Here is a 144179-nt window from a genome sequence, read left to right on the forward strand (position 1 = left end):
TATAATCAGCCAGGAGGTTAAAGTGATTTTAAAATGGACATGGCTGATCAAATACACAAATATAGGTTCATGTTACCTAACTATTCTATAGATTACTACAAATTACACAACCAAACTGCTGACCAAGTTCAATATATTGTACTGATTTAATAATGGAATAAAAAACACACACACTTCTGGTATGCAGAATATTTGTTTTTATGAAATGGAGGCAATTAATGAGTATTTGAGTTATTTAGAGTAATTACACACATGCAGAAAGGACACATGCAACCCTTCTGACCTGGCTTTCTGACGTGTAAAAACTTTTAAAAGCTTCACAAACACATTTGTTCGATTTGGGTATTGTGTTATATCTCTAGTCTCATGGCATTGTGTGCATTCTCAGGCTGTGTCGGTGGACACCATACTACTAAGTCTGTTAGAGAGAGAGATGTTCCATGTGACGTGAAGCGCTCAGGAAGCACCAACCACACAGAGTAGATCTTGACTCTATGTAGATTTTTGAGCACATATTTGTCATAGGGTATAATGTACTGTTGTAATGACAATGATAACACCACATAAAGTGTCGGAATTGCCAAAAAAAGCAATAAGTATGTATTTGTTTACTGGTGAACTGGAGGAGGAGTTAAGAGTTGACAACGTAGATGAGTTCAGTAAATTTCAATGTAAAGAGAAAACAAGGAGAGGACATTCTTTACTCATCCTTCCTTCCTCTTCTCTGTGTTGTTACTTTAATATTGTAGAAAGTCAAACTATTCAAAACTCAGTCTTCAGAAAGCAAGTCTGATTATTGCTCTGATTGATTAACTAAAATAATACTGACCTAATTGTCATTGTAATTTCTCATTCAAATTCTAAACTAAAACGAAGATGAGACATTTATTACACTTTGAAATGTAAATATTAAAATACCACAATAATATCAGTCTGTATCAATAGTTTAGTTAAGATGATTTACAGAGAAAGCTTACCTGACAGAGGAACAAAAACTAGAAAAGCTTTCAGCAAAGTGCTGCACCTCTCCATCTTCAAAAACATAATAATTAAAAATGAAAGCCTGTCTAAGGAGCAAGCTCTGGGTTCAAAAGTGTAAACCCTTACCCCCTTGATGTCTGGTAGTACCTAGAGAGGTGTGCTAATCCCGATCTCCCTGTCTCTCTCTCGCTCGCTCGCCCGCTCGCTCGCTGTCTGTGTGGTGAGTGTGGCGGAGCATGGATTAAACTTTATTCTAAAAGGCTATTTAGTTGTAAATATCACTGGTGGTTAATCTTGCTTAATCTTAATCACTGGTTGTTTTAGCCAAAAATATGAGCACTGCATTTAAAAATCTCTCCCACCGGCATAGAGTTAAAATCGTCATGGTCATTAAAAGGTTTCAGTAGAGGAGTGTAGTTTTGCTGTTGGTGAAGGGGTTAGCTATGAATGTATAAAAGCGGAATCAAGAATGAATAATGCAGTTGTGATGATCTTGGATTCCATTGATAAAGTTAATCTTGTTGCTTGTGTAGTTTGTAAGACATTACTATTTTGCAGTAGCTCCTCAGAATTGTGACTTTTTAAATTATTTGTCATATCTTCTTAGTACTGACTTTTAATGTTGCAGCTTTTCACAGTTTTTAACTTGTTTCACTTGAGGGTAATAAATGATGACCGGTCGAGGGAAATCTGATGTCTTAAAGCAGGCCGCAGTAAGCCTCGGCTATCTCCTGGGCCTGAATCCCCACAACAGCTAACACTAGATGCTAATGAGAGCTTGTTGTCGAGTATGAAGCAGATGATGGATGACTTGAGCGTGGACATTTTTAGTAAATCTGGCTCCATCATCTGGGAAGTTGTTAAAAGAGAGATAGAACAGCACCATTTGAGCAAACTAGTTACACATGTGGCAGCACAGTGGCTTAGTGGTTAGCTCTGTTGCTATTATTTGTTATTGCAATTAAACCCCTTTTGATAGCTCTTTGATCTAACCCTCAAATTACTGGTATTCTTAGAATGTCATAGAGGTGAAGGTCTCCCTGTTTGCTGCTGATCTTTTGTTGTATGTTTCTAACCTGCCTGTTCCCACTGCCCGCACTACTCTTCTAACATTTGGTCAGATATCTGAATATAAACTACATTTAAACAAAAGTGAATTATTTCCCATTAATGCCACTGCTAAGAACTATCCTCTACATAACCTACCATTTAATATTCCCACCATAGCTTTATATATCTTGGTGTTCATGTTGTGTATAGATTTGAGGATCTTTCTAAGGCTAATTTTTCTCCCTTACTGTCACAAATTTGAGATTGTGAATGCTGGTCTTTGCTTAATCTATCTCTGGGAGCACGTGTCAATTTAGTTAGAATAAATATTCTTCCATGTTTCTCCTACCTGTTTCTCCTACCTGTTTCAATGTGCACCAACTTTTCTTCCTCAGATCATCTTTCGTAAAGTCAATTCCCTGGTCTCTGAATTTGTCTGGAGCAAGAAGGTTCCTGGGTTGTGTAGACAATATTTACAGAGGCCAAGGAAACCTGGAGGATTGGCTTTACCAAATTTTAGGTTTTATTATTGAGCTTCCAATATTAGGATTCTCAAATACTGGCTTCAATATGAGGCCTCACACTCCCACCTGACCTGGCTTGCCATGAAGCCCTTGTTCACTCTCTTATTCAGTCCTCTGTTTCATCCTATACCAAGAATGTGCTTTTCAAGACCTCTCTCAGAATTTGGGCTCATTTTAATGCTACTTTGTCTTTCAGACTCCCTCTGCCTATGCCCTACTGGCTGCTAATCATGCATTTCCACCCTCTTTGGTAGACTCTGTCTTCTCTATGTGGTTGATTGTGATATTATTATTTTTTTAAAGACCTATATATAGATAAGTTTTGCATCTTTTCAGCAATTATTGGAAAAATATCCCCTTCATAGGGAATGTTGGAGGGGGATCTGGGTCAGGAAATACTGGAAGAGGTTTAGTCAGAGGTTTTGGAGCACATGCGTAACTCCTGTTTGTGCAAGACATGGCCTTATCCAATTTAAAATAGTACATTGTATGTACTAAACTAAAACTATAAACTAAAGCATGACTAAGATGTATAGCGATGTATCACAGTGTGATGGGTGTCAGCAGTCTCCTGCAGATCTCTTACACATGTTTTTGCTTTGTCCATCATTATAAAATTTTGGATGGGAGTCTTTGACCTTAATCAGAACTGATTATGATTATTATATGATAGATTTTCCACTCTCCTTGGACTAACATGACTCTCTCAGATTGGCTGAGTGCTAATATCTTGTTTGGTGTAGTGGGGGTGATGAAATAACGTCTGGTCATTTATTTGTCTATTACAGATACACTCGAAGGTGAGCTGTTTTTTGCCCCTTATCTTATACAAAATGTATTTCAAACCTTTCTTTTTTTTTACTAATGTGTTGCCAACTGTTTGATTCCAATACTGTAATCAGTGCACTTCCTTGAAGTTATGTAAATAAAATTCTTTCATAAAATCAAAACTCACACAAAAAGGTTAATATTTTTATCTGCTCTAATCTTTCTGGTTGTTTGCCACCATTGTACAGAGCGAATGTGGCCCAGAGGCGCCCCCTGCAGGCTGAATGGAAATATAACACATTTGCGAGATGCTAAACTGTAGGTGTTTATTACAGCTCTATGGATTTCACTATTCATAGGAAAAGATTTTAAAACTTGGACTCTTGAATGACTGAAGCTACCATTTGCTAGCTAGCTGCCATTATCCATCATTTTAATCAAACTAATGTAAGTCTAATTAGCTAGTAAAGTACCCTCTGAACATTTACTGGTAAAAAGCAGTATATTCAATATGAACTACTTTAAAGAGGAAGAATTAACTTCTTTCCATGATGTTCATCTTGCTGTAACATTGTCAGTAAAACACACATCAGAATGGAGAAGTGCTCTTTTATTTTCCACTTGAGAACCTAGAATTTTCCAATATAACTTAGATATGTCAAGTGTTTGCTAAGGTCACACAGTCGATATTACTTTGTTGAATTGCTGTGAGATTGAGTGTTAACTGACTCACATTGCTTTTTATGTCCGTAATTTATTTAATAAATAAAGCTTAATATTTATATAGAATTTGTTTCATGATTTCAGAGAGATATTCTACATGGGGATTAAAGCAGGATTGTGTAGATAACTACAAATTACACGACCAAACTGCTGACCAAGTTCAATATATTGTACTGATTTAACTAAATGTTTACAATGATCTGTCCACCACACACACACTGAGACTCCAGGTGAGCTGTTACATGAAGCCGGTTAAAACCGGCACTGAACTTTTTTTCTGGAAAGTTCGTTCTGCAGGTAGGCCTAATAGGGTTGCCTGATTGGTTACAAAATCAATCAAAACAAACCAACTGTTACTGTGACAGTTAAACTATCCCAAAATCTCAAACTTTGCCACTCTCATATTTACATATTTTACAGTAACTGTTATGCATTACACACAATTTCAAGATTAAGATTGAGAGATGGTCCATATCCTTCCCTGGAGGAGATAATCCTTTATTTTTGGTTAATTTGAAAATGAATTATTTCCGGTTTAAGATCTTGCTCTGATGCTATTCTCTGTCTCATCATCTAGCACAGTTTTGCATTTAGTGGAATATAAATTGGACAGAGTAAAATAAATCAATAAAAGCATTTCATTCAAATATAATTTAGGCAGTGTGTCAAAACTTTTTTTCTGCAGGTGGAAAAAAAACTCATCCCACAACAACATTTTTACAGACGCTCATATTCCGATGGACAAAAACAAGACTTGGCAACCCTACAGCTACTTTGAAGCTGTTTTGTGGTTGTAAAGGTAATGAGAGTATTTCTGTATGTGGATAAAGGCCATAAGAAAATAATCCTCTTTGTCAGTTTCTTTTAAATAAATCTACATTTAATGTTGATACAATCCTCTCTGGAAGTATTAGAACAGCGAAGCCAATGCTTTTCTTTTTGCTTTACACTGAAAGTGTTTGGATTTGAGCTCAAAAGATGCATATAAGACTTTAGATTTCTAACTTTAACCTAGAACATAGCACTAAAAATGTGTGGGTTCAAGGGTGCCATGTTTTAATTTATTTAACACATCTAGATGTAAATATATGGGAATGAGAGCTGAAAATCTGACCAACATCTCATTCATCTTCTATCTCAAACTCAAATGTTTTTAGTGCGTGGCAAAAACAATAGTATGGGCCTTGCTGACATGGGACTATGTGGTTAAACTAAATCTAAAAATCCAGACTGTGCTTTATAATGAGGAGAGAAACAATTAGCAACCAAGAAAATTTGTGTCTTCCTGATTGCACTAGAACATTCAAAGCTTTTAACAGAATGTAGTATAATATCAAGCTTCCTGCAGTTTTAGTTGTTGTGGTTTTTCACATTTATGCTTCAGTCACACTGAAAAATAAATTAGAATCAAAATACATGAGAGAGTGGATTAGGACACTGGGATGATTTATTTTTTTTTGGTACAATATCATCGTTACTGATTGGGATAAATAGAACAAATCTATGACAGTATTCATCATATCAAAATTGTGAATGTTTTATTAAATTGCATAAGCAACTGAACCATTGTGACTAGAGGATCATAGGGGAAATTTGTATTAATAAATAATTAAAAAATGAATGTGACACTTTTACTATGATCTAAAACTAAACACATTCACTCAAAGCTATAGGGATGATGTTCCTGTTAACTGTATTCTATATATTACATAATGAAGTGTATGAATAAAGAAAAGATGAAACACCCAGCCTATCTAGGGTTATCCTGTTAAAGCTAATGCTAAGCTAAATTCTGGTAAACGACGCACGTATATACACCATGTGGATCAGCTGCTTCCTCATGTCTGCTTGTCTGCGTGTCTTTCTTGTTAGAAAGCTGCTCCTGCTGTGTCAGAGGATACACAGACAAGTCAGTGTTTTACATTTAAAATGAACATGCGTCTCCTCGTAGTTCAGTTTGAAGGATAAGATGAACGAGCAATCATCTACCCACCTACCTAGAGATATTCCAGTGTTTTTGCAGCCAAAATATACAGTACATTTCAGCCAGACACATTATGGTAGAGGCCACAATATCATTTAATTTGCATTTTATATTTAAAGTCACAGATTTACCTCTTCCTCTTGTGCTTCAGGGCCTTAAATAAAACAACAGAGAAAGTGTGAAAGGTCATGTGGAGTCTTTCTCAAGTCAAGTCAAGAAGCTTTTATTGTCATTTCAACAACATATAGCTGATGCAGTACATGAAACAACGGTTCTCCAGGACCCTGGTACTACATAGAACAACATAACAACATGTAGCTACCAAAACAACAACACAGAGCTAAAGAGAGAAAGTAGTTGTCCTAGCTACATAAAGTGCAACATGTGTAACCTGGTGCAGCAGAGCAAGACAGAAAATACAAAAAACAACACAAGACAGTACCGGTTATATAGCTCTGAAAAAATGCGCAACAAAGACCTGGCTCACAAAGCAGAGGGAAAACCAACCACAGGGTATAATCACACACCGGACGATTTAGACATAGCAATCAGCTTACAACACTAGTTTTTAGATTGGGGAAAGCTGAGTACCTACAGTAACCACCCAAAAAGACTGGGAAAACATGCAAACTACACACACAGACAGACAGCAGAGGCAGGAATTAAACCCCCAACCCTGTCAAAATCTTTAGCAAGTTTTCAGCTTTTGAATAATTATTAATAATATTATTAATCTGTATCTATGTATTCTATTATATAATATGAATTCAGTACCTCTGTGTATTCTCGGTTTGTGAATAATGATCAGGACACAGAGAGGAATCACAATCACATTCGTCACCCCAGAGATCACACTCAGCATCAGAAACACACTAGACAAAACAGCATCTTGAAAAAGACGTTAAAGCACACATCTTAAAACTGTACAAAACGTTTCTTTGTGTAAATGGATCTACAGCCATGAGAAGAGAAGCTTCACAAACCTTTTAAAGAACAGAGAGCTGGAAAATCTTCTGGTCTGACTGAAGTTGTGGTCATTGTTTTGTTTTCCTCTGAAACAGTGTCTACTTTCACGTGTAAGTAGCTGGAGTTACTGAATATTATTTTGTCCAGCTCAGTGAAGCTGCAGTAATACAGTCCTGTATCAGTGACATTAACTGCAGAGATTGTGAGAGACGTGTTCTTTCTGTGCACAGACATCACCATGCCCTCAGGTTCAGGGGAGAAGTAGCACTTTTGCGTTTGGCCAGATAACGTAAACTGTTTGCACCCAACGAGAAGTGGCACTGAGGTACTTGTGTGCTTAAACCAGAAGATGTAACTGGCACGATACAGTTCATGGTGACACCAAAGAGTGACTCTATCTCCAGGTTTTGCCTCCAACGGTGAAGAACTGAGAGTCTCTGAGATTAAAGCTGCAAGCCATGAAACAATGACCTCATTTAAGTACCACTTCAGTTTCTAAATATAACCTATAATATAACCTTATGAAACTCGAATCGCTGAACCAAACCAAATAGTAGAATACATATTTATTTACTGTCATAAATTTATCTTAAACTAAAACTTTATACCAAAAGCATTAATGTGGTCCATTTCCAGACAAAGCACAGCATTTTCTGCAATCATTCATGAATTAAATTAGTAAATAAGATTCTTAATACTTACCTATGGTACAGAGAAGTAAAAGCATAATCACAAACTGAAGCGTTGCTGCACTGTCAGGTGAAAGATGAAGAGGAAACGTCTATCTGGTGAACAGTGACCTGGGTGAAGGAGGTGTAGTTTCAGTCAACAGCTGTGATGTGATCATTCAGTCACAAACAAAAGGACAAAGTGAAGGGTGGAAATGGCGTTTGTGTGGGTTTAGTGCAGCAAAGGTGTGAAATAAAGCACTGGTGGTCAGAGGATAGCTGAACATAGTTACATGTGGTTTTCTCTGGTAGCAACAGCACAGAAACTCTAACTCTACAGCTTCCTCTGAAATGGACATACTGCATCATGCAGACAGTGTGGCTTGTGGTGAAGTCTGGTGTGTATCTACCTGAGAAAAGAGACAATCAAAAACAAATGATAAAACCTGATTTAAAAAAATAATATTTAATATTAATGATAAGGACTCAAGTTCTGTAATGAAAAACTCTTAAAAAAACACAAAAGACTAGGAATTACAACATCATCTTATTTTCCTTGACTACTTCACTGTTTTTTTTTTCTTCTTCATTCACACTTCAGCTATAAAAAGGTTATATGCAGATGAGGGGCGGGATAAATGTTCCCATTGGTCCACTGCTTCTCAACCGACAGCCTTCTCTAGCCAGTCAGTAAGGTGAGAGTAGATGTTTGTGACGTTTAGTGTTTGAACCTTTTCTGAGAAATTCAGAAGATGAACTTTTACGTGCAGCTACATGTTAATTAATATAAACGTATACCTTACAGTTAGCTGCATTGGTTGTCAGGTTCTTTTCTTTTCTTTTCTATTCAATTATATGATTTGTGCGTATTATTTTTTACGAACACGATACTTATTAAATGCTCCTACTGTAATGAAAAGTATTTTCAGGCAGTTCCTCAAATGGGAATCCAAAAATGAGAGGTCATGTTGCAGCGTTATCAAAACTATATTGTGTACAAGCCTGGGAGATCCAATGAAATGAGTCGAAGTCCCAACAGTGGAGACGTAAGGCCCAGGGATGATTGAGTACTGATGATGGAGCTAATTGATGAATCACCTGTCAGTACTGCACAATATTGGAAAAGGACAAAGATGTTACACTCTCCCAAGTTCACCAGTACATATTAAAGGGTTGGACTGATAAAGCAGAACCACAGCTCTTACCCTACTACCTTAGGAGCACTTTGGTGAGGGTTAAGGATGGATATGTTTTATGTGGAGCAGGAGTAATCATACCTCCACAGAGCACCTTGTTGAGACAGTTACATCAGTCCCATTCTGGTATGGAGATGCAACAACTAACAGCCTGGTGTAGAGCCAACAACCTCTCTCTGAACGTCCACAAGACTAAAGAGATGGTTGTTGACTTCAGGAGAGCACAGAGCGACCGTTCTCCGCTGTTCCTCAACGGATCCTCTGTGGAGATCGTCAAGAGCACCAAATTCCTTGGTGTTCATCTGGCAGAGAACTTCACCTGGTCACTCAACACCAGCTCCATCACCAAGAAAGCCCAGCAGTGCCTCTACTTCCTGAGGAGGCTGAGGAAAGCCCATCTCCCTCCCCCATCCTGACTGTGTTCTACAGAGGGACCATGGAGAGCGTCCTGAGCAGCTGCATCACTGCCTGGTTTGGGAACTGGACCGTCTCAGATCACAAGACCCTTCAGGGGACAGTGAGGACAGCTGAGAAGATCTATCTCTCTATCACAGACATTTACACCGCACGCTGCATCTGCAAAGCTGACAGCATTGTGGATGATCCCACACACCCCTCACACGCACTCTTACACACCACACACACCCCTCACACGCACTCTTACACACCCCACACACCCCTCACACGCACTCTTACACACCACACACACCCCTCACACACACTCTTACACACCACACACACCCCTCACACACACTCTAACACACCCCACACACCCCTCACACGCACTCTTACACACCCCACACACCCCTCACACACACTCTTACACACCCCTCACACACACTCTAACACACCCCACACACCCCTCACACACACTCTAACACACCCCACACACCCCTCACACACACTCTTACACACCCCACACACCCCTCACACGCACTCTTACACACCCCACACACCCCTCACACACACTCTTACACACCCCACACACCCCTCACACACACTCTAACACACCCCACACACCCCTCACACACACTCTTACACACCCCACACACCCCTCACACACACTCTTACACACCCCTCACACACACTCTAACACACCCCACACACCCCTCACACACACTCTAACACACCCCACACACCCCTCACACACACTCTTACACACCCCACACACCCCTCACTCGCACTCTTACACACCCCACACACCCCTCACACACACTCTTACACACCCCACACACCCCTCACACACACTCTAACACACCCCACACACCCCTCACACACACTCTTACACACCCCTCACACACACTCTTACACACCCCACACACCTCTCACACACACTCTTACACACCCCACACACCCCTCACACACACTCTTACACACCCCACACACCCCTCACACACACTCTTACACACCCCACACACCCCTCACACACACTCTAACACACCACACACACCCCTCACACCCCTCACACACACCACACACCCCTCACACACACTCTTACACACCCCTCACACACACTCTAACACACCACACACACCCCCCACACCCCTCACACACACCACACACGCCTCACACACACTCTCACACTCCCCACACACCCCTAACACACACTCTTACACACCCCACACACCCCTCACACACACTCTTACACACCCCACACACCCCTCACACACACTCTTACACACCCCACACACCCCTCACACACACTCTTACACACCCCACACACCCCTCACACACACTCTTACACACCCCACACACCTCTCACACACACTCTAACACACCACACACACCCCTCACACACACTCTTACACACCCCACACACCCCTCACACACACTCTTACACACCCCACACACCCCTCACACACACTCTTACACACCCCACACACCCCTCACACACACTCTAACACACCACACACACCCCTCACACACACTCTTACACACCCCACACACCCCTCACACACACTCTTACACACCCCTCACACGCACTCTTAAACACCCCACACACCCCTCACACACACTCTTACACACCCCTCACACACACTCTTACACACCCCTCACACACACTCTTACACACCCCACACAACCCTCACACACACTCTTACACACCTCACACACACTCTTACACACCCCACACACCCCTCACACACACTCTTACACACCCCACACACCCCTCACACACACTCTTACACACCCCACACACCCCTCACACACACTCTTACACACCCCACACACCCCTCACACACACTCTTACACACCCCTCACACACAATCTTACACACCCCTCACACACACTCTTACACACCACACACAACCCTCACACACACTCTTACACACCCCTCACACACACTCTTACACACCCCTCACACACACTCTTACACACCACACACACCCCTCACACACACTCTTACACACCCCACACAACCCTCACACACACTCTTACACACCCCACACAACCCTCACACACACTCTTACACAACCCTCACACACACTCTTACACACCCCAGACACCCCTCACACACACTCTTCACCCACCTGCCATCTGGAAAGAGGTACTGGAGCATTCCGGCCCTCACAACCAGACTGTGTAACAGTTCCTCAAGGCTTCTCAACACTCAGGACTGAACTGTACAAAACTCTCTCTCTCTCTTACACACACACACACACACACACTCAGGACTGAACTGTACAAAACTCTCTCTCTCTCTTACACACACACACACACACACACACTCAGGACTGAACTGTACAAAACTCTCTCTCTCTCTTACACACACACACACACACTCAGGACTGAACTGTACAAAACTCTCTCTCTCTCTTACACACACACACACACACACACTCAGGACTGAACTGTACAAAACTCTCTCTCTCTCACACACACACACACACACACACTCCTTTCTCACCTGTGTGGACACACACACACATATAATTTATATTGTTCATTACTTATTGCACTACCTCAACCCTTGAGTTTATTTCATCTCTTGCTATATTTATATTTATGTTTATTTCTATTTGCACCTCAACCGCTACTGTATTTTTGCACAATGTTTGTCAGGCCGCTATATATATATATATATATAATGTTACAATCATATATGTTATTAGTTGGATGTTTTTTTCCTACAGTTTCTCAAAGTTGTACATCATTTCATTTTATTTCATTTCATTTACATTTCACTGCACGTGTTCTTTTTCTTTTTTTGGCGCTAAGTGTCCTGTTTTTGTGTTGTCTTTTTGTACTTATTGTTTTTGCACTGTGTTGTCGTTGCTTTGTTTGCACCTAGCTGCACACTTTACACTTTATGTGGCTTGGACAATCTTCTGCCCTATCTCTGTGTTGTTTTTGTGTTTAAACTATATGTTGTATGTTTCTGTAGCACCAGGTCCTGGAGAAACGTTGTTTCATTTTACTATGTACTGCATCAGCTATATGTGGTCGAAATGACAATAAAGCTTCTTGAATCTTGAATCATGCATGAAAGGCCTAGCAAGGGCCTACATGTGGTGGTCAGGTAGACTAGGAGAGATTTTACAAAGATATTTTAAAGAAAAATGGCATTAAACATGTCAGCACCTTACCATCCTTCCACAAATGGGCTAGCAGAACGTGCTGCTTAGGCCTACAAGGAGAGAATAAAAAAGATGACACTACTGAGACCAGAGTAGCAAGAATCCTGTTTAACTACAGAATAACCCTTCATGCCACAGTGTGTCACCTGCTTAAATCTTAACGTCAAGGATGTTGAGATCCACTTTGGACTTGCTCCTTCCAGACAGCAAGACAACAGTTCAGCAATAGAAAATGAATCAAACAGTAAGATATCTCAATCTTCTACCCGGGGAGAAACTGTGCTATGGATCCCTGACATAGTCGAAACTTTCACAGGACCACTTTCATACACAACTGCTGGACAGATTGTAAAAAACATGTGGATCAAATGTGACTTTGAGCTGCAGAAGAGGTAACAGGTGCAGTGCTAACCTGATATGATGTCCCAGATCAGTGTAAATGCTGAATAATACCTTCACTCATCCCAAATCCCAAAGCAGTTGCAGATAAGGAAATATCTGTACCTGTTGAAGTTTGGGAACCAGGGCTGACAGTTGTTAAGCAAGAGATCAGCCAGACCAATGAACTGAGACATTCAGGAAGAAATAGGCATTCTCCTGCTTACTTAAAAAATCATGTCAATGCTATGTTAAACCAGATAGTTTGTATTACTGTATAAAGTACTTCCTGGAATGACCACTAGGTGTCACTGTGTGATTACAGTTTTTAAAGTAATAGAAGTATGCTCTATGAGGCATGTTTTGTGTTCGGCCTGTAATGAGCTGTACACGTTTTCAACACAAAATTATATCCAATAACTGCTATTCAGTGCACACTCTGCCCTATATTGCTCATGATAAGTAAAGTTATCAAAACTTATATCCAATAACTGCTATTCAGTGCACACTCTGCCCTATATTGCTCATGAGCTCGAATGAAATAAGTAAAGTTTAAAATAAGTTAAAAAAAAAAAGTTTGTGCATTAAGCCACTAGCTTTGTTAAGTGATTTAATGTCTTCAACTATCTGAGTATCAAACTTTTACTCAGCAGGTTTGTGCTTTCTTTACAGTGTTAGGGCAAGATCTTTAAATAAATCAGCTTGATTCTCTACTGTTTTATATTGAAATTACACATTAAATAGACCTATGTCCCGACACAGTCCCATTCTGGTATATCATGTATGAAAGGCCTAGGAAAGGCCTACATGTGGTGGTCAGATAGACTAGAATTCATTTCCCAGTCCAACACCTGCCAGTTGTACAGTCAGTAAAAAACAGATGTCATTACTGATGTTTCTTATTCTGAATCACCATTTTGTATATAAACTGTGCTAGATAAGTGTGTTACTCTACTCTAAGTGTGTTAGCTGTTAGAACTCAAGCTATAACTTCATCACAAATAATGGGAGTCTACCAGATACAGGCTACCAGTTTGTTGTGTGTATCATTGTGTAGTAACATGATTTACTTGCCTGGATCAGTCACACAGCAGCTTCTAACACCTTTCAGTCTGTCTCTCCATCTCAAACCTGTCTGAAGCTGTGTGTTTAGTGCTGGTGTTTATGAAAATGTAAAAAATGTATTAATTTATTTGAAAAGTAAAATTCAGATAAAAAACTGAGGTACATATGCAATGTTTTTTAGAATATTTAATGAACGAATATGGTACAAATACAACAAAAAGGGGGAAAAAACAGAAAAGAACAGTTGGATGTGGTTCGTCTTGGTTGTCTGTCTTAGTCACAGATAGAAGATTGAACTCATATTCACCATAGTTTTTCTTTTTCCAGACCATAATGCCAGCAACAACGACAACGAGAGCCACAAGAGCCACGAGAACCACGAGAACACCAACGATGATAGCCATCAGTCCTCCACCTGATCCTCCATCTGATCCTCCACCTGTTAAATCAGAACAGAGTCTTTATTATCTGCTGCATCAGGAAATCAGATTTATTGTTTATACTGTATGTGGAGTTGATCAGGACCTTTTGGTACTTCTAGCACTAACTCCTCCTTCAAGCTGCTGTGCTGAATCACGCAGGTGTAGGTGTGTTTCTGCAGATCCTCAGCTGGGACTTTCAGAATGCTTCTCTTCTGGAAGCTTCCATCCTGGTTGGGTAACGTCTCTCTGAGCTCCACGTCCTCGTTCACGTCCTCTCCATCCTTCCTCCAGGAGATCATCACCTCCTTGGGGAAGAAACCTGTAGCGTGACACACCACCTCTGGAGAAGGCGAGTGTTTCTGGAACACTGATGCTGTAGGAGGAACTGCAGAGACACACAGAATTAAATAGATAAATATCAGATAAACAGATAAATATCAGATCACTCTGTAAAATTTAGTCATTTAAAAATGACACTAGAATAGGTGCTCTTGCATGCAGCTAAATTTTGTTGTGAGATTTTAAAACAGTGGGATTTTGTCATGTGATCAGCTGATAATGATATTCTGGTTGTTATGGAAGCTTGTATTTTATGATTACTGTTAATGTGACATTTTTGCCAAATGTATGCATGACCTTTCAGCTTCAGAGGTTTTAGTGTGAATGTCTTTAACTGGCCAATGCTACAGGTTCTTCTGTTCACCTGTCTTTACTCTTCAAATACTTAATCAATAAATAAATGAAAATGTATATTTGACACAACCTAGGACAATTTACGCAATTTCATCCCTCTTGTCTGTTCATATATAAAGATAGCCTGCTGCTTTGTCTAAAATGTGTCCAGATCGATAGGATGACCACAGTTCAATTGATCCATGCCTCCAAGTGAATGTACTTGCCATTGACACATAGGTTAATCTGAATAAACATGTATCATCTGTAATGAGGGCTGAATACAGTTACTTTATTTTTGGATTTTTAATCTATAACAAAATTATTTATTTTTCCTTAACACACAAGCTTCGTTACAGAAACAAATCAGATCATACACTTTACCTTTCTTCTGTGACGTGTTCAGGTGATAATCTATGAATACACTTTGTCTTCAGGTAGCGGTTCATGAACTGAGCCTCACGCCCTTCAGTGTCCCACTCATTTCTGAAGATCTCAGCTTCGTTGTTAGCTGCAGTCCAGGTGAGAGTGTTCATATTGAGATAGAGGAAATCTGCTCCATCAACACTGTAATAGTTGTAGTTTCTGATGGTGCCGTCATCAGCAGTCTCACAGCCATAAAGCCACTGCATTGTATGATCTCCTGCACACACACACACACACACACAGATGAAACTTCTTGCTGTTATTACTGATAAGAGTTCATTTGCCAAATGGTAGCAGGGGGTTAGTAGTAACTCTGGATGGCCTTTCAGTTATGTGACAGTAGCAGTGACAGTCCATGATGTGATTATTGTCTCCTGTCTCTCATATTGTATCATGGGGAAAGGAAAGTACATCTTTCTTTCAATTCTATGTTTTTACTTATCAGAGCTTAAATTTCTATAAACGAACAAAAGCATTTCCAACACAGTGACGTTTTTTTTTCTTCTTGAGTCATTCAGATGAGTGTGGTATCATGAATATAAACATTTATCGCCAGAGATTTTAACCATGCAAATCTCCATTCGAATTCCATCAGCATGTGGACTTTGCGACGAGAGAGGCAAACACACTGGATCTTGTTTACACAAACATTCCCGGCGTGTATTGTGCGGAGCCAAATTCAAATTTTTATTTGTCACATACGAAATCCTACACAGTACGACATGTAGTTAAATGCTTTTACGACTGTCCTACATTTGAAAAAGAATATAAAGTAAAGTGTGTGGACAAGAAAAGTATAGGGATATAGGTAATAAAAATATATATGGAAAAATAGGAAGAATAAAAACTCATATCTCAAATCATAGTAGAAATTAAAGACATGATCAATTATGAAAAACACCAATAGTTATATGTGTATATAAAATATACATTTTATATATATATATATATATATATATAAAAGTGTGTATATAGTATAAACATAAATAATAATATAATATAATATCTATAATATAATAATATATATATAGTATATATATATATATATATATATATAATATATATATATAGTATATACATATATATAATATATAGTATATACATGTATGTGGATAAATGTAATAACAATAAATAACATGGTATGTAAAGTGTCAGTGCAGTATGCACACAAAGATGTCCAGTGAGTGTGGTTATTGTGTGTGCAGAGTAGTGCAGAGTATATAAGTAGTGCAATTTGTGTGTGCAACAATCAGCTGAGGTAGAGTGTAGTGTTCATGTGTGGGGTAAGTCCAGAAATTCCAGGTTCTACGTGTTCCGGTTGAGGGCCTGAATGGCATGCAGAGAGAACCTGCGCCTCATTCGCTCTGTGTTTGCCTTCAAGGAAGCATACAGAGCACTCGTCAGACGCTCTAAACCGGTTCTGAAACAGGTTAAAACCTGCCCAGCAGAAGCCATCTCTGCTCTTCAGGACTGTTTCGAGTGCACTGGCTGGGACATGTTTAGGGAGGCTGCAACCAATGATGACACTACAGACTTGGAGGAGTACACGGCATCAGTGACCGGCTACATCGGGAAGTGCATCGATGACGTGACCATCTCCAAGTCCATCACCACATGATCAAATCAGAAGCCGTGGATGACTGCAAAGGTGCGTGTGCTGCTAAAATCCAGAAACTCTGCCTTCAGAGCTGGAGACAAGGACGCCATAAGAACAGCACAGGCCAAACTGTCTCGAGCCATTAGAGAGGCGAAGCGTGCACACTCCACGGCCACGTCCTGAGTAGCGGCGACACTCGGTGCATGTGGCAAGGCATCCAGTCCATCACCAAATACAGACCAGCTCCACCTGCCTGTGACAGTGATGCCTCCCTTCCAGGTGAGCTGAACAGCTTCTAAGCTCGGTTCGAGGCACGAAATGACGTGACAGTGAGGAAGACCATCCCTCGTCTAGAGGACCAGGTGCTCTGTCTCACCATGGCCAACGTGAAGAAAACTCTACGCAGAGTTAACCCACGGAAAGCTGCTGGACCAGACAACATTCCTGGCAGAATGCTCAGAGAATGTACAGAACAGCTAGTGGATATCTTCACTAACATCTTAAACATCTCCCTGAGCAATGCAATCATCCCAACGTGCCTAAAGTCCACCACCATCATCCCTGTGCCAAAGAAGTCTCCAGTGTCCTGTCTTAATGACTACCGTCCCGTTGCACTCACCGTTGTTCACCAGAAATGCGCTGGGTCTCTCTTTTCCAGGAATCTGCTCTAGGAAACATCTTCATCCATTCAGCCACGATCATGCTGTTGTTACTGGAGCTATAATACATCTGCTGTCCATCCACCAGCGCAAAGGACATATTTACACGTCCTGTTTACTGCCCTGAAGTACTGCAGTGAATGGATGGCTTTAAAAATGCAAATACAATAATTTGGTTAGTAATAACATATATAAAGACTATTTATCGGGGCCTAAATAGCAATTGTTCAGTTCTTACCAACTTCTGCAAACAAATGTGTTTATTTGCTGCAGAAATAAACACTACAGATTTCAATATGTCACTCATTAAGAGAGTAACACAAGATTAAGAGATGCACAAGATTAGTCCAGTCATCAAGAAGTCTGCCTGAACCTATAAAATGAAAAGTTTGATGTTTTGGAGCACTCAGATCTCCTGATTTTGCCTGGAGCAAAAAGTTCACAGCATATTTAACATTGTGGCAAGAAGCCACCCAGCGGGCACACTGATATCAATTTGATGTCAAATATTAGTCAAGACTTGATCGAGATGCTGTATAACATTATTTTAAATTAAGTTTGGAAGGCAGTGGTAATTGGTTTAAAATAGGAAGTTAATCCTACACTGAACTTATTACATATGTAGGCCAAAATGTTTGATGTTCAATTGACATCAAATCAATGTCATGTTTTAGTACTTTAAAAAAAACAAAAAAACAATAAAAATATTTCGGACTGGTTATTATTTTTTTTATTTTTACTGATACCATAATTCTGTGTAATTACAATACTGAAATTACTATATTTTTTTGTAATAATGTATTTTAATTTATATTTACAATAGGCCTAATTTTTCACAGTGAAAAAAACTTGACATTTCTTGTCTGAATAACAATAACAGGCAGCCCTACAAATTTGAAATTAATCTTATATTTACTTTATATTATATTTATAATATATATATATTAATATATATTATTAATATTAATATATTATATATATATAATATATATATTATATTTATTTCCTGAAATTACTCCTTGTCGCACTGAGAAATGCTTTCTCTGCTGTTCACCGCCACACCTGTAGATGGCGCTTTGCAATGGGGGAGGGGTGACGAGATCCAATTGAAGACTCCAGCATCAATCCTAATGAACCCTTCCCTTTCACATTAACGTGAACTTGTATCAGGCTCACTGACTCGCGCTGTGTCTTTTTATCATGTAGGTAAATGTGTTGACAGCTCATAAAAATGTAGAATATAAGTTATTTTGGGCAACTTTTAAACGTTTTAATGAAATATGACGTTTGGTACTTTTTGTCTATATTCTATTTTCCCCACGTTTTTATATCCTGTATTAATTTAGCTTTCTGTGGCTTATGTGAACAGAGGAGAGAAGAAGAGAAAACAAGGAGAGGACATTCTTTATTCATCCTTCCTGCCTCTTCTCGGTGTTGTTACTTTAATATTGTAGAAAGTCAAACTATTCAAAACTCAGTCTTCAGAAACTCAATGATTATTGCCCTTAACTAAAAGAATACTGACATAAAAATTTGTCATTGTAATTTTTCATTCAAATTCTAATCTAAAACGAGGATGAGACATTTATTACACTTTGAACTGTAAATATTAAAATTCTAAAATATATAGTAAATCAATAAAGTTTAGTTAAGATGATTTACAGAGAAAGCCTACCTGTCGATGACAGAGGAGCAAAAAAATAGGATTAGAAATAATAGTATTAAAGCGCTGCACCGCTCCATTTTTATTATCTATAAAACAATGTCCGTCGTCTTTGAGTGTCTGCCAGTCTAAAGGAGCGCGCAGTTTTATCCTGTGTGTCAGTAGCAAGTGATGTCTGAGTAATTTCTCGTTCTTGTGTGGTTAAACCAGCAGCTCTTCTGGAAACCACAGTTATATAGACTTTTAACGCGTATGTGTCATAGGATATAATGTACTGGTGCTGTGACAACGTTGAGATAACACCACATAAAGTGTGTCATTGTAATTTCTAATTCAAATTCTAAACTAAAACGAGGATAAGACATTTATTATGCTTTGACTTGTAAATATTAAAATGCTTTGATAATATATAGCAGTCTGATAAAGCTCAGGATAAAAATGAATTCATTTTACTGTTCAGGTGTGAAGAACTTTCTCTGCACAGACTCTATCAATATAATCGACCGGGAGGCTAAATTGATTCATTCTAAAATGGACATTAAACGCTCAAATATACTACCAATGAAATTACACAACCAAACCGCTGCCCAAGTTCAATAGATTGTACTAATTTAATAAAAGATTAAAAAACACACACTTCACTGGTATGCAGAATATTTGTTTTTATGAAATGGAGGCAATTAATGAGCATTTATGAGTTATTCAGTGAAATTACACACATGGAGACACATGAAAACCTTCTCTGACTTTCTGACATGCAAAAACTTTTAAAAGCTCATTTGTTCACTTTTGCTATCGTGTTATATCTCATGGAATTGTGTAATAGCAACATATACAGGCAGTGTCGCTGGACACCATCCTCCCCATCTCCCCCTCTCTCTTTACCCCCTGTCTCTCTCACACACACACAGGAAATAGTGAGAAACTGTGGTGGTCTGAGTGAGCCTCTAGAGGGAGTTCTTATATGTGAGTGAATGAAGACGTGAACAGGATGATGGAAAAAGAATAAAAGGTTACACTGAGTTCGAGACACCGTGTGTTTGTTCTGTTATTTGAGGCACTCAGCAGAAACTCACCCAGTGACTGAGTTGTACAACCCCATGTCTGTCTATCTGGGCGTGGCTTTAACGCAAACTATGTACTGGTGTTGTGAGAGTGTTGAGAGAACACCACAAAGTGTCGGAATTGCCAAAAAAGCAATAAGTATGTATTTGTTTACCGGTGAACTGAAGAAGGAGTTAAAAGAATTGACAACGGAGATGAGTTCAGTAAATTTCAATGTAAAGAGAAAACAAGGACGTTCTTTATTCATAACCTTCTTCCTCTTCTCGGTGTTGTTACTTTAATATTGTAGAAAGTCAAACTATTCAAAACTCAGCCTTCAGAAACTCAATGATTATTGCTCTGATTGATTAACTAAAATAATACTGACCTTTTTAAAAGTGCTTCTCATTCAAATTCTAATCTGAAATGAAGATGAGATATTTATTACGCTTAATTTGAACTGTAAATATTAAAATACTAAAATAATATTTATCAGTCTGAATCTGAATTCCTACCTGTTGATGACAGAGGAGCATTAAAGAGGACTCGAAATGCTTTCAGTAAAGTGCTGCATCTCTCCATCTTTATTCTTTACTACAAATGTCTGGCGTCTTTGAGTACAGCTGTCTGCACGTGTTGTGACGTGGTGGGCGTGAATCTGTGACTCCGCCTATAAAATGTCCCCAACAGTCAAACGATGGCAGCTGGAATGCGACTGGAGCACGGATGGTAGGAAGCGGCGTAGATTCCGGAAGTGCTCCTGAAATAGATACTAGGGATGGGTGATAACACAACTTTTAACACGATATGATAACGATACTTTTTGTTACAATTTTAACGATAACGACACTGAAACCACGTATTATTTTAAATGTGAATGTGATTTTTCAATATAATGTTAATTTTTAGAATAAAGTTCATTACATGTAAAGGCAAATTACAAACACACACTGGCCATTAATAACCAATTACACAAAATACACACACACACACACCCACCCAGTAGATACACATATACACACATACTGGTATTCCTAACATTAAGGGGACATTTGAAACACATAATTATATTTATACTGTACAAACTGTTTATTCTATCCCCAGAAGTTCAGAATTTATTGGTATTATTTTACTTGTGTCTCTATAACGTAAGGATTACTAGTACATACCCCATACACACAGAAGTGCAAGCACACGCAAACTTACGCACACACACACACACACACACACACACTTTTATATTTATTCTTATTCACTTAATGGTAACAAGAGAGAGAGAAAGAGAGAGAGAGAGAGAGAGAGTTAATAAATTAATTAATTACTCTGCTCTGTGTACCTGGATAGGGTTCGCCTCCCTTAAAACTGTCCTGTAATTCCTTTTGTCGGACAGAGGAAGACTGGGCAGAGGAAGACTGGACAGAGGAAGACTGGGCAGAGGAAGACTGGACAGAGGAAGACTGGGCAGAGGAAGACTGGACAGAGGAAGACTGGACAGAGGAAGACTGGACAGAGGAAGACTGGGCAGAGGAAGACTGGGCAGAGGAAGACTGGACAGTTTGTTTTGTCTGTAAGTGTGGTCTGTAAGTGTTTAAAAAGTTCCTTGTATTGTTGCTGTGTGTGTGTGAGAGAGAGAGAGAGAGAGAGAGAGAGAGAGTGTGTGTGTTGAGTACGTAGCTGAATGGCACATGATTACTCACGTTCCGCCGCAGACCGAGCGCTGTGTAACGTCATATATACAAACCATCACATTAACATCAAATCTGTGCAAGCTGATGGAATGTATGGTAATGAACAGACTGGTACTGTACATGATATTGAGAAAAGAAAACCTTTTTTCTGCATGTCAAAGTGGTTTCCGGAAAGGGCGGAACACTATGGATTCCGTGCTCTGTCTGGAGAATGATATAAGTAAGGCTCAGGTAAACAGGGAAGTACTAGTTGGAGTATTATTTGACATTGAAAAGGCCTATGACATGATGTGGAGGGAAGGATAAAATAAAATTGGACAGAATGGGAATAAAAGGTACGATGTACAACTGGATCAAGAAAGGATCAAGAATCATGTTGTTTAAAAGAACTATACAAGTAACAGTAGGATCTGCATTCTCTCGGACTTATATAGTAGATAATGGAACGCCCCAGAGAAGTGTCAGCAGTCCTGTCTTGTTCAGTTTAAAGATTAATGACATTTTCTCTCAGATAGGCATAGAAATAGGAAGCTCGCTATATGGAGGTGATGGAGCGCTGTGGAAAAGGGGGTGGAATGTAGGACATATGGAGAAATGTTTGCAGACTGCTGTCAGCAAAGTAGGAAACTGGGCTCATGAATGGGGTTTCCGCTTTTCAGTGGCAAAAACCCAGGTGATCTGCTTCACAAAAAGCAAAACAAATCCACCAGTGAATATTAAAATGTATGGAGAAAAGTTGGAACGAGTGCCAGTAGTCAAATTCCTGGGAATGTGGATGGACTCAAAACTGAATTTCAGAGTGCATATTCAGAAACTAGTAGACAAATGTAAGAAAGCAATAAATGTGCTGAGATGTTTGGCAGGAGAGGAATGGGGGGCATGCCGGGTGTCACTCAAAAGAATTTACTGTGCACTGATAAGAGCAGCCATAGACTATGGGAGCATGGAGTAAAGATCAGCAGCCAAAACACATCTTGCAGAGGTGGAGGCACTACAGTCACAAGCACTCAGAATATGTTGTGGAGCAATAAGATTGTCTCCTATAAATGCGATACAGGTCAAAATGGGGGAAATGCCATTAGAAATTAGAAGGTTAAAGCTAAAATTGAGCTACTAGACGAACCTAAAAAGGTACATGGACAACCATCCAGTTAACAAAGTGATGAAAGACTGCTGGGAGTATGAGTATAAAAGACTAATAAGCTTATAATAAGGTAGTATAGATATTGCCCCTTCAGTGACTTTTTCAGCAGTACCTTCCTGGCTCTTTCCCATGCCTTTAGTAGACACTCAGCTACAGGATGACAAACAGAACAAGAAACAGAACACAATAAACAGTTTAGCAGAACAACGGTATATAGACCATACATATTACAGAGCTGTGCAAGTATATACAGACGTCTCTTCATGGTCGAATTTTGAAAGACCTATATATATATATATATATATACATATATATAGATCACAGTTTTGTATCATTTCAGCAATTATTGGATAAATATTCACTTCCTAGGCAACATTATTTTTAGATACTTGCAGGTTTGTAGTTCTATATGATTTACTTTCCCCCACGTTCCCTCAGTTACCAAAAGACACTCTGCAAGATGGCTTTTTGACACTGATTCCAACTCTGAAAGGATCAATCTCATACATTTATAATCAGCTCAGTCTAATACGTAATGATTCCCTAAATCCCATGAAGGCCCTATGGGAGGGGGGTCTTGAGCAGGAAAAAATGGAAGAGGTTTGGCCAGAGGTTTTGGAGCACATACGTAACTCCTCTGTTTGTGCAAGACACGGCCTTATCCAATTTAATATTTGTACATCATATGTATTACACAAAATCATGGCTATCTATGTATAGCGATGTTACCCCAGAGTGTGATAGGTGTCAACAGTCTCCTGCAGATCTCTCTCTATATATGTATTATTGTCGAATTGGAAAAGATTAGACTCTCATTAAGGGGTTTGTCTGATACATTTGGGGAAAATATGGAGGACTTTCTCATATTGGATGAGTGCTAATATCGTGTTTGGTGTAGTGGGGGTGATGGTCTGTTGATTTGTCATTTTGTCATTACAGATATACTCGAAGGTGAGCTTCTATTCTATTCTTTTCCCCCCTTATCTTATCTAGAACTCTTTTTTTTTTTACTAATGTTCTGTTTTATTTTGTAAAACCAAATAAAAAAAAGAGAGATTCCAATACTGTTATCTCTCTCTATCTCTCACACACACACACACACACACACATAGAGAGAGTTTAATATTTTTTATCTGCTCTAATCGTTTTCCATCTTTATACAGAGCAAATGTGGCCCAGAAGCGCCCCCTGCTGGCTGAATGGAAATATTGCATTATCCATCATTTTAATCAAACTAATGTACGTCTAATTAGCTAGTAAAGTACCATCTGAAAATGTACTGGTAAAAAGCAGTATATTCAATATGAACTACTTTAAAGGGGAAAAATTAACTTCTTTCCACGATGTTCATCTTGCTGTAACATTGTCAGTAAAACACACATCAGAATGGAGAAGTGCTCTTTTATTTTCCACTTGAGAACCCAGATATTTCCAGTATAACCAAGATATGTCAAGTGTTTGCTAAGGTCACACAGTCGATATTACTTTGTTGAATTGCTGTGAGATTGAGTGTTAACTGACTCACATTGCTTTTTATGTCCCTAATTTATTTAATATATAAAGCTTAATATTTATACAGAATTTGTTTCATGATTTCAGAGAGATATTCTACATGGGGTTTAAGCACCATTGTGTAGATAACTACAAATTACACGACCAAACTGCTGACCAAGTTCAATATATTCTAATAATTTAATAAAAGAGTAAAAAACACACTAAACTGGTATGAAGAATATTTTTTTTTAAATAAAATGGAGGTAAACAAATGTGTCTGTAGTGCAATACCCTAAAAAAATACTCTAAAACCTAGTAACAAAGTGCATTTTGTAAACAGTAGGTATTTTCTGATATTTATCATTCATATCAAACATTTTCTTCCAGATGAAATATTTAGATGGATTCCTGACACCTTTCTCCACCCATTCCAACCTGCCTGCACTTGCTTCTTTACCTCTTTTCCACAATCTCCATTACTCTGGACTGTTGACCCCAAGTACTTAAACCCCTGTACCTTCTTCACCTCTTCACCCTGTAATCTTAAAATGTAGATTGTTAATAACATATAACGGTGTCCTGTACGGTAGCTGCTAAGTGTAACGGACTGATTGTACACCAGTCAGCCATAACATTATCTGGCACCAAGTCCTGTAAGTTGTGAGGTGGGGCCTCAATGGATCAGACTTGTTTGTCCAGCACATCCCACAGATGCTCGATTGAACCCATGAGGTACAGGTTGTGTGTCCTGTCCTGTGTTTTGTGTTTACTTCTTCAGGTTGGTCCATTCTGTACTCCAACCCAGGCTTTCCTGATGATCCAGCCACCCTATAAAGCTGGGACAGAAGCCAGTACCAAGATTCAAGAAGCTTTTATTGTCATTTCAACCACATATATCTGACGCAGTACATAGTGAAGTGAAACAACGTTCCTCCTAGACCAGAGGTGCTACACATAACACAGATAAAGTACAGTGACACAGACAAACAGAGCTAAACATAGAGATAAAAACTAAACTATACTTAAGGTGCAATAAAAACTAGACATACAACAGAAGTGCACAGGATGACAAGACAAGACAAGTCATCCTGTCAAGTGAGTGCAAGTATTAAAGTTAACATGTAGACAGTGTAGACAGTGAGTGGAAATATTAAAGTGACACATGTAAACAAGATCAATATAAAATGTAAAGTGAAATGTAAACAAGATCAATATAAAATGTAAAGTGACACATGTAAACAAGATCAATATAAAATGTAAAGTGAATGTAAACATGTATGTGTGTGTGTGTGTGTGTGTCCTTGTCCAGCACAGTTCATCTTCTGTTGAGGTCAGATCTTGGTTGTATGGTGGGTGTGTGTGCGTGTTTGTGTGTCCAGCTCAGCTCAGTTCTCTGTTGAGATACCTGATTGTCTGAGGGAAGAAGCTGTTTAACAGTCTGGTTGTACGGGTCCGAATGCTTTGGTACCTCTTTCCAGATTTCCAGAACTTGTTCCTAGTTAGTGTTTCTGTTTGTCATTTTGGCCTTGGTCCAAACTGAAGTCTTCCCTGGTTCACTGTGCTGTATGTAAGATTTAACACATTTAAGGGCTGTAACTGAGCTCCAGTATGAACTTGGGGACTTTGCTCACCAGACCCCTTTTTCTTCTTCCAGAAGACTACTCCAGGAACAAGAACAGCAACTATGACTACAGCAACAATGACACCAGTCTTCCATCCATCTGATCCTTCACCTGATAAATAATCACAGAGCTGAGTTACTGATGCAGCAGATAATAAACAATTTCACTGTAAATCTGTAGTTTTATAGGAAAGTGTTTCTGACCTTTTGTGATTTGCTGCTCGTTCACATTCAGCACTAACTCCTCCTTCAAGCTGCTGTGCTGAATCACGCAGGTGTAGGTGTGTTTCTGCAGATCCTCAGCTGGGACTTTCAGAATGCTTCTCTTCTGGAAGCTTCCATCCTGGTTGGGTAACGTCTCTCTGAGCTCCACGTCCTCGTTCACGTCCTCTCCGTCCTTCCTCCAGGTGATATTCACTGCTTTGGGGAAGAAACCTGTAGCGTGACACACCACCTCTGGAGAAGGCGAGTGTTTCTGGAACACTGATGCTGTAGGAGGAACTGCAGAGACACACAGAGCCAGAAATATTAAAACTCCTGTTCAGATTCCTTTACTGATTGTGTAAATGACACTAGTGTGTGTACATGTGTGTAGAAAGATGTCTATAAAAACTAAGTGTAACCAATGACGAGGCTCTTCCTCTTTGTGATTTCTCTGAGAGCATTCATACACTATCACAGTGTGTGTGTTGTAGTGGAAAAGTGTTATTTGTCTGTATTTTATCAAAGGGACTGGGCAATAATGAAGGAGTTATTAGTGTGTGTGTGTGTTGTAAAGGATGAAGGAGTGTGTATACTATCTGTGTGTGTGTATATAACAGCTGTATTTTCAGTAACAAAACAGATCACACACTTTACCTTTCTTCTTTAGAGTCTCTCTGCCATAAGACACAAACTTCTTTAACTGATCAATACAGCTGTTCTTCAAATAGTCCTTCCAGTATTGAGCTTCATCTCCTGTAGGATCCCACTGCTTTATAAAGATCACAGCTTTATCATTATCTGCAGTCCAGGTTCCAGTGTTCAGATCCAGACTGATGAAATCTTCTCCATCATAAGCGTACTGATCATATCCTCTAGTAGTGCTGTCATCATGGAGCTCACAGCTGTACATCCTCTGGAGTGTGTGGACTCCTACACACACACACACACACACACACACACAGAGAGAGAGAAAGAAAGAGAGTTAGGCTTTTACTTTGAGTACATTGTGAAGATATTCAGAAATGTTCTGACAGTAAGAGTACTGTTGGATTACAAATTTATAAAATGTTAAATCTAGGTTCCAACGTAATAATATATAAACTGAACAGTTATGTATATTGGGTTTTACATTTTGAGGTAAAGATGATGACATTCTAAGAAGATCAAGTCTGTCAGCCCAGGTGTCTAAGACCTTTTGTCTTCATGTACTTCCTGACCACGTCTCCTGGTCTCTGCTTCGACAAGGAAAAAGTTTCCAACAGTATAATATCAGTAAAGTGTCAGGAGGAGCAGCTCTACTGCAGAGTAGAAAGTCTTCAAACATCTTCATCTTATATTTCATATACTCAGTGGTGTAATGCAGGGTATATGCAGGTATACAGCGTATATCCACTTCTTTATCAGTCGGCTTTGTGTATACCCATTTCTAAATCCCCTCTCATGCGCATCATTCAGTTGTGTCCTGCATTAGCAAAAATCATGAAAGATCATCACATTTTAGCAATGTTCAACGCTATGAAATTAATAAGAAAGATGAAGCGAACTACTCAAACAAAAATTTGTTTTCAGAATTACAAACGACCTCGCAGTGCTACATCAGTGCCATTAGCCAGCCAGACAGCAGCACAGCTAACGTTAGCCAAGCGCCTGCACCCAGTTCCTCCCCCACCCTGAGAGAGGGTGCCGACAGTGCAGGTATACGCAGGTATACGGTGTATATCCACTTCTCCAGGGACCACTACACCACTGCATATACTGAACTCTACAAGTCTCAGACACATGCAAAGAAACACTCTAAAGCACAGAAACCTTCAGAAATAATGAAATCAAACACAAAGTTCAATAAACGAAAATAAGCCCCACCTGCTTGAGGAAGGCAGAACTGCAGTGGGGGTTCTGGGTTTGACTTTTTATATCCTGTTTCATTACTTAAGCATTCATTAACTTCTACAAATATTCAAATAACACAGTTATTCAGAAAACACATCCCTAGTGTGTGAGTACAGTCAGTGTGTGTATTAGTGATTACAGCTCTGACTTTCACCTTCATTTTGATTTAAGTTCCTCATTACTGTATCCACAATGTTGTGGAGGTGCTCCTGATGATTCTTCACAAGCAGTGTCTGTATGTTCCAGTAATGTGGTTCATCCACACTGATCTTCTGTATCCACTGTATCTTTGGGATCATCTCTTTGGTCTTACAGTCATAAGACACACACTGCTCTCCATCCAGCAGACCAACAGCAGTAAAATTTATTCCTGGTGTGATGAGTGTGTGGAGGTACTGCAGAGAGTGTGTGTCTGTAAGAAGAGTAAAATAGTTTTAGTAACTCAGCACATATAAAAGAAAACTATAAAGTTTGGCAAAATTCAGGATGATGATACTAACACCTACTGAATTAATAAGGCCACCCTTCTTACCAACACACTGAACAATTAAACCGAATACATTTGCAAAAGTTTAAAACCTTTTGTGTTAGTCATTCTGGATTTCTGGGTATGAATTAATGATAAATTAATGATCGATTTAATCCACTTTAATTCAAATCTAGGGCTAACACAACAAATCGATCAAATCGAAAATAATTGATAATGAAAATTTGCAGATGTGTTTAATGTCTTGGTCTTTCACACAGAACGTGTATTATTCCTAATTCCTTTTCTATTATTTATTCTGTGCGAGTGCTTTATTCTGTGCGAGTGCTTTATTCTGTGCGAGTGATTTATTCTGTGCGAGTGATTTATTCTGTATGAATGCTTTATTCTGTGCGAGTGCTTTATTCTGTGCGAGTGCTTTACTCTGTGCGAGTGCTTTACTCTGTGCGAGTGCTTTATTCTGTGCGAGTGCTTTATTCTGTGCGAGTGCTTTATTCTGTGCGAGTGCTTTATCCGCAGGTTTACAGTGTCCGGTGTTTATTGTGTAAAGAGCACTGCGTTACTCCTCATTCACAATGTAGATGATAAACAGCATTAATAGATGTAGTGCAAGACCGTTAAGTACTGTCCAATTAAAACAGTTTTACTGTTACAATATTTGTTTTTAATCAGTATTTGTTACCAATTAAAAATAATACAATACAATATTTCTGGAAGACTGAATGGATCATAACTTGGTAGTCTAGTAGTTCTGCCTCTTTAAGAAACACAAACAGTTTGTGGTTTAAGTTTTAAAAGGTCAAAAGTTTTCTGACGAAAGCTGGAAGAAACATTGTGGTAGTGTAAAGATTTAGTTTTACGTTCATATTTGTAACACCCATTGTGTAAATTTTATATAACTGAAAATAAAAAGGTATTTAAAAATGTGGTGTTTTTATCCGATTCATCGATACAATAATTGCCTGATTATTCCATTATAAAAATAATCATTAGTTACAGCCCTATTCAAATCTATAACACAGTGAAATGTGTAAAACCTGAAAGGGTCTGGATCTGTTCAGAAACCATTGTAGCATTTGCCAGGTTTTGTTCATCATGGAGAGTAAAGTTTGATTTATACACTTCATATCCAGTAGGTGGCACTATGACAATGAATTAAAATTAATTTAGATTTAGATTAATGTGATTAAACCTCATCATCTTTACACTTAGCACATCACATGTACACAGTTGATCACATTGACATAGCAAGACTGCTTAACCTATCAAAAATATGCTTGATCTTGATCATTATGGTGAACAAATTTGTTCTGAATCTGATGAAGCGTGTTTGAGGAGGATCTAAAAGATGCTTTAATTCCCAGGTCCAGTGGGTGGAGCTAATAAATCACATGTTGACATCTTCATGTGTTGATGCCTTACTGGTGAATAAACATGTAGAATTTGTGAAATGTTAATTTAAACACCATAGTAACCCAGTTTGAGACATTACAAATACTTTCATAATTTAATATTATGGATATATTGAGATCACACTGCTGCTTTTATTAAGCTGGTGAAAGACATCTTACTGCTTCATCACAGTTAAACTATTATGAAGGTAAGAAAATGTCTATTAATAAAAACAAACACTGAAGCTAACATGAACCCAGCATTGTGAATTTACTGTAAGACTGAAAAACACAAACGTTAGGTGTTTCTGTCTCACTGCAGAATGTGAACAGAGCTACAGGAGATGTGAGATTTGTTCTGTTTTAACATGGAAATATGTCGCAGCCCTCAGTGCAAGTAACCCACTGACCAGTACTTTTTATTCTGCTTCATTTAAGTACATGGACATTTTGTGCCACATCAGACAATGAACATCGGAATTTATTTACATAACCTGTCATATTGATTACCTGAAGCTCCATGACAACACTGTTTGAGAGATTAAAAATTTCTAAATCAAGGATTTACTGAAATCATCAGGAAAACATTGTCTATAAATTTGAGAAACTCTTTTAGGAGAAGTAACATCACTATACTCTACAGGGGGCATCAGAGAGCAGTTTAATTTCATGGTAAATTCCTTAGACTCCAAAACTAAATATTAAATAAAGAATGAAGCAACGTTGGATTATTTCTTTACTTACTTAGTGACTTACCCACTGCTTAGTTATCTGTCTATGAACGCTATCTATGTATTGTTTAGTTATACATGATCCTTTCACTGTTTTATCCTCCACCTTTGCACACAAGCCACAGTACATGGCAGATGCTGTAAAGTCTATAAAGTCTAAGCATAAGTATCTCCTGATCTTCTCTGAAAACTTGCTGATAGGAGTAACCTACAGAAGCCTTATCCATCACTCCTGCCTCCTCATTTGTTCCTTCAGTGTGATTAAACTATGGAGAGACACACAACAGCTATAGATATCTCCTAGCTACACCTGTGATTGACTTGTCTCTCATTATTCTGTATCCTGTCATTGACAAAACAGCAGCAGGTTATACTCCTGTCTATTTATTATGCTGCAGTAAATAAAATCATAATTGGGAACTGTGTGAATTTACATAACTGCAAATAATAACAGTTTATTTTAATAGTGGTGTAAGATCTAACAGAGAGTTACAACATGACCCCTGTGAACAACTGAGATTCAGACATGACTTCTCAACTCTGCAGGCTATATAAACATTTAGAGACTTTGTATTTATTTTTTATATTATATATACAGTTGAGATCAAAAGTATTCATACTCCTTGGACAAATCAATATATATATATATATTTTTTCAATTATAAAATCTTCCATTGTATTCAATACATATTAGTTGCTATGCACAACCCCACGTGTGTTAGCAAAACTTCATTTGTATACCAATAGATATGGCCGGAGATTCTCTTTTGAGCCTGTTCAAAATTAATCTCAGAAAAAATTCCTTCTCTTGTGAAAGTGCACGTGGTTTCACACTCCAGTGACTATGATCAATTTAGGTGTAATCAATTAAGGCCTAATAATGTGAAATGGTAACACCTGCTCTGTATATTTATAATATTTATATTTATAGTATAATTAAGGGGGCAAAGCTTTCATTATTCTCAGTCACTGTCACCATGGCCAAGAAGAAAGAACTCAGCCATGATCTTCGTACACGTGTTGTCAATGCCCATAGTGGAGGCAAAGGCTACAAGGCAATTTCGAAAGAACTGGATGTCCCTGTATCAACCGTACAGAGTATCATCAAGAAGTTCAAGATCAAAAACCTGGATGGGTGTGGCAGGAAGTGCAAAGTATCGTCTAATGTCACTTGAAAAATCTGCTGTGATGCAAACAACAACAATCGCCAGATCACCACCAAAGCTCTAACAGACACCCTCAACCAAGCAGAGGAGATGGTATCAAGATCCACCGTACAGCGAATTCTGCATCGAGGTGGTCTCTATGGACATCGCCCCAGAAAGGCACCACTCCTTACACAGAGACACCAAGCGTGCGCGTCTGGCCTTTTACGAGGAGTGACCTAGATAGAGATCTGAACTTCTGGTCATCCATCCTCTGGTCAGATGAGATATATACGCCTTCGTCAGTCTGAGGTTACTAAGAGTAATGTTGTAGAGGTGTGTAAATAAAGGCGATGTCCGATGCTGTAGTATGCTCTGGTCCCATCCCAATGCGGTGTGGCGATGTAGCTTACAGCAGGTTATGGTCGCTGAACTGCTGGATGTCCAGGTGGTGCTCCGAAAACAATGTGAGCTTCATAGACAATTGGAGCTCTTTTGAGGGCAACGCTGGCCTGTTAGGACGCAACAATGCGGATTGCTGCATGGCTGCAATGAGTCGTCACTCAGGGTTCATAACATTGAGACTGTGTCTATTCCCCGAACCAAACGAAAATGTTTTAACAATCAGAAAATTTGTTTTAGTAACCTGTTAATCAGATGATAGTGAATGCACAGCCTGCACCTTTGATCTGAAGCTAGGACTGTTAAATATAAGATCTCTGTCAACTAGAACACTTATAATTAATGAACTGATTACTGATCAGGAGTTCACTGTTCTTTGTTTAACAGAAACATGGATTAAACAAAACGAGTACGTAGCATTAAATGAAGCTCGTCCGCCTGGCTATAGCTATATACATCAACCACGTCTAACAGGCAGGGGAGGAGGTGTCGCAGTTATTCATGATAATAAGCTAAGCGCCACACAAAAACCCAGACATCAGTTCAACACATTCGAAGTTCTTTATACTAACCTAACGTATGCAAGTACTAATAATAAGTTCACAGAGTCAATTCCACTAATTGTTATTTACAGAGCCCCAGGGCCATACTCTGAATTCCTCAGTGAATTTGGAGATTTTACTTCAAACCTTTTTGTTTCTTTAGATAAAGCATTAATAGTAGGATTAATAGTAGTATTTTGATAAGCCAGAAGACCCTCTGAGAACAGCAGTTATATCCATAGTTTCATTAAGTGTTAATCAAAATGTAATCGGACCCACTCATAATGGAGGTCACACTCTGGATCTCATTTTTACATTTGGATTAAATATAGAAAACACAGTCACTCTTCCACAGTCGGAAGGTAACACAGATCATTATCTGGTTTCATTTAGAATGCGTCTTAGTCACGAGATGCGCAGCTTGCCACGTTACCGTATGAAGCGTACATTTACGTCTGCTACTGCAGAGAGATTTACCGAAAGTCTCCCAGAATTATCACACATGATTGGTTCACCGTCTGACCCCACAGAACTTGACCAGGCGACTGATTACTTAGACTCATTATTTCGGAACACCCTAGAAACTGTAGCTCCACTTAAAAGGAAAAAAAATTAAAGAGAAGAAACTAGCACCCTGGTACAACGACCACACACGAGCTTTAAAACAATCAGCTAGGAAACTAGAGCGTAAATGGCGTCAAACTAAATTAGCAGTATTCCAGATTGCTTGGAAGGAAAGCCTTATGAGATACAAAAATTCTCTTAGTGCTGCTAGATCAGCGTATCTCTCTGCCCTAATCGAAAATAACAAAAACAATCCAAAATTTTTATTTAGTACTGTAGTGAAACTAACTAGGAGTAAAACCACTGTAGAAAAGTGCACACCATCTACATTTAGCAGCAATGACTTCATGAATTTTTTCAATGAAAAAATTGACAATATCAGGCAAAAAATTCAGACTATTAATTTAAAACCATATTATTTGATAGATAATCCTTTAGATAATATAGCTATTTCTGATCAGAGCTTAGAATGCTTCACTCCACTTCAAGAGCCTGATCTAATTTCACTAATTTCTTCTTCAAAATCTTCTACCTGCATCCTAGATCCTGTACCTACGTCTTTCCTTAAACAGATATTACCAGTAGCTACTGAACCCCTTCTAAAAATAATCAATTCTTCTCTAAGCACTGGCTATGTGCCTAAATCTTTTAAGCTAGCAGTTATCAAACCCTTGATTAAAAAACCGGACCTCGACCCCGTCAGCTGTCTAACTATAGACCGATATCAAACCTGCCCTTTATCTCCAAGATCCTAGAAAAGGCTGTAGCACAGCAGTTATGTTCAGACCTGCATAGAAATAACATTTATGAAATGTATCAGTCAGGATTTAGACCTCATCATAGCACAGAGACAGCACTGGTTAAAGTGGTAAATGACCTGTTACTGGCTTCTGATCAGGGTTGTGTCTCCTTACTGGTGCTACTGGATCTTAGTGCAGCTTTTGACACCATTGACCACACTATTCTACTTGATAGACTAGCACATGTTGTTGGCGTTAAAGGAACAGCCCTCTCCTGGCTCAGGTCTTATTTGACTGACCGTTATCAGTTTGTAGATCTAGATGGTGACTTCTCTATGCATACTAAGGTTATGTTCGGTGTTCCACAAGGTTCTGTCTTAGGCCCACTGCTTTTCTCCCTATATATGTTACCCCTTGGTGCAATTATTTGTAAACATGGTATTAGCTTCCACTGTTATGCCGATGACACACAGCTATATGTTTCAGCTAAGTCAGATGAGAGACACCAGCTTATTAAGATAGAAGAATGTGTAAAGGACATTAGACACTGGATGGCCACTAACTTCCTCCTGCTTAATTCGGACAAGACAGAGGTGCTTGTACTAAGACCACAGGCAGTTAGAAGTGAGCTTTCTGATTACAGAGTAATGGTGGATGGTCTTTTGGTTTCATCTTGTCCAGCAGTAAAAGATCTTGGTGTGATTATTGATTCTGGTCTTTCATTTGAAGCTCATGTAGATAATATCACTCGGGTAGCCTTCTTCCATCTTAGGAATATTGCTAAGATAAGAAATATGTTGTCGCTTCATGATGCAGAAAAACTAGTTCATGCTTTTGTTACCTCTAGGTGGGATTATTGTAATGTCTTACTGTCTGGATGTTCCAGTAGGAGCAGAAACAAGCTCCAGTTACTCCAGAACACAGCAGCTAGAGTCCTAACTAGAACCAGAAGATATGAACACATCACTCCTATTTTAGCCACACTACATTGGCTCCCAGTCAAATTTTGCATTGATTATAAAATACTGTTACTACCCTATAAAGCACTAAATGGTCTCACGCCGCAGTATTTGAGCGATCTTTTAGTGTTTTATGATCCGCCACGCCTACTCCGATCAAAGGGTGCTGGTTACTTGGTAGTCCCTCAAGTAGCAAAGGCTACAGCAGGGGGCAGAGCTTTTTCTTTCAAAGCCCCACAGTTATGGAACAGCCTTCCAATTAGTGTTCGGGATTCAGACACAGTCTCAATGTTTAAGTCTAGGCTGCTGTGGATGGATCTGTGTGGACCAGGAGACAGCCATGGACAGAGCCACTTGGGGACTTTCACACCATCACAGATATGCCATTTCATCTGTCAGCCCGTGACAGCAAAGAACTAGTGTCTATAATGACCTTAGAAACTACAATGACCTAATAGTTCCTCATGGGTCATTGATTTCTGTTGTAGAAAGGACATTAATCAGCTACAGTTACATTATTTACTGTTTAGTGTCACCCAAATGAGGATGGGTTCCCTTCTGAGCCTGGTTCCTCTCAAGGTTTCTTCCTTTCCATCCCAGGCAGTTTTTCCTTGCCACCATCGCCACAGGCTTGCTCATTAGGGATAAAATAGTCTAATTATAGAATTTAATAATTTATTCTTATTTCTAGTTAATTAGTTATTTTTATTTTTTCATTTTTCCCCTCCCCTTTCTCTGCTTTCTTCTTTTGTAAAGCTGCTTTGAGACAATGTTCATTGTAAAAGGCGCTATACAAAATAAATTGAATTGAATTGAATAGAGATAAAACTGGAGCTGTTCGGACATATGGACGTTGCATATGTTTGGCGTAAGAAAGGAGAAGCCTTTAATCCTAAGAATACCATCCCAACGGTCAAGTGGTCACATCATGCTATGGGGATACTTCTCTGCCAGTGGTCCAGGTAACCTTGTTAAGATAGATGGTATCATGAAAAAGGAGGACTATGTCAAGAGTGTTGATGAAAACCCGGTGGCGTCAGCACACAAGCTCAACCTGCCAGGGAATCAGAACTACCAGCAGAATAATGACCTGAAGCATATAGTGCAAGTGGTCAAGCAATGGCTCAGGGACAACAACATAAATGTTCTGGAGTGGCCAAGTCAGAGCCCTGACCTGAACCCATGTGAGAATTTGAAGATCCGGGTCAGGGCTAGGAAGCCTTCCAATCTCCAACAACTGGAGGCTTTTAAGAAGTAAGAAAGGGGAAACGTTCCACAGCAGACCTGTAGAAATCTCGCGCGTCAGAGACGGCACTTTACTGATTGGCTAGAGAAGGGCAGTAGGGTGAGAATGGACCAATGGAGACTTTTATCCCGCCCCCTAATCCCTGATTTTTGGAATAACTAGCAACCTGGAAAGAAGAACACAGAAAACAGAAACATCCGAATAAAGATAGCACGGAAAATAAAAGTTTGTTTTTAATTCCTACTGTTTCGAGTTCTTTTTGTTTGTTTGTTTTATTTTTTTACTGTGTTTTCAATCCTGTGATCCGCGTGTATTATTTTATTTTACGAGTACAAATACTTTTGACGCCATAAAGATCTTGTAATAATTTCCTAAAATAAATCGCGCAAATATATCCTTTTGTAATCACCGTGCAAAAACATGCATCAACAAGAATAAACACACTGCCGTTTAATAACAAACTTCTTTCACTGCAGAATAATGAGATCCGTTTACAGTCAGTCACTATTGCTCAACATTTACAGAACACAACTTTATAAATAAATGATAGTTTACGTTTCTAAACTCACCTGCTGATGAAAGATGAAGAGAAAACGTGAGAAATAGCAGAACTTTGAACACAGCGCTGCTGTCCTCCATTTTACAGTGTAGACTTTAAACAAACAGAAATAAACAAGTTCATGAATATTAAAATAAATAATAAAATTTGGTGGCACACCGGAATAAAATCCTCACATCGTTTATCGAGTAGAAAAACTGCAGGAGAGAGAAAAACTTTAGATAAAATTCAGACTTTCACTTTTGGTAGCGAGTTTCATGCCGAGACTTTTCGGGGAAAGTCACATGACGGTGATTTTTTGATCTGATTGGTTGCTTCAAGTGGGCGGTGACTGGGTTGTATTTAGAGGCGGAGTTTTAAATCCAGTGTGTTTAGAAGAAACTGAAATGACCCATTAGTGATGGATTGTGTTGTAGGTGTGTGGTGGTGTGTAGAGTATTATTACAGACAATTTATTAATGAAATCATCCAGAAAAAGATCTCAAACTCTGCAATACTATCAACTATTCCTCACAAATAAGATAAATACCTCATAATTATTCAAATGTATGTATTGCCATCAATGTACACTGTACGAGGAAGCCACTCATTATTAGGATATGTAACACATTCAAATGATTATTATTATTATAAATTTGTACAGATTCACTGCTGGCTCTGTCCTCAGCAGCTTATTCCAAGCTTTGATTAACACTACATGCTAGTGGCTTCTGCGGGTCAGATATATTAGCAGCACCAATAAATATCTCAGTAGATGACGTGGTGATTTATTAACATTTTTTTTTAATTTTACAATGAAATAAATATATGCTTGAATGACTATGACTTATGAATAAATGTGCTTGTGTGAAACACACACACACACACAGGTTGGTATTTACTAGAAAAGATATCAAATGTCAAATAGAATACACACACATAGAATCAACCTGAAATAATGGCAATTTTTTAAACCTTCAGTTTGTTGAACCCTAGTAAGAGGTATTATAAGGAATAATAATAATAATACAGCAGTTTTCAAACACTGAAATATTGATTAATTAGTCCACACTGCTAATGGATATATTCCCCTTATCATAATAATACATAATGTATTTCATTTCAGTTACATACAACAAGCAGGAAAAATAAGAGCTAGTTTAAGTGCTTCAGGAAGAGGTAGGTCTTCATCCACCGTTTGAAGACGGTCAGTGACTCGACTGTTTGCACATCTAGGGGACGTTCATTCCACCACCTTGGTGCCAGAACAGAGAAGAGTCTTGATGTATACCTACCTTTTACCCTGAGAGTTGGTGGGACCAGTCGTGCAGTGCCAGTGGACCTGAGGGAGCGAGGTGCAGTCTGAGGAGAAATAAGAGCTTTGAGGTAAGATGGTGCTGGTCCATTCTTAGCTTTGTAGGCAAACATCAATGTTTCAAATCTGATGCAGCTACTGGAAACCAGTGGAGGAGCGTAGCAGTGGGGTGGTGTGGGAGAACTTAGGCAGCTTGAGGCAGGTTTTAGATCATCTACAGAGGACAAATTACATTCAGCATTCAGAGGTGTGTGTATATATATATATATATATATATATATATATATATATATATATATATATATATATATATATAAATTAATATTGTTTGTTGCTTCAGTCAGGAACACGTTAAAATGTCATTATGAAGCTCAGCTACAGCATGTGCTATTCATGGCTACATTTACAGGCAGGAGAAACTTCATTTGTGGCTTAAAGAAGAGTTTTACCTACACATGGCTAAAGTTAAGGTGGACTAGTAGAGCTCAGATAAAGATAATACTAGAAGACTATTACTAATAGCAGTAATAATAATTATCTTCACCTTCTGCAGTCCTGCAGCTGTGATTACATGAGCTCCCTCAAAACCTAAGCTTAAGGTTCGACACGTTCAGGCTTTGACTTTTAAATACAAAATCATTTCCCACATCTTTTCTCATTCTTATCATTTCTCACACACCCGACTGTATTACTGTGAAGGTTCTGCTAAACCTCTGAGTTCTTCAAACAGCTTATTGTCTTACAGTCACAAGAAACTGAATCAACAAGATAGATAAATATGGTGTATAAAATCAAGCACCTAGGCATGCAAACTGTTTTTACAAACATTTGTGAAAGAATGGGTCGCTCTCAGGAGCTCAGTGAATTCCAGCGTGGAACTGTGATAGGATGCCACCTGTGCAACAAATCCAGTCGTGAAATTTCCTCGCTCCTAAATATTCCACAGTCAACTGTCAGCTGTATTATAAGAATGTGGAAGTGTTTGGGAACGACAGCAACTCAGCCACGAAGTGGTAGGCCACGTAAACTGACGGAGCGGGGTCAGCGGATGCTGAGGCGCATAGTGCGAAGAGGTCGCCAACTTTCTGCAGAGTCCATCGCTACAGACCTCCAAACTTCATGTGGCCTTCAGATTAGCTCAAGAACAGTGCGCAGAGAGCTTCATGGAATGGGTTTCCATGGCCGAGCAGCTGCATCCAAGCCATACATCACCAAGTGCAATGCAAAGCGTCGGATGCAGTGGTGTAAAGCACGCCGCCACTGGACTCTAGCAGTGGAGACGCGTTCTCTGGAGTGACGAATCACGCTTCTCCATCTGGCAATCTGATGGACGAGTCTGGGTTTGGCGGTTGCCAGGAGAACGGTACTTGTCTGACTGCATTGTGCCAAGTGTAAAGTTTGGTGGAGGGGGGATTATGGTGTGGGGTTGTTTTTCAGGAGCTGGGCTTGACCCCTTAGTTCCAGTGAAAGGAACTCTGAATGCTTCAGCATACCAAGACATTTTGGACAATTCCATGCTCCCAACTTTGTGGGAACAGTTTGGAGCTGGCCCCTTCCTCTTCCAACATGACTGTGCACCAGTGACCAAAGCAAGGTCCATAAAGACATGGAGGACAGAGTCTGGTGTGGAGGAACTTGACTGTCCTGCACAAAGTCCTGACCTCAACCCGATAGAACACCTTTGGGATGAATTAGAGCGGAGACTGAGAGCCAGGCCTTCTCGTCCAACATCAGTGTGTGACCTCACAAATGCGCTTCTGGAAGAATGGTCAAAAATTCCCATAAACACACTCCTAAACCTTGTGGACAGCCTTCCCAGAAGAGTTGAAGCTGTTATAGCTGCAAAGGGTGGACCGATGTCATATTGAACCCTATGGATTAGGAATGGGATGTCACTTAAGTTCATATGCGAGTCAAGGCAAGTGAGCGAATACTTTTGGCAATATAGTGTATTAGTGTATATATATATATATATATATATATATATATATATATATATATATATATATATATATATATACATATATATATATATATGTATACACAGCTGTGGTAAAAATAAGAGACCACTGCAAAATAATGAGTTTCTTCTGTTTATTTCTTCCAGGTTCATGTATTGGTGAGATGAAATGTTTTGTTTCATTTTTTGTGAACTGCTGACAATATTTCTCCTAAATTCAGAATATGACTATTGTTATTTAGAGTGAATATTTAAAGGAAATGACATCACATCAAAATAACCCAAGATCATGCAGTATTTCAGAGCTTTAATAACTTAAATAAAACAAAATGCAAATAATTTGTAAACAAATTGTGTTAATGCTTTGGCTAAATAACATTAAGAAATCAGTATTTGGTGGAATAACCCTGATTTGCATGTGTTTTGGCTCCATGATCTCCACCAGTTTCTCACATTGCTGTTGGGGAAATTTATACCACTCTTTTTGCAAAAAAGCAAACAGCTCAGCTTTGCTTGATGGTTTGTGATCATCCATCTTCCTCTTGATGACATTCCAGAGGTTTTCAGTAGGGTTCACATCTGGAGATTGGGCAGTGCTCTCTTATTTTTTCCAGAGCTGTATATTTATTTTATGATTTGATGCATTTGGGGAAATATGGAGCCCTTTTTTCCAGCTGTCTAAGAGGATAGATTTTCCACTCTCCTTGGACTAACATGACTTTCTCAGATTGGCTGAGTGCTAATATCGTGTTTGGTGTAGTGGGGGTGATGTCTGGTCATTTATTTGTCTATTATACAAAATGTATCTCAAACCCTTATTTTTTTACTCATCCTATCACAGTTCCACGCTGGAATTCACTGAGCTCCTGAGAGCGACCCATTCTTTCACAAACGTTTGTAAAAACAGTCTGCATGCCTAGGTGCTTGATTTTATACACCTGTGGCCATGGAAGTGATTGGAACACCTGATTCTGATTATTTGGATGGGTGAGCGAATACTTTTGGCAATATAGTGTATGTATATGTATATATATATGTGTGTGTATATGTATATGAAATATTTCAAATTATCTCAACAGGTCCAGTGTGGCACTTTGCAGCTTCAAACAGCCAGAAAAAAAAATATGGCAATGCTGCTTGTGTGTTTAAGAAGACTACTGTGTAATAACAATAAACGGTGTGTAATCGTGATAAAAATGACTTGTTTATTTATATAAGAAAGGAGTTAAACAAATGAAGAAAATAAACAAATGAAGAAAAATCAATGAAGACATTTTTTGGGGATAAGAAGAGGTGTACCCTCTGGAGGTGTCCAAGTAGATTATTTTAGTACTAGTTTTGGGTCACAGGGTCACATGACCTAGAAGCTATTAAAGAAATAGTGTTTTTTTTAAAAAATAAAAATAAAAGAAGAGATTTTTTTGGGATACAAAGAGGTGTACCCTGTGGAGGTGTCCAAGTAGATCATTTTAGTACTAGTTTTGGGTCACAGGGTCACATGACCTAGAAGCTATTGAAGAAATAGTTTTTTTTTATTATTAAAAAATAAATTAATAATAGCAAATTATTTCACATGATACATAATTAATACTATCAATTAATTCAATTTTTATTTATAAATAAACAAATGCTGTTTGCAATGCCGCATGCCATATGTATATTTAAGAAGAAATTAGAATAACTGGGGAACGTAGTCAGTTAAGTAACAATCATGGGTGTCGCTAGCCCATTTTCAGGGGGGCTTTAGCCCCCTAACATTTCTACTCAGCCCCCCTAAAAATTCTGCAATTCTCCATAAACTCTACACAAATTGGTGATCTCCTCAGTCCCCTTTAAATTTCATATGAAAACTCCGGCAGACTTTCGGCTCCTCCCCGTCTTTCAGTGCGTTCTTCAATCCGCAGACCTCGGAGTCACAGAGGATCAGAGGACAGGACGTGTGTGAGTGTGTGAGTGTGTGTGTGTGTGTGAGTATGTGTGTGTGTGTGTGTGTGTGTGAGTGTGTGTGTGTGTGTGTGTGAGTGATCAGGAAGACTCGTATTTGGATTGTTCAGTACTCAAATGTTACACACAGCTATGCAATACAGTGCAATGCTGCATTAAGTTTACCATCCTACCCTGTTAATCAAACCTTTATTTTATTTTATTTATTTATTATTATTTTTTACTATTATACCCTCATTGGGGGCTGAGTCCCCCTTAAATGAAAATCCTAGAATCGCCCCGGTAACAAGTACCACATTTCAGTCGTACAGAAATTTATCCCTAAACTAGCACTTCTGAATATCTGTCTGATGTCTGAACATCAAACTAACTTCACCGCGGTCTGAAATCGCTCTGTGTCTGTCAGTGATTGACGACTTTCATGGTGGTGGCGAAGACGCCAATGTTTATGTGCAACAGTCAGCTGAAACTGCGCCTAATTTTCCAGAGAAAAAATAAGTCATTAGATTCTGATTAAGTTGTGATCACGAGAAAACAAAATAATAATATCACATGGCCTCTCTGGGCTTCCGTACGAGGCTTCAAATTCGGGTCGAAAAATTCAGGTCTTAATATCTGGGCTATTACAGGAAGAGCAATGGATTGCCGATGTCTCGGTCCCGAGTCTCAGTGCACTTTAAAGTGTACATCCTGCTCCCTGTACAGTTCACTTGGAGGGGAATCACTCTGATTGGAACACGGCTCTTGGAATGAACCTGCAGGAGAAACGGCTCTGAGTGAGAGCGCAGGGATTGTGGGCTGTGAAGACGATGGACAATGGAAAGACAATGGAAGACAAAGTCTCGGAGACACTCTATGATGATTCCACCCTCAAAGAAATAGGACATAAAACTCACCAAGAGCATGAAGTAGACAAGATACAAGCAGCAGGAGAGATGAGAGAATCAGAGATGAGAGAACAAGAAGAGAAGAGAAGAGAAGAGAAGAGAAGAGAAGAGAAGAGAAGAGAAGAGAAGAGAAGAGAAGAGAAGAGAAGAGAAGAGAGGCTGTAAAAAAGTTTCCATGTTCCCCCCGTGCTTGGTGTGAGTCCTCCAGGTGCTCCGGTTTCCTCCCACAGCCCAAAGACATGCTACTAGGCTGATTGGAGTCTCTAAGTTGCCGGTAGTGTGTGATTGCGTGAATGTGTGTGTGTGTGTGTGTGTGTATGTGTGTGTGTGTGCTCTGTGATGGGTTGGCACTCCGTCCAGGGTGTATCCTGCCTTGATGCCCGATGACGCCTGAGATAGGCACAGGCTCCCCGTGATCCGAGGATAGATCGGATCAGCAGTACAGACAATGAAATGAAAATAATAATAATAATAATAAAGGATCTACACGGCACTGCTTCACACACTAGCTGTAAAAGAGATAATATTGCATGTGTGAGAGAGAAAATGTAATGAATTTAATGAACTCCTTTTTACTAACAAGACTCTGAAATGATGGGAGGAGTCAGAAAAAAGATTGTATAAAATTTTATAAAGTTGCATACTGTTTGTGTTCATTTATGTTTATTATTAAACATCCTTATTAAAATCCTAGAAACGCCCCTGCAATGAACCAAGGGGTAAGTTAAATTAGTTTTTATTAATTAACAGGGCAGTACGAGTTATTTTACTGTACTGTTCATGTTTTTTTCTTTTTTGTGTCTTCGGCACAATGGTAGTCAATAGTTACTTTATTTTTTAGACTAATATTAGATTAACATAACTCATACTGCCCTGTTTATTAATAAATCTAATGTAACTTACCCCCTGGTCCATCGTCTTCACAGCCCACAATCCCTGAGCTCTCACTCAGAGCCGTTTCTCCTGCAGGTTCATTCCAAGAGCCGTGTTCCAATCAGAGTGATTCCCCTCCAAGTGAACTGTACAGGGAGCAGGATGTACACTTTAAAGACATCGGCAATCCATTGCTCTTCCTGTAATAGCCCAGATGTTAAGACCTGAATTTTTCCACCTGAATTTGAAGGCTCGTATTTTTTCCACCCGAATTTTAATACCTGAATTTGTGAGGTTGAAAAATAATGAAAATTGTATTTTTTTGTAAATACAAAGCAGAAAAATTCAAACTTCTTTTTTGTGACAAATTTTTATTCAGTTCATGTGATTCAATATGCTATTTTGGCACCATTATACTTCCTTACCTTTATGAAATCCAGACTTTTACTTTGGAAACCGAACTTTGCAGTTACACGGATGGTGGTTGGTGACCAAAGTAAATGCCCTCTAGTGGACTGGACTGTAAAGCGTGTAATGGTTGGGATTAAAACTATACTGTACTCCCTATTTGGGGTTGCCACAGTGGATCATTTGGTCCTCATGTTTTGATCTGGCGCAGGTTTTATGTGCTGAACTTTCTATAACCAAGAAGTAGAAATAAAAGGAATCAAAAACAAACAGTAATATCAGAATATTCAAAACCAGATCAGGAACTAGTTTTTCAGAACAAAAAACAAACAATCTACAAACAGACGATAAACAGACACTGAGAACAACCAGAACTTAAATAGTCTGACTCGTTACTAACAACACAGATGAGACTCACTGTGTTTGATGTGATAACACTGTGTTTGTTTCAGCAGTAAAACAGTGTGTGTTGGTTTGGTTGTTGAGATTCTCCTAACTGATAGTGATGTAACACCACATTAAAACCTCTGGACTCTAAAATAAACCCAAAAATCTAAAACAAACCCAAATCACACAGAAGAAACATCAGATGGATCTGGATGTTGTACACATGGAGTTTGTGGCTTTAAAAAATGGCCTCCTTACCATCGCTAGCTGAATTTCTGCTGCACTACAGATGGTTTTTTTTTTACTTTATAATGCTATAACTTTTGATCCGTCACATTATAGTGGATCTTTTCTGTAACATTGTCTTCTGACTGTATTTTTATTCAAATATATGACAATGTTCTACCAAAATGAGCTGCTCAGTTTGACAAAACTTTGTTTTTTTATGTTAGAAACTCGCTCCAGAAACCTCGGTGTCAGTTTTTTCACTGCTCCTGTAGTTTTGCTTCGTGTTAAACACTGTGATGTATTTACTCCTGTGTGACACCACCTAGATAAAGGATTTAACCAACTTTTATTCATGAAATTGTTTTTCTGTTTGATTAAAGTCTGTAAGTCTGAAAGTCTTTTTTAGCAAATTTTAGGTAAAGGTATGTAGTGTCTCAGCTGCTGCTCTTACACTTCTGTTCTTTCTCAGTAAAGGTGAAAGTAGAAATTATCTTTAAGCTTCTGCTTTTATCCACAGTAATAAATCACCTACTGATTAACTCCATAAGTTCTGATAAAGACTGAAAATGTGCAGTACCCTGGAGTCTGAGCTAAACCCACATGAAAGACGTCTGTATTCACTCTTCACACCCTGGATGGAAGCTTCAGTAGAGGAAAAGCTGGGCAGGAAATCACTCTTCAGTGTGGAGGCTCACTTACTGGTTTAGACTGGAACGTCACTGTGTGGAGTCTGAAAGACAGATGATGATCAGACACTTATTAAAGAAACTGTCTTCTGTAACTGATCTTCAGGAAAGAACCAAAGTTACACTAAATATAAGTTCTGTAAGCTGAGAACAGTCAGTACTGGTGTTATTCATTAAACTGTAAATATATTACATGTAATATGAAAATCAAAATATGTAACATTTAACACACATTTAAGGGATGTAACTCAGCTCCAGTCTGAACTTGGGGACTTTGCGCACCAGACCCCTTTTTCTTTATCCAGACGGCAACTCCAACAACAAGAACAACAAGAACAACAAGAACAGGAACTATGACTACAGGAACACCACCAGCGGTCTTCTTTCCATCTGTTCCTCCATCTGTTCCTCCAGCTGACCTCAAATCTGTTACATCAGCACAAAGTCTTTATTATCTGCTGCATCAGTAAATCACTGTAAACTGTAAACGTTCACTGGAAATCTCTAGCTTTATAGGAAAGTGTTTCTCTGACCTCTCCGGGGTCGTCCATTTTTCTCTGTCGGCACTATCTCCTCCTCCAAGCTGCTGTGCTGAACCACGCAGGTGTAGGTGTGTTTCTGCAGATCCTCAGCTGGGACTCAGAATGCTTTTCTTCTGGAAGCTTCCATCCTGGTTGGGAGTCTCTCTGAGCTCCACGTCCTCGTTCACGTCCTCCCCGTCCTTCCACCAGGAGATTATCACTGCTTCAGGAAAGAATCCTGTGGCGTGACACACCACCTCTGGAGAAGCCAGGGACACTGGATTTACAGAAAGATCTGCAGACACACAGAGACAAAAATATTAAAACATTGTCAAATTGTGGAGTGTGTTCTCTATCAGCGAGTGTTGAAGTGTGTGTTTGTGTGTGTGTGTGTAACAGCTGTAGTTACAGTAACAGAGCAGGTCACACACTTTACCTTTCCTCTCCAGAGTCTCTTTGCTGTAAGGCACAAACTTATTTAACTGATCAATACAGTCGTTCTTCAGGTAGTCCTTCCAGTATTTAGCCTTCTCTCCTTTAGGATCCCACTCCATTAAAAAGTTCTGTGCTTTATCATTAGCTGGTGTCCAGGATTCATGTCCGTGTCCCAGGTTCCAGTTCAGATCCAGACTGATGAAATCTTCTCCATCATAACGGTACTGACTGTATCCTCTAGTGACGCCGTTATCAAGCCCACAGCCCAACATCCCCTGGAGTGTATGATTTCCTGCACACACACACACACACACACACACACACACACACACACAGATCTATTCTAATACCTCATATTTCATATACTGAACTCTACAAGTCTCAGACACATCCAAAAAAACACTTTAAAGAACAGAAACCTTCAGAAATAATGACATTAAACATTTATACACACAAAAGTTCAGTAAATAGAAATAAACTAAAGATCAGTATCTGTGTGAATCTCTGGTACAGTGTGTGTGTGTGTGTGTGTGTGTGTGTGTAGATTTTTAAGGAAATAAGCTGATGCTTTACTGATCATCTTACAGAATCACACACAGCTCTTCTGGAGACTCAGAGACTCTGAGCCTGATGTTATCTGTGATTTCCTGTGACACCACAGACTTCTGAACATGTTTTCTTCTGCTGGTGAAACTGACAACAGACTGAGAAACTGAAGCAGACTTTCCTCCACAGCCTGTGGATATTCTGATTTAACCTTTTTAAAATGTGTGTATTGTTCTGTAGAGTCACTCAGTCATACAGGCTACTACAATGAGTAGAAGTTATACATTATTATTTATTTAAGTTTGATATAGCGACTGACTTTCTTTTGGTTATTTACTTTTTCATTTAGTCTACACACGGCCTAGCAGGTAAAGCAAACAATTATCCTAAACCAGTGTCCTTATTCAAGTTGGTCTATTCTGGTTGTCATTTCTGTGTAGCTTTTGTTGGTGTTTTTCTGCTAAACTACAGATAACATTTCCTCTAAGTGTCTGAGTGTTCGGTGTGTAAACAAGGATTCACTCTGCTGCTGCAGTAAAGCTTTTGTGGAATTGCACTCCAGTTTGTTGTGCTCTTTTTTTGATTGATTGATAGGAAATCCCATTTCATTGGTTAACTGCTTATTAACTGCTACAGTTACTAAAATACCAAAATTACTCAGAACACACATCCCTAGTGTGTGTACAGAGTACAGTGTGTGTGTTAGTGATTAAAGAGTTTCACCTTCATCTTGATTCAGGTTCTTCATTACTGTAGCCATAATGTCCTGGTGATCCTGTAAACGCTCTGTCTCTCTGTTCCAGTAATCTGGATCATCAGCACTGATCTTCCGCATCCACTCTGTCTTTGAGATCATCTTCCTGATGTCACTGTCGTAGTACACACACTGCTCTCCATCCACCAGACCCAGAGCTGTGAAGTTTATTCCTGGTGTGACAGCAGTGTAGAAGAACTGCAGTGAGTGTGTGTCTGAAAAAGATAAAATAGTTTTAATAACTCAGCACATATAAAGTAAAACTATAAATTAAAGATAATGTCACCAGAACCTACTGAATTAATAAGATCAAGCAACAAACACACACACTATCAGTAATCAGATATAAGCAACTGTAAATGTAAGATTTCATTTGAGCTGAATACATTTGCAAAAAATTATTTGAATTAAAATCCATAACACAATTAAATGTGTAAAATCTGAAGGATCATTCAGAGTGTGTGTGTAAGGTTCGATTTATCCTCTTCGTATCCAGTTGCCTGTTGGTGGTGCTACGACAATGAATTAAAATTAATTTAGAGACGTGATTAAACCACATCACTGACCACACACGTAAACTCCGAGCCACATCAGATGAAGTACAGCAGATTTACACATCACCATGGCAACACTGTTCAAAATATAGCCAGTTCTCTTGGAATTTATCGTCATGAATCTCTTGACATCATGCTGATCATAAATTATATCAATTCAATTTAATCAATCGATTTAGTGTATTGAACCCTCTATGTAGTGTATTAAAAGTCCCACTTCATCTTGCTGGGGGAAATATGATAATCAATCAGTTATCTAATGAGAAACTTCAATTACAAGTAATAAAAAAAAGATAAATATTTAAAAAGATAAATAAATAAACAAATCAGTATCTGATAACTCTGATACTGAAAAGAATTGGTGTATAAGCTGATGTCCTTTGTCCACTTGGTGGCACTTAACAGTTAATTCATGTCTTGTATCTGTGACTTAACATGATTTAATACATCAGAACTTTTAAACACATCACATGTACACAACTGATCACATTCAACATAGCAAGACTGCTTAAGCTATCAAAAACATGCTTGATCTTGATCATTATGGTGAACAAATTTGTTCTGAATCGGATGAAGCGTGTTTGAGGAGGATCTACAAGAAGCTCTAGTCCCCAGGGTCAGTGGGTGGAGCTAATAGATCACATGTTGACATCTTCATGTGTTCATGCCTTATTGTTGTATAAATATGTATTATGGTACATTATGTTTAACTAGCAGCCACAGTGATTTTTTCAAAGTGTTTGCGCATTAAACACAACGCTACAAGCAGAAAGCTCCTGGAAAATGCTTTACAGAACATTTTGAAAATATCTTTATTACAATTTGAGATATGATCTTCTGAAGTTCAGGAATGTCATCAAAATTTCAGAACCTTTTCTGATATAAAAGGCCTATGAGCAACTGGCATGTCACGTAACTGTTTTCAGTGATTTTTAAAGATTTTCCTTAAAAAAACTCTCATTTTGGAGATATAAACATGGAATTTGGTAGTCTTAGGTATTTCTGCTATTATGTTTAATGTATGACTACAAGTTATTAAGCTATACCTATATTTTTTAACTTTTTTAAACGTTTTTAACTTATTTTTCTATGACATTTTGATACTTTTGTAACATGCATAGCAATAAAATAAACAACTTGTTTATGTACAACATTATGTACACTTCCAACAGTATTAAGGTTTTGTGACCGATACCAATGTTTACCTCATATTCCTTAGTTTCCACTTAGAGTCATTTTAACGTGACCCAGTTATAAACATTCCTCAAAATAAAATAATATAAAAACGTGACCCAATAACAAACATTCCTCATGCACACATGAATCTCTAATCTCACTCGATGTGGAGGAAAACATTTGACGCTGACCTTGTATGCGATCGTTTCTTGATCAAAAGGCAAAAATTTCATCATTTTCAAAAGGAAAGTTTGCTCTTTTTTTTTTATTAAATATGCTGCTTATTAATGGTTTTTGAAATATTTGAGGTCAACTTTGAATAATTAAGCCGAAGTTTATTTTTGGTGTAGGAAGAAGCGGCAAACTCAAATCTCAGTCTTTTCTCTGATTAGTCATGATTTAAATTTGCATTAAAAACAGAGCTGAAGATTTAACGTCACTGTGTTTTACTTACAATATGAAAAAAATATGTTCCTTTCATATCTTCCAAAGTTGTTTGACTTTTGGTGTTTTTTTTATTTGTTTGTATTTCTTGTTTGTATAGAAACCAGTAAAACAAGAAGCTTCATCACAGGTGAGGAAACTGTTGTATCGAGCACCATGTTACAGTGTGCCCCCTCTCCCCTACTGTATTATTACTGTATTATTACTAAACCAGAGTTAGCCATATGAAATAAAACATGGGGTAAAACTTTCCCCAAAATAAGTAATGTGGTAAAGTTAGTTTAGGTTGGACATTCACTTTCGACTGCCACTGTTCTATAGTCTGTGTCTGTCTATAGAGACAGTTTTACAAAGATACCTCTACCGTGATTACCTTTAACAATATGCAACAACTGTAATTCACCAAAAGGGTTTTATTTATGTTCCAAGGTTATTATTAATCTGGCCATTAGGAAGATACTCCTTTGGCACATGAAAAAACCCTTTTGGTGAATTACAGTCATTTAAAAAAAAAGAAAAAGAAAATAGCTGTATACTGTACATACAGTAAGAGAGATATTGGGAAACGTGTTTTTAGTACTTATAGAAAAAAATATATGTTTTGTGTGTGTGGAAGCCTGTGAAATGTATTCGGTGTGTTACTGCGTCATCATAAAATTATTGTTGGGCGCCATTTTAAGGCATTGTCCCATAATCATAAAATCTATAAATCAATGATACCTCGAACAAAATCTTCCAATAATTAGCTAAAATATGTATTACCCAAGTCGCACAAATATATCCTTTTGTAATCACCGTGTAAAAACTTGCATTAACAAGAATGAACACACTTACAACACACCTCCGGGTAATAACACGTCCTTATTTCAGTGTAATAATGAGATACGCAGACACTATTGTTCAACATTTACAAAACTGAAATTTGATAAAAAATAAATATTTGATAATTTACGTTTTTAAACTCACCAGCTGATGAAAGATGAAGAGAAATGGTGAAAAAAAGCAGAACCCTGAACAGAACCTGGCTGTCTTCCATCTTTCTGTGTAGACTTTAACCGAACAGAAAAGAATAATTTCTTTAAGAAAAGTTTGGTGATGTCCTTTATACTGCCGGAGACACACCGGAGGACAGTCTTCCCAAAAGGAGCCTGCAGATTTTGGAGGTTTTTCTCGGAAGTCCACGTGATTCAGTTTTTTGATGTGAGCCATAGCTGCAAATATCCGGGTTTACTTTAGGGGTGGAACAGTGTTGCAGGAAGTGTGTGGTGGTGTGGGTTAGAGTAATTATTACAGACAATTTATTGATGATATATCCAGAAAAAGATCCCAAATTGCGCAATACTATGAACGATTGCCCACAAATAAAATAAATACCACATAGTTATTTAAATATACATTGCCATCAATATTCAACAATCATTATGAATGCAAATTAAAATTTGTACAGATTCATGGCTGATGAAGCTGATGTAAACACAAGTGGTTCAAATTGTGTAATGATGGGAAATGAAGATTTCAGAAGCATTAAAGGTTTTGATTGTATTGAAAAGGCTTCGTTACTAAAAGCTTTAATAAAGACTAAATGCTAAACAATATGTGCATGTGCCCTGGTTAAAGAAAGAATAAAATGTCTCACAACAGTATCACAGGAAAACACAGAAAGCAAATAAATATATATATATATATATATATATATATAAATAAATAAATTAGGACACTGCCATTAAATATTCAGTTCTTTATTAAGAAATGTTCAGGAAAAGGTTAGGACACCCTACCCCCTAATAGCTATTGTTTCCTCAATTGGCTGAAATAACCTCAATGAGACGTTTCTAGCCATGTACCAGTTCCAACATCGACTAGAAGAAAGTTTCCCCTGCTCCTCAATGTGTTTCAAACAAAACACCTTGAACCTTTGTGTATATTTGTGTATATACACTACCAGTCAAAAGTTTGGACAAATCTTCTAATCCCATGGTCTTTCCTGATGTTTATTTCTTTCTACATTGTAAAACAATGCTGAAGGCGGCCGAAATCCACAATAATGTCCTCTGAACAGTTGATATTGAGATACACTATATTGCCAAAAGTATTCGCTCACCCATCCAAATAATCAGAATCAGGTGTTCCAATCACTTCCATGGCCACAGGTGTATAAAATCAAGCACCTAGGCATGCAGACTGTTTTTACAAACATTTGTGAAAGAATGGGTCGCTCTCAGGAGCTCAGTGAATTCCAGCGTGGAACTGTGATAGGATTCCACCTGTGCAACAAATCCAGTTGTGAAATTTCCTCGCTCCTAAATATTCCACAGTCAACTGTCAGCTGTATTATAAGAACGTGGAAGTGTTTGGGAACGACAGCAACTCAACCACGAAGTGGTAGGCCACGTAAACTGACGGAGCGGGGTCAGCGGATGCTGAGGCGCATAGTGCGAAGAGGTTGCCAACTTTCTGCAGAGTCAGTCGCTACAGACCTCCAAACTTCATGTGGCCTTCAGATTAGCTCAAGAACAGTGCGCAGAGAGCTTCATGGAATGGGTTTCCATGGCCGAGCAGCTGCATCCAAGCCATACATCACCAAGTGCAATGCAAAGTGTCGGATGCAGTGGTGTAAAGCACGCCGCCACTGGACTCTAGAGCAGTGGAGACGCGTTCTCTGGAGTGACGAATCGCGCTTCTCCATCTGGCAATCTGATGGACGAGTCTGGGTTTGGCAGTTGCCAGGAGAACGGTACTTGTCTGACTGCATTGTGCCAAGTGTAAAGTTTGGTGGAGGGGGGATTATGGTGTGGGGTTGTTTTTCAGGAGCTGGGCTTGGCCCCTTAGTTCCAGTGAAAGGAACTCTGAATGCTTCAGCATACCAAGACATTTTGGACAATTCCATGCTCCCAACTTTGTGGGAACAGTTTGGAGCTGGCCCCTTCCTCTTCCAACATGACTGTGCACCAGTGACCAAAGCAAGGTCCATAAAGACATGGATGACAGAGTCTGGTGTGGATGAACTTGACTGGCCTGCACAGAGTCCTGACCTCAACCCGATAGAACACCTTTGGGATGAATTAGAGCGGAGACTGAGAGCCAGGCCTTCTCGTCCAACATCAGTGTGTGACCTCACAAATGCGCTTCTGGAAGAATGGTCAAAAATTCCCATAAACACACTCCTAAACCTTGTGGACAGCCTTCCCAGAAGAGTTGAAGCTGTTATAGCTGCAAAGGGCGGACCGACGTCATATTGAACCCTATGGATTAGGAATGGGATGTTACTTAAGTTCATATGCGAGTCAAGGCAGGTGAGCGAATACTTTTGGCAATATATATATATATATATATATATAAATAAATAACCAAGTTCAATATATTATAATTTTATAAAAGAGTAAAAAACACATATCACTGGTATGGAGAATATATTTTTTATTAAAATGGAGGCAAACAAATGTGCCTCAGGCAAATGTACTTCATGTTCATCAGGCAATTTACCAGTAGTATAATGCAGAAAATTCTCTAAAACTTATCTGCTAACAAAGTGCATTCTTTTAAACAGTAGGTCATTTCTGATATTTATCATTTATATCATTTTCTTCAAGATGAAAAAAGGAAATCTTCATCACAATGGCTAATTGAGTGCAAAAGTTTGTATCTCCTTCTGGTTTTGGCTTGAAAAAGGAAAACGTATGTTAAAAGTAATTGTGGGTTTCTGTGAGCTCCTGAAGGTGGAAAAGGATAGACAGTGTTTTCCTTTCAGTATGTTACAGTGCCCTTTGACCGCTTCAGCTTCTCTGTCATCATTACCTGTGACTTGCTCATTAGTGATAAATTACAGGAATAAATATTAAATTCAGTGTTAAACTTTTGTCATTTTTAATCTGAATTTTTATATTCTGTAAAGCCGCTTTGAGACTTGAACGAGCAGCAGTTTGGGAAAACGAACATGAGGGTGGCGGGTTCACGTGTTTCAGAGGAAGCATGTGTTAGCTTTCACCTTCACCTGGTGGGAGAGGTTATATAATAACAAAGAGCATGCTGGAGGCTGGGAATTAGCAGGGAATTGGGGAAAGGAAATTGGGTAAATTGTTCTGTAGACTCTGTTATCATTGGGGTTATGGCTATACAAACTTTTGCACTCGTCATGGTTTAGAAATAATACATAAACATCACTTCATTTTCAGTATATAGTTAATATATTAGTAAATATCTGTAAACTTGTCCTCTGAGGTAAACAATACTTCATGTTTAAAGTGTAAAGTCACTTGACCTGTTCTTATCACATTTCATAGTCAAAACGGTTATAAAAAGGCAATAAATAATCTGTCGTAAAAAAAAAAAAGCAAAAAAAGTGCCATAAATATCAGCATACACTGCATCTGTAGCGTAGCGTGTTTCAAGTTTTTGGTTGTTGTCTTTTTGGTCCTGTTTGTGGACGACAGACAGACAGACTGACAGATAAAGAAAGAGAGTAATGTCCCTCCCACTGCCAGATGTTATAGCAGTGACAGACATGGCAGTGTGAGATGTGCTGCTAAGTGAATCAGTCTCTACACTCTGTACTCTGTATAACTCTTACAATTTCACATTAAAGGTTTTCTTTATCTTCAATGACAAACTATTCAATGCCTTTCGGTAACACTGCATACCAGCTATAATCTTTCATTAAATACAAACATCTAATAGTGTCCTGTACGGTAGCTGCTAAGTGTAACAGACTGAGTGTATAAACTGGTGATGGATCAATAAGTATCATAATGAACAAATTAGAGGATGCTGATGATCTCAGACCTGAGAGCATGATCGTCTATGGAATCTGAGTAAAATATCAATAACCCATTGCTACTGATAAAAAATACATATAATATAGTTTGTGTGTAACGATACATGACCTGAAATAAATTGTGGTGGTGATGATCACATACAATACTGCAGATTTTACAGCAGCTCTGATTAAGGATTTGTTCATCAGATTTAATTACACTTGAATTAAATCAGGTTTATACACAAAGCATTGCATCCTTTAGTTATAGAGTTTTTGTGGATTTTATATTTTTATGTTGCAATTATTTAATGCTTCTATATTTTGCTTTAATAGATTCACTGATTTTGTAAATCAGTCAGGTGTTTTTGCCAAATACTGACCTCTCAGGAAGTCAGGACCTCACACACTCGCTACTGATGCAGTGAAAAGATTTTTCAAGTTTCATAATAAAAAGCTTGACCATTTAGCCACAATAATAAATCATCTACTACTGGTAAACTGAGATACTCCTAATGAACACTGACGGACAGACTGAACAGTGGACGATCGCTTCAATATTCAACTGCTGTAAAAAAAAAATACAAACCATTAGCAATTTTATTGTTAAAAAAACAAAAAACATTCCAACACAATAGTACAATATTTTCTAGTATGTGTTAGAGGTTCAGCAGAACAGCCAATCAATCACACTAACACTCTCAATACTGGTGTAAACTATAAATATTAAAATATGCTAATTTAAGACACCTTTCAGTGGAAGGTCTTCATTTTCCTTCTTCCTCTTAACTCTGTTCTGTATGTGCCAGATGATAATCCCGATAAGGCCAGTAACCATAGCGATAGCAGCAGAGACAGCGAATTTGGCAGCAGTGACACCAACAAGAAGGAGGAGAATGAGGACAGCAGCGATGGTGATCTGCCAGTCTGGTCTTCCATCTGATTCTTCACCTGTTAAAGCAGCAGTGAGTCTTTATTCTCTGCTGCATCATTAAATCAGAAAAAAAACCCTTTACCTGTCTAAAATTAGTCAAATATGTCATTCATTTATGCAGTAAACTGATAAAAGAATGTGTTTGTTCATTAACAAATGTAAAGTTTATAATCACTTTCAGATTGCTGCAGTATAAGAGGAATAAGATGCATTAGGACATGCTGCTGTAGGAAAATAATCAGTGTTGATTTGGTCACAGTAACCAGTAACCCCCCCATAAGTATTTAATTTATGATTAAATACTTTCACTGCTTGATTTAGGTGGGGCTACAAATATTCAGACCAATAATGTCTTTCTTACCAGCACCAGTCGTATTTTTCCACTCCGGGACCTTTGTGGTTTTTGTGCACAGCGACAGTAACGGCTCACCATTCAGTTCAGCACTTGTGGAGCTGATTGCTGGTGTGATGGCAGTGATGTTCTGCAGCATATGATTGGCTACAAAAGTGGAAATACAGTCATTTTAAGTGCTGTCCTGGATTTTCAACTTGTTACTGTGTAGAGAATTCACTTCATATTTTCACAATGAAATTATTGTGTTGTAGTGAAGCAGAATGTTATTAGTGTGTACACTATCATGTGTGTTTGTGTGTGTGTGTGTTGTAGTGAAGGAGTGTGTAATTAGTGTGTACACTATCATGTGTGTGTGTGTTGTAGTGAAGGAGTGTGTTATTAATGTGTACACTATCGTGTGTGTGTGTATGTTGTAGTGAAGCAGTGTGTTATTAGTGTGTACACTATCATGTGTGTGTGTTGTAGTGAAGCAGTGCGTTATTAGTGTGTACACTATCATGTGTGTGTGTGTGTTGTAGTGAAGCAGTGTGTTATTAGTGTGTACACTATCGTGTGTGTGTGTTGTAGTGAAGGAGTGTGTTATTAGTGTGTACACTATCATGTGTGTGTGTGTTGTAGTGAAGCAGTGTGTTATTAGTGTGTACACTATCATGTGTGTGTGTGTGTTGTAGTGAAGCAGTGCGTTATTAGTGTGTACACTATCATGTGTGTGTGTGTTGTAGTGAAGCAGTGTGTTATTAGTGTGTACACTATCATGTGTGTGTGTTGTAGTGAAGCAGTGTGTTATTAGTGTGTACACTATCATGTGTGTGTGTGTGTTGTAGTGAAGGAGTGTGTTATTAGTGTGTACACTATCATGTGTGTGTGTGTGTTGTAGTGAAGGAGTGTGTTATTAGTGTGTACACTATCATGTGTGTGTGTGTGTTGTAGTGAAGCAGTGTGTTATTAGTGTGTACACTATCGTGTGTGTGTGTTGTAGTGAAGGAGTGTGTTATTAGTGTGTACACTATCATGTGTGTGTGTGTGTTGTGAAGCAGTGCGTTATTAGTGTGTACACTATCATGTGTGTGTGTGTGTTGTGAAGCAGTGCGTTATTAGTGTGTACACTATCATGTGTGTGTGTGTTGTAGTGAAGCAGTGTGTTATTAGTGTGTATACTATCATGTGTGTGTGTTGTGAAGCAGTGCGTTATTAGTGTGTACACTATCATGTGTGTGTGTGTGTTGTAGTGAAGCAGTGTGTTATTAGTGTGTACACTATCATGTGTGTGTGTGTGTTGTAGTGAAGCAGTGCGTTATTAGTGTGTACACTATCATGTGTGTGTGTGTGTTGTAGTGAAGCAGTGCGTTATTAGTGTGTACACTATCATGTGTGTGTGTGTGTTGTGAAGCAGTGCGTTATTAGTGTGTACACTATCATGTGTGTGTATGCATTGTAGTGAAGCAGTGCGTTATTAGTGTGTACACTATCATGTGTGTGTGTGTGTTGTGAAGCAGTGCGTTATTAGTGTGTACACTATCATGTGTGTGTGTGTGTGTTGTGAAGCAGTGCGTTATTAGTGTGTACACTATCATGTGTGTGTATGCATTGTAGTGAAGCAGTGTGTTATTAGTGTGTACACTATCATGTGTGTGTGTTGTGAAGCAGTGCGTTATTAGTGTGTACACTATCATGTGTGTGTATGCATTGTAGTGAAGGAGTGTGTAATTAGTGTGTACACTATCATGTGTGTTTGTGTGTGTGTGTTGTAGTGAAGGAGTGTGTTATTAATGTGTACACTATCGTGTGTGTGTGTGTGTTGTAGTGAAGCAGTGTGTTATTAGTGTGTATACTATCATGTGTGTGTGTGTTGTAGTGAAGGAGTGTGTTATTAGTGTGTACACTGTCATGTGTGTGTGTGTGTGTTGTAGTGAAACAGTGTGTTATTAGTGTGTATACTATCATGTGTGTGTGTGTTGTAGTGAAGCAGTGTGTTATTAGTGTATTCTATCATGTGTGTGTGTGTTGTAGTGAAGCAGTGTGTTATTAGTGTGTATACTATCATGTGTGTGTGCGTGTTGTGAAGCAGTGCGTTATTAGTGTGTACACTATCATGTGTGTGTGTTGTGAAGCAGTGTGTTATTAGTGTGTATACTATTATGTGTGTGTGTGTTGTAGTGAAGCAGTGTGTTATTAGTGTGTATACTATTATGTGTGTGTGTGTTGTAGTGAAGCAGTGTGTTATTAGTGTGTACACTATCGTGTGTGTGTGTGTGTTGTAGTGAAGCAGTGTGTTATTAGTGTGTACACTATCATGTGTGTGTGTGTGTTGTAGTGAAGCAGTGTGTTATTAGTGTGTACACTATCATGTGTGTGTGTTGTAGTGAAGCAGTGTGTTATTAGTGTGTACACTATCATGTGTGTGTGTGTGTGTTGTAGTGAAGCAGTGTGTTATTAGTGTGTACACTATCATGTGTGTGTGTGTTGTAGTGAAGCAGTGTGTTATTAGTGTGTACACTATCATGTGTGTGTGTGTGTGTGTGTTGTAGTGAAGCAGTGTGTTATTAGTGTGTACACTATCATGTGTGTGTGTGTTGTAGTGAAGGAGTGTGTTATTAGTGTGTACACTATCATGTGTGTTTGTGTGTGTGTGTGTTGTAGTGAAGGAGTGTGTTATTAATGTGTACACTATCGTGTGTGTGTGTATGTTGTAGTGAAGCAGTGTGTTATTAGTGTGTACACTATCATGTGTGTGTGTTGTGAAGCAGTGTGTTATTAGTGTGTACACTATCATGTGTGTGTGTGTGTTGTAGTGAAGCGGTGTGTTATTAATGTGTACACTATCATGTGTGCGTGTGTGTGTGTGATGTAGTGAAGGAGTGTGTTATTAGTGTGTACACTATCATGTGCGTGTGTGTTGTAGTGAAGCAGTGTGTTATTAGTGTGTACACTATCATGTGTGTGTGTGTTGTAGTGAAGCAGTGTGTTATTAGTGTGTATACTATCATGTGTGTGTGTTGTAGTGAAGTAGCGTGTTATTAGTGTGTACACTATCGTGTGTGTGTGTTGTAGTGAAGGAGTGTGTTATTAGTGTGTACACTATCATGTGTGTGTGTGTGTTGTAGTGAAGCAGTGTGTAATTAGTGTGTATACTATCATGTGTGTGTGTGTTGTAGTGAAGCAGTGTGTTATTAGTGTGTACACTATCATGTGTGTGTGTGTTGTAGTGAAGCAGTGTGTTATTAGTGTGTACTCTATCATGTGTGTGTGTGTTGTAGTGAAGCAGTGTGTTATTAGTGTGTACACTATCATGTGTGTGTGTGTTGTAGTGAAGCAGTGTGTTATTAGTGTGTACACTATCATGTGTGTGTGTGTTGTAGTGAAGCAGTGTGTTATTAGTGTGTACACTATCATGTGTGTGTGTGATGTAGTGAAGCAGTGTGTTATTAGTGTGTACTCTCATGTGTGTGTGTGTTGTAATGAAGCAGTGTGTTATTAGTGTGTACACTATCATGTGTGTGTGTTTTGTAGTGAAGCAGTGTGTTATTAGTGTGTACACTATCATGTGTGTGTGTGTGTTGTGAAGGAGTGTGTTATTAGTGTGTACACTCATGTGTGTGTGTGTTGTAGTGAAGCAGTGTGTTATTAGTGTGTACACTATCATGTGTGTGTGTGTTGTAGTGAAGTAGTGTGTTATTAGTGTGTACACTATCATGTGTGTGTGTGTGATGTAGTGAAGCAGTGTGTTATTAGTGTGTACACTATCATGTGTGTGTGTGTGTTGTGAAGGAGTGTGTTATTAGTGTGTACACTCATGTGTGTGTGTGTTGTAGTGAAGCAGTGTGTTATTAGTGTGTACACTATCATGTGTGTGTGTCTTATAGTGAAGCAGTGTGTTATTAGTGTGTACACTATCATGTGTGTGTGTGTGTGTGAGATAGTGAAGCAGTGTGTTATTAGTGTGTACACTATCGTGTGTGTGTGTGTTGTGAAGCAGTGTGTTATTAGTGTGTACACTATCATGTGTGTGTGTGTGTTGTAGTGAAGCAGTGTGTTATTAGTGTGTACTCTATCATGTGTGTGTGTGTGTGTGTGTGTGAGATAGTGAAGCAGTGTGTTATTAGTGTGTACACTATCATGTGTGTGTGTGTGTTGTAGTGAAGCAGTGTGTTATTAGTGTGTACACTATCATGTGTGTGTGTGTGTTGTAGTGAAGCAGTGTGTTATTAGTGTGTACTCTATCATGTGTGTGTGTGTGTGTGTGTGAGATAGTGAAGCAGTGTGTTATTAGTGTGTACACTATCATGTGTGTGTGTGTGTTGTAGTGAAGCAGTGTGTTATTAGTGTGTACTCTATCATGTGTGTGTGTGTGTGTGTGAGATAGTGAAGCAGTGTGTTATTAGTGTGTACACTATCATGTGTGTGTGTGTGTTGTAGTGAAGCAGTGTGTTATTAGTGTGTACTCTATCATGTGTGTGTGTGTGTGTGTGTGAGATAGTGAAGCAGTGTGTTATTAGTGTGTACACTATCATGTGTGTGTGTGTGTTGTAGTGAAGCAGTGTGTTATTAGTGTGTACTCTATCATGTGTGTGTGTGTGTGTGTGTGAGATAGTGAAGCAGTGTGTTATTAGTGTGTACACTATCATGTGTGTGTGTGTGTTGTAGTGAAGCAGTGTGTTATTAGTGTGTACTCTATCATGTGTGTGTGTGTGTGTGTGAGATAGTGAAGCAGTGTGTTATTAGTGTGTACACTATCATGTGTGTGTGTGTGTTATAGTGAAGGAGTGTGTTATTAGTGTGTACACTATCATGTGTGTGTGTGATGTAGTGAAGCAGTGTGTTATTAGTGTGTACACTATCATGTGTGTGTGTGTTATAGTGAAGCAGTGTGTTATTAGTGTGTACACTATCATGTGTGTGTGTGATGTAGTGAAGCAGTGTGTTTAGTGTGTACACTATCATGTTTGTGTGTGTTATAGTGAAGCAGTGTGTTATTAGTGTGTACACTATCATGTGTGTGTGTGAGATAGTGAAGCAGTGTGTTATTAGTGTGTACACTATCGTGTGTGTGTGTGTTGTGAAGGAGTGTGTTATTAGTGTGTACACTCATGTGTGTGTGTGTTGTAGTGAAGCAGTGTGTTATTAGTGTGTACACTATCGTGTGTGTGTGATGTAGTGAAGCAGTGTGTTATTAGTGTGTACACTATCATGTGTGTGTGTCTTATAGTGAAGCAGTGTGTTATTAGTGTGTACACTATCATGTGTGTGTGTGTGTTGTAGTGAAGCAGTGTGTTATTAGTGTGTACTCTATCATGTGTGTGTGTGTGTGTGTGAGATAGTGAAGCAGTGTGTTATTAGTGTGTATACTATCATATGTGTGTGTGTTGTAGTGAAGCAGTGTGTTATTAGTGTGTATACTATCATGTGTGTGTGTGATGTAGTGAAGGAGTGTGTTATTAGTGTGTACACTGTTGTGTGTGTGTGTGTGTGTTGTAGTGAAGGAGTGTGTTATTAGTGTGTACACTATCATGTGTGTGTGTGTTGTAGTGAAGCAGTGTGTTATTAGTGTGTACACTATCATGTGTGTGTGTGTTGTAGTGAAGCAGTGTGTTATTAGTGTGTACACTATCATGTGTGTGTGTGATGTAGTGAAGCAGTGTGTTATTAGTGTGTACACTATCATGTGTGTGTGTGTTGTAGTGAAGCAGTGTGTTATTAGTGTGTACACTGTTGTGTGTGTGTGTGTTGTAGTGAAGCAGTGTGTTATTAGTGTGTACACTATCATGTGTGTGTGTGTTGTAGTGAAGCAGTGTGTTATTAGTGTGTACACTATCATGTGTGTGTGTGTTGTAGTGAAGCAGTGTGTTATTAGTGTGTACACTATCATGTGTGTGTGTGTTGTAGTGAAGCAGTGTGTTATTAGTGTGTACAATATCATGTGTGTGTTTTGTAGTGAAGCAGTGTGTTATTAGTGTGTACACTATCATGTGTGTGTGTGATGTAGTGAAGCAGTGTGTTATTAGTGTGTACACTATCATGTGTGTGTGTGTTGTAGTGAAGCAGTGTGTTATTAGTGTGTACACTATCATGTGTGTGTGTGTTGTAGTGAAGCAGTGTGTTATTAGTGTGTACACTATCATGTGTGTGTGTGATGTAGTGAAGCAGTGTGTTATTAGTGTGTACACTATCATGTGTGTGTGTGATGTAGTGAAGCAGTGTGTTATTAGTGTGTACACTATCATGTGTGTGTGTTGTAGTGAAGCAGTGTGTTATTAGTGTGTACACTGTTGTGTGTGTGTGTGTTGTAGTGAAGGAGTGTGTTATTAGTGTGTACACTATCATGTGTGTGTGTGTTGTAGTGAAGCAGTGTGTTATTAGTGTGTACACTGTTGTGTGTGTGTGTGTTGTAGTGAAGGAGTGTGTTATTAGTGTGTACACTATCATGTGTGTGTGTGTTGTAGTGAAGCAGTGTGTTATTAGTGTGTACACTATCATGTGTGTGTGTTGTAGTGAAGCAGTGTGTTATTAGTGTGTACACTATCATGTGTGTGTGTGTTGTAGTGAAGCAGTGTGTTATTAGTGTGTACACTATCATGTGTGTGTGTGTTGTAGTGAAGCAGTGTGTTATTAGTGTGTACACTATCATGTGTGTGTGTGTTATAGTGAAGCAGTGTGTTATTAGTGTGTACACTATCATGTGTGTGTGTGTTGTAGTGAAGCAGTGTGTTATTAGTGTGTACACTATCATGTGTGTGTGTGATGTAGTGAAGCAGTGTGTTATTAGTGTGTATACTATCATGTGTGTGTGTGTTATAGTGAAGCAGTGTGTTATTAGTGTGTACACTATCATGTGTGTGTGTGTGTTGTGAAGCAGTGCGTTATTAGTGTGTATACTATCATGTGTGTGTGTGTTATAGTGAAGCAGTGTGTTATTAGTGTGTACACTATCATGTGTGTGTGTGTTGTAGTGAAGCAGTGTGTTATTAGTGTGTACACTATCATGTGTGTGTGTGTTGTAGTGAAGCAGTGTGTTATTAGTGTGTACACTATCATGTGTGTGTGTGTTGTAGTGAAGCAGTGTGTTATTAGTGTGTACACTATCATGTGTGTGTGTGTTGTAGTGAAGCAGTGTGTTATTAGTGTGTATACTATCATGTGTGTGTGTGTTGTAGTGAAGCAGTGTGTTATTAGTGTGTACACTATCATGTGTGTGTGTGTTGTAGTGAAGCAGTGTGTTATTAGTGTGTACACTATCATGTGTGTGTGTGTTGTAGTGAAGCAGTGTGTTATTAGTGTGTACACTATCATGTGTGTGTGTGTTGTAGTGAAGCAGTGTGTTATTAGTGTGTACACTATCATGTGTGTGTGTGTTATAGTGAAGCAGTGTGTTATTAGTGTGTACACTATCATGTGTGTGTGTGTTGTAGTGAAGCAGTGTGTTATTAGTGTGTACACTATCATGTGTGTGTGTGATGTAGTGAAGCAGTGTGTTATTAGTGTGTACACTATCATGTGTGTGTGTGATGTAGTGAAGCAGTGTGTTATTAGTGTGTACACTATCATGTGTGTGTGTGTTGTAGTGAAGCAGTGTGTTATTAGTGTGTACACTATCATGTGTGTGTGTGTTGTAGTGAAGCAGTGTGTTATTAGTGTGTACTCTCATGTGTGTGTGTGTTGTAATGAAGCAGTGTGTTATTAGTGTGTACACTATCATGTGTGTGTGTTTTGTAGTGAAGCAGTGTGTTATTAGTGTGTACACTATCATGTGTGTGTGTGTTGTAGTGAAGCAGTGTGTTATTAGTGTGTACACTATCATGTGTGTGTGTGTTGTAGTGAAGCAGTGTGTTATTAGTGTGTACACTGTTGTGTGTGTGTGTGTTGTAGTGAAGGAGTGTGTTATTAGTGTGTACACTATCGTGTGTGTGTGTGTGTTGTAGTGAAGCAGTGTGTTATTAGTGTGTACACTATCATGTGTGTGTGTGTTGTAGTGAAGCAGTGTGTTATTAGTGTGTACACTATCATGTGTGTGTGTGTTGTAGTGAAGCAGTGTGTTATTAGTGTGTACACTATCATGTGTGTGTGTGATGTAGTGAAGCAGTGTGTTATTAGTGTGTACACTATCATGTGTGTGTGTGATGTAGTGAAGCAGTGTGTTATTAGTGTGTACACTATCATGTGTGTGTGTGTTGTAGTGAAGCAGTGTGTTATTAGTGTGTACACTATCATGTGTGTGTGTGATGTAGTGAAGCAGTGTGTTATTAGTGTGTACACTATCATGTGTGTGTGTGTTGTAGTGAAGCAGTGTGTTATTAGTGTGTACACTGTTGTGTGTGTGTGTGTTGTGAAGCAGTGTGTTATTAGTGTGTACACTATCATGTGTGTGTGTGTTGTAGTGAAGCAGTGTGTTATTAGTGTGTATACTGTTGTGTGTGTGTGTTGTAGTGAAGCAGTGTGTTATTAGTGTGTCTCAGTACTTTCCTCATGAGAGTAATGAGAAACAAAAAGAGCAGTGGTGGTGGTGGTGTGTGTGTGTGTGTGTGTGTGATTTGAGATTTGGCAGTTACAGTAATAGCGATCCATTGACATACTTTACCTTTCCTTTCCAGAAACAGCCTTAATGTTTGTACACAGGTGGTGTTCAGGTGGTACGTCCAGTGATTTGCCTCCTTTGTCGTATATTCCCACTTGTTTAAGAAGCTCTCAGCTTTGTCATTAGCTGCAGTCCAGTTTCTAATTTTCAGAACCAGACTGATGAAAGCTTCCCCATCATAATAGAATCGAATCAATCCTTTCTGGGTGCCGTCATCCTCGAGGTCACATCTGTACACCCTGTGTAGTGTATGATTACCTGCACATACACACACATATACACACACAACCACACACAGTAACTGCAGGTTTTTTCTGAATTGTTGATAGGTTGTGACAGTATTAACTTCTAAATTTCTATTTAAAATTCTAAATATTTAATTAAGCAATAAAGCAAAAAAAAAAGTATTGATAATTAGGACAAAAACACTAATGTCAGTGTGATGTTGATTTGTAGATTTTTATCAACAGTTCTATAAACAATAAATTAATTGTGTGACTGTAATTGCAGATACAGTAGGGTAAAATAAAAATGAGATTTTATTCCAGCAATGAAAACAGTTCCCAAAGAAGCAACAGCTGGATGTAAATTGTTGGTTGGTCTTCTGTCTGTTCTCACCTTTAGTATGATTGAAATGTTCCACTATTTGATTTAGATGATAATGGAGGTCGTCGATTTCACGCCACATTCGGTTCTTCTCATACTTCCAGTAATCATCATCAATGTTCTCTATCCAGTCCGCCTTTGAGATGATCTTTGAGCTGCAGTAGCACACAAACTGCTCACCATCCAGTTCACCAACTGTGGTGTTCATGGCTGGTGTGATAGCAGTGACGTACTGCAGCATGTGACTGGCTAGAAAAGTGTAAATAAAATTATTTAAGTGCTGTTCTGTCTTGTCTTAAAAATAGAATTCAGTTAATATTTTAACAATTAAACTATCCATTTTGTGAAATGAACAGCTGTAACGATTACATTTAGCCCGGTGATGGGTTGGTACTCCATCCAAGGTGTCCTCTGCCTTGTGCCCCGAGTCCACTGGGATATTCTCCAGGTTTCCCTGTAACCCTGTGTAGGAGAAGTGGTATAGAGGATAGAATGCTCATTATAATTCCAGGCAGAAATCCCCCTTCTTCATTAACCCAAGTAAAGGTTTGCAATTCAGACATCCTTTTGCTGTAAATCCACAAAGTGCCGATGTGGACATGTAAACATTGTGTGTTATTCTTCATGATTTGTGATGCAGCAATCCTGTCTGGTATCCGTTTTTTTATTGTACCTATTTATTTTAAAATAACAAAGTTTGAGTTCTTGCTTTAGCAGCTTATGAGAAAAAGCTGGTTTATCTGCCTTTAATCTTCAACACTAGTTTCAGACAAAACTGGATTTCTGAACACTTCTTCAAACATTGTAGCACTGTGAAATATTTATCTTCTACAACATAAAAGGAAATAGAGTCTTAGAATTATTATACTTGACCTCTTACATGGCTCATACTTGGCTCAGATAGATGTCTTGATTCGTTTGATTTGAGTAGGACCTCGTAATCATTGTTCCTTGTGGGATGGGGTGAGGTTACATGGCGGTTACCACCACTACAAAGTGTAAAAATGCTTAATGTTATAAAATTGATTTCACTTTTTTTTTTTTTTTTTTTACATTTGTATTGTATTTTTTGCTGCAATAATTCTAATCATTCTTTTAATTCTTTATTTCACATTGGATTTGACTGAAAATGTATTTAACTCAGGCAGAATATTAAACAATAATGGCCTGTAAGGTACCACTTATTTGTCTGGTAAACCGTTCACTGACAAACTCAAAGGAGGGTTAAAATCCTGTGCTCTGAGATCATTCACAAATTAAGATAACTTAAGTCAGTGCAGTATCACCTATCTCAGAAGGCTTTTAACCTTCTAAGACCTTAGCTTGCATTTTAGATTTCTTCTACCTATTTGGGGTTAGGAGGAACCAATAAATATAATAACCAGATATTATCTTTGAACATGAAGCCACTTCTTTTTGTGTAGAACAGGTTCCAGTTACAAAGAATTAAGTATTAGGATGCACACAACCAAAAACGTGATGTCCTCGTATGAGGACACCAGGTTGTAGGAGGTTAAGGCTTAGAACATAAATATTTCACAATGCCACTTTAAATAAAGGGTAAAATCAATCTTTGAATGTGTTTACAAGCTTCAAATGGAAATAATTTTATATCCTTAAAGTGTTTCACGAATATGACCTCACAAGTGCTATTACTGTTGAATAAGGAACTAAAACAAGGGTTAAGATACAAAATATGTACTTGTAAACAATTCACACCACCTAACGGTCGTTTATTTATTTTTAGCTTATTTATCTACTGCCATGGTATCTTGTCCCTTGACAGCCTGTTGTTATTACACAGTGCCTTGGGAATAGAGCTGTAAGACCATAGCAAGTGTGTCAAAAAGTGTCTGTGAATGTTTTTACGACTGATTACGTTGATTATGTTTCTAGACTTTAATCACTACTAGAGCACATGTCCTTCAAAAGTCTACAAAAGTACGTAAAGATTTCTAGGTGGACCTGGGGGCATCTGAAAAGCTGAATATCCCCAATCACCAAAATACCAAATTCACATACCACACATTAACACAGTGTTTAGCCTTAACCTGCTAGTTACCTCTCAGCTACAGTGCTGTATTATAAACAATCTGACTGCAGGTCGAGGATTCCATTGAGAAAAGTGAAGGGAGAGAGAGAGAGAGAGAGAGAGAGAGAGAGCGAGGCACAGAAAGTGAAGAGGAGAGAGAGAGAGAGAAAGAGAGGCACACAAAGTGAAGAGGAGAGAGAGAGAGAGAAAGAGAGGCACACAGAGTGAAGAGGAGAGAGAGAGAGAGAGAGAGAGAGAGAGAGAGGCACAGAAAGTGAAGAGGAGAGAGAGAGAGAAAGAGAGGCACACAAAGTGAAGAGGAGAGAGAGAGAGAGAGGCACAGAAAGTGAAGAGGAGAGAGAGAGAAAGAGAGAGAGAGAGAGAGAGAGAGAGAGAGGCACAGAAAGTGAAGAGGAGAGAGAGAGAGAGAGAGAGAGAGGCACACAAAGTGAAGAGGAGAGAGAGAGAGAGAGAGAGAGAGAGAGAGAGAGAGAGGCACAGAAAGTGAAGAGGAGAGAGAGAGAAAGAGAGAGAGAGAGAGAGAGAGAGAGAGAGAGAGAGAGAGAGGCACACAAAGTGAAGGGGAGAGAGAGAGAGAGAAAGAGAGAGAGAGAGAGAGAGGCACACAGTGAAGAGGAGAGAGAGAGAGAGAGAGAGAGAGAGAGAGAGAGAGAGAGAGAGAGGCACAGAAAGTGAAGAGGAGAGAGAGAGAGAGAGAGAGAGAGAGAGAGAGAGAGAGAGAGAGGCACAGAAAGTGAAGAGGAGAGAGAGAGAGGGAGCGAGAGAGAGGCACAGAAAGTGAAGAGGAGAGAGAGAGGGAGAGAGAGAGAGGGAGAGAGAGAGAGGCACAGAAAGTGAAGAGGAGAGAGAGAGAAAGAGAGAGAGAGAGAGAGAGAGAGAGAGGCACAGAAAGTGAAGAGGAGAGAGAGAGAAAGAGAGAGAGAGAGAGAGAGAGAGAGAGAGAGGCACACAAAGTGAAGAGGAGAGAGAGAGAGAGAGAGAGAGAGAGAGAGAGAGAGAGAGAGAGGCACAGAAAGTGAAGAGGAGAGAGAGAGAGAGAGAGGCACAGAAAGTGAAGAGGAGAGAGAGAGAGGGAGAGAGAGAGAGGCACAGAAAGTGAAGAGGAGAGAGAGAGGGAGAGAGAGAGAGAGGGAGAGAGAGAGAGGCACAGAAAGTGAAGAGGAGAGAGAGAGAGAGAGAGAGAGAGAGAGAGAGAGAGGCACACAAAGTGAAGAGGAGAGAGAGAGAGAGGCACACAGTGAAGAGGAGAGGGAGAGAGAGAGAGAGAGAGAGAGAGAGAGAGAGAGAGAGAGAGAGAGAGGCACAGAAAGTGAAGAGGAGAGAGAGAGAGAGAGAGAGAGGCACAGAAAGTGAAGAGGAGAGAGAGAGAAAGAGAGAGAGAGGCACAGAAAGTGAAGAGGAGAGAAAGAGAGAGAGAGAGAGAGAGAGAGAGAGAGAGGCACAGAAAGTGAAGAGGAGAGAGAGGATATCGGCTCTTCACCTGGCATCACCATTATCTTTCATACATTAAAAAACCCAATATAAATGATGACATTAATAGCACGATCGCATACAGCCAAATTTAACAGGGAAATGTTATAGGGGCCTGAAAGCGTATATATCCCCGGGGTAAACTTTGAGTGATTCACAACATAAAATAATTAGTCGTGATTTTAGAAAAGCGGGTGTCGGACAGGAGGACCGCGTCTCTTAAACTCACAAATCATGGAGAATAAGATGTAATAATATTTCCATGTCCGCAGCAGAGTACTGTGGATTTACAGCCAGAAGAACCGCAGTCTGGTACACCCACGTGTGTTACAGGTCTTACAGTAAAACTCTCTAGTTCAGCACAATATACCGGCTGTTATTGCTAGATTGAAAGAATTTATACTTCAGAACTCACCTGTTAATGGTCCAAAAGAACCTAACAATAAGAAAAATACAATAAATAGCATTTTTTTATCGGTGTTCTGCTCTCTCACTCCGTGAGCTAAAACTTATAGGGCTCTAGTGGTTTGTTCTAGAAAGATCGCTGCCCAGGTGCAGGGTTGCCAGATTGGACTGAAGATTTCCACCCCAAGCTTAAAACCCGCCCATTTCAAAAAAATACCAGCCCAAAATGCATACTGTTATAACTAATCCAATAACAAACAGTTATAACAGTTAATAACTTTGTGATATGGGCTTAACGAGTACAACAATTACAACAAGCCGCTAATCAAGCCGCTGATTGGACAGGAGTCGCCTCAACCTTATTGGCTAATCTGATCCATATTATTAAAACGTCAACATTACATATTATACTTTATTGTAAAGTTCGTTTGAATGGAAAAAAATAATAAAATATCATGTTTATAGTAAAACAAAATAAAATAAAAACCCGCCAGTTGCATCAAAAAACAGCCGAAATTTTATCAACCCGCTCAATGCATTTTACCCGGTTAGACGAGACCAAAATAATCCCCGTTGGGAGGAGACCGCCCAACCTGGCAACACTGTCCAGGTGAGGCGGTGACGTAACAGCAAGAAAGCCCTTCCCTTTCCTACAGGATGAAGAGGGCTTTTTAATTAAAGTCGCGGAAATAATATGAACTCTTTGTACACTGACAAATAAATAGGTGAGGCTAGAGGAAAATAGAAATAAAATAAATGCATAAGAATCAATTATTACACAAAGCAAGCTCTTCTTTAACAAAGGATTGTGCAGCAATACAATTAAAATTCTTTTATTTCTTTTGCAAAATACATCAAAATAGTATATACAATTTTAAACATAGTCAATAATTTACAAATACAGCTGTGACATATATTTCTGCCTTTCTATTATTTGTATATTTTGCACAAGATATCTTTCAACCACACACATTGAATTAAATATTTCTGCAAGTTTAATACATGCAGTTGTTTGTATTAAACGCGTTGTACTGAATCTGAGCCTTGTAGTTTCAGTGCACGCGCACAGAGGGCGCTATCACTACACTCACGTGCTCCGTAAACTCTTACACTGATTGTGCTCGTGTTCTTTACTGCTTCATTTGTATAGAATCATAAAATTTGACTTTTTATCTCGTACATGTGCAATCATTTTGCGTGTCCCCTTAGATTTATTTTTTAAAAAGCCAAAAAACAAACAAACAAACAAAAGAAAAATAAAAGTAAGGTGATAACATTGCTCCAAGTGCTTGTGAAAACAGATAATCCCAGTTAAAAATAATGTGAATAATTAACTCATGACACTGTTTACACATATTGTTCAACCATGAAATATATTCATACCTCCATATTAATTCTGTTTGACTGAAATACATTATTATTATTATTATGTTTTACATTCTTATTAAAGAAGAATAATTTTACGTGAATAATTGGACATTTTGCGTTTTGAACATTATGTCAAATGGCAACACAATTCATTCACATATTACACTGCTACTGAAACTCATCCTGAATTATTCAACAATGAATCATGTGATGGATCGACTGATCCTCATGCTGTTAATCTGCTGACTAAGTAATAGAGGAAGCAAAACTCATCTCTTACTTAACAGGGGGTTTAGAGATTCTAGATGACATTTAACGCTCTGACTGTCTTCACAGATACTTCCACCTGATAGAGAGAGAGCGTGTGTTTCTGTGTATGTGTGTGTGTGTGTGTGTTTGGGTGTGTGTGTGTGTGTGTGTGTGTGAGCAGGAGGTATTATGTTACAGAGCATGTACGGCTGTGAGCTGGAGAATGACGGCACCACTAGAGGATCAGTTATGATGGAGAAAATTTTATTAGTCTATTAGTCCCCCCCCCCCATTGAGAGTAGCCAGGTGGAGGAACGGGAAAGCAGCCTTTATGTTGACATTAGAGATAATGAAGATTCAGATGCTGAGATGGAAGCAGAACCTGTTTTTAAAGTAAGAAAAAGTCGAAAAGTAAGAGCAACAAGCAGGCTAAAAAACACGAGACAGATGTGGTAGAAAGTGATAGAGGCTCCACGGACTCAAGTTGGTCACAGTGCTCACAGTCAGACGAAAGGGAGACGGTCTACACACCAGCAGAAATATCAGCATTTTTGAAAAACACCAACGGCAAAAGGTCAGTGAATATCGAAGAATTTTTCCCAGACACTGAACAGTTTGTTCAAGATGTTAAAAAGTTAATGCCGGTGTGGTGTGTTTGAAAAAACTGAAATTTATGGTCTGAAGGCCATAGTGACCAAACTTAGAAAGAACACTGAAGGTTCTTTATAGACTGCTGAGCTCTGTTACACTTAACCAACTGATTAATTGCACTATGTGGGTGACATTTTATTATTAAATAATGAGTGCCATCACTGCTGTAACCCTTAACATCAGTGGTGCCAGGGACCACAGAAAGAGAGCGGCAGTGTATGAGACATTAGTGCATGGATGTTGTTTTCCTGCAGGAAACTTATAGCGATTCTGGAAACTCCTCGACTCCTCCACAGTCTTATGATGTTGAAGAAGTTTTAAAAGGCAGGCTTGTAAAAGTGCGAGCGTGTTATGAGAATGAGGTGTTTGTTTTTATTTGTGTGTACGCTCCCACCCTAAGTGTGGAGAGAATGGTGTTCTTTTGGTGCACTTCGTCCAACATTTTAAGCACTGTCATTGGTTCCTGTTGTCAGAGTGAAGTTTTAATCATTGGTGGGGATTTTAACTGCACTGCAGACGTTTTATACAGGAACCATTTAGAAGCTCATGCTGCCTCTCGCAAACGCCTGTGTGAGTTTATCACAACACATGACCTGAGTGATGTTTGAAGGAATTTCCACGAAACAAAGAGACAATACACCTGGTCCCATTGTAAAGAGAACTTCCTCTCACTAGCAAGGCTTGATCGATTTTATACTTTCAAACATCAGCTGAATATTTTTAGGTCCTGTGTTATTTATCCAGTGGGTTTTACGGATCATTTTATGGTACAGTTCACTTTTAAGAAGAGCAATGTAAAGCCACGTAATGCATACTGGCAATTTAATGCTGCTCTTTTAGATGATGTTAATTTTAGAGAGAGCTTTACTTTCTTTTGGAGTGTTTTTAGGCTCCAGAAGCCGACTTTTTTGCAGCTGTGCAAGAGGTGGAGGAAGATTTTCTCAGAAATCTTCCTGAATAACTGAGTCAGCTTGGAAACTTGACTGGGAGCTGACCCTCGATGGGTTGGAGGTTGCGATTGACAGCATGCAGAAGGGGCAGTCACCTGGCATCGATGGGCACTCGGTTGAGTTTTTCAAGGCTTTCTGGTCAGTGATAGGGCAGGACTTGCTGGAAGTGCTGAGGGCGAGCATAAACGAAGGCAGACTGCCTCTGAGTAGCCGCAGAGCAGTCCTGACCCTACTTCCAAAGAAAGGTGATCAGACTGACCTCAGGAACTGGCGCTCTGTCTCCTTTTTCTGCACAGACTGTAAGGTGCTCTCAAAAGCATTGGCAATAAGACTAGGGAAGGTGATGGAGCAAATCGTCCACCTTGACCAGATGTACTGTGTGCCTGGCAGATCTATCCACGACAATGTACACTTCATTCATGACATTTTGAAGACTGGTCCTATTTTCATAGATCAGCAGAAGGCTTTTGACCGGGTTGAACACTAGTATTTATGGAGGGCGCTAGAGAATTTTGGGTTCAGCTTTGGGGTCAAGGGCATGATCCAGGTGCTGTACAATAACATTGAGAGCGTACTGAAAGTTAACGGTGGTTTATGTGTACCTTTTAAAGTGTATAGGGGTATTAGGCAGGGCTGCTCTCTGTCTGGCATGGTATACACCCTAGCCATAGAACCACTGCTATGTAAGATAAGAAGTAAGATTACTGGTCTGTCTATACCAAGGTGCAATATCCCATACTGTGTTTCTGCTTATGCCGATGATGATGTTGTGATGGTGAATGATCAAAGAGACACTGATATTTTAACTGGCCTCATAAGAAAGTTTAATGTGATATCTTCTGCAAAAGTAAACTGGAACAAAAGTGAAGCCACTTTATTGGGGATTGGAAAGGTTGGGAGCCATGTCTCCCAGATAAATTAACATGGAAAACCATAACAGACTTTCTGTAGCTAAGACTCTCCTTTCATGTAATACTAGTAATATTGGTTTGATGCCTAACTTTCTTTCTCTGTGTGTCTGCAGTCCGTCCTGAGGTGTCGCTGTTCCAGAAACACTCACCTTCTCCAAAGATGGTGTGTCACGCTACAGGTTTCTTCCCCAAAGAGGTGATGATCTCCTGGAGGAAGGACGGAGAGGACGTGAACGAGGACGTGGAGCTCAGAGAGACGTTACCCAACCAGGATGGAAGCTTCCAGAAGAGAAGCATTCTGAAAGTCCCAGCTGAGGATCTGCAGAAACACACCTACACCTGTGTGATTCAGCACAGCAGCTTGAAGGAGACACAAAAGGTGAGACATATTTTCCTATAATATTACAGATTTACAGTGAAAGCTGACTTTATTGATGACACAGAGTTTGACTTATCCTGAACAGGGTTGTCATGGTGATTAAAATGATGCTTAAATAACAATTTCTTACATTATCCTCCAAAAAGAATTAAAGGAATTTGTCACATCCACCCTTCAACATTACAAATTACGTTATTTAAATACATGTTATATAGCAGCGGAAATCATTAACACACTGACACTAAAGACCTACCCTAATTAACTCAGAAGGTGGGGATGTTGATGACATCATTCAGAATTTCACATAATGTATGCAACTTTATAGTTTTACTGTATATGTGATGATTTACAAAAACTATTTCTGAATTTTACAGACACACACTCGCTGCAGTTCCTCTACACCAACTACACACCAGGAACAAATTTCCCAGAATTCACTGCTGTGGGTCTGGTGGATGGACAGCAGTTTGTATATTATGACAGTAACAACAGGAAGATGATCCCAAAGACAGAGTGGATACAGAAGATCAGTGCTGATGATCCGGATTACTGGAACAGAGAGACAGAGCGACTGCAGTATGATCAGGAAGATATCCGTCAACTTTTGTATACAGTAATGAAAAACGATCACAATAAAGGTAAAGATGAACACAATTTTTAAAGCATTTTGTAACAATCAGAGATAAAGCTGTAACTTTAATCCTGCCTTCACACGAACAAATCACAGGGCACTCTCTTGGGTTTGTGGCCTTGTTTGTTAGTTCAAATGAGAAATAGCTAAAGAAATATATAAATAACTTTTAATGAAAATTGCAAATTGCTATGGTGTAAAAATAATAAAACATTTGGAGTCGTGCTTTTATCTGAAAATAATCAACTACAGAGCGGTACCTGTAACGTGTGTGTGTGTATGTGTGTGTGTGTGTGTGTGTGTGCAGGAGGTCACACACTCCAGAGGATGTACGGCTGTGAGCTCCATGATGACAGCAGCACTAGAGGATATGATCAGTACGGTTATGATGGAGAAGATTTCATCAGTCTGAATCTGAAAACTCTCACATGGACTGCAGCTAATGATAAAGCTGAGATCATGAAGAACATGTGGGATAATGATCCTGGATTTACTGTGGACCAGAGAAACTACCTGGAGAAGGAGTGTATCGAAGGGTAGAGAAGTTTGTGTCTTATGGCAGAGAGACTCTGGAGAGGAAAGGTAAAGTGTGTGATTTGCTCTATTACACACACACACACACACACACAAATAGTTCTGTAGATATTTATCTACTTGTGAAAGACTTTTACTCTTCACCTGTATGTTTATCTATATTAGCTCTATAAACTGAACTGTCATTCACGTCCTGGTAACCAACCTGATGAGTTCTAATATTTCTGTCTCTGTGTGTCTCTGCAGTTCGTCCTGAGGTGTCACTGTTCCAGAAACGCTCGCCTTCTCCAGAGGTGGTGTGTCACGCTACAGGTTTCTTCCCCAAAGAGGTGAATATCACCTGGAGGAAGGACGGAGAGGACGTGAACGAGGACGTGGAGCTCAGAGAGACGTTACCCAACCAGGATGGAAGCTTCCAGAAGAGAAGCATTCTGAAAGTCCCAGCTGAGGATCTGCAGAAACACACCTACACCTGCGTGATTCAGCACAGCAGCTTGAAGGAGGAGTTAGTGCTAGAAGTACCAAAAGGTCCTGATCAACTCCACATACAGTATAAACAATAAATCTGATTTCCTGATGCAGCAGATAATAAAGACTCTGTGCTGATTTAACAGGTGGAGGACTGATGCCTATCATCGTTGGTGTTCTCGTGGCTCTCGTTGTTCTCGTTGCTGGAATTATGGTCTGGAAGAAGAAGAACTCTGGTGAGAGAAGGAAGGAGGCAGATGTGAAGTTTTCAGAGAACCGATTTACACTTTCTAATTCTTGAAGGAGATTTGATGAATATTTTGCTTGTTTTTAATCTGAACTGATAAATAACTGTCTGTTCATCATCTGTGTTTCAGGCTTCAAACGTGCTCCAGCCTCTGAAGGAGATTCTTCCTCTGACAACTCTTAAAGTGTGACTGTGTGTCTTCCTGCTGAAGTGAGAGAGTAAGACATGATGATGTTTACAGTGTCATATGGAATAAAAATCTGTGTGTGGACTGAAAATGCAGCAGAAAAACCTGAGCTCACATTAAATCTCAGCTCAGAGCTGATCCTGTTTCTTTCTCTCTGTTTTTCTAGGAGAGACCTGGAGATGGAGATCTGAACATCAACATTGTCTGAATCAGACAGTTTTATTCTCTGATTCTTCTACTGAAAAAAGGACATTTGTGCATTCTGTCTGTGGTACTGGATGTGATTTTCACAGCAAACATGTATAGTTTTTTTTTAATTGTTTTACTGCTGGCCATCCACAATGTGTGACATACTGTGACTTAAAAAATATCACCTAACATACATTTCAGATCAGTCATTTTCAGGTACATTCTTTTGTTTTCATATCCCAGCTTGTTGTAGAATCTGGGATCAAACGTGTCTTTACCTGTTCTACTTACAGTTGGTGCTGAAAACACTGCATCTGCTATGTACTTATTGAATTTTAGTTTGTCTAACTGTTAATAATTATTTTTATATCTTTTTGTATTTGCTCTGTCCTGGTGTTGGTGTGGCTGTTATATGGATTGAGATTTTTTGTCAGCTTGTACTTATATTTTACATTATTACTCTGTAGCTCTTTTTTTATTTAAACTTTCATCAGGTTTTATGAGTCTGACTTCCTCACGTGTCCAGTACTCTGCTTACCTCCACAGATCCAACACTTTTCAAACTATTCTGTCCACAGAGCTGCCATATTCATGTTTTCTTACACCCAAGGCACACTGCTGTTTACCAAGCAAGATTGCCGACTCACAGGTCACCAGTCCATCACAGGGCCACATATAGACGAACAGCCACACACACTCACACTCACTCCTATGGGCAATTTAGAATTACCAATCAACCTAATGTACATGTATTTGGACTGTGGGAGGAAACCGGAGTACCCGGAGTAAACCCACACAGGCACGGGGAAAACATGCAAACTCCACACAGAAAGGCCTGGGAAACCCAGGATTCGGACCCAGGACCTTCTTGCTGTGAGGCAACAATGCTAATCACTAAACCACCATGCTGCCCTCTGTTATTTGTTCTCATGTTCTAGTTAAATAATAGCAGGGCAAAGCATATGATATGACTGCCCCTTTTACTTTCCGCTGAGTAATTATTCACCTAGTGGTCATAAATGGGAACTGCAACATGAACAGAGCACCAGTAACAGAGATCTAAATGGCCAGGGTTTATCCTGCCCCATGCTCTTTGTTTAACAGTTAAATGTCTATGACTATGTATTTAAAATACTAGGGCTAGTTTAAAACACTCTGCAGCTCCCAGGATCTTGTTTTATGTAATGCAATGTAATACATTTCTAAAAATGGCTGAAACTAAATTTAACAGGATTCTTGCTTGTAGTTCTGAAACTTATATCTGAGAATTTAAGGTGGATTAGAATTAACACATTTAGTGCTATATCAAAAGAAAAAGAATGGGCTAACAGCTAAAGGCTATCACCAGAATTACATTAAATCAAAGCTTGAGATACAGCTGATATCACAAATACACATATAAAATATATATCATCTAGTGTTATACAACAAAATAATATACAGATTATGCTTTTAGGGAGACAAAATAAAGAATGGCAGCCAAAGATTGAGGAGAATCTGACCCAGTGTGATCAGTACCCAACTCACTTCACTTATTTTCAAGAGAACTGCAACTAGGGGGCGCTAAAACTATCCATCCATCCATTTTCTATACCCGCTTTATTACTAATTAGGGTCACAGGGGTCTGCTGGAGCCTATCGCAGCACACACTGGGTGAAAGGCAGGGGTACACCCTGGACACGTTACCAGTCAACCTAATGTACATGTTTATGGACTGTGGGAGGAAACGGGAGTACCCGGAGTAAACCCACGCAGGCACGGGGAGGACATGCAAACCTCACACAGGTCGGTTCGAACCCTAACCCAGGACCTTCTGGCTGTGAGGCAACATACTAGCCACTAAGCCACCATGCTGCCCACGCTAAACCTATACAAGTGACAAATACATTTAGAGTGGAACAGAGGTAAAGGTGTAAATGTTACAAAGATTGTGAGAGGTAAAGAGGGCACTATTGAGAGAATAATATCTGTTCATTAGATCTTCATCAGTATTTATGTATAGTCAGTGATGAGGCACAGTCTCATATATACACACGATTCATTGTCATAGCAACAGCCTATTTTACGTTCACAACACATATTCACTGACATGAAAATGGGAGACAAAGGCGGATGAAAGTTTCTTAGTTTCCACAGTGCAGAAAGAAGTTAACTAAACATGAACCACAAACCAAAGTAACATGAACTATACATGCTAAGGACAAGTCTATGGAGAAAGCCTATTAGCAAATATTTCTATTTCACTAAAGGATGATCTTTCATTTTAGGTGCATATTGTTGAAACACATCATCAGTGCCTCTACATTTATTTTCTTAAAAACAAGTACAAAATAAAGACATGCATCTGTTTACACCAGAATATTTTATTGCACTGGAGGATAAACTGAGACGCTTGATACTATAATTATAGCAAATAAAAATAATGCAGAATCCCGAAGCTTGTGCAATTATACAATTAGGCTGTAATTCTGTAATTGTGATTTTACAACCAACAGAGTTTCTTCAACTACAGGGCCATTCAAAATATCAGTTTAAGCTAAACATTCAGTGATAAATAACATTATGCAGACACCTTATTCTTTATGTCTGACAGAAGAGTAGATTACATGTTGATCCACCTTTACATCACGTCTCTTGTTCCTCTTGTTTTTTTTCTTAGAGAACTGGAGTGCAGCGTAATGCAGTGAGTCCGGGTCAGAAACCTGCAGGAAAACATATTAAAATAAAAAAATAAAATATTAATAATAAATTGACTAAGCCTAACTTTTTTCCTCTAGATGTCTCAAGTTCATTAAGCCCTCGTCTCGGACAAACTCCAGAGCCTAGAAACTTTAGCACATGTACATCATTGTTCATGAGAATAAACATTTAAGTGAGTTATGGGAATGGGTATTAGAACTAAAGTAATACTACCGCTATTATTATTATAATATTGGTCATTTTCTCTAGTTATTATTATTCTATTACTCCAGCTTATTTTACTAATACATATTTCCCAGTATTTGGCCCTCGAATTGTATGAGTTTAATTCTCTATAAGTTAAAAACAAGTCATTTGTGAACAATATCAGCTCGGACCTGATGTCCTATCAGTGAAACTTTCAGGAATAAACAGATAGACGCAATAACTTTAATCATTCATCAGGCTCATTACGGAGTCATTACGGGTTAAAAAAAAGTTTATAAAAATGCCAAAAGAAAAAGAAAAAAAAGAAAAAGAAATGTGGATGTCTCCTGCAAAAGCCAAAGCAACAAGAACCAGATGAAAAGTCCAACATGTTTACAGATGCTGAAAAAAAAAACTTGGATACTATTCTGAAGGTAACTCTAAATAACTCTAAATATTAAAAAATAATAATTTAAATATTTATTTATTTTAAATATTTTATTGATTAATCTTATGTTTTTTTCTTTTTTTGAATATATACATATATTTATATATGTACTCTGTATATATTTAAGTAAATAATAAAAACTTGAAGATTTTTACTGAAAAGATGTTCTGGAAAATCCCCGAACGAATGTGCTGATTTCTGTTCTAGTTTGAATCAAGATTAATAAAACTGGCCCTCAGTGTTTCTATTAGTTTTATTTAATTGTAGCGGCAAATTTACCTCATTGTTTTCTTTTACCCCGTTATTTGCTTCAGCACCTAGAGCAACACAAAAAAACAAAAAAAAACTCTTATTATTATTATTATTATTATTATTATTATTATTATTATTATTATTATTATTATTATTATTATTATTATTATTATTATTATTATTAGAGGAGTATATATTTTACCTCTGTGTGTTTTTCTGTGTTTCAGTATAATGAAGATCAGGACAGTGAGAAGAAACACAATCACTGCACCAAACACCACAATCAGCATGAAGAACACAGCAGAACATCCACAATCTTGGAGAAAAATATTAAAGAAAACCTTGTGATTTCTGAACCTGGGTAATATTTTTATCTAAAAATGTACAGAAGCCTTTTGGAAAACAAAAACAACAAACCCGCTGCTCTGTCCAAGTTCTCAGAAAATGTTTTATTTAGGTCTGAAAAATGAAACATTATTTTTTACACTCTCAAGCATCTGAATCTGAACTTTTACTGAAACTCTTCACTCTATAAATGTACCTTTCACGTGTAAATAGGTGGAGTTGCTGAAGATCATTCTCTCAGTGAAGCTGCAGTAATAGAGTCCTGTATCAGAGACGTTTACTGCAGTGATTGTGAGAGACGTTTTACTGCCATGAACAGACATCACTATTCTCTCACTCTCACTAAAGAAGTAACACTTTTGTGATGGAGCTGATGTCAAAAACTTTTTACACCCAAGAAGAAGTGGAACTGAATCACTCGTCTGTTTAAACCAGAAGATGGAACCTGGATCAGTCCGATCATGTTGGCACCAAATAGTGACGTTATCTCCAGCTTCTGCCTCCAAAGTTAAAGAACTCGGAGTCTCTGAGAGCAAACCTGCAACACAGAAAACACTCCACATTTTAACACATCATACATACTTTTTAATTTTATCAGACATGAGCTTTTGTTAAAAAAAAGTGGTGTAATGTGGTGTATAGTAGGATCCAGATTCTTCCTAGTTGTCAACAGAATGTTAATGTTTGTTAATATAGTAATGTAAGAACTGAGATTATAAACACTTACCCATGACACAGAGAAACACAGACAGAATTTCAAAGTGAGCCATTGTTGAATTAACGGCTGAGAGACAAAGAGGAAATGATCTGTGTGGCAAATCAAATGCAGGGTTTATCTCTTTGTGTGTGTGTGTGTCTGTGTGTGTGTGTGTCTGTGTGTGTGTGTCTGTGTGTGTGTGTGTGTCTGTGTGTGTGTCTCTGTGTGTGTGTGTGTCTGTGTCTGCGTGTGTGTGTCTGTGTGTGTGTGTGTCTGTGTGTGTGTGTCTGTGTGTGTCTGTGTGTGTGTGTGTGTCTGTGTGTGTGTGTCTGTGTCTGCGTGTGTGTGTCTGTGTGTGTGTGTGTCTGTGTGTGTGTGTGTGTGTGTGTCTGTGTGTGTGTGTCTGTGTGTGTCTGTGTGTGTGTGTGTGTCTGTGTGTGTGTGTGTGTCTGTGTGTGTCTGTGTGTGTGTGTGTGTGTCTGTGTGTGTGTGTCTGTGTGTGTGTGTCGGGTGGGTGGGCTGTGTCTGTGTGTGTGTCTGTGTGTGTGTGTGTGTGTGTGTGTGTCTGTGTGTGTGTGTGTGTGTGTGTGTGTGTCTGTGTGTGTGTGTGTGTCTGTGTGTGTGTGTGTGTGTGTGTCTGTGTGTGTGTCTGTGTGTGTGTGTGTCTGTGTGTGTGTGTGTGTGTGTGTCTGTGTGTGTGTGTGTGTCTGTGTGTGTGTGTGTGTGTCTGTGTGTGTGTGTGTGTGTGTGTGTGTCTGTGTGTGTGTGTGTGTGTGTGTGTGTGTGTGTGTGTGTGTGTGTGTCTGTGTGTGTGTGTGTCTGTGTGTGTCTGTGTGTGTGTGTGTGTGTCTGTGTCTGTGTGTGTGTGTGTGTGTGTCTGTGTGTGTGTGTGTGTGTCTGTGTGTGTGTGTGTGTGTCTGTGTGTGTGTGTGTGTCGGGTGGGTGGGCTGTGTATTTATAAAGCCTTTGGCAACTAAAAAGGCCCAAGAGAAAAAAAATTCTCCTTATTATCTCTTTAATTTCTCTGAGACATTGATGAGACTGAATGGAGTTTATTATTTCTCAGCTTGAAATAAAACCGTAGTCTAACACACATCTGCTCTCGGGTTTTAGTAAAAGATTTAATGAGTTAAAGATTTGTCAAGATTGTTCAAATATGCTACCAAGCCTATTTCATATATTTTGATATAACAATAACATATGTAAATACATTAATTGCCAAAATTAAGACAATATTCCAGGAAAATATTATTAATATATTAGTTTAGCCCCTTTTTATATTAACACCTGAATGTGATGTGTGATATTCTCTGTGGTACACCATCGCTGGAAAAACGTGGCCTAAACATTTTATATAAATATTTTTGTTTTTTATATGATTATCAGTAGGATGAACTGCTCTATGGATGATAATCTTTCAGGGTGCTTTTTGGTAAGTGAATAGTGGAAAAAGGAAAGCTGTGAGAATGCAGCTCGTGGTCAGGATGATGAAACGCAGGTGAGAGTGTCAGAAGTCTTTGCAGTTCAAATGCAAAAGTCATGCGTGCAAATGGACAGAGAGCCGGGTCTGTGGTTGGAAAATGTTCAGACCACGAAGAGGACAGTTGCAGTTGCAGACTTGTGGTTTAACATGTTTTTTTTTTTGTACAATTCAGTCTACAGGACAGTTAAAACTTGACAGAAGAAATCAAGAAGTTTATTCAAAAATGGACAATTCATAAAACTCTTTTAATTTAAACAGAATGTCCACAGAATAATTAATTTAAAAAAGGAACTGTTTTTCCTATTAATCTAAACATACTAAAAAAAACCCCACATTTTTGCAAATCTATTGCAAATCAGAAATTTCAGACCCTTGGCTCCACATTCTCAAAATTATCAGGGTAATGAAAAGTGTGACACTGATTATAGATATGAATATGTCTTTAAAGATTGATGAGGGTTTATCTGATGGGACGTGATTTGATAAAGCGCACACCTGTGTGTAAAAGATCCCACAATTCACAGTGTAGCTTCTTCTCGCTGGTCTTTTGTGACTGGAAAAGTTATTGCACTTGATCACAGTCCAGTGATCAGTTCTGCTCCTCTCACAGCTCTGTCCTCATGCCACACTGTGAGTAGATTAGCTGTCAGTGTTTGGTGCTAGAATGCATTATTTTTATGTATTCTTTTGCTGAAACACTTTGTCTGTAATTATCATGCTGAGAAAGGGAGAGTCAGCAGAACTGTTAAAGTTCTCACACACTGAATTTTACTGCGGTTTAAAGACCTGCACCCTACTGGTTAGTTTGTACCTGTTCATGTGACTTCACACAAAAACCCCCTCCCACCTCCTAATGAAAGACCAGAGCTCTGAGTGCTTCCTTACTGGCTGCTAGGAAGTCCTGTGTGTTTACTGTAGTGCTGGATTCAGTAAAACTGTCCTAAATCTAGCACTACATTATATTAAAATGTGAAGGAATATACATTTGTGTGGACATTTCTGCTCTAATTTACACCAAACACTCACTCAGGTTCACTCATACGATCTCAGCTGACACAGGAGAGGTGTAAGTGTTTTAGTGTCCAGCAGAGGTCAGTAAGTGTGTGTGTGTGTGTGTGTGTGTGTGTGTGTGTGTGTGCGTGCTTTACATCTGTGTATTCAGTAGGCATACGAAAGAAACCAATTCCTATAAAATATGTACATGTATAAACATATATGTACAGTATATGTATAAATATGTATAAACTAATATCTCCTGTAGTTTCCTAAATATTCAATAAATATTTCTTTTTTAAACAGACAGTGGTAGTCGTGTATATATGAGTTTTATTATTATTATATTTATTTGGATTTAACAGTGAGAAAATACACATAATTTAGACAATATTTAAACATTATTTAACTTACAATTTAAGTTTGAAAATCAAGAGTATGTTTTGGTCTTGTTACTAAATAAAGATTATTACATACATATGAAAGATGGTTATACATTGTTATGTTGTGTTTACATTGTTGTGTACATTGTTGTGTTGTGTACATTATTGTGTTGTTAAATAATAAATAGCAACAATAAATAAATCAATAAATAAATTTGACCATTTATGCTGATATCATTCAACCCTGCCATTACTGTAGGGTATCTAAGTGTGTGTTGAAAGCATCTGCAGAAGTGTGTCAGGAAAGAGAAGTACAGAGGTTTCCAGATGTGATTACTTTCTTAAAATGGTGGTTAAATAGGAGAATAAGCTGACTGATCAAATCACTCAAATCACATACAACATACTCAGTAAAGTATTATTATTATTATTATTATTATTTGTAGTAGTAGTAGTATCTTTTGTCCTGTGGTGTTAAAAAGGACAAAAATGAACTTATCATGTACCATCAGCCGGTACGCAGACGAAAGGTCATATAAATTATGCCTCCTGGACCAATGTCGTAATCCTGCAGCTTCCTGCCACACTGGAGCTGTTTGCCATTGTAGATTAGCCGCTGCTGATCCACTGGTGTTCGTTCTTTCTGGTAGATCTTCATCATCAGCTGATCGACTGTCTCTTCATCAGTGATGTCGTATGTCTTTATCTGTCCCTTCTCATTCTTCACAAACACCTGAAATGAAACGGGGCTCATGGAGATCAGCAGCATCACGGTGGATCCTGAACTCAGACCGTATTGGCTCACAGTCTTCTGGTCATTATCCAGAATCTGACCACTGGCTGAAAGCTTCAGGCGTGAGGCTCTTGCCCCAAAGTGAGGGGCAATGTTCTGCTTCAGTTCACCGATGGTGGTATTTGGCAGAACATTCACATGCTGTGTTGATCCACTTATATCTGTGATGATGAGCTCCATTGTTTTCCCCTTATTAATGACCTGTGTGTTAAAAAAAAAAAGCCAAAGATGCAAATTTATTCCAATAATTTATCATCAATAAGCCAGAAACAGTTTCATCATCATTTTCACTGATGCTATGAGACAAATATTAATAACAAGTAATTGAAGTTTATTAGCACTGTCCAGCACTGTACAAAGAGTTCTGTATTTTTTATTTATTTATTTTAAATAATTGTGATGTAAGCTAAGTGTTTACTTTTTACTAGCCAACATTAAAAAGGATGTGGCAGAAAACAATCCTAGCACTGATACTACCTATACAGTAACTGAATTGAAGTATTTTGTTTAAAAAAAAAAAAAGATAAATTATTATTGAACACACATATAAAAGTCAGCCAGTTTTACTTTATTTTCCTTTTCCTTTGGAGCCTGGTTCCTCTCCAGGTTTCTTCCTCATACCATCTAAGGGAGTCTTTCCTTGCCACAGTCACCTCAGGCTTCTCACTAGGTAATGATACTGTCTAACATTAATCTAGGACTTTTGTCTTATTTTCTGCTATAAAGCTGCTTTGATATAAACTCCATTGTTAAAAGCTCTATACAAATAAAATTGAATTGAATTTATAATATGTGAAGTACATATCATATTTAAAAGAGAGAGAGAGAGAGAGAGAGAGAGAGAGAGAGAGAGAGAATCCTACCTTTGAGTAAACGATGTACTTTATCTCCTTTTTCCAGAACCAGAAAACTGTGGCTCTTTTCCAGCGGACCGCAATTTAACAACAGCACAACAGAACCACAGCCACGCCCCTTATTTACAATTTAACCAATGGGAGGTATGGATGATCTAGCAGAATGAGATCAGGCCCCGCCCCTTCATTTAGGATTTGTTTTCGGCATTTAGGAGTGGCTTTCTGTTTCCCTTCAGCCTCCGTATGTAAGTAACACCCTTTTTAATAAAGTGCTGCCTACATGCATTAATCATTACAGCATTAATAAGATTTTCTGTCTTGTGTCCTGAGGTGTAATATACAGTATACTGCTATAACAACATGTTTGCTTAAATTTAAACTTCACTCTGTAAACAGGAAAGGAACTGGCAGTGAAGAAGACCCCGAGTTTCGAGTTGAGGGTTGTTTTTACTGGTTGTAGGTGGGAGAATTACATGTTGAATCAATAGCCTAGGGGATTATTTTTGGTAGCATTGTGTGATAAGTGAATAATTACTGCATACTCATAATTATTACTCGTAGGTTTACTAAATTAAATGGAATACATTAATCAGACTTCAGTAACTCAAAATCAAGGCCATTAAATAAAGTCAGCTTGGATGAAATGTGCTCTGTGAGCATGAATTTCAGGGACAGAAATCTCTATGAAGTAAAAAGGTGAAAAATTATTACGTAAATTCCTTCTTTAAAATAAATCTGTGCTGGGAATTTATTGTACAGTTAAACCTCCAGTGATCCCAGTATAAACTCCACATCCACCCTGTCCCTGAACTGGACACAGCACTCACAGTGAATAATGTGTTATTGTATAGAGCAGTGAGTTCATGTTTATTGGAACAGTTTGTCTTGCTGGATATTTCTGATCTCAGAGCTCTGAGTGCTTCAGCATAGCCGATCGCTCCTCTCTCTTCGGAAGCGGGATGTTTCCTGTGAGGAGAAGAAAGGAAAGTGATTGTTTGGAATTATTAGTGCCAGCATCACAGGTGGTTTCTGTTTGGTGTATTTCACAGGTGTGCTGGAGAAAGAAAAGGGAAGTTAGGCCTAAAGGTAAAGGTGACGTGAAGGGGAATTCCAGCATCACACATTCCTGTGAGAGGCGTTGTTGCACTTTGGAGAAGGTTCCAGTAGGTGGCTTCAGAGAGGAAATCAAAACACAACACCAGAAACTGAGAGATGATCAGTTTCATTTGTGATCCGATTCCTTGCCAGAGTTTCCAGCCTGTCCTTGCCGGTCCTAATTCCACCTACACCTCAATGATTATCAGTATTTAAGGAAGAAGAAGGGAAGCAAGGTGGAGGGTGTTTGTAGTGGTGTGCTTGGAGTTCTAGTAGATTGGTTATACTAGTGATTATTGTGTTGAAATCTGGTTTTTGACTTGTGCTTGTTTTCCCTTGACTCTGAGCTTGGTTTTCCAATTTGGACTTGTTAGTTGTGTGTGTGTGTGTGTGTTCACTCTGTATATATTGTTCACTGTATATTCTGTTCACTTGTTATAGGAGTGTGGCTGCCATTTTCTTTGGGAGTGGGTTATTTACCTCTTTTTATGTGTAGGGAGTTAGATAAGCCACTGTGTTTTTCTTTTGCTTTAATTTCTGGTTAGGAAGTTGTAAATTATCAAACTGTTATGTTTATTATTTTGGCCTTGGCCCACTCTGATGAAGAACCCATTGTACAGTTGTGCATATATATGTATACATATTCTTATTCACAATATACTAGCGCTTGTGGCAATACTATTGTGTGTCTGTCTTCCCTATCCCTCCAGTAAAGGTATCATCACTGAATCCTGAGCTAATTCCTCTGTGCGGCCTAACCTAGACTACTCACTCAGGTTTATTCACATGATCTCAGCTGACACAGGAGAGGTGTAAGTGTTTGTGTCCAGCAGGTAGGTGTGTGTGTGTGTGTGTGTGTACTCTGATGAGTTATACATATATTTATTCAGTATGCACACAAAAAAAATAAAATTAATTTTTATTATATTTATTATTGTTATAAAAACACGTAAAATATGTGTCTTTAATTATGTTGACCAGGATATTAACTAATGTCTTCTGTACTTTCCTAAATATTCAATAAACATTTCTTTTCAAACAGACACTGGTAGTTGTGTATATGTGAGTTTTATTATTATTATTATTATATTTATTTGGATATAACAGTAAGAAAATACACATTAAAAAAATCACAGCAAGAGTACAATATTTAGACAAGTGACAGCATTTTCCACTTACACATTTAAAGTATGTTTTGGTCTTTTTAATAAATAAAAAGGTGCATTATATTAATGATGTATTTATTAAAGATAGTTGTACATGTGTTGTTACATTATAAATAGAAACAGCAAATAATTTGACCATTTAGGCCATTATTATCTTTTGACCTGTGGTTAAATAGGACAAAAATGATCTCCACATGTTATTTGACCCATCGGCCTCCACGCAGACGGAGGGTCGTATAAATGGTACTTTCTGGACCAATGTCGTAATCCTGCAGCTTCCTGCCACACTGGAGCTGTTGACCGTTGTAGATTAGCCGCTGCTGGTCAACTGGTGTTTGTTCTATCTGGTAGATCTTCATCATCAACTGATCGACTGTCTCTTCATCAGTGATGTCGTATGTCTTTATCTGTCCACTCGGATTCTTCACAAACACCTGAAATGAAACGGGGCTCATGGAGATCAGCAGCATCACGGTGGATCCTGAACTCAGACCGTATTGGCTCACAGTCTTCTGGTCATTATCCAGAATCTGACCACTGGCTGAAAGCTTCAGGCGTGAGGCTCTTGCCCCAAAGTGAGGGGCAATGTTCTGCTTCAGTTCACCGATGGTGGTATTTGGCAGAACATTCACATGCTGTGTTGTTCCACTTATGTCTTTGATGACGAGCTCCATTGTTTATTAATGACCTGTGTGTGTAAAAAAAGCCAAAGATGCAAATTTATTCAAATAATTAACTCATCCTATCCTATCATCACCTATCATCAATAAGCCAGAAACATGGTTTCATCATCATTTTTACTGAAGCTATGAGACAAATATAAATAACAAGTAATGGAGGTTTATTAGCACTGTCCAGCATTGTTCAAATAGTTCTGTATTTTAATGTATGCATTTTTTTTTTATTTAAAAATAATTAACATTAATAAAGAAGAGACAGAACACACTCCAAGCATCTATACTACCTATACATTAACTGAATTAAACTGATTTGTTTCATAAAACAATAAAATAAATGATAAATTATTGAACACATGTAAAGGTCAGTCAGTTTTACTTTATTGTACGGTGGATTTAGTGACTTAATTTGTCCAAATAAAAATATAATATTTTATATTTTTAGAATTTATTTTTATTAATCAAGTGCACATTTAAAAAAGAGAGAGAGAGAGAAACCTACCTTTGAGTAAACGATGTACTTTCTCTCTTTTTCCCAGAAAACTGTGGCTCTTTTCCAGCGGACCGCAATTTAACAACAGCATAACAGAACCACAGCCACGCCCCTTATTTACAAGTTAACCAATAGGAGATATGGATGATCTAGCATTATTATTATTAAAACCACTGTGTGGCGCTCCAGAGCAGAACTTAAAAGTTTCAGTTTTGGAGAAAAGAAATGAATTAGAATTGGAATGACGTCAGTAAAGTGAAGGCTGTAGAATTGGAATGACGTCAGTAAAGTGAAGGGTCAGGTTACGGGAAGGTCCACTACATTCCCCATGGCACACCTTCTGGAATGTTCAGAGCCATATGGTGTAATTTGCATATTGCCCTTCACATTAATACATATACTACACACATCTATACTGATGATTTTATTTCAGATAAAATATATATTTCAGTTTAGTACGTGGTGCTGGACTAATATTACTAATATTGTGTGGTGTACTGAAGTTATCTGATTTATCTGAAGTTCAGAGGACATGGGGGGTGTGGCTTATTTATTGTTTTTTATCTCAGACTTCAGACAGCTTCCTTATTTATTTGTTTGTTTTGTTTTGTGAATTTACTGATCAATATCCAGCACTGCTATGAACATATTTCAGAATAGTGAGAGAACTTTTGGTTCTTCACAGTGTGAGCAGCCATGTTGACTCTGTAAACAGGAAAGGAACTGGCAGTTGAAACCACCCCAAGTTTCTAGTTGAGGGTTGTTTTTAGCGGTTGTAGGTGGGAGAATTACATTTTGCATCTTCATCTTGGTTGCAGTAGTGGACTGGTCTAGAGAAGGTTGGCTTCTGGCTTATCTAGTGCCTAGTCTATTTAGTTCACTACTGATGTGATGTGTTAATATAGACACAAAAATGGTTCAGCCCATAAATGACATTCAGCTGTTAGCTTTTATTTAGCATTAGCTCATTTGCTACATGGTAATGGTTGCTTATATAGACCAGGATAATCATGTAACTGTGTACTATATTTTAATGAAAACATGACTCGTACATGTGCTGTTGTTAAAATTCACTTCATCTTGATTGAGTTTTTTGACCCTTACTCAGTGACGTTTCATGTTACTGAGTAATAAACCAGGACTTTAAAAGCTTACTGGAAAATGTTTATAAAGTATATGTAGACTAATGCTATAACTAGCTAACTAGCATTACTAGGCTTATATTATAACTAATATCTATGTCCTTTCACTGCAGAGAAAAGGCAATGCAAATGAGTCATTATGATAAATATTTTTATTTAAATAAAAATTATATTAATTTATTCAGAAGGCCCATAAGAAAATAAACTATCACAGTTATTTTTTATTACTGTGGTCCTTTACAGGTCCTAACAGCAAGTCCTTAACAATCCATTTTACAGTAATCTTTCAACCACTGACATGTTGCTCAAGAAAGCAATTACATAAACATAATAAATGCACATTTTTAAAAATATTATTCGGACATTTTTTATAATACTTGCTAATAAATCATTCTAAAAGCAAAAAATATCACTGTTAAAGCAAGCAAACTTAATACAATACATTAAGATTCTGAAATTAAGACACAATACAAAAGATTCTGGAATATTCAGAAATGATTCTGGAGAAATTGACTGGACAATTGACTGGAAGAATCAGTTGATTGCAATAAGAATGAAGACACCTCAGTAATCTGTAACAAACATTACGAGATGAATCATGTTACATTTTTTAGGCTAAAATGATCTCCAAGTGTTTCTGTCCCATCAGCCTCCACGCAGACGGAGGGTCATATGAATGGTGCTTCCAGAAACAATGTCGTAATCCTGCAGCTTCCTGCCAGAGTCCAGCTGTCTACCATTGAAGATCAGCCGCTGCTGGTCCTCTGGTGTTCCTTCTTTTTGGCGGACCTTTCTCATCAACTGATCGACGGTTTCTTCATCAGTAATGTCATATGTCTTCGTCTGCCCCTTCTCATTCTTCACGAACACCTGAAGTGGCACGGGAGTCATGGAGATCAGCAGCATCACGGTGGCTCCTGAACTCAGACCATAATGGTTCACAGTCATCTGGTCATTGTCCAGCTGCACCACTCGCCCATTGGTGACAGAAAGCTTCATCCGTAGAGGACTTGCATTAAAGATTTGGGCGACTTTATGCTTGAGTTGACCGATTGTAGCACCTGGATTCACGTGCACGGTCTTCGTTTCCCCGCTCAGGACTTTAATGTTGAGCTCCATCATATCTGCTGCTTAATGACCTTTGTAAAAGTAAAAAAATGCAGATTAGTTTTATTTAAAAACATTTTTCACTGAAGTTAAAAGACTAATGGAAGCTTACGATCACCAAGCATGAATTAATTATCATCTCCCCAATTAGACCAATTAGAAATGAGTGTATTTTGACCATGTAAATGATGTAAAAATGTAACTAGAGCCTCAAGTCAAGTGTTTCTGGATTTAAAATGGCTGCCAGCAGAGTTTACAGCTAGATCATGTCCATTTGTTGTGGTACCAGGGTGGGATTCTCAAGTGTACACTTTTTGTAACCTTTAATGTGAAAGTTGTATATATAACATGTCTCTAAAAGATAATTACCCTTAAATTATGCTCCATAAATAATTTTATGGTGCACTAAATCTATATTTCCAAGTGGAGTTTATTAAACATTTAGAACATAAGTACAAAGGTACAGGTACTGAAAAGGAACCAAAGCCACTATTGTTATTAAAGGTGTTATTACCTTCTATTACATGTTTATTATGTTACCCTCAGCTCACCAAACATTCAGACAACTTTATTTTTTCAGATTCTATTAATCACTGATCATTTTCCATCGCTGAAATCTTTTTAAGTTAATTAAACTTTGCTCATTATGATACACGCATATTATTTAGAAACATATTATTATAAACCTACCTTTTATACAGGTGATGAATGTGTCCTGAAAATCCTCGTCCTCTTTAAAGTCTCGAGTATCACCTCAAACTCTCCCGCTGCAGCCGACCACGGTTCCTTATATAGTCTAATAACCACGCCCCCTTTCTGTGTGACAGCCAATGGAGATGACCGCCTGCTAATGTTTCCAGCCAATAGGAGAAGAGCAGAGCCCGCCCTCCGTCAGGTTTTGTTTTCCGAGGATTCATTCAGCTACTTTCGGTTTCCGGACATCAGGAGAGGTCTAAGTGTTTTAGTGTCCAGCAGAGGTCAGTAAGTGTGTGTGTGTCTGTGTGTGTCTGTGTGTCTGTGTGTGTGTGTGTCTGTGTGTCTGTGTGTGTGTGTGTGTGTGTGTGTCTGTGTGTGTGTGTGTGTGTCTGTGTGTGTGTGTGTGTGTGTCTGTGTGTGTGTGTGTGTGTGTGTGTGTGTCTGTGTGTGTGTGTGTGTGTGTCTGTGTGTGTGTGTGTGTGTGTGTGTCTGTGTGTGTGTGTGTGTGTGTGTGTGTGTGTGTGTGTGTCTGTGTGTGTGTGTGTGTGTGTGTGTCTGTGTGTGTCTGTGTGTGTGTCTGTGTGTGTACATATACACTATTGATATGATCTAAAATGTGTGTTATACTTTTTTAATCATGGTTACAGCACATTCTTTCATTCAGATAAATTATCAATACTCCCACATCTCAGCCTCAGGCAGTTTCCATTTCAGAAGAATCCATTATAACTGTGACGTGAATCTACAAAGGAGATCATGATGATCAGCAGGATCACGGTGGATCCTGATCTCAGAACTCAATCTTTCACCCTCTTCATGATTCAGCTGTAGGTTTCATCCACTGGTTATGGAAAGTCTTTGGGGCAATTTGTCGCTTGAGATCACCAGTTGTGGCGGTTGTATTTATGTGAATGGTCCATGTTTCTCCACTCAGGATTTGATGATGAGGATGATGAGCTTCATCATATCCACTTCTTCATGACCTGCCTTTTAATGTATTTAGAACAAAAATACTAAAAAACCCAAATTAGGGTACAAAATTTAACAAAAAATATATCAAATTAACAAAATATAGCAGAAAAATACTAAATACAGAGATTTAAGGAATAAATATGGAGAATGAGATGAAGAACAAGATAAGAAATGTGCAAAACAAGTGTTTAAGGTTACAGACCTAGTCGATGTGCCAAAAACTGTTTATGTGCAATAACTGTGTGTTTATGAGTCCTGTACAAATCTCAGTTTATTGAGAGTTCTGTATAAACCGGAGTGTATTGTGTGTAGTGTGTGGTGTGTGGTTTATTGTACAGTCCAGTACAGAGAGAAGAGTAGTGTCAGCACTGACTCCTCCCACCCCGTGTGGAATTAAAGAGTCACATGGGGGAGGAACGACCTCCTCAGTCTGTCAGTGGAGCAGGGCAGTGACAGCAACCTGTCACTGAAGCTGCTTCTCTGTCTGGAGATGATGCTGTACAGTGGATGCAGTGGATTGTCCATGATGGACAGGAGCCTGCTCAGCGCCCTCCTCTCTGCCACTGATGTCAGGCCGTCCAGTTCTGAGCCCACAATCGAGCCCGCCTTCCTCATTAGCTCGTCCAGACGTGAGGCGTCCTTCTTCTTTATGCTGCCTCCCCATAACACTGCCACATAGAAGAGGGCACAGTCTGATAGAACATCTGCAGCAGCTTTTTGCAGATGTTAAAGGAAGCCAGCCTTCTTAGGAAGTACAGCCGGCTCTGTCCTTTCCTACACAGAGCGTCTGTGTTGGCAGTCCAGTCCATTCTTTCATCCAGCTGTACTCCAAGGTACTTGTAGGTCTTGACCAACTTCACACAGTCGCCGTTGATAGTTCCAGGCTCAGGTTGAGGCCTGGGCCTCCTAAAGTCCACCACCATCTCCCTGGTCTTTGTAGTGTTGAGGTGCAGGTGAAAGGGAACTTTAGGACTTTAGGTTCTTCACAGTGTGAGCAGCCATGTTGATTTGACTTCACTCAGTAAACAGGAAAGGAACTGGCAGTGAAGAAGACCCCGAGTTTCGAGTTGAGGGTTGTTTTTACTGGTTGTAGGTGGGAGAATTACATGTTGAATCAATAGCCTAGGGGATTATTTTTGGTAGCATTGTGTGATAAGTGAATAATTACTGCATACTCATAATTATTACTCGTAGGTTTACTAAATTAAATGGAATACATTAATCAGACTTCAGTAACTCAAAATCAAGGCCATTAAATAAAGTCAGCTTGGACGAAATGTGCTCTGTGAGCATGAATTTCAGGGACAGAAATCTCTATGAAGTAAAAAGGTGAAAAATTATTACGTAAATTCCTTCTTTAAAATAAATCTGTGCTGGGAATTTATTTTACAATTAAACCTCCAGTGATCCCAGTATAAACTCCACATCCACCCTGTCCCTGAACTGGACACAGCACTCACAGTGAATAATGTGTTATTGTATAGAGCAGTGAGTTCATGTTTATTGGAACAGTTTGTCTTGCTGGATATTTCTGATCTCAGAGCTCTGAGTGCTTCAGCATAGCCGATCGCTCCTCTCTCTTCGGAAGCGGGATGTTTCCTGTGAGGAGAAGAAAGGAAAGTGATTGTTTGGAATTATTAGTGCCAGCATCACAGGTGGTTTCTGTTTGGTGTATTTCACAGGTGTGCTGGAGAAAGAAAAGGGAAGTTAGGCCTAAAGGTAAAGGTGACGTGAAGGGGAATTCCAGCATCACACATTCCTGTGAGAGGCGTTGTTGCACTTTGGAGAAGGTTCCAGTAGGTGGCTTCAGAGAGGAAATCAAAACACAACACCAGAAACTGAGAGATGATCAGTTTCATTTGTGATCCGATTCCTTGCCAGAGTTTCCAGCCTGTCCTTGCCGGTCCTAATTCCACCTACACCTCAATGATTATCAGTATTTAAGGAAGAAGAAGGGAAGCAAGGTGGAGGGTGTTTGTAGTGGTGTGCTTGGAGTTCTAGTAGATTGGTTATACTAGTGATTATTGTGTTGAAATCTGGTTTTTGACTTGTGCTTGTTTTCCCTTGACTCTGAGCTTGGTTTTCCAATTTGGACTTGTTAGTTGTGTGTGTGTGTGTGTGTTCACTCTGTATATATTGTTCACTGTATATTCTGTTCACTTGTTATAGGAGTGTGGCTGCCATTTTCTTTGGGAGTGGGTTATTTACCTCTTTTTATGTGTAGGGAGTTAGATAAGCCACTGTGTTTTTCTTTTGCTTTAATTTCTGGTTAGGAAGTTGTAAATTATCAAACTGTTATGTTTATTATTTTGGCCTTGGCCCACTCTGATGAAGAACCCATTGTACAGTTGTGCATATATATGTATACATATTCTTATTCACAATATACTAGCGCTTGTGGCAATACTATTGTGTGTCTGTCTTCCCTATCCCTCCAGTAAAGGTATCATCACTGAATCCTGAGCTAATTCCTCTGTGCGGCCTAACCTAGACTACTCACTCAGGTTTATTCACATGATCTCAGCTGACACAGGAGAGGTGTAAGTGTTTGTGTCCAGCAGGTAGGTGTGTGTGTGTGTGTGTGTGTACTCTGATGAGTTATACATATATTTATTCAGTATGCACACAAAAAAAATAAAATTAATTTTTATTATATTTATTATTGTTATAAAAACACGTAAAATATGTGTCTTTAATTATGTTGACCAGGATATTAACTAATGTCTTCTGTACTTTCCTAAATATTCAATAAACATTTCTTTTCAAACAGACACTGGTAGTTGTGTATATGTGAGTTTTATTATTATTATTATTATATTTATTTGGATATAACAGTAAGAAAATACACATTAAAAAAATCACAGCAAGAGTACAATATTTAGACAAGTGACAGCATTTTCCACTTACACATTTAAAGTATGTTTTGGTCTTTTTAATAAATAAAAAGGTGCATTATATTAATGATGTATTTATTAAAGATAGTTGTACATGTGTTGTTACATTATAAATAGAAACAGCAAATAATTTGACCATTTAGGCCATTATTATCTTTTGACCTGTGGTTAAATAGGACAAAAATGATCTCCACATGTTATTTGACCCATCGGCCTCCACGCAGACGGAGGGTCGTATAAATGGTACTTTCTGGACCAATGTCGTAATCCTGCAGCTTCCTGCCACACTGGAGCTGTTGACCGTTGTAGATTAGCCGCTGCTGGTCAACTGGTGTTTGTTCTATCTGGTAGATCTTCATCATCAACTGATCGACTGTCTCTTCATCAGTGATGTCGTATGTCTTTATCTGTCCACTCGGATTCTTCACAAACACCTGAAATGAAACGGGGCTCATGGAGATCAGCAGCATCACGGTGGATCCTGAACTCAGACCGTATTGGCTCACAGTCTTCTGGTCATTATCCAGAATCTGACCACTGGCTGAAAGCTTCAGGCGTGAGGCTCTTGCCCCAAAGTGAGGGGCAATGTTCTGCTTCAGTTCACCGATGGTGGTATTTGGCAGAACATTCACATGCTGTGTTGTTCCACTTATGTCTTTGATGACGAGCTCCATTGTTTATTAATGACCTGTGTGTGTAAAAAAAGCCAAAGATGCAAATTTATTCAAATAATTAACTCATCCTATCCTATCATCACCTATCATCAATAAGCCAGAAACATGGTTTCATCATCATTTTTACTGAAGCTATGAGACAAATATAAATAACAAGTAATGGAGGTTTATTAGCACTGTCCAGCATTGTTCAAATAGTTCTGTATTTTAATGTATGCATTTTTTTTTTATTTAAAAATAATTAACATTAATAAAGAAGAGACAGAACACACTCCAAGCATCTATACTACCTATACATTAACTGAATTAAACTGATTTGTTTCATAAAACAATAAAATAAATGATAAATTATTGAACACATGTAAAGGTCAGTCAGTTTTACTTTATTGTACGGTGGATTTAGTGACTTAATTTGTCCAAATAAAAATATAATATTTTATATTTTTAGAATTTATTTTTATTATTCAAGTGCACATTTAAAAAAGAGAGAGAGAGAGAGAGAGAGAGAGAGAGAAACCTACCTTTGAGTAAACGATGTACTTTCTCTCTTTTTCCCAGAAAACTGTGGCTCTTTTCCAGCGGACCGCAATTTAACAACAGTATAACAGAACCACAGCCACGCCCCTTATTTACAAGTTAACCAATAGGAGATATGGATGATCTAGCAGAATGAGATCAGGCCCCACCCCTTCATTTAGGATTTGTTTTCGGCATTTAGGAGTGGCTTTCTGTTTCCCTTCAGCCTCCGTATGTAAGTAACACCCTTTTTATTAAAACCACTGTGTGGCGCTCCAGAGCAGAACTTAAAAGTTTCAGTTTTGGAGAAAAGAAATGAATTAGAATTGGAATGACGTCAGTAAAGTGAAGGCTGTAGAATTAGAATGACATCATTAAAGTGAAGGCTGTAGAATTAGATTGACGTCAGTAAAGTGAAGGGTCAGGTTACGGGAAAGTCCACTACATTCCCCATGGCACACCTTCTGGAATGTTCAGTGCCATATGGTGTAATTTGCATATTGCCCTTCACATTAATACATATACTACACACATCTATACTGATGATTTTATTTCAGATAAAATATATATTTCAGTTTAGTACGTGGTGCTGGACTAATATTACTAATATTGTGTGGTGTACTGAAGTTATCTGATTTATCTGAAGTTCAGAGGACATGGGAGGTGTGGCTTATTTATTGTTTTTTATCTCAGACTTCAGACAGCTTCCTTATTTATTTGTTTGTTTTGTTTTGTGAATTTACTGATCAATATCCAGCACTGCTATGAACATATTTCAGAATAGTGAGAGAACTTTTGGTTCTTCACAGTGTGAGCAGCCATGTTGACTCTGTAAACAGGAAAGGAACTGGCAGATGAAACCACCCCAAGTTTCTAGTTGAGGGTTGTTTTTAGCGGTTGTAGGTGGGAGAATTACATTTTGCATCTTCATCTTGGTTGCAGTAGTGGACTGGTCTAGAGAAGGTTGGCTTCTGGCTTATCTAGTGCCTAGTCTATTTAGTTCACTATTGATGTGATGTGTTAATATAGACACAAAAATGGTTAAGCCCATAAATGACATTCAGCTGTTAGCTTTTATTTAGCATTAGCTCATTTGCTACATGGTAATGGTTGCTTATATAGACCAGGATAATCATGTAACTGTGTACTATATTTTAATGAAAACATGACTCGTACATGTGCTGTTGTTAAAATTCACTTCATCTTGATTGAGTTTTTTGACCCTTACTCAGTAACGTTTCATGTTACTGAGTAATAAACCAGGACTTTAAAAGCTTACTGGAAAATGTTTATAAAGTATATGTAGACTAATGCTATAACTAGCTAACTAGCATTACTAGGCTTATATTATAACTAATATCTATGTCCTTTCACTGCAGAGAAAAGGCAATGCAAATGAGTCATTATGATAAATATTTTTATTTAAATAAAAATTATATTAATTTATTCAGAAGGCCCATAAGAAAGTAAACTATCACAGTTATTTTTTATTACTGTGGTCCTTTACAGGTCCTAACAGCAAGTCCTTAACAATCCATTTTACAGTAATCTTTCAACCACTGACATGTTGCTCAAGAAAGCAATTACATAAACATAATAAATGCACATTTTTAAAAATATTATTCGGAAATTTTTTATAATACTTGCTAATAAATCATTCTAAAAGCAAAAAATATCACTGTTAAAGCAAGCAAACTTAATACAATACATTAAGATTCTGAAATTAAGACACAATACAAAAGATTCTGGAATATTCAGAAATGATTCTGGAGAAAATCACTTTCTGAAAAGAAGAATCAGTTGATTGCAATAAGAATGAAGACACCTCAGTAATCTGTAACAAACATTACAGGATGAATCATGTTACATTTTTTAGGCTAAAATGATCTCCAAGTGTTTCTGTCCCATCAGCCTCCACGCAGACGGAGGGTCATATGAATGGTGCTTCCAGAAACAATGTCGTAATCCTGCAGCTTCCTGCCAGAGTCCAGCTGTCTACCGCTGAAGATCAGCCGCTGCTGGTCCTCTGGTGTTCCTTCTTTTTGGCGGACCTTTCTCATCAACTGATCGACGGTTTCTTCATCAGTAATGTCATATGTCTTCGTCTGCCCCTTCTCATTCTTCACGAACACCTGAAGTGGTACGGGAGTCATGGAGATCAGCAGCATCACAGTGGCTCCTGAACTCAGACCATAATGGTTCACAGTCATCTGGTCATTGTCCAGCTGCACCACTCGCCCATTGGTGACAGAAAGCTTCATCCGTAGAGGACTTGCATTAAAGATTTGGGCGACTTTATGCTTGAGTTGACCGATTGTAGCACCTGGATTCACGTGCACGGTCTTCGTTTCCCCGCTCAGGACTTTAATGTTGAGCTCCATCATATCTGCTGCTTAATGACCTTTGTAAAAGTAAAAAAAGACAGATTAGTGTTTATTATTTAAAAACATTTTGCACTGAAGTTAAAAGGCTAATGGAAGCTTACGATCACCAAGCATGAATTAATTATCATCTCCCCAATTAGATCAATCTGTAATCAAATGTAACTAGATCAATCAAGTCAAGTGTTTCTGGATTTAAAATGGCTGCCAGCCATGGGCATTTCTACTAGAAATTCTGTGATTCTCCATAAACTCTACACAAATTGGTGATCTCCTCAGGCCCTTTAAATTTCATATGAAAACTCCGGCAGATTTCATCTCCTTCCTGTCTTTCAGTGCGTTCTTCAATCCGCAGACCTCGGAGTCACAGAGCGAGGATCAGAGGACAAGTGTGTGTGTGTCTGTGTGTGTGTGTGTGTGTGTGTGTCTGTGTGTGTGTGTGTCTGTGTGTGTGTGTGTCTGTGTGTGTGTCTGTGTGTGTGTGTGTGTGTGTGTGTGTCTGTGTGTGTGTGTGTGTCTGTGTGTGTCTGTGTGTGTGTCTGTGTGTGTGTGTCTGTGTGTGTGTCTGTGTGTGTGTGTGTGTCTGTGTGTGTGTGTGTCTGTGTGTGTGTGTGTCTGTGTGTGTGTGTGTGTGTGTGTGTGTGTGTGTGTGTGTGTGTGTGTGTGTGTGTGTGTGTGTGTCTGTGTGTGTGTGTGTGTGTGTGTGTCTGTGTGTGTGTGTGTGTGTCTGTGTCTGTGTATGTGTGTCTGTGTGTGTGTGTGTGTGTGTGTGTGTGTGTGCTCAGTGTTGTATAAAGTACCCCAAAGCCATACTTGAGTAAAAGTACAGGTATTTTGTTTGAAAATGACTCCAGTAAAAGTTAAAGTCAACCATTATAATTCTATTTGAGTAAAAGTCTTAAAGTATCTGAAATAAACTGTACTTAAGTATCAAAAGTATTTTCATGAATGCACTCAAGTAAGGAAAGTAAAAGTAGAAGTAAATTAATTAAAAAAAAAGCAAGACTGTAATAATTTGGAGAATTATGAATTTTATTCTGTATTGCTTTCATTCTTAAACTTCTCAATAAGTGACCACCAAAACAATAAGACTTGCATGAAAGAAAGAAGAGGCCTTTAGAACTGTATTGTAATGAAGTGTACAGTATCAGTGTTTCCATACATGTGCACTTATAACTAAGGCCATGTCCACTCGAACCCGGGGATTTTTAAGAAGGGAGATTTTTCGTCCACATGCTAATGCAGTTTGAGGTCGTTGAAAACGGAGCTTTTGGAAAACTCCTTCCAAAGAGAAGATTTTCCAGAACTCCGTTTTCAGTGGTGTTGTGTGGACAGGGGGAACGGAGATTTTGATGAATTGACGTCATTGTCTGTGTGTCCGTCTCCTTGATTTGATATCAGCTCTGTTTATGAAGATATTTTGTACAATAGCAGACTTACATAAACTACTGACTGTGTTAATTACTGGACTTATACACACACAGTTACTGCCACATTACGGTCATGAACAGAGGAGCCGGAATGTAATACGGAGCTCACTGCTGCTGCATACAGAACTCCAATAACACACACAGTGATGACGGTTTTGGACGAGACCCGGTCCGACATCTACATTCTACAATAAAATTTCCGCATGTCAAGGGCATCGCTTTCCCACGACGCGCCATTGTTGTTAAACTACCGGAACCGGTAATAAAGTTTAGTCTACTTTGTCTACTTTACTTAACAGGGCGTTTTGTGTTTTCATCTGGACAAAGATATTTTTATCGTGTGGACAGAATAAAAAAAAAAACAAAGCAAAATGTCCGTTTTTAAAAATCCCCAGCTAGATGTGGACATGCCCTAAAGTCATCACTGACCACAAACTTCCTTTACCGCAAATTTGGACGCAGGTTTTTTTTTGTAGTAAGTAACGAAAATGCCAAAAAGAAAATGTATTGGAGTAAAAATATAGAATTTGTTTAAAAAAAAAAAAGTAGTGAAGTAAAAGTTGACAGAAATATAAAAACTCTCAAAAAATACTTAAGTACTGTAACGAAGTAATTTTACTTCATTACATTACACCACTGTGTGTGTGTGTGTGTGTGTGTGTGTGTGTGTTAGTGTGTGTGTGTGTGAGAGAGAGAGAGAGATCAGGAAGACTCGTATTTGGATTGTTCAGTACTCAAATGTTATACACATCTATACAATACAGTGGAAATACTGCAATAAGTTTACCATCCTACCCTGTTAATCAAACCTTTATTTTATTTTATTTGTTTTTTTATTTTTTTACTATTAAACCCTCATTGGGGACTGAGCCCTCCTTAAATGAATATTCTAGAATCGCCCCTGCTGCCAGCAGAGTTTACAGCTAGATCATGTCCATTTGTTGTGGTACCAGGGTGGGATTCTCGAGTGTATATTATAAACTTTAATGTGAAAGTTGTATATATAACATGTCTCTAAAAGATAATTACCCTTAAATTATGCTCCATAAATATTTTTATGGTGCACTAAATCTATATTTCCAAGTGGAGTTTATTAAACATTTAGAACATAAGCACAAAGGTACAGGTACTGAAAAGGAACCAAAGCCACTATTGTTATTAAAGGTGTTATTACCTTCTATTACATGTTTATTATGTTACCCTCAGCTCACCAAACATTCAGACAACTTTATTTTTTCAGATTCTATTAATCACTGATCATTTTCCATCGCTGAAATCTTTTTAAGTTAATTAAACTTTGCTCATTATGATACACGCATATTATTTAAAAACATATTATTATAAACCTACCTTTTATACAGGTGATGAATGTGTCCTGAAAATCCTCGTCCTCTTTAAAGTCTCGAGTATCACCTCAAACTCTCTCGCTGCAGCCGACCACGGTTCCTTATATAGTCTAATAACCACGCCCCCTTTCTGTGTGACAGCCAATGGGGATGACCGCCTGCTCATGTTTCCAACCAATAGGAAAAGAGCAGAGCCCGCCCTCCGTCAGGTTTTGTTTTCCGAAAATTATTTCAGCTACTTTCGGTTTCCGGACATCAGGAGAGGTCTAAGTGTTTTAGTGTCCAGCAGAGGTCAGTAAGTGTGTGTGTGTGTGTGTGTTTGTGTGTGTTTGTGTGTGTGCGCGTGTGTGTGTGTGTGTTTCTGATCATCTTCATGATTTTATGTCATGTCATATTTACATTTATTATATTTATCACTGTTATCAAAAATAAATAAAATATGTATCTTTAATTATGTTGAGCAGGATATTAACTAATATCTTCTGTAGTTTCCTAAATATTCAATAAACATTTCTTTTCAAACAGACACTGGTAGTTGTGTTTATATGAGTCAGAGAATAAACATCACAGCAAGAGTACAATATTTAGACAAGTGACAACATTTTCCACCAATATTTAAAGTATGATTTAGTCTTGTTAATAAATAAAATGTGCATTAAATTAAAGATGTATTTATTAAAGATAGTTGTACATGTATTGTTACATTATAAATATAAACAGTAAATAATTTGATCTGATTACTGTCTTTTTAATTTGATTACTATCTTTTGACCTGTGGATAAATAGGACAAAAATGACGTCCACATGTGATTTGCGCTGCTAAGATCCAGAGACTCTGCCTTCAGAACTGGAGAGGCCCTAAGAACAGCACGGGCTAAACTGTCTCAAGCCATTAGAGAGGCAAAGCATGCACACTCCCAGAGAATCCACGGCCACTTCCAGAGCAGTGGCGACATTCGGCGCATGTGGCAAGGCATCCAGTCCATCACCAACTACAGGCCAGCTCCACCTGCCTGTGACAGTGATGCCTCCCTTCCAGATGCGCTGAACAGCTTCTACGCTCAGTTTGAGGCACGTAATAACGTGACAGTGAGGAAGACCATCCTTTCTTCAGAGGACCAGGTGCTCTGTCTCACCACGGCTGACATGTGGAAAACTCTAAGCAGAGTTAACCCACGGAAAGCTGCTGGACCAGACAACATTCCTGGCAGAGTGCTCAGGGAATGTGCAGAACAGCTAGCGGATGTCTTCACAGACATCTTCAACATCTCCCTGAGCAGCGCCCTTGTCCCAACGTGCCTCAAGTCAAGCACCATCATCCCCGTGCCGAAGAAGTCTCCAGTGTCCTGTCTCAATGACTACCGTCCCGTTGCACTCACACCCATCATCATGAAGTGCTTTGAGAGGCTCGTCATGAGGCACATTAAGAACCTGCTGCCACCTTCACTTGACCCCATGCAGTTTGTGTATCGTCCAAATCGATCCACAGACGATGCCATCACCACAACCCTCCATCTGGCCCTCACACACCTGGACAATAAAGACACTTACCTATGAATGCTGTTTATTGACTTCAGTGCAGCATTCAATACGATCATTCCTCAGCACCTGATCGAGAAGCTGAGTCTGCTGGGCATCAACACCTCCCTCTGCAACTGGATCCTGGATTTCCTGACTGGGAGACCTCAGTCAGTCTGGATCGGGAACAGCATCTCCAGCACCACCACACTGAACACTGGAGCTCCTCAGGGCTGTGTGCTCAGTCCACTGCTGTTCACTCTGCTGACTCACGACTGTGCAGCAATGCACAGCTCCAACCACATCATCAAGTTCACCGATGACACGACTGTGGTGGGTCTCATCAGCAAAGACCGACGAGTCAGCGTATAGAGGGGAGGTGCAACAACTAGCACCCTGGTGTAAAGTCATTAACCTGTCTCTGAACGTCGACAAGAATACAGAGATGGTTGTTGACTTCAAGAGAGCAAAGAGTGACCATTTTACACTGAACATCGATGGGTCCATCGTGGAGATCGTCAAGAGCACAAAATTCCTTGGTGTTCACCTGGCAGAGGATCTCACCTGGTCACTCAACACCAGCTCCATCACCAGGAAAGCCCAGCACCATCTCTACTTCCTGCAAAGGCTCATCTTCCACCTCCCATCCTGACCACCTTCTACAGAGGGACCATCGAGAGCATCCTGAGCAGCTGCATCACTGCCTGGTTTGGGAACTGCACCGTCTCAGACCGCAAGACCCTTCAGCGGATAGTGAGGACAGCTGAGAAGATCATCGGAGTCTCTCTTCCCTTTATCACAGACATTTACTCCACACGCTGCATCCGCAAAGCTAACAGCATTGTGGATGATCCCACACACCCCTCACACACCCCTCACACACAATCTTCACCCTTCTGCCATCTGGAAAGAGGTACCAAAGTATTCGGACCCGCACAACCAGACTGTTAAACAGTTTCTTCCCTCAGGAAATCAGGTATCTCAACAGAGAACTGAGCTGAGCTGGATACACACACACACACACACACGCACACACACACACACACGTACAACCAAGATCTGATCTCAAAGGAGAACTGAACTGTGCTGGACACAGACACACACACATACATAACACACACGCACAAAAAAAGAACTGAACTTTGCTGGACATAGTCAGACACACACACACACACACACACACACACACACACACACACACACACACACACACAATGCTACATGCATTAATCATTACAGCATCAATACGTTTTTATGGCTTGTGTCCTGAGGTGTAATATGTACTGCTATATCAACATGTTTGCTTAAAGTTTGCTTAAATTTAAATTTCACTCTGTAAACAGGAAAGGAACTGGCAGTGGAGAAGTGTCAGGCACAGCTGGAGAGTTCCCTGCCAGACCACTGGAGGGGGTGCTGGCAGGTGAGTCACTGGAGCCTGCTTCTGTAGTTTCCTAAATATTCAATAAACATTTCTTTTCAAACAGACACTGGTAGTTGTGTTTATATGAGTTTTATTATCATTATTATATTTATTTGTATTTATCAGTAAGAAAATAGACACCACAGAAAGAGTACAATATTTAGACGTTTTGGTCGTGTTACCGAACAAAGATTATTAAGTAAATATTAAAGCTGGTTATACATTATTGTGTTGTGTACATTATTGTGTTGTGTACATTATTGTGTTGTGTACATTGTTGTGTTATGTACATTATTGTGTTGTGTACATTATTGTGTTGTGTACATTGTTGTGTTATGTACATTATTGTGTTGTGTACATTATTGTGTTATGTACATTAATGTGTTGTGTACATTGTTGTGTTGTGTACATTATTGTGTACATTATTGTGTTATGTACATTATTGTGTACATTATTGTGTTATGTACATTATTGTGTTGTGTACATTATTGTGTACATTATTGTGTTGTGTACATTATTGTTTTATGTACATTATTGTGTACATTATTGTATTGTGTACATTATTGTGTTGTGTACATTATTGTTTTATGTACATTATTGTGTACATTATTGTGTTGTGTACATTATTGTGTTGTGTACATTATTGTGTTGTGTACATTATTGTGTACATTATTGTGTTGTGTACATTATTGTTTTATGTACATTATTGTGTACATTATTGTATTGTGTACATTATTGTGTTGTGTACATTATTGTGTTGTGTACATTATTGTTTTATGTACATTATTGTGTACATTATTGTGTTATGTACATTATTGTTTACATTATTGTGTTGTGTACATTATTGTGTTGTGTACATTATTGTGTTGTGTACATTGTTGTGTTATGTACATTATTGTGTTGTGTACATTATTGTGTTGTGTACATTGTTGTGTTATGTACATTATTGTGTTGTGTACATTATTGTGTTATGTACATTAATGTGTTGTGTACATTGTTGTGTTGTGTACATTATTGTGTACATTATTGTGTTATGTACATTATTGTGTACATTATTGTGTTATGTACATTATTGTGTTGTGTACATTATTGTGTACATTATTGTGTTGTGTACATTATTGTTTTATGTACATTATTGTGTACATTATTGTATTGTGTACATTATTGTGTTGTGTACATTATTGTTTTATGTACATTATTGTGTACATTATTGTGTTGTGTACATTATTGTGTTGTGTACATTATTGTGTTGTGTACATTATTGTGTACATTATTGTGTTGTGTACATTATTGTTTTATGTACATTATTGTGTACATTATTGTATTGTGTACATTATTGTGTTGTGTACATTATTGTGTTGTGTACATTATTGTTTTATGTACATTATTGTGTACATTATTGTGTTGTGTACATTATTGTGTTGTGTACATTGTTGTGTTATGTACATTATTGTGTTATGTACATTGTTTTGTTGTGTACATTGTTGTGTTATGTACATTAATGTGTTGTGTACATTGTTGTGTTGTGTACATTGTTGTGTTGTGTACATTATTGTGTTGTGTACATTATTGTGTTGTGTACATTACTGTGTACATTATTGTGTTATGTACATTATTGTGTTGTGTACATTATTGTGTACATTATTGTGTTATGTACATTATTGTGTACATTATTGTGTTATGTACATTATTGTGTTATGTACATTATTGTGTTATGTACATTATTGTGTACATTATTGTGTTATGTACATTATTGTGTTATGTACATTATTGTGTACATTATTGTGTTGTGTACATTGTTGTGTTATGTACATTATTGTGTTATGTACATTATTGTGTTATGTACATTATTGTGTACATTATTGTGTTATGTACATTATTGTGTACATTATTGTGTTATGTACATTATTGTGTACATTATTGTGTTATGTACATTATTGTGTTATGTACATTATTGTGTTATGTACATTATTGTGTTGTGTACATTATTGTGTTATGTACATTATTGTTTTGTGTACATTATTGTGTTATGTACATTATTGTGTTATGTATATTATTGTGTACATTATTGTGTTGTGTACATTGTTGTGTTGTGTACATTATTGTGTTATGTACATTATTGTGTACATTATTGTGTTGTGTACATTATTGTGTTGTGTACATTATTGTGTTATGTACATTATTGTGTACATTATTGTGTTGTGTACATTATTGTGTTGTGTACATTATTTTGTTATGTACATTATTGTGTTGTGTACATTATTGTGTACATTATTGTGTACATTATTGTGTACATTATTGTGTTATGTACATTATTGTGTTGTGTACATTATTGTGTTATGTACATTATTGTGTTGTGTACATTATTGTGTTATGTACATTATTGTGTTGTGTACATTATTGTGTTATGTACATTATTGTGTTGTGTACATTATTGTGTTATGTACATTATTGTGTACATTATTGTGTTGTGTACATTATTGTGTTATGTATATTATTGTGTACATTATTGTGTTGTGTACATTGTTGTGTTGTGTACATTATTGTGTTATGTACATTATTGTGTTATGTACATTATTGTGTACATTATTGTGTTATGTACATTATTGTGTACATTATTGTGTTATGTACATTATTGTGTACATTATTGTGTTATGTACATTATTGTGTTGTGTACATTATTGTGTTATGTACATTATTGTGTTGTGTACATTGTTGTGTTATGTACATTATTGTGTTATGTACATTATGGTGTACATTATTGTGTTATGTACATTATTGTGTTGTGTACATTGTAGTGTTATGTACATTATTGTGTTGTGTACATTATTGTGTTGTGTACATTATTGTGTACATTATTGTGTTATGTACATTATTGTGTTATGTACATTATTGTGTTATGTACATTATTGTGTACATTATTGTGTTGTGTACATTATTGTGTCATGTACATTATTGTGTACATTATTGTGTACATTATTGTGTTATGTACATTATTGTGTTGTGTACATTATTGTGTTGTGTACATTATTGTGTTATGTACATTATTCTGTTGTGTACATTATTGTGTTATGTACATTATTGTGTTGTGTACATTATTGTGTACATTGTTGTGTTATGTACATTATTGTGTTATGTACATTATTGTGTACATTATTGTGTACATTATTGTGTTATGTACATTATTGTGTACATTATTGTGTTATGTACATTATTGTGTTATGTACATTATTGTGTACATTATTGTGTTATGTACATTATTGTGTTATGTAGATTATTGTGTTATGTACATTATTGTGTACATTATTGTGTTAGGTACATTATTGTGTTATGTACATTATTGTGTTATGTAGATTATTGTGTTATGTACATTATTGTGTACATTATTGTGTTATGTACATTATTGTGTTATGTAGATTATTGTGTTATGTACATTATTGTGTACATTATTGTGTTATGTACATTATTGTGTTATGTACATTATTGTGTACATTATTGTGTTAGGTACATTATTGTGTTGTGTACATTGTTGTGTTATTAATATTCTTGTGTTATGTACATTATTGTGTTATGTACATTATTGTGTACATTATTGTGTTTTGTACATTATTGTGTTGTGTACATTGTTGTGTTATGTACATTATTGTGTTATGTACATTATTGTGTTATGTACATAATTGTGTACATTATTCTGTTGTGTACATTATTGTGTTGTGAACATTGTTGTGTTATTTACATTCTTGTGTTATGTACATTATTGTGTTGTGTACATTATTGTGTTATGTACATTATTGTGTTATGTACATTATTGTGTTATGTACATTATTGTGTACATTATTGTGTTGTGTACATTATTGTGTTGTGTACATTATTGTGTTATGTACATTATTGTGTTATGTACATTATTGTGTACATTATTGTGTTGTGTACATTATTGTGTTATGTATATTATTGTGTACATTATTGTGTTGTGTACATTGTTGTGTTATGTACATTACTGTGTTATGTACATTATTGTGTACATTATTGTGTTGTGTACATTATTGTGTCATGTACATTATTGTGTACATTACTGTGTACATTATTGTGTTATGTACATTATTGTGTTATGTACATTATTGTGTTGTGTACATTATTGTGTTATGTACATTATTGTGTTATGTACATTATTGTGTACATTATTGTGTTATGTACATTATTGTGTACATTATTGTGTTATGTACATTATTGTGTTATGTACATTATTGTGTTGTGTACATTATTGTGTTATGTACATTATTGTGTACATTATTGTGTCGTGTACATTGTTGTGTTATGTACATTATTGTGTGATGTACATTATTGTGGACATTATTGTGTTATGTACATTATTGTGTTATGTACATTATTGTGTTATGTACATTATTGTGTACATTATTGTGTTATGTACATTATTGTGTTATGTACATTATTGTGTTGTGTACATTATTGTGTTATGTACATTATTGTGTTGTGTACATTATTGTGTTATGTACATTATTGTGTTGTGTACATTATTGTGTTGTGTACATTATTGTGTTGTGTACATTATTGTGTTATGTACATTATTCTGTTGTGTACATTATTGTGTTATGTACATTATTGTGTTGTGTACATTATTGTGTACATTGTTGTGTTATGTACATTATTGTGTTATGTACATTATTGTGTACATTATTGTGTACATTATTGTGTTATGTACATTATTGTGTTGTGTACATTATTGTGTTATGTACATTATTGTGTTATGTACATTATTGTGTTGTGTACATTATTGTGTTATGTACATTATTGTGTTGTGTACATTATTGTGTTGTGTACATTATTGTGTTATGTACATTATTCTGTTGTGTACATTATTGTGTTATGTACATTATTGTGTTGTGTACATTATTGTGTACATTGTTGTGTTATGTACATTATTGTGTTATGTACATTACTGTGTACATTATTGTGTACATTATTGTGTTATGTACATTATTGTGTACATTATTGTGTTATGTACATTATTGTGTTATGTACATTATTGTGTACATTATTGTGTTATGTACATTATTGTGTTATGTACATTATTGTGTTGTGTACATTATTGTGTTAGGTACATTATTGTGTTGTGTACATTGTTGTGTTATTAATATTCTTGTGTTATGTACATTATTGTGTTATGTACATTATTGTGTACATTATTGTGTTATGTACATTATTGTGTACATTATTGTGTTTTGTACATTATTGTGTACATTATTGTATTATGTACATTATTGTGGTATGTACATTATTGTGTTGTGTACATTATTGTGTTATGTACATTATTGTGTTATGTACATTATTTTGTACATTATTGTGTTGTGTACATTATTGTGTTATGTACATTATTGTGTTGTGTACATTATTGTGTTATGTACATTATTGTGTTGTGTACATTATTGTGTTATGTACATTATTCTGTTGTGTACATTATTGTGTTATGTACATTATTGTGTTGTGTACATTATTGTGTACATTGTTGTGTTATGTACATTATTGTGTTATGTACATTACTGTGTACATTATTGTGTACATTATTGTGTTATGTACATTATTGTGTACATTATTGTGTTATGTACATTATTGTGTTATGTACATTATTGTGTACATTATTGTGTTATGTACATTATTGTGTTATGTACATTATTGTGTTGTGTACATTATTGTGTTAGGTACATTATTGTGTTGTGTACATTGTTGTGTTATTAATATTCTTGTGTTATGTACATTATTGTGTTATGTACATTATTGTGTACATTATTGTGTTATGTACATTATTGTGTACATTATTGTGTTTTGTACATTATTGTGTACATTATTGTATTATGTACATTATTGTGGTATGTACATTATTGTGTTGTGTACATTATTATGTTATGTACATTATTGTGTTATGTACATTATTTTGTACATTATTGTGTTGTGTACATTATTGTGTTGTGTACATTGTTGTGTTATGTACATTATTGTGTTATGTACATTATTGTGTTGTGTACATTATTGTGTACATTATTGTGTACATTATTGTGTTATGTACATTGTTGTGTTATGTACATTATTGTGTTATGTACATTATTGTGTACATTATTGTGTACATTATTGTGTTATGTACATTGTTGTGTTATGTACATTATTGTGTTATGTACATTATTGTGTTATGTACATTATTGTGTTGTGTACATTATTGTGTTATGTACATTATTGTGTACATTATTGTGTACATTATTGTGTTATGTACATTGTTGTGTTATTTACATTCTTGTGTTATGTACATTATTGTGTTATGTACATTATTTTGTACATTATTGTGTTGTGTACATTATTGTGTTGTGTACATTGTTGTGTTATGTACATTATTGTGTTATGTACATTATTGTGTTGTGTACATTATTGTGTTATGTACATTATTGTGTACATTATTGTGTACATTATTGTGTTATGTACATTATTGTGTTGTGTACATTATTGTGTTATGTACATTATTGTGTACATTATTGTGTAAATTATTGTGTTATGTACATTGTTGTGTTATGTACATTATTGTGTTATGTACATTATTGTGTTGTGTACATTATTGTGTTATGTACATTATTGTGTACATTATTGTGTACATTATTGTGTTATGTACATTATTGTGTTATGTACATTATTGTGTTGTGTACATTATTGTGTTATGTACATTATTGTGTACATTATTGTGTACATTATTGTGTTATGTACATTATTGTGTTATGTACATTATTGTGTTGTGTACATTGTTGTGTTATGTACATTATTATGTAAATGATTGTGTACATTATTGTGTTATGTACATTATTGTGTACATTATTGTGGTATGTACATTATTGTGTTGTGAACATTGTTGTGTTATTTACATTCTTGTGTTATGTACATTATTGTGTTATGTACATTATTGTTTACATTATTGTGTTGTGTACATTATTGTGTTGTGTACATTGTTGTGTTATGTACATTATTGTGTTATGTACATTATTGTGTACATTATTGTGTTATGTACATTATTGTGTACATTATTGTGTTATGTACATTATTGTGTTATGTACATTATTGTGTTGTGTACATTATTGTGTTATGTACATTATTGTGTACATTATTGTGTTATGTACATTATTGTGTTGTGTACATTATTGTGTACATTATTGTGTTGTGTACATTATTGTGTTGTGTACATTATTGTGTACATTATTGTGTTATGTACATTATTGTGTTGGGTACATTGTAGTGTTATGTACATTATTGTGTTATGTACATTATTGTGGACATTATTGTGTTATGTACATTATTGTGTTGTGTACATTGTAGTGTTATGTACATTATTGTGTTATGTACATTATTGTGTACATTATTGTGTTGTGTACATTATTGTGTTATGTACATTATTGTGTTAAGTACATTATTGTGTTATGTACATTGTTTTGTTGCGTACATTGTTGTGTTATGTACATTATTGTGTTATGTACATTATTGTGTTATGTACATAATTGTGTACATTATTCTGTTGTGTACATTATTGTGTTGTGAACATTGTTGTGTTATTTACATTCTTGTGTTATGTACATTATTGTGTTGTGTACATTATTGTGTTATGTACATTATTGTGTTATGTACATTATTGTGTTATGTACATTATTGTGTACATTATTGTGTTGTGTACATTATTGTGTTGTGTACATTATTGTGTTATGTACATTATTGTGTTATGTACATTATTGTGTACATTATTGTGTTGTGTACATTATTGTGTTATGTATATTATTGTGTACATTATTGTGTTGTGTACATTGTTGTGTTATGTACATTACTGTGTTATGTACATTATTGTGTACATTATTGTGTTGTGTACATTATTGTGTCATGTACATTATTGTGTACATTACTGTGTACATTATTGTGTTATGTACATTATTGTGTTATGTACATTATTGTGTTGTGTACATTATTGTGTTATGTACATTATTGTGTTATGTACATTATTGTGTACATTATTGTGTTATGTACATTATTGTGTACATTATTGTGTTATGTACATTATTGTGTTATGTACATTATTGTGTTGTGTACATTATTGTGTTATGTACATTATTGTGTACATTATTGTGTCGTGTACATTGTTGTGTTATGTACATTATTGTGTGATGTACATTATTGTGGACATTATTGTGTTATGTACATTATTGTGTTATGTACATTATTGTGTTATGTACATTATTGTGTACATTATTGTGTTATGTACATTATTGTGTTATGTACATTATTGTGTTGTGTACATTATTGTGTTATGTACATTATTGTGTTGTGTACATTATTGTGTTATGTACATTATTGTGTTGTGTACATTATTGTGTTGTGTACATTATTGTGTTGTGTACATTATTGTGTTATGTACATTATTCTGTTGTGTACATTATTGTGTTATGTACATTATTGTGTTGTGTACATTATTGTGTACATTGTTGTGTTATGTACATTATTGTGTTATGTACATTATTGTGTACATTATTGTGTACATTATTGTGTTATGTACATTATTGTGTTGTGTACATTATTGTGTTATGTACATTATTGTGTTATGTACATTATTGTGTTGTGTACATTATTGTGTTATGTACATTATTGTGTTGTGTACATTATTGTGTTGTGTACATTATTGTGTTATGTACATTATTCTGTTGTGTACATTATTGTGTTATGTACATTATTGTGTTGTGTACATTATTGTGTACATTGTTGTGTTATGTACATTATTGTGTTATGTACATTACTGTGTACATTATTGTGTACATTATTGTGTTATGTACATTATTGTGTACATTATTGTGTTATGTACATTATTGTGTTATGTACATTATTGTGTACATTATTGTGTTATGTACATTATTGTGTTATGTACATTATTGTGTTGTGTACATTATTGTGTTAGGTACATTATTGTGTTGTGTACATTGTTGTGTTATTAATATTCTTGTGTTATGTACATTATTGTGTTATGTACATTATTGTGTACATTATTGTGTTATGTACATTATTGTGTACATTATTGTGTTTTGTACATTATTGTGTACATTATTGTATTATGTACATTATTGTGGTATGTACATTATTGTGTTGTGTACATTATTGTGTTATGTACATTATTGTGTTATGTACATTATTTTGTACATTATTGTGTTGTGTACATTATTGTGTTATGTACATTATTGTGTTGTGTACATTATTGTGTTATGTACATTATTGTGTTGTGTACATTATTGTGTTATGTACATTATTCTGTTGTGTACATTATTGTGTTATGTACATTATTGTGTTGTGTACATTATTGTGTACATTGTTGTGTTATGTACATTATTGTGTTATGTACATTACTGTGTACATTATTGTGTACATTATTGTGTTATGTACATTATTGTGTACATTATTGTGTTATGTACATTATTGTGTTATGTACATTATTGTGTACATTATTGTGTTATGTACATTATTGTGTTATGTACATTATTGTGTTGTGTACATTATTGTGTTAGGTACATTATTGTGTTGTGTACATTGTTGTGTTATTAATATTCTTGTGTTATGTACATTATTGTGTTATGTACATTATTGTGTACATTATTGTGTTATGTACATTATTGTGTACATTATTGTGTTTTGTACATTATTGTGTACATTATTGTATTATGTACATTATTGTGGTATGTACATTATTGTGTTGTGTACATTATTATGTTATGTACATTATTGTGTTATGTACATTATTTTGTACATTATTGTGTTGTGTACATTATTGTGTTGTGTACATTGTTGTGTTATGTACATTATTGTGTTATGTACATTATTGTGTTGTGTACATTATTGTGTACATTATTGTGTACATTATTGTGTTATGTACATTGTTGTGTTATGTACATTATTGTGTTATGTACATTATTGTGTACATTATTGTGTACATTATTGTGTTATGTACATTGTTGTGTTATGTACATTATTGTGTTATGTACATTATTGTGTTATGTACATTATTGTGTTGTGTACATTATTGTGTTATGTACATTATTGTGTACATTATTGTGTACATTATTGTGTTATGTACATTGTTGTGTTATTTACATTCTTGTGTTATGTACATTATTGTGTTATGTACATTATTTTGTACATTATTGTGTTGTGTACATTATTGTGTTGTGTACATTGTTGTGTTATGTACATTATTGTGTTATGTACATTATTGTGTTGTGTACATTATTGTGTTATGTACATTATTGTGTACATTATTGTGTACATTATTGTGTTATGTACATTATTGTGTTGTGTACATTATTGTGTTATGTACATTATTGTGTACATTATTGTGTAAATTATTGTGTTATGTACATTGTTGTGTTATGTACATTATTGTGTTATGTACATTATTGTGTTGTGTACATTATTGTGTTATGTACATTATTGTGTACATTATTGTGTACATTATTGTGTTATGTACATTATTGTGTTATGTACATTATTGTGTTGTGTACATTATTGTGTTATGTACATTATTGTGTACATTATTGTGTACATTATTGTGTTATGTACATTATTGTGTTATGTACATTATTGTGTTGTGTACATTGTTGTGTTATGTACATTATTATGTAAATGATTGTGTACATTATTGTGTTATGTACATTATTGTGTACATTATTGTGGTATGTACATTATTGTGTTGTGAACATTGTTGTGTTATTTACATTCTTGTGTTATGTACATTATTGTGTTATGTACATTATTGTTTACATTATTGTGTTGTGTACATTATTGTGTTGTGTACATTGTTGTGTTATGTACATTATTGTGTTATGTACATTATTGTGTACATTATTGTGTTATGTACATTATTGTGTACATTATTGTGTTATGTACATTATTGTGTTATGTACATTATTGTGTTGTGTACATTATTGTGTTATGTACATTATTGTGTACATTATTGTGTTATGTACATTATTGTGTTGTGTACATTATTGTGTACATTATTGTGTTGTGTACATTATTGTGTTGTGTACATTATTGTGTACATTATTGTGTTATGTACATTATTGTGTTGGGTACATTGTAGTGTTATGTACATTATTGTGTTATGTACATTATTGTGGACATTATTGTGTTATGTACATTATTGTGTTGTGTACATTGTAGTGTTATGTACATTATTGTGTTATGTACATTATTGTGTACATTATTGTGTTGTGTACATTATTGTGTTATGTACATTATTGTGTTAAGTACATTATTGTGTTATGTACATTGTTTTGTTGCGTACATTGTTGTGTTATGTACATTATTGTGTTGTGTACATTCTTGTGTTATGTACATTATTGTGTTGTGTACATTATTGTGTTATGTACATTATTGTGTTGTGTACATTATTGTGTTATGTACATTATTGTGTACATTATTGTGTTATGTACATTATTGTGTTGTGTTCATTGTTGTGTTATGTACATTATTGTGTTATGTACATTATTGTGTTATGTACAATATTGTGTACATTATTGTGTTATGTACATTATTGAGTTATGTACATTATTGTGTACATTATTGTGTTATGTACATTATTGTGTACATTATTGTGCTATGTACATTATTGTGTTATGTACATTATTGTGTTATGTACATTATTGTGGACATTATTGTGTTATGTACATTATTGTGTTGTGTACATTGTAGTGTTATGTACATTATTGTGTTATGTACATTATTGTGTACATTATTGTGTTGTGTACATTATTGTGTTATGTACATTATTGTGTTAAGTACATTATTGTGTTATGTACATTGTTTTGTTGCGTACATTGTTGTGTTATGTACATTATTGTGTTATGTACATTATTGTGTTGTGTACATTATTGTGTTATGTACATTATTGTGTTGTGTACATTATTGTGTTATGTACATTATTGTGTACATTATTGTGTTATGTACATTATTGTGTTGTGTTCATTGTTGTGTTATGTACATTATTGTGTTATGTACATTATTGTGTTATGTACAATATTGTGTACATTATTGTGTTATGTACATTATTGTGTTATGTACATTATTGTGTACATTATTGTGTTATGTACATTATTGTGTACATTATTGTGCTATGTACATTATTGTGTACATTATTGTGTTGTGTACATTATTGTGTTATGTACATTATTGTGTTGTGTACATTATTGTGTTATGTACATTATTGTGTTGTGTACATTATTGTGTTATGTACATTATTGTGTACATTATTGTGTTATGTACATTATTGTGTTGTGTTCATTGTTGTGTTATGTACATTATTGTGTACATTATTGTGTTATGTACATTATTGTGTTGTGTACATTATTGTGTTATGTACATTATTGTGTTGTGTACATTGTTGTGTTATGTACATTATTCTGTTGTGTACATTATTGTGTTATGTACATTATTGTGTTGTGTACATTATTGTGTGCATTGTTGTGTTATGTACATTATTGTGTTATGTACATTATTGTGTACATTATTGTGTACATTATTGTGTTATGTACATTATTGTGTACATTATTGTGTTATGTACATTATTGTGTTATGTACATTATTGTGTTATGTAGATTATTGTGTTGTGTACATTATTGTGTTATGTACATTATTGTGTACATTATTGTGTTAGGTACATTATTGTGTTGTGTACATTGTTGTGTTATTAATATTCTTGTGTTATGTACATTATTGTGTTATGTACATTATTGTGTACATTATTGTGTTTTGTACATTATTGTGTTGTGTACATTATTGTGTACATTATTGTGTTTTGTACATTATTGTGTTGTGTACATTGTTGTGTTATGTACATTATTGTGTTATGTACATTATTGTGTTATGTACATAATTGTGTTGTGTACATTATTGTATTATGTACATTATTGTGGTATGTACATTATTGTGTTGTGAACATTGTTGTGTTATTTACATTCTTGTGTTATGTACATTATTGTGTTGTGTACATTATTGTGTTGTGTACATTATTGTGTTATGTACATTATTGTGTACATTATTGTGTTATGTACATTATTGTGTACATTATTCTGTTGTGTACATTATTGTGTTGTGAACATTGTTGTGTTATTTACATTCTTGTGTTATGTACATTATTGTGTTGTGTACATTATTGTGTTATGTACATTATTGTGTTATGTACATTATTGTGTTGTGTACATTATTGTGTTATGTACATTATTGTGTACATTATTGTGTTGTGTACATTATTGTGTTGTGTACATTATTGTGTTATGTACATTATTGTGTTATGTACATTATTGTGTACATTATTGTGTTGTGTACATTATTGTGTTATGTATATTATTGTGTACATTATTGTGTTGTGTACATTATTGTGTTATGTACATTATTGTGTACATTATTGTGTTGTGTACATTATTGTGTCATGTACATTATTGTGTACATTACTGTGTACATTATTGTGTTATGTACATTATTGTGTTATGTACATTATTGTGTTGTGTACATTATTGTGTTATGTACATTATTGTGTTATGTACATTATTGTGTACATTATTGTGTTATGTACATTATTGTGTTATGTACATTATTGTGTTGTGTACATTATTGTGTTATGTACATTATTGTGTACATTATTGTGTTATGTACATTATTGTGTACATTATTGTGTTATGTACATTATTGTGTTATGTACATTATTGTGTTGTGTACATTATTGTGTTATGTACATTATTGTGTACATTATTGTGTCGTGTACATTGTTGTGTTATGTACATTATTGTGTTATGTACATTATTGTGTTATGTACATTATTGTGTTATGTACATTATTGTGTACATTATTGTGTCGTGTACATTGTTGTGTTATGTACATTATTGTGTTATGTACATTATTGTGTTATGTACATTATTGTGTTGTGTACATTATTGTGTTGTGTTCATTGTTGTGTTATGTACATTATTGTGTTATGTACATTATTGTGTTATGTACATTATTGTGTACATTATTGTGTTATGTACATTATTGTGTTGTGTAAATTATTGTGCTATGTACATTATTGTGTACATTATTGTGTTGTGTACATTATTGTGTTATGTACATTATTGTGTTCTGTACATTATTGTGTTGTGTATATTATTGTGTTATGTACATTATTGTGTTAAGTAAATTATTGTGTTATGTACATTATTGTGTACATTATTGTGTTATGTACATTATTGTGTTGTGTACATTATTGTGTTATGTACATTATTGTGTTATGTACATTATTGTTTACATTATTGTGTCGTGTACATTGTTGTGTTATGTACATTATTGTGTTGTGTACATTATTGTGTTGTGTTCATTGTTGTGTTATGTACATTATTGTGTTATGTACATTATTGTGTTATGTACATTATTGTGTACATTATTGTGTTATGTACATTATTGTGTTGTGTACATTATTGTGCTATGTACATTATTGTGTACATTATTGTGTTGTGTACATTATTGTGTTGTGTACATTATTGTGTTATGTACATTATTGTGTTCTGTACATTATTGTGTTGTGTATATTATTGTGTTATGTACATTATTGTGTTAAGTACATTATTGTGTTATGTACATTATTGTGTACATTATTGTGTTATGTACATTATTGTGTTGTGTACATTATTGTGTTATGTACATTATTGTGTACATTATTGTGTTGTGTACATTATTGTGTTATGTACATTATTGTGTTGTGTACATTATTGTATTATGTACATTATTGTGTACATTATAGTGTTATGTACATTATTGTGTTGTGTTCATTGTTGTGTTATGTACATTACTGTGTTATGTACATTATTGTGTTATGTACATTATTGTGTTGTGTACATTATTGTGTTGTGTACATTATTGTGTTATGTACATTAATGTGTTGTGTACATTATTGTGTTATGTACATTATTGTGTTGTGTACATTATTGTGTTATGTACATTATTGTGTTGTGTCCATTATTGTGTTATGTACATAATTGTGTTGTGTACATTATTGTGTTATGTACATTATTGTGTTATGTACATTATTGTGTACATTATTGTGTTGTGTACATTATTGTGTTAAGTACATTATTGTGTTATGTACATTGTTTTGTTGCGTACATTGTTGTGTTATGTACATTATTGTGTTGTGTTCATTGTTGTGTTATGTACATTATTGTGTTATGTACATTATTGTGTTATGTACATTATTGTGTACATTATTGTGTTGTGTACATTATTGTGTTGTGTACATTATTGTGTTATGTACATTATTGTGTACATTATTGTGTTGTGTACATTATTGTGTTATGTACATTATTGTGTTGTGGACATTATTGTGTTATGTACATTATTGTGTTGTGTACATTATTGTGTTATGTACATTATTGTGTACATTATTGTGTTATGTACATTATTGTGTTGTGTACATTATTGTGTTATGTACATTATTGTGTTAAGTACATTATTGTGTTATGTACATTGTTTTGTTGCGTACATTGTTGTGTTATGTACATTATTCTGTTGTGTACATTATTGTGTTATGTACATTATTGTGTTGTGTACATTATTGTGTTATGTACATTATTGTGTTGTGTACATTATTGTATTATGTACATTATTGTGTACATTATTGTGTTATGTACATTATTGTGTTGTGTTCATTGTTGTGTTATGTACATTACTGTGTTATGTACATTATTGTGTTATGTACATTATTGTGTACATTATTGTGTTATGTACATTATTGTGTTGTGTACATTATTGTGTTATGTACATTATTGTGTACATTATTGTGTTATTTACATTATTGTGTTGTGTACATTATTGTGTTATGTACATTATTGTGTAAATTATTGTGTACATTATTGTGTTATGTACATTGTTGTGTTATGTACATTATTGTGTTATGTACATTATTGTGTACATTATTGTGTTGTGTACATTGTTGTGTTATGTACATTATTGTGTACATTATTGTGTACATTATTGTGTTATGTACATTATTGTGTACATTATTGTGTACATTATTGTGTTATGTACATTATTGTGTACACAATAATGTGTACATTATTGTGTTATGTACATTATTGTGTACATTATTGTGTACATTATTGTGTTGTGTACATTATTGTATTATGTACATTATTGTGTTATGTACATTATTGTGTACATTATTGTGTTATGTACATTATTGTGTACATTATTGTGTTGTGTACATTATTGTGTTGTGTACATTATTGTGTTGTGTACATTGTTGTGTTATGTACATTGTTGTGTTATGTACATTATTGTGTTATGTACATTATTGTATACATTATTGTGTTATGTACATTATTGTGTACATTATTGTGTTATGTACATTATTGTGTTGTGTACATTATTGTGTTATGTACATTATTGTGTACATTATTGTGTACATTATTGTGTTATGTACATTATTGTGTACATTATTGTGTACATTATTGTGTTATGTACATTATTGTGTACATTATTGTGTACATTATTGTGTTATGTACATTATTGTGATATGTACATTATTGTGTACATTATTGTGTACATTATTGTGTTATGTACATTATTGTGTTATGTACATTATTGTGTACATTATTGTGTACGTTATTGTGTTATGTACATTATTGTGTTATGTACATTATTGTGTACATTATTGTGTACATTATTGTGTTATGTACATTATTGTGTTATGTACATTATTGTGTACATTACTGTGTTGTGTACATTATTGTGTTATGTACATTATTGTGTTATGTACATTATTGTGTACATTATTGTGTTGTGTACATTATTGTATTATGTACATTATTGTGTTATATACATTATTGTGTACATTATTGTGTTATGTACATTATTGTGTTGTGTACATTGTTGTTTTATGTACATTCTTGTGTTATGTACATTATTGTGTAATGTACATTATTGTGTACATTATTGTGTACATTATTGTGTTATGTACATTATTGTGTTGTGTACATTCTAGTGTTATGTACATTATTGTGTTATGTACATTATTGTGTACATTATTGTGTTATGTACATTATTGTGTTGTGTACATTGTAGTGTTATGTACATTATTGTGTTATGTACATTATTGTGTACATTATTGTGTTGTGTACATTATTGTGTTATATACATTATTGTGTTATGTACATTATTGTGTTATGTACATTATTGTGTTGTGTACATTGTAGTGTTATGTACATTATTGTGTTATGTACATTATTGTGTACATTATTGTGTTGTGTACATTATTGTGTTATGTACATTATTGTGTTGTGTACATTATTGTGTTATGTACATTATTGTGTTGTGTACATTCTTGTGTTATGTACATTATTGTGTGGTGTACATTATTGTGTTATGTACATTATTGTGTTGTGCACATTATTGTGTTATGTACATTATTGTGTACATTATTGTGTTATGTACATTATTGTGTTGTGTTCATTCTTGTGTTATGTACATTATTGTGTTATGTACATTATTGTGTTGTGTACATTGTAGTGTTATGTACATTATTGTGTTATGTACATTATTGTGTACATTATTGTGTGGTGTACATTATTGTGTTATGTACATTATTGTGTTGTGTACATTATTGTGTTATGTACATTATTGTGTACTTTATTGTGTTGTGTACATTATTGTGTTATGTACATTATTGTGTTGTGTACATTATTGTGTTATGTACATTATTGTGTTGTGTACATTATTGTGTTATGTACATTATTGTGTACATTATTGTGTACATTATTGTGTTATGTACATTATTGTGTACATTATTGTGTTGTGTACATTGTTGTGTTATGTACATTATTGTGTACATTATTGTGTACATTATTGTGTTATGTACATTATTGTGTACATTATTGTGTACATTATTGTGTTATGTACATTATTGTGTACACAATAATGTGTACATTATTGTGTTATGTACATTATTGTGTACATTATTGTGTACATTATTGTGTTGTGTACATTATTGTATTATGTACATTATTGTGTTATGTACATTATTGTGTACATTATTGTGTTATGTACATTATTGTGTACATTATTGTGTTGTGTACATTATTGTGTTAAGTACATTATTGTGTTATGTACATTGTTTTGTTGCGTACATTGTTGTGTTATGTACATTATTGTGTTGTGTTCATTGTTGTGTTATGTACATTATTGTGTTATGTACATTATTGTGTTATGTACATTATTGTGTACATTATTGTGTTGTGTACATTATTGTGTTGTGTACATTATTGTGTTATGTACATTATTGTGTACATTATTGTGTTGTGTACATTATTGTGTTATGTACATTATTGTGTTGTGGACATTATTGTGTTATGTACATTATTGTGTTGTGTACATTATTGTGTTATGTACATTATTGTGTACATTATTGTGTTATGTACATTATTGTGTTGTGTACATTATTGTGTTATGTACATTATTGTGTTAAGTACATTATTGTGTTATGTACATTGTTTTGTTGCGTACATTGTTGTGTTATGTACATTATTCTGTTGTGTACATTATTGTGTTATGTACATTATTGTGTTGTGTACATTATTGTGTTATGTACATTATTGTGTTGTGTACATTATTGTATTATGTACATTATTGTGTACATTATTGTGTTATGTACATTATTGTGTTGTGTTCATTGTTGTGTTATGTACATTACTGTGTTATGTACATTATTGTGTTATGTACATTATTGTGTACATTATTGTGTTATGTACATTATTGTGTTGTGTACATTATTGTGTTATGTACATTATTGTGTACATTATTGTGTTATTTACATTATTGTGTTGTGTACATTATTGTGTTATGTACATTATTGTGTAAATTATTGTGTACATTATTGTGTTATGTACATTGTTGTGTTATGTACATTATTGTGTTATGTACATTATTGTGTACATTATTGTGTTGTGTACATTGTTGTGTTATGTACATTATTGTGTACATTATTGTGTACATTATTGTGTTATGTACATTATTGTGTACATTATTGTGTACATTATTGTGTTATGTACATTATTGTGTACACAATAATGTGTACATTATTGTGTTATGTACATTATTGTGTACATTATTGTGTACATTATTGTGTTGTGTACATTATTGTATTATGTACATTATTGTGTTATGTACATTATTGTGTACATTATTGTGTTATGTACATTATTGTGTACATTATTGTGTTGTGTACATTATTGTGTTGTGTACATTATTGTGTTGTGTACATTGTTGTGTTATGTACATTGTTGTGTTATGTACATTATTGTGTTATGTACATTATTGTATACATTATTGTGTTATGTACATTATTGTGTACATTATTGTGTTATGTACATTATTGTGTTGTGTACATTATTGTGTTATGTACATTATTGTGTACATTATTGTGTACATTATTGTGTTATGTACATTATTGTGTACATTATTGTGTACATTATTGTGTTATGTACATTATTGTGTACATTATTGTGTACATTATTGTGTTATGTACATTATTGTGATATGTACATTATTGTGTACATTATTGTGTACATTATTGTGTTATGTACATTATTGTGTTATGTACATTATTGTGTACATTATTGTGTACGTTATTGTGTTATGTACATTATTGTGTTATGTACATTATTGTGTACATTATTGTGTACATTATTGTGTTATGTACATTATTGTGTTATGTACATTATTGTGTACATTACTGTGTTGTGTACATTATTGTGTTATGTACATTATTGTGTTATGTACATTATTGTGTACATTATTGTGTTGTGTACATTATTGTATTATGTACATTATTGTGTTATATACATTATTGTGTACATTATTGTGTTATGTACATTATTGTGTTGTGTACATTGTTGTTTTATGTACATTCTTGTGTTATGTACATTATTGTGTAATGTACATTATTGTGTACATTATTGTGTACATTATTGTGTTATGTACATTATTGTGTTGTGTACATTCTAGTGTTATGTACATTATTGTGTTATGTACATTATTGTGTACATTATTGTGTTATGTACATTATTGTGTTGTGTACATTGTAGTGTTATGTACATTATTGTGTTATGTACATTATTGTGTACATTATTGTGTTGTGTACATTATTGTGTTATATACATTATTGTGTTATGTACATTATTGTGTTATGTACATTATTGTGTTGTGTACATTGTAGTGTTATGTACATTATTGTGTTATGTACATTATTGTGTACATTATTGTGTTGTGTACATTATTGTGTTATGTACATTATTGTGTTGTGTACATTATTGTGTTATGTACATTATTGTGTTGTGTACATTCTTGTGTTATGTACATTATTGTGTGGTGTACATTATTGTGTTATGTACATTATTGTGTTGTGCACATTATTGTGTTATGTACATTATTGTGTACATTATTGTGTTATGTACATTATTGTGTTGTGTTCATTCTTGTGTTATGTACATTATTGTGTTATGTACATTATTGTGTTGTGTACATTGTAGTGTTATGTACATTATTGTGTTATGTACATTATTGTGTACATTATTGTGTGGTGTACATTATTGTGTTATGTACATTATTGTGTTGTGTACATTATTGTGTTATGTACATTATTGTGTACTTTATTGTGTTGTGTACATTATTGTGTTATGTACATTATTGTGTTGTGTACATTATTGTGTTATGTACATTATTGTGTTGTGTACATTATTGTGTTATGTACATTATTGTGTACATTATTGTGTACATTATTGTGTTATGTACATTATTGTGTACATTATTGTGTTGTGTACATTGTTGTGTTATGTACATTATTGTGTACATTATTGTGTACATTATTGTGTTATGTACATTATTGTGTACATTATTGTGTACATTATTGTGTTATGTACATTATTGTGTACACAATAATGTGTACATTATTGTGTTATGTACATTATTGTGTACATTATTGTGTACATTATTGTGTTGTGTACATTATTGTGTTATGTACATTATTGTGTACATTATTGTGTTATGTACATTATTGTGTACATTATTGTGTTGTGTACATTATTGTGTTGTGTACATTGTTGTGTTATGTACATCGTTGTGTTATGTACATTATTGTGTTATGTACATTATTGTATACATTATTGTGTTATGTACATTATTGTGTTATGTACATTATTGTGTACATTATTGTGTTATGTACATTATTGTGTTGTGTACATTATTGTGTTATGTACATTATTGTGTACATTATTGTGTACATTATTGTGTTATGTACATTATTGTGTACATTATTGTGTACATTATTGTGTTATGTACATTATTGTGTTCATTATTGTGTACATTATTGTGTTATGTACATTATTGTGATATGTACATTATTGTGTACATTATTGTGTACATTATTGTGTTATGTACATTATTGTGTTATGTACATTATTGTGTACATTATTGTGTACATTATTGTGTTATGTACATTATTGTGTTATGTACATTATTGTGTACATTATTGTGTACATTATTGTGTTATGTACATTCTTGTGTACATTACTGTGTTGTGTACATTATTGTGTTATGTACATTATTGTGTTATGTACATTATTGTGTACATTATTGTGTTGTGTACATTATTGTATTATGTACATTATTGTGTTATGTACATTATTGTGTACATTATTGTGTTATGTACATTATTGTGTTGTGTACATTGTTGTTTTATGTACATTCTTGTGTTATGTACATTATTGTGTAATGTACATTATTGTGTACATTATTGTGTACATTATTGTGTTATGTACATTATTGTGTTGTGTACATTCTAGTGTTATGTACATTATTGTGTTATGTACATTATTGTGTACATTATTGTCTTATGTACATTATTGTGTTGTGTACATTGTAGTGTTATGTACATTATTGTGTTATGTACATTATTGTGTACATTATTGTGTTGTGTACATTATTGTGTTATGTACATTATTGTGTTGTGTACATTATTGTGTTATGTACATTATTGTGTTGTGTACATTCTTGTGTTATGTACATTATTGTGTTGTGTACATTATTGTGTTATGTACATTATTGTGTTGTGTACATTATTGTGTTATGTACATTATTGTGTACATTATTGTGTTATGTACATTATTGTGTTGTGTTCATTCTTGTGTTATGTACATTATTGTGTTATGTACATTATTGTGTTATGTACATTATTGTGTTGTGTACATTGTAGTGTTATGTACATTATTGTGTTATGTACATTATTGTGTACATTATTGTGTTGTGTACATTATTGTGTTATGTACATTATTGTGTTATGTACATTGTTTTGTTGCGTACATTGTTGTGTTATGTACATTATTGTGTTGTGTACATTCTTGTGTTATGTACATTATTGTGTTGTGTACATTATTGTGTTATGTACATTATTGTGTACATTATTGTGTTATGTACATTATTGTGTTGTGTTCATTGTTGTGTTATGTACATTATTGTGTTGTGTACATTATTGTGTTATGTACATTATTGTGTACATTATTGTGTTATGTACATTATTGTGTTGTGTTCATTGTTGTGTTATGTACATTATTGTGTTATGTATATTATTGTGTTATGTACATTATTGTGTTGTGTACATTGTAGTGTTATGTACATTATTGTGTTATGTACATTATTGTGTACATTATTGTGTTGTGTACATTATTGTGTTAAGTACATTATTGTGTTATGTACATTGTTTTGTTGCGTACATTGTTGTGTTATGTACATTATTGTGTTGTGTTCATTGTTGTGTTATGTACATTATTGTGTTATGTACATTATTGTGTTATGTACATTATTGTGTACATTATTGTGTTGTGTACATTATTGTGTTGTGTACATTATTGTGTTATGTACATTATTGTGTACATTATTGTGGTGTGTACATTATTGTGTTATGTACATTATTGTGTTGTGTACATTATTGTGTTATGTACATTATTGTGTTGTGTACATTATTGTGTTATGTACATTATTGTGTACATTATTGTGTTATGTACATTATTGTGTTGTGTACATTATTGTGTTATGTACATTATTGTGTTAAGTACATTATTGTGTTATGTACATTGTTTTGTTGCGTACATTGTTGTGTTATGTACATTATTGTGTTGTGTACATTATTGTGTTATGTACATTATTGTGTTGTGTACATTATTGTGTTATGTACATTATTGTGTTGTGTACATTATTGTATTATGTACATTATTGTGTACATTATTGTGTTATGTACATTATTGTGTTGTGTTCATTGTTGTGTTATGTACATTACTGTGTTATGTAAATTATTGTGTTATGTACATTATTGTGTACATTATTGTGTTATGTACATTATTGTGTTGTGTACATTATTGTGTTATGTACATTATTGTGTACATTATTGTGTTGTGTACATTATTGTGTTATGTACATTATTGTGTTGTGTACATTATTGTGTTATGTACATTATTGTGTACATTATTGTGTACATTATTGTGTTATGTACATTGTTGTGTTATGTACATTATTGTGTTATGTACATTATTGTGTACATTATTGTGTTGTGTACATTGTTGTGTTATGTACATTATTGTGTACATTATTGTGTACATTATTGTGTTATGTACATTATTGTGTACATTATTGTGTACATTATTGTGTTATGTACATTATTGTGTACACAATAATGTGTACATTATTGTGTTATGTACATTATTGTGTACATTATTGTGTACATTATTGTGTTGTGTACATTATTGTGTTATGTACATTATTGTGTTATGTACATTATTGTGTACATTATTGTGTTATGTACATTATTGTGTTGTGTACATTGTTGTTTTATGTACATTCTTGTGTTATGTACATTATTGTGTTATGTACATTATTGTGTACATTATTGTGTTATGTACATTATTGTGTACATTATTGTGTTGTGTACATTATTGTGTGGTGTACATTATTGTGTTATGTACATTATTGTGTTGTGTACATTGTTGTGTTATGTACATTATTGTGTTATGTACATTATTGTATACATTATTGTGTTATGTACATTATTGTGTTATGTACATTATTGTGTTATGTACATTATTGTGTACATTATTGTGTTATGTACATTATTGTGTTGTGTACATTGTAGTGTTATGTACATTATTGTGTTATGTACATTATTGTGTTGTGTACATTATTGTGTTATGTACATTATTGTGTACATTATTGTGTTATGTACATTATTGTGTTATGTACATTATTGTGTTTTGTACATTATTGTGTACATTATTGTATTATGTACATTATTGTGTTATGTACATTATTGTGTTGTGTACATTGTTGTGTTATGTACATTATTGTGTACACAATAATGTGTACATTATTGTGTTATTATGTTATGTACATTGTTGTGTTGTGTACATTATTGTGTTGTGTACATTATTGTGTTGTGTACATTGTTGTGTTGTGTACATTATTGTGTTGTGTACATTGTTGTGTTGTGTACATTATTGTGTTGTGTACATTATTGTGTTGTGTACATTGTTGTGTTGTGTACATTATTGTGTTGTGTACATTGTTGTGTTATGTACATTATTGTGTTGTGTACATTATTGTGTTGTGTACATTATTGTGTTATGTACATTATTGTGTTGTGTACATTGTTGTGTTGTGTACATTGTTGTGTTGTGTACATTATTGTGTTGTGTACATTGTTGTGTTGTGTACATTGTTGTGTTATGTACAATATTGTGTTGTGTACATTATTGTGTTATGTACATTATTGTGTTGTGTACATTGTTGTGTTGTGTACATTGTTGTGTTATGTACATTATTGTGTTGTGTACATTATTGTGTACATTACTGTGTACATTATTGTGTTATGTACATTATTGTGTTGTGTACATTATTGTGTTGTGTACATTATTGTGTTATGTACATTATTGTGATATGTACATTATTGTGTACATTATTGTGTTATGTACATTATTGTGTTGTGTACATTATTGTGTTATGTACATTATTGTGTTATGTACATTATTGTGTACATTATTGTGTTGTGTACATTGTTGTGTTATGTACATTATTGTGTTATGTACATTATTGTGTTGTGTACATTATTGTGTACATTATTGTATTATGTACATTATTGTGTTATGTACATTATTGTGTTGTGTACATTATTGTGTTATGTACATTATTGTGTACACAATAATGTGTACATTATTGTGTTATTATGTTATGTACATTGTTGTGTTGTGTACATTATTGTGTTGTGTACATTATTGTGTTGTGTACATTGTTGTGTTGTGTACATTATTGTGTTGTGTACATTATTGTGTTATGTACATTGTTGTGTTATGTACATTATTGTGTTGTGTACATTGTTGTGTTGTGTCCATTATTGTGTTATGTACATTATTGTGTTGTGTACATTATTGTGTTGTGTACATTATTGTGTTATGTACATTGTTGTGTTGTGTACATTATTGTGTTGTGTACATTATTGTGTTATGTACATTGTTGTGTTATGTACATTATTGTGTTGTGTACATTGTTGTGTTGTGTCCATTATTGTTTTATGTACATTATTGTGTTGTGTACATTGTTTTGTTGTGTACATTGTTGTGTTATGTACATTATTGTGTTGTGTACATTGTTGTGTTATGTACATTGTTGTGTTGTGTACATTATTGTGTTGTGTACATTGTTGTGTTGTGTACATTATTGTGTTGTGTACATTATTGTGTTGTGTACATTATTGTGTTATGTACATTGTTGTGTTGTGTACATTATTGTGTTGTGTACATTATTGTGTTGTGTACATTATTGTGTACATTATTGTGTTATGTACATTATTGTGTTGTGTACATTATTGTGTTATGTACATTATTGTGTTATGTACATTATTGTGTACATTATTGTATTATGTACATTATTGTGTTATGTACATTATTGTGTTGTGTACATTGTTGTGTTGTGTACATTATTGTGTTGTGTACATTGTTGTGTTGTGTACATTATTGTGTTGTGTACATTGTTGTGTTGTGTACATTATTGTGTTGTGTACATTGTTGTGTTGTGTACATTGTTGTGTTATGTACATTATTGTGTTGTGTACATTGTTGTGTTGTGTACATTATTGTGTTGTGTACATTGTTGTGTTGTGTACATTGTTGTGTTATGTACATTATTGTGTTATGTACATTATTGTGTTATGTACATTATTGTGTTGTGTACATTATTGTGTACATTATTGTGTTATGTACATTATTGTGTTGTGTACATTATTGTGTTATGTACATTATTGTGTTATGTACATTATTGTGTACATTATTGTATTATGTACATTATTGTGTTATGTACATTATTGTGTTGTGTACATTATTGTGTTATGTACATTATTGTGTTATGTACATTATTGTGTACATTATTGTATTATGTACATTATTGTGTTATTATGTTATGTACATTTTTGTGTTGTGTACATTATTGTGTTGTGTACATTATTGTGTTGTGTACATTGTTGTGTTATGTACATTATTGTGTTATGTACATTATTGTGTTGTGTACATTGTTTTGTTGTGTACATTATTGTGTTGTGTACATTGTTGTGTTGTGTACATTATTGTGTTATGTACATTATTGTGTTGTGTACATTGTTTTGTTGTGTACATTGTTGTGTTATGTACATTATTGTGTTATGTACATTATTGTGTTGTGTACATTGTTGTGTTATGTACATTATTGTGTTGTGTACATTGTTGTGTTATGTACATTATTGTGTTGTGTACATTATTGTTTTGTGTACATTATTGTGTTGTGTACATTATTGTGTTGTGTACATTATTGTGTTATGTACATTATTGTGTTGTGTACATTATTGTGTTGTGTACATTGTTGTGTTGTGTACATTATTGTGTTGTGTACATTATTGTGTTATGTACATTATTGTGTTGTGTACATTATTGTGTTGTGTACATTGTTGTGTTGTGTACATTATTGTGTTATGTACATTATTGTGTTGTGTACATTATTGTGTTATGTACATTATTGTGTTGTGTACATTATTGTGTTGTGTACATTATTGTGTTATGTACATTATTGTGTTGTGTACATTGTTGTGTTGTGTACATTATTGTGTTGTGTGCATTATTGTGTTATGTACATTATTGTGTTGTGTACATTATTGTGTTATGTACATTATTGTGTTGTGTACATTATTGTGTTATGTACATTATTGTGTTGTGTACATTATTGTGTTATGTACATTATTGTGTTGTGTACATTGTTGTGTTATGTACATTATTGTGTTGTGTACATTGTTGTGTTATGTACATTATTGTGTTGTGTACATTATTGTGTTGTGTACATTATTGTGTTATGTACATTATTGTGTTGTGTACATTATTGTGTTATGTACATTATTGTGTTGTGTACATTGTTGTGTTATGTACATTATTGTGTTGTGTACATTGTTGTGTTATGTACATTGTTGTGTTGTGTACATTATTGTGTTGTGTGCATTATTGTGTTATGTACATTATTGTGTTGTGTACATTATTGTGTTATGTACATTATTGTGTTGTGTACATTATTGTGTTATGTACATTATTGTGTTGTGTACATTGTTGTGTTATGTACATTATTGTGTTGTGTACATTATTGTGTTACGTACATTATTGTGTTGTGTACATTGTTGTGTTATGTACATTATTGTGTTGTGTACATTATTGTGTTGTGTACATTGTTGTGTTATGTACACTATTGTATTGTGTACATTATTGTGTTGTGTACATTGTTGTGTTATGTACACTATTGTATTGTGTACATTATTGTGTTGTGTACATTATTGTGTTGTGTACATTATTGTGTTGTGTACATTGTTGTGTTGTGTACATTATTGTGTTATGTACATTATGGTGTTGTGTACATTATTGTGTTATGTACATTGTTGTGTTTTGTACATTGTTGTGTTGTGTACATTATTGTGTTGTGTACATTATTGTGTTATGTACATTATGGTGTTGTGTACATTATTGTGTTATGTACATTATTGTGTACATTATTGTGTTATGTACATTGTTGTGTTATGTACATTATTGTGTTATGTACATTATTGTGTTTTGTACATTGTTGTGTTGTGTACATTGTTGTGTTATGTACATTATGGTGTTGTGTACATTATTGTGTTATGTACATTATTGTGTACATTATTGTGTACATTATTGTGTTATGTACATTGTTGTGTTATGTACATTATTGTGTTATGTACATTATTGTGTTTTGTACATTATTGTGTACATTATTGTGTTATGTACATTATTGTGTTATGTACATTATTGTGTTATGTACATTATTGTGTACATTATTGTGTACATTATTGTGTTATGTACATTATTGTGTACATTATTGTGTACATTATTGTGTTGTGTACATTATTGTGTTATGTACATTATTGTGTTATGTACATTATTGTGTACATTATTGTGTTGTGTACATTATTGTATTATGTACATTATTGTGTTATGTACATTATTGTGTACATTATTGTGTTATGTACATTGTTGTTTTATGTACATTATTGTGTACATTATTGTGTTATGTACATTATTGTGTTATGTACATTATTGTGTACATTATTGTGTACATTATTGTGTTGTGTACATTATTGTATTATGTACATTATTGTGTTATGTACATTATTGTGTACATTATTGTGTTATGTACATTGTTGTTTTATGTACATTCTTGTGTTATGTACATTATTGTGTTATGTACATTATTGTGTACATTATTGTGTTATGTACATTATTGTGTTATGTACATTATTGTGTACATTATTGTGTTATGTACATTGTTGTTTTATGTACATTCTTGTGTTATGTACATTATTGTGTTATGTACATTATTGTGTACATTATTGTGTTATGTACATTGTTGTTTTATGTACATTCTTGTGTTATGTACATTATTGTGTTATGTACATTATTGTGTTATGTACATTATTGTGTACATTATTGTGTTATGTACATTATTGTGTTATGTACATTATTGTGTACATTATTGTGTTGTGTACATTGTTGTTTTATGTACATTATTGTGTTATGTACATTATTGTGTACATTATTGTGTTATGTACATTATTGTGTACATTATTTTGTTGTGTACATTATTGTGTTATGTACATTATTGTGTTGTGTACATTGTTGTGTTATGTACATTATTGTGTTATGTACATTATTGTGTTATGTACATTATTGTGTACATTATTGTGTTATGTACATTATTGTGTTATGTACATTATTGTGTACATTATTGTGTTATGTACATTATTGTGTTATGTACATTATTGTGTTGTGTACATTGTTGTTTTATGTACATTCTTGTGTTATGTACATTATTGTGTTATGTACATTATTGTGTACATTATTTTGTTGTGTACATTATTGTGTTATGTACATTATTGTGTTGTGTACATTGTTGTGTTATGTACATTATTGTGTTATGTACATTATTGTGTTATGTACATTATTGTGTTGTGTACATTGTTGTGTTATGTACATTATTGTGTTATGTACATTATTGTGTTATGTACATTATTGTGTACATTATTGTGTTATGTACATTATTGTGTACATTATTTTGTTGTGTACATTATTGTGTTATGTACATTATTGTGTTGTGTACATTGTTGTGTTATGTACATTATTGTGTTATGTACATTATTTTGTACATTATTGTGTTATGTACATTATTGTGTTGTGTACATTGTTGTGTTATGTACATTATTGTGTTATGTACATTATTGTGTTATGTACATTATTGTGTACATTATTGTGTACATTATTTTGTTGTGTACATTATTGTGTTATGTACATTATTGTGTTGTGTACATTATTGTGTTATGTACATTATTGTGTTGTGTACATTGTAGTGTTATGTACATTATTGTGTTGTGTACATTCTTGTGTTATGTACATTATTGTGTTGTGTACATTATTGTGTTGTGTACATTGTTGTGTTATGTACATTATTGTGTTGTGTACATTATTGTGTTATGTACATTATTGTGTTGTGTACATTGTTGTGTTATGTACATTATTGTGTACATTATTGTGTTATGTACATTATTGTGTACATTATTGTGTTGTGTACATTATTGTGTTATGTACATTATTGTGTACATTATTGTGTTGTGTACATTATTGTGTTATGTACATTATTGTGTTGTGTACATTATTGTGTTATGTACATTATTGTGTTGTGTACATTGTTTTGTTATGTACATTATTGTGTTATGTACATTATTGTGTTATGTACATTATTGTGTACATTATTGTGTTATGTACATTATTGTGTTATGTACATTATTGTGTACATTATTGTGTTATGTACATTATTGTGTTGTGTACATTGTAGTGTTATGTACATTATTGTGTTGTGTACATTGTTGTGTTATGTACATTATTGTGTACATTATTGTGTTGTGTACATTCTTGTGTTATGTACATTATTGTGTTGTGTACATTATTGTGTTATGTACATTATTGTGTTGTGTACATTGTTGTGTTATGTACATTATTGTGTTGTGTACATTATTGTGTTATGTACATTATTGTGTTGTGTACATTATTGTGTTATGTACATTATTGTGTTGTGTACATTATTTTGTTGTGTACATTATTGTGTACATTATTGTGTTGTGTACATTATTGTGTTATGTACATTATTGTGTTGTGTACATTATTGTGTTATGTACATTATTGTGTACATTATTGTGTTATGTACATTATTGTGTTGTCTACATTATTGTGTTATGTACATTATTGTGTACATTATTGTGTTATGTACATTATTGTGTTATGTCCATTATTGTATTGTGTACATTATTGTGTTATGTACATTATTGTGTTATGTTCATTGTTGTGTTATGTACATTATTGTGTTACGTACATTATTGTGTTATGTACATTATTGTGTACATTATTGTGTTATGTACATTATTGTGTTGTGTACATTATTGTGTTATGTACATTATTGTGTACATTATTGTGTTGTGTACATTATTGTGTTATGTACATTATTGTGTTGTGTACATTATTGTGTTGTGTACATTATTGTGTACATTATTGTGTTGTGTACATTATTGTGTTATGTACATTATTGTGTTATGTTCATTGTTGTGTTATGTACATTATTGTGTTACGTACATTATTGTGTTATGTACATTATTGTGTACATTATTGTGTTATGTACATTATTGTGTTGTGTACATTATTGTGTTATGTACATTATTGTGTACATTATTGTGTTGTGTACATTATTGTGTTATGTACATTATTGTGTTGTGTACATTATTGTGTTATGTACATTATTGTGTTATGTACATTATTGTGTTACGTACATTATTGTGTACATTATTGTGTTATGTACATTATTGTGTTATGTACATTATTGTGTTACGTACATTATTGTGTACATTATTGTGTTATGTACATTATTGTGTTGTGTACATTATTGTGTTATGTACATTATTGTGTACATTATTGTGTTGTGTACATTATTGTGTTATGTACATTATTGTGTTGTGTACATTATTGTGTTATGTACATTATTGTGTTATGTACATTATTGTCTTGTGTACATTATTGTGTTATGTACATTATTGTGTTGTGTACATTGTTGTGTACATTATTGTGTTGTGTACATTATTGTGTTATGTACATTATTGTGTTGTGTACATTGTTGTGTTATGTACATTACTGTGTTATGTACATTATTGTGTTATGTACATTATTGTGTACATTATTGTGTTATGTACATTATTGTGTTGTGTACATTATTGTGTACATTATTGTGTTATGTACATTATTGTGTTGTGTCCATTATTGTATTGTGTACATTATTGTGTTGTGTACATTATTGTGTTATGTACATTATTGTGTTGTGTACATTATTGTGTTATGTACATTATTGTGTTATGTACATTATTGTGTTGTGTACATTATTGTGTTATGTACATTATTGTGTTGTGTACATTATTGTGTTATGTACATTATTGTGTACATTATTGTGTTGTGTACATTGTTGTGTTGTGTACATTGTTGTGTTATGTACATTGTTGTGTTGTGTACATTATTGTGTACATTATTGTGTTATGTACATTATTGTGTACATTATTGTATTATGTACATTATTGTGTTATGTACATTATTGTGTTGTGTACATTATTGTGTTATGTACATTATTGTGTTATGTACATTATTGTGTACATTATTGTATTATGTACATTATTGTGTTATTATGTTATGTACATTATTGTGTTGTGTACATTATTGTGTTGTGTACATTATTGTGTTGTGTACATTGTTGTGTTATGTACATTATTGTGTTATGTACATTATTGTGTTGTGTACATTGTTGTGTTGTGTACATTATTGTGTTGTGTACATTGTTGTGTTGTGTACATTATTGTGTTATGTACATTATTGTGTTGTGTACATTGTTGTGTTGTGTACATTGTTGTGTTATGTACATTATTGTGTTATGTACATTATTGTGTTGTGTACATTGTTGTGTTATGTACATTATTGTGTTGTGTACATTGTTGTGTTATGTACATTATTGTGTTGTGTATATTATTGTTTTGTGTACATTATTGTGTTGTGTACATTATTGTGTTGTGTACATTATTGTGTTATGTACATTATTGTGTTGTGTACATTATTGTGTTGTGTACATTATTGTGTTGTGTACATTGTTGTGTTGTGTACATTATTGTGTTGTGTACATTATTGTGTTATGTACATTATTGTGTTGTGTACATTATTGTGTTGTGTACATTGTTGTGTTGTGTACATTATTGTGTTGTGTACATTATTGTGTTATGTACATTATTGTGTTGTGTACATTATTGTGTTATGTACATTATTGTGTTGTGTACATTATTGTGTTGTGTACATTATTGTGTTATGTACATTATTGTGTTGTGTACATTGTTGTGTTGTGTACATTATTGTGTTGTGTACATTATTGTGTTATGTACATTATTGTGTTGTGTACATTATTGTGTTATGTACATTATTGTGTTGTGTACATTATTGTGTTATGTACATTATTGTGTTGTGTACATTATTGTGTTATGTACATTATTGTGTTGTGTACATTGTTGTGTTATGTACATTATTGTGTTGTGTACATTGTTGTGTTATGTACATTATTGTGTTGTGTACATTATTGTGTTGTGTACATTATTGTGTTATGTACATTATTGTGTTGTGTACATTATTGTGTTATGTACATTATTGTGTTGTGTACATTGTTGTGTTATGTACATTATTGTGTTGTGTACATTGTTGTGTTATGTACATTGTTGTGTTGTGTACATTATTGTGTTGTGTGCATTATTGTGTTATGTACATTATTGTGTTGTGTACATTATTGTGTTATGTACATTATTGTGTTGTGTACATTATTGTGTTATGTACATTATTGTGTTGTGTACATTGTTGTGTTATGTACATTATTGTGTTGTGTACATTATTGTGTTACGTACATTATTGTGTTGTGTACATTGTTGTGTTATGTACATTATTGTGTTGTGTACATTATTGTGTTGTGTACATTGTTGTGTTATGTACACTATTGTATTGTGTACATTATTGTGTTGTGTACATTGTTGTGTTATGTACACTATTGTATTGTGTACATTATTGTGTTGTGTACATTATTGTGTTGTGTACATTATTGTGTTGTGTACATTGTTGTGTTGTGTACATTATTGTGTTATGTACATTATGGTGTTGTGTACATTATTGTGTTATGTACATTGTTGTGTTTTGTACATTGTTGTGTTGTGTACATTATTGTGTTGTGTACATTATTGTGTTATGTACATTATGGTGTTGTGTACATTATTGTGTTATGTACATTATTGTGTACATTAATGTGTTATGTACATTGTTGTGTTATGTACATTATTGTGTTATGTACATTATTGTGTTTTGTACATTGTTGTGTTGTGTACATTGTTGTGTTATGTACATTATGGTGTTGTGTACATTATTGTGTTATGTACATTATTGTGTACATTATTGTGTACATTATTGTGTTATGTACATTGTTGTGTTATGTACATTATTGTGTTATGTACATTATTGTGTTTTGTACATTATTGTGTACATTATTGTGTTATGTACATTATTGTGTTATGTACATTATTGTGTTATGTACATTATTGTGTACATTATTGTGTACATTATTGTGTTATGTACATTATTGTGTACATTATTGTGTACATTATTGTGTTGTGTACATTATTGTGTTATGTACATTATTGTGTTATGTACATTATTGTGTACATTATTGTGTTGTGTACATTATTGTATTATGTACATTATTGTGTTATGTACATTATTGTGTACATTATTGTGTTATGTACATTGTTGTTTTATGTACATTATTGTGTACATTATTGTGTTATGTACATTATTGTGTTATGTACATTATTGTGTACATTATTGTGTACATTATTGTGTTGTGTACATTATTGTATTATGTACATTATTGTGTTATGTACATTATTGTGTACATTATTGTGTTATGTACATTGTTGTTTTATGTACATTCTTGTGTTATGTACATTATTGTGTTATGTACATTATTGTGTACATTATTGTGTTATGTACATTATTGTGTTATGTACATTATTGTGTACATTATTGTGTTATGTACATTGTTGTTTTATGTACATTCTTGTGTTATGTACATTATTGTGTTATGTACATTATTGTGTACATTATTGTGTTATGTACATTGTTGTTTTATGTACATTCTTGTGTTATGTACATTATTGTGTTATGTACATTATTGTGTTATGTACATTATTGTGTACATTATTGTGTTATGTACATTATTGTGTTATGTACATTATTGTGTACATTATTGTGTTGTGTACATTGTTGTTTTATGTACATTATTGTGTTATGTACATTATTGTGTACATTATTGTGTTATGTACATTATTGTGTACATTATTTTGTTGTGTACATTATTGTGTTATGTACATTATTGTGTTGTGTACATTGTTGTGTTATGTACATTATTGTGTTATGTACATTATTGTGTTATGTACATTATTGTGTACATTATTGTGTTATGTACATTATTGTGTTATGTACATTATTGTGTACATTATTGTGTTATGTACATTATTGTGTTATGTACATTATTGTGTTGTGTACATTGTTGTTTTATGTACATTCTTGTGTTATGTACATTATTGTGTTATGTACATTATTGTGTACATTATTTTGTTGTGTACATTATTGTGTTATGTACATTATTGTGTTGTGTACATTGTTGTGTTATGTACATTATTGTGTTATGTACATTATTTTGTACATTATTGTGTTATGTACATTATTGTGTTGTGTACATTGTTGTGTTATGTACATTATTGTGTTATGTACATTATTGTGTTGTGTACATTATTGTTATGTACATTATTGTGTTGTGTACATTGTTGTGTTATGTACATTATTGTGTTGTGTACATTATTGTTATGTACATTATTGTGTTGTGTACATTATTGTTATGTACATTATTGTGTTGTGTACATTATTGTTATGTACATTATTGTGTTGTGTACATTATTGTGTTGTGTACATTGTTGTGTTATGTACATTATTGTGTTGTGTACATTATTGTTATGTACATTATTGTGTTGTGTACATTATTGTGTTGTGTACATTGTTGTGTTATGTACATTATTGTGTTATGTACATTATTGTGTACATTATTGTGTTGTGTACATTATTGTGTTATGTACATTATTGTGTACATTATTGTGTTGTGTACATTATTGTGTTATGTACATTATTGTGTTGTGTACATTATTGTGTTATGTACATTATTGTGTTGTGTACATTGTTTTGTTATGTACATTATTGTGTTATGTACATTATTGTGTTATGTACATTATTGTGTACATTATTGTGTTATGTACATTATTGTGTTATGTACATTATTGTGTACATTATTGTGTTATGTACATTATTGTGTTGTGTACATTGTAGTGTTATGTACATTATTGTGTTGTGTACATTGTTGTGTTATGTACATTATTGTGTACATTATTGTGTTGTGTACATTCTTGTGTTATGTACATTATTGTGTTGTGTACATTATTGTGTTATGTACATTATTGTGTTGTGTACATTGTTGTGTTATGTACATTATTGTGTTGTGTACATTATTGTGTTATGTACATTATTGTGTTGTGTACATTATTGTGTTATGTACATTATTGTGTTGTGTACATTATTTTGTTGTGTACATTATTGTGTACATTATTGTGTTGTGTACATTATTGTGTTATGTACATTATTGTGTTGTGTACATTATTGTGTTATGTACATTATTGTGTACATTATTGTGTTATGTACATTATTGTGTTGTCTACATTATTGTGTTATGTACATTATTGTGTACATTATTGTGTTATGTACATTATTGTGTTGTGTCCATTATTGTATTGTGTACATTATTGTGTTATGTACATTATTGTGTTATGTTCATTGTTGTGTTATGTACATTATTGTGTTACGTACATTATTGTGTTATGTACATTATTGTGTACATTATTGTGTTATGTACATTATTGTGTTGTGTACATTATTGTGTTATGTACATTATTGTGTACATTATTGTGTTGTGTACATTATTGTGTTATGTACATTATTGTGTTGTGTACATTATTGTGTTGTGTACATTATTGTGTACATTATTGTGTTGTGTACATTATTGTGTTATGTACATTATTGTGTTATGTTCATTGTTGTGTTATGTACATTATTGTGTTACGTACATTATTGTGTTATGTACATTATTGTGTACATTATTGTGTTATGTACATTATTGTGTTGTGTACATTATTGTGTTATGTACATTATTGTGTACATTATTGTGTTGTGTACATTATTGTGTTATGTACATTATTGTGTTGTGTACATTATTGTGTTGTGTACATTATTGTGTTATGTACATTATTGTGTTATGTACATTATTGTGTACATTATTGTGTTATGTACATTATTGTGTTATGTACATTATTGTGTTACGTACATTATTGTGTACATTATTGTGTTATGTACATTATTGTGTTGTGTACATTATTGTGTTATGTACATTATTGTGTACATTATTGTGTTGTGTACATTATTGTGTTATGTACATTATTGTGTTGTGTACATTATTGTGTTATGTACATTATTGTGTTATGTACATTATTGTCTTGTGTACATTATTGTGTTATGTACATTATTGTGTTGTGTACATTGTTGTGTACATTATTGTGTTGTGTACATTATTGTGTTATGTACATTATTGTGTTGTGTACATTGTTGTGTTATGTACATTACTGTGTTATGTACATTATTGTGTTATGTACATTATTGTGTACATTATTGTGTTATGTACATTATTGTGTTGTGTACATTATTGTGTACATTATTGTGTTATGTACATTATTGTGTTGTGTCCATTATTGTATTGTGTACATTATTGTGTTGTGTACATTATTGTGTTATGTACATTATTGTGTTGTGTACATTATTGTGTTATGTACATTATTGTGTTATGTACATTATTGTGTTGTGTACATTATTGTGTTATGTACATTATTGTGTTGTGTACATTATTGTGTTATGTACATTATTGTGTACATTATTGTGTTGTGTACATTGTTGTGTTGTGTACATTGTTGTGTTATGTACATTGTTGTGTTGTGTACATTATTGTGTACATTATTGTGTTGTGTACATTGTTGTGTTGTGTACATTGTTGTGTTATGTACATTATTGTGTTATGTACATTGTTGTATTGTCTACATTGTTGTGTTATGTACATTGTTGTGTTGTGTACATTATTGTGTTGTGTACATTATTGTGTTGTTAAATAATAAATAGCAACAATAAAAAAATCAGTAACTAAATTTGACTATTTATGCTGTTATCATTCAACCCTGCCATTACTGTAGGGTATCTAAGTGTGTGTCCAAAGCATCTGCAGAAGTGTGTCAGGAATAAGAAGTACAGAGGTTTCCAGATGTGATTACTTTCTTAAAATGGTGGTTAAATAGGAGAATAAGCTGACTGATCAAATCACTCAAATCACATACAACATACTCAGTAAAGTATTATTATTATTAGTAGTAGTAGTATCTTTTGTCCTTCGGTGTTAAATAGGACAAAAATGATCTCCACATGTGATTTATCTCATCACTATCCACGCAGACGGAGGGTCAAATAAATGGTGCTTTCTGGACCAATGCCGTAATCCTGCAGCTTCCTGCCAGAGTCCAGCTGTCTACCGCTGAAGATCAGCCGCTGCTGGTCCTCTGGTATTCCTTCTTTTTGGCGGACCTTTCTCATCAACTGATCGACGGTCTCTTCATCAGTAATGTCATATGTCTTCGTCTGCCCCTTCTCATTCTTCACGAACACCTGAAGTGGTACGGGAGCCATGGAGATCAGCAGCATCACGGTGGCTCCTGAACTCAATCCGTATTGGCTCACAGTCTTCTGGTCATTGTCCAGGATCTGACCACTGGCTGAAAGCTTCAGGCCTGAGACCCTTGCCCCAAAGTGAGGGGCAATGTGCTGCTTCAGTTCACCGATGGTGGTACTTGGCAGAACATTCACATGCTTCGTTTTTACAGTTATGTCTGTGACGAAGAGCTCCATTGTTTTTTCCTTATTGATGACCTGTGTCTAAAAAAAGCCAAAGATACAGATTTATTCAAATATTTTACTTGACCTATCATCAATAACCATTTTTACAGAAGCTATGAGACAAATATAAATAACAAATAATGGAAGTTTATTAGCACCGATTATCACTGTACAAATAGTTTTGTATTTCTTTTAAATAATTGTGATATAAGTGTTTGCTTTTTACTAGCTAACATTAAAAATGAAGAGACAGAACCAGAAGACAGCTGGAGAGATTTGATCAAAGTAAGGCTGCAGGCCCTGATGGTATTAGTCCCAGGGTTCTTAATTCCTGCACTACTCAGCTGTCTGGTATCCTGAAGTACATCTACAACCTGAGTCAGATGCAGAAAAGGGTAACGGTGCTATGGAAAACATCAAGTACTGATACCTATGAAAGCCACCACATCTGGCTTCAGAGACTACAGACCAATTTGCTTTGAGGT

At 35.5% G+C, this 144179-nt stretch overlaps 12 protein-coding genes and 1 pseudogene across 14 annotated transcripts in view; 1 reads left to right on the forward strand and 12 right to left on the reverse strand.

The window, feature by feature from the left end:
- Positions 1–5558: 5558 nt before the first annotated feature.
- Positions 5559–8163, reverse strand: LOC131343149 (uncharacterized). Of its 2 annotated transcripts, XM_058374590.1 has the most exons (6): positions 7958–8163; positions 7699–7796; positions 7014–7445; positions 6805–6918; positions 6162–6184; positions 5559–5931 (listed from the first exon to the last, which is right to left on the reverse strand). In XM_058374590.1, the coding sequence occupies exons 2-6, from the start codon at positions 7721–7723 to the stop codon at positions 5827–5829; spliced, it is 699 nt and encodes a 232-aa protein (XP_058230573.1). In that variant the 5' UTR covers positions 7724–7796; positions 7958–8163; the 3' UTR covers positions 5559–5826. The 2 variants fall into 2 exon arrangements, with proteins under 2 accessions (XP_058230573.1, XP_058230572.1); XM_058374589.1 differs by lacking the exon at positions 7958–8163 and having other exon boundaries at positions 7699–7941.
- Positions 8164–12462: 4299 nt separating this feature from the next.
- Positions 12463–17934, reverse strand: LOC131343769 (BOLA class I histocompatibility antigen, alpha chain BL3-6-like). Its single transcript, XM_058375700.1, has 5 exons — positions 17615–17934; positions 15357–15615; positions 14404–14685; positions 14042–14317; positions 12463–12485 (listed from the first exon to the last, which is right to left on the reverse strand). The coding sequence occupies exons 3-5, from the start codon at positions 14597–14599 to the stop codon at positions 12463–12465; spliced, it is 495 nt and encodes a 164-aa protein (XP_058231683.1). The 5' UTR covers positions 14600–14685; positions 15357–15615; positions 17615–17934.
- A 7611-nt stretch (positions 17935–25545) lies between these two features.
- On the reverse strand, positions 25546–37441 carry LOC131343144 (H-2 class I histocompatibility antigen, Q9 alpha chain-like). Its single transcript, XM_058374583.1, has 6 exons — positions 37345–37441; positions 37179–37261; positions 28557–28814; positions 27167–27442; positions 26513–26809; positions 25546–26420 (listed from the first exon to the last, which is right to left on the reverse strand). Exons 2-6 carry the CDS (start codon positions 37246–37248, stop codon positions 26203–26205), a joined length of 1119 nt encoding a protein of 372 aa, XP_058230566.1. The 5' UTR covers positions 37249–37261; positions 37345–37441; the 3' UTR covers positions 25546–26202.
- Positions 37442–46378: 8937 nt separating this feature from the next.
- Positions 46379–48763, reverse strand: LOC131343770 (popy Class I histocompatibility antigen, A-1 alpha chain-like). Its single transcript, XM_058375701.1, has 4 exons — positions 48658–48763; positions 48061–48306; positions 46793–47083; positions 46379–46651 (listed from the first exon to the last, which is right to left on the reverse strand). Exons 1-4 carry the CDS (start codon positions 48761–48763, stop codon positions 46464–46466), a joined length of 831 nt encoding a protein of 276 aa, XP_058231684.1. The 3' UTR covers positions 46379–46463.
- Positions 48764–54545: 5782 nt separating this feature from the next.
- LOC131343148 (class I histocompatibility antigen, Gogo-C*0101/C*0102 alpha chain-like) lies at positions 54546–69555 on the reverse strand. 2 transcript variants are annotated; one of them, XM_058374587.1, is made up of 7 exons: positions 69418–69555; positions 65849–65941; positions 65492–65728; positions 64877–65131; positions 56380–56448; positions 55766–55966; positions 54546–55583 (listed from the first exon to the last, which is right to left on the reverse strand). In XM_058374587.1, exons 1-7 carry the CDS (start codon positions 69467–69469, stop codon positions 55570–55572), a joined length of 921 nt encoding a protein of 306 aa, XP_058230570.1. In that variant the 5' UTR covers positions 69470–69555; the 3' UTR covers positions 54546–55569. The 2 variants fall into 2 exon arrangements, with proteins under 2 accessions (XP_058230570.1, XP_058230569.1); XM_058374586.1 differs by having other exon boundaries at positions 56311–56448.
- Positions 69556–72701: 3146 nt separating this feature from the next.
- LOC131343771 (BOLA class I histocompatibility antigen, alpha chain BL3-7-like) lies at positions 72702–76014 on the forward strand (annotated as a pseudogene).
- A 2731-nt stretch (positions 76015–78745) lies between these two features.
- Positions 78746–80873, reverse strand: LOC131343772 (uncharacterized). Its single transcript, XM_058375702.1, has 5 exons — positions 80831–80873; positions 80300–80641; positions 79964–80074; positions 79786–79823; positions 78746–78874 (listed from the first exon to the last, which is right to left on the reverse strand). Exons 1-5 carry the CDS (start codon positions 80871–80873, stop codon positions 78746–78748), a joined length of 663 nt encoding a protein of 220 aa, XP_058231685.1.
- A 2804-nt stretch (positions 80874–83677) lies between these two features.
- LOC131343164 (uncharacterized) lies at positions 83678–85389 on the reverse strand. Its single transcript, XM_058374605.1, has 2 exons — positions 85316–85389; positions 83678–84653 (listed from the first exon to the last, which is right to left on the reverse strand). The coding sequence occupies exon 2, from the start codon at positions 84630–84632 to the stop codon at positions 84168–84170; it is 465 nt and encodes a 154-aa protein (XP_058230588.1). The 5' UTR covers positions 84633–84653; positions 85316–85389; the 3' UTR covers positions 83678–84167.
- A 2172-nt stretch (positions 85390–87561) lies between these two features.
- LOC131343160 (polyubiquitin-like) lies at positions 87562–88802 on the reverse strand. Its single transcript, XM_058374602.1, has 2 exons — positions 88747–88802; positions 87562–88255 (listed from the first exon to the last, which is right to left on the reverse strand). The coding sequence occupies exon 2, from the start codon at positions 88239–88241 to the stop codon at positions 87765–87767; it is 477 nt and encodes a 158-aa protein (XP_058230585.1). The 5' UTR covers positions 88242–88255; positions 88747–88802; the 3' UTR covers positions 87562–87764.
- Positions 88803–89703: 901 nt separating this feature from the next.
- Positions 89704–91806, reverse strand: LOC131343154 (uncharacterized). The gene is made up of 2 exons (XM_058374595.1): positions 91677–91806; positions 89704–91018 (listed from the first exon to the last, which is right to left on the reverse strand). Exon 2 carries the CDS (start codon positions 90999–91001, stop codon positions 90525–90527), a length of 477 nt encoding a protein of 158 aa, XP_058230578.1. The 5' UTR covers positions 91002–91018; positions 91677–91806; the 3' UTR covers positions 89704–90524.
- Positions 91807–95542: 3736 nt separating this feature from the next.
- LOC131343158 (polyubiquitin-like) lies at positions 95543–96799 on the reverse strand. Its single transcript, XM_058374600.1, has 2 exons — positions 96744–96799; positions 95543–96236 (listed from the first exon to the last, which is right to left on the reverse strand). The coding sequence occupies exon 2, from the start codon at positions 96220–96222 to the stop codon at positions 95746–95748; it is 477 nt and encodes a 158-aa protein (XP_058230583.1). The 5' UTR covers positions 96223–96236; positions 96744–96799; the 3' UTR covers positions 95543–95745.
- A 1339-nt stretch (positions 96800–98138) lies between these two features.
- LOC131343156 (uncharacterized) lies at positions 98139–101976 on the reverse strand. Its single transcript, XM_058374598.1, has 2 exons — positions 101900–101976; positions 98139–99139 (listed from the first exon to the last, which is right to left on the reverse strand). Exon 2 carries the CDS (start codon positions 99120–99122, stop codon positions 98646–98648), a length of 477 nt encoding a protein of 158 aa, XP_058230581.1. The 5' UTR covers positions 99123–99139; positions 101900–101976; the 3' UTR covers positions 98139–98645.
- Positions 101977–142854: 40878 nt separating this feature from the next.
- LOC131343165 (uncharacterized) overlaps positions 142855–144179 on the reverse strand; it is a 2117-nt gene continuing 792 nt past the window's right edge. The window contains exon 2 of the mRNA XM_058374606.1: positions 142855–143733. Coding sequence (XP_058230589.1) covers positions 143245–143706 — 462 coding nt within the window. The 5' untranslated portion in view covers positions 143707–143733 and the 3' untranslated portion in view covers positions 142855–143244. The remainder of the gene's footprint in view (positions 143734–144179) is intronic.

This window comes from Hemibagrus wyckioides, linkage group LG22, assembly GCF_019097595.1.
Source record: "Hemibagrus wyckioides isolate EC202008001 linkage group LG22, SWU_Hwy_1.0, whole genome shotgun sequence".
NCBI lineage: Eukaryota > Metazoa > Chordata > Actinopteri > Siluriformes > Bagridae > Hemibagrus > Hemibagrus wyckioides.

Bases quoted from the DNA above. Each gene is read 5' to 3' on its own strand.
- LOC131343160 (XM_058374602.1), bottom strand. From the start codon at position 88,241: ATGGAGCTCGTCATCAAAGACATAAGTGGAACAACACAGCATGTGAAT.
- LOC131343770 (XM_058375701.1), bottom strand. From the start codon at position 48,763: ATGACGATAAATTCCAAGAGAACTGGCTATATTTTGAACAGTGTTGCC. The intron at 47,084-48,060 runs GTGAAACTCTTT...GTGTGTGTGCAG, and splicing joins GAACCTGAATCAAGATGAAG to GAAATCATACACTCCAGGGG. The intron at 46,652-46,792 runs GTAAAGTGTGTG...GTGTGTCTGCAG, and splicing joins AGAGACTCTGGAGAGGAAAG to ATCTTTCTGTAAATCCAGTG.
- LOC131343149 (XM_058374590.1), bottom strand. From the start codon at position 7,723: ATGCTTTTACTTCTCTGTACCATAG. The intron at 7,446-7,698 runs GTAAGTATTAAG...CATGGCTTGCAG, and splicing joins TTTACTTCTCTGTACCATAG to CTTTAATCTCAGAGACTCTC. The intron at 6,185-6,804 runs GTACTGAATTCA...GTTTTATTTAAG, and splicing joins CAAACCGAGAATACACAGAG to GCCCTGAAGCACAAGAGGAA.
- LOC131343769 (XM_058375700.1), bottom strand. From the start codon at position 14,599: ATGATCTCCTGGAGGAAGGATGGAGAGGACGTGAACGAGGACGTGGAG. The intron at 14,318-14,403 runs GTCCTGATCAAC...CTGATTTAACAG, and splicing joins AGTGCTAGAAGTACCAAAAG to GTGGAGGATCAGATGGAGGA. The intron at 12,486-14,041 runs GTACCTCAGTTT...CTCTCCTTGTAG, and splicing joins TTCTAAAAAACATTGCATAT to GCCTAAGCAGCACGTTCTGC.
- LOC131343154 (XM_058374595.1), bottom strand. From the start codon at position 91,001: ATGATGGAGCTCAACATTAAAGTCCTGAGCGGGGAAACGAAGACCGTG.
- LOC131343144 (XM_058374583.1), bottom strand. From the start codon at position 37,248: ATGGAGGACAGCAGCGCTGTGTTCAAAGTTCTGCTATTTCTCACGTTT. The intron at 28,815-37,178 runs GTGAGTTTAGAA...CTCTTCTTACAG, and splicing joins TCTTCATCTTTCATCAGCAG to ACACACACTCTCTGCAGTAC. The intron at 26,421-26,512 runs GTCAGAAACACT...ATTATTTATCAG, and splicing joins CGAGCAGCAAATCACAAAAG to GTGAAGGATCAGATGGATGG.
- LOC131343156 (XM_058374598.1), bottom strand. From the start codon at position 99,122: ATGATGGAGCTCAACATTAAAGTCCTGAGCGGGGAAACGAAGACCGTG.
- LOC131343164 (XM_058374605.1), bottom strand. From the start codon at position 84,632: ATGGAGCTCATCATCACAGATATAAGTGGATCAACACAGCATGTGAAT.
- LOC131343148 (XM_058374586.1), bottom strand. From the start codon at position 69,469: ATGCTATTTATTGTATTTTTCTTATTGTTAGGTTCTTTTGGACCATTA. The intron at 65,729-65,848 runs GTAATCGTTACA...ACACTTTTCTAG, and splicing joins AACCCATCACCGGGCTAAAT to CCAGTCACATGCTGCAGTAC. The intron at 65,132-65,491 runs GTGAGAACAGAC...GTGTATGTGCAG, and splicing joins ACATTTCAATCATACTAAAG to GTAATCATACACTACACAGG.
- LOC131343158 (XM_058374600.1), bottom strand. From the start codon at position 96,222: ATGGAGCTCGTCATCAAAGACATAAGTGGAACAACACAGCATGTGAAT.
- LOC131343772 (XM_058375702.1), bottom strand. From the start codon at position 80,873: ATGGCTCACTTTGAAATTCTGTCTGTGTTTCTCTGTGTCATGG. The intron at 80,075-80,299 runs GTACATTTATAG...TTTTTCTCCAAG, and splicing joins CACCTATTTACACGTGAAAG to ATTGTGGATGTTCTGCTGTG. The intron at 79,824-79,963 runs GAGGTAAAATAT...GTGTTGCTCTAG, and splicing joins GAAACACAGAAAAACACACA to GTGCTGAAGCAAATAACGGG.